General features: G+C 43.5%; 1 protein-coding gene across 1 annotated transcript; it reads left to right on the top strand.

Annotated features, from left to right (window-relative positions):
- Window positions 1-6,930: 6,930 nt before the first annotated feature.
- Window positions 6,931-120,540, top strand: LOC123350517 (tripartite motif-containing protein 15-like). Its single transcript, XM_044989133.1, has 23 exons — window positions 6,931-7,015; window positions 19,854-19,889; window positions 22,091-22,126; window positions 39,268-39,366; window positions 61,642-61,749; window positions 70,368-70,466; window positions 74,095-74,118; window positions 74,210-74,308; window positions 76,665-76,774; window positions 77,074-77,152; window positions 82,774-82,794; window positions 83,334-83,354; window positions 85,187-85,207; window positions 87,292-87,315; window positions 87,926-87,952; window positions 96,701-96,724; window positions 100,272-100,292; window positions 101,142-101,162; window positions 104,842-104,862; window positions 107,497-107,517; window positions 114,728-114,748; window positions 118,106-118,132; window positions 119,498-120,540. Exons 2-23 carry the CDS (start codon window positions 19,877-19,879, stop codon window positions 120,031-120,033), a joined length of 1,473 nt encoding a protein of 490 aa, XP_044845068.1. The 5' UTR covers window positions 6,931-7,015; window positions 19,854-19,876; the 3' UTR covers window positions 120,034-120,540.
- The last annotated feature ends 23,639 nt before the right edge of the window (window positions 120,541-144,179 follow it).

Raw genomic sequence — 144,179 nt, forward strand, 5'->3', positions numbered from 1 at the left:
CGCTTCTTCACCTGTTTGCCTGTAAGCCCAGCCTAGTCTAACACTCCCATGTCCTCTACAGTTTACAAAATGAAGGGAAATCCCTCAAAATTTGGGGTATTCGAGAGGCATAAAAAGGATTGGCTGAGAAGGGAGAGAGACCAAGGAGGGAAAAGGGGAACCAGCTGAATGAACAAGCATCCTAAAAAAGCCGTAGACTGATTCCGTATAGATAGCGAACTCTGGAGTCCTCACTTAAAGAGAGCTAATTTTGATGCAAATTGGTCTATTGTTCATGTGCACCCAATGCTGCTGCACAATGCTTTGGCAATCCTCCAGCTTCTATCCCACAGCGTGTGTGAGCTGGGAGAGTGTGTGAGCTGGAGGAGTGTGTGAGAGTCCGCGCGCTGCCCCTTTCAGAGAGTGGCACTCAGCAGTCTGAAGGAAAGCTCCATCAGACACAGCAGCAGTCACCAGCAGCTCTGTCCATCTCTTGGTGAGCCCTGTCCTCACACACACAACCCCCCCACTCTGTGGAGATGGGGTACATGGATGGCGGGGGGGGAGGGGACAGCCTGACATCCGAGCCTCTCCTCCCTCCTTACAGCAAACAGGAAGCTCCCAGGAGCAGCTGGGCAAGGGCATCTCCAAGGCAGGGGGCAGGAGCCGCAGGGCTGCTGATGTCAGCAGCGGGAGGGATACCTGCTCTGGAGGTGCCCCATTTGCCCATGCCTAAGGCCGGCCCTGATTGTAATGGACGGAGGAGATGCCACCCGCAAATACAGGGATACTTGGGTATGGAGGCAGCGAAGAGCGATCCCCCAGGTGGTGGGGGGATGGACAGGGAAAGATACTCCCAGAAGGAAAAAGAGAACAACTGCAAAGTGCTGCCTAAAGTGGAATAGGTGAGAGAGACCACGAGGTGGGAATCAGGAATGGAGAACCCACCGGGAAGAGGAGAGTAACTATGGGAGAGACCAAATGGGAAGGAGAGATTCCCAAGCAGTTGATCAGTGATCAGAGGGAGAGAGATACCCCTGGAGGATGAGAGGGATGGGATCCAATTGGATGAGAGCAGCTTGTGGTGAGACCTTAAAAGAAGAAAGATAATGTGAGGATCCACAGCAGAGAAATAGTGTAGAATTAGGACCCCATGTACACACTCCAGGAGGACAGAAATGGGGGTAGGGAGAGATCAAGGAGCAAAAGTGAGACCTTACAGAAGCAGGAGGTTCTGAGGGCCAGGCGGGGTGCGAGCTCCTGGGGGAGCCAGCAATGCCCAGCTAGGAAGTATCTTGAGCCCCTAACACTGGCCAGCTGGCAGTGTGTGCCTAGTACCCTGAAGTTTGCCAGGGCAACCATCTCAGCAAAGGGACGATACTGGGAAACCTGAACAGTGGCAGCCCCGTGCTCATCAAGAGGGAGATGGGAGAGGGGGGCACCCGGAGCGATGCTGCAAGTAGCAGGGAATTGGGTGAAGGGGTGAATCCCCACATACGCAATGAGGGGAAATAGGGAGTAAAAACTCAGAGACGTAAAGTGATCAGAGCCTGGTCCAGTGGCTGGTGGGGTGAGGGAGGGGCAGGATCTGAGACAGCTGCAATTTGGGGCAGTGTTGGGGAGGGGCTCAGATTAACTGCTGGAGCCACAAAGAGATGCGAATCCTGAGCTGGGGGAGCCCAGCCCGGAGAGATAAGACCCGGGGGGAGTCAGCCCTCTTGCTATTGAGTGGCTGTAGGGGCATCACATCCCTATCTGCCTGGCCCTAATCCTAGCAACAAGCAGGGACCCTTCTGATATCCCAGCTGGAAGGACAGGCTGTGGGGCTGTTCCCCTGACTTTCCTGCTGCTTGTCTCCTCTGCTTTGAGTGACTCACTGTAGGGCAGAGCAGAGATACAGCTGGCACCATCCAGCATGGCTCCTTTCATGTCTCAGCTACAGTGAGACTGGGATGGGGGAGAGACCCCCACCCAGTCAGTGGGGACAAGGAATAAAGGGGGAGCTGGAGATTTCTGATGGGAACATAAGTGAAGTCAGAGTCCTTTTGAAGGGGAAACTAGAGAGTCCTGAGGGGAAGGGGTAAAACTTAGAAATCCCACCCACTCACTTCTTGGGAATGGTTGAAGAGATTCCTAATAAGAGAAACAATGGACTCTAAGGCAGAGTGGGAAATTAGATTTCAGGTGAGGAATTACAGACACTCTTAGGGAAATAGAGGAAGAGGGTGACCGTAGTACTGAGACAGTGGAGAGTGTGACGGTGCCCCTCATAAGGCTTTATGGAATATGCTTATGAATGTATATATGTCATAACTAGAATATGTTTTCTGCTACATATGCCAGGTAACATATCTCTGCAAAGGTTATGATCTACTGTATCTATTAATCCTATTTGTATGCATGTATCATTTTTGTACTTGAAGTTAGGAAGATTGGCTTGGTTTCTATTGAGAAAGGAATGTGCAAATTAAATGCCCAATCAAGAACCACTTAAGCCAACAATGAACTCAAAGATGCCAATCCACATTGGGGCTTTCCCAGGAATGTGGCTTGGCTGGTAAGAAACTCCGTCATGCATGTACATGTGACTTGCCCATGTGACTCCAAAACTCCATCTTGGAGCTGGTCTTTGCATAGGAGAGAGGAGGGGGTCTCCCCCCACAAGGGAAAGTCTATTTAAGCCTGTGGGAGACCCCTCCATTTTGTCTTCAGCTGGCTAAAGAGAAAGCCTCTCCACCCCCAAGGATACCTGAAAGAAAATGGAACAAAGACAGTAACTACAGGGGGCGTGAGTGATTACTGGACCCAGACTAGAAGGAGACTAGCCTGCAAAAGGAAGCTTACTGGAACTGGTGAGGTTTTATTTGTGTTCAGTTTTCTTAGACATAGACTTGCGTGTTCTATTTTATTTTTCTTGGTAATTCACTTTGTTCTGTGTGTTACTACTTGGAACCACTTAAATCCTACTTTCTGTATTTAATAAAATCACTTTTTACTTATTAATTAACCTAGAGTATGCATTAGTACCTGTGGGGGTGGGGGGAAACAGCTGTACATATCTCTCTATCAGTGTTATAGAGGGCGAACAATTTATGAGTTTACCCTGTATAAGCTTTATTTGCGGTTTGGACCCCATTGGGAGTTGGGCATCTGAGTGTTAAAGACAGGAACACTTCTGTAATCTGCCTTCAGCTAAGCCTGCAGTTTTGGGGCACGTGGTTCAGACCCTGGGTGTGTGTTGGAGTCCGGCTCAACAAGACAGGGTGCTGGTGTCCCAGGAGGGCAGAGAAAGCAAGGGCAGAAGTAGTCTTGGCACATCAGTTGGCTGTTCCCAAGGGGGGTTCTGTGAACCAACCCATCACAGAGAGAAATTCACCACACCCCACAGTGGGGAAGAGGGACCCCTGAATCAGGGAAAAGGGGTAGAAAAACAGTCCCCAAGGTGAAGAGATAGCAACTGCAGAGACACAGGAGATAGATGGATACCACTTCACCCTCCTGTTTGGAGGAGATATCCAGAAGAAGGAGGGAAAGAGCTATTCTAAGAGGGAGTAAGGGTGGAGACCAAATGAGGAGTAGACAGCTTAGTGGGAGGCAGTAAAGTGGATGATTAAAGAGAAAAATCCCAGCAGGGGAAAGGAGGAAGAGAGAGGTGAGATTCAAATGGGTTATAAGAAGTGGTTCTGCAAGAAGACAGATCCCAGGGGAGTGGTCATGAGCCGAGAAAGGAAGAAAGACAAATTTTAAGAATATATAATGATAATGAATAGACAGAGAGACAGGCAGAGAGAAAAAGAAAGAGAAAACATGGAAGAAAAAAATAAAAGAAAATAAAAGGAAAATCAAGTGACACATGGTAAGTCATTATTACTTATTATGTCCAAAAAAGAACAGTAAGGTTGCAAAATCAAGCACTCAAAAGATAGGAAATTCTAATATTAAGACTGCCTGTGCAATTTGCACCCCTGCACCATAGTGCATGTGTAGGTAATTTTCACATTTGACTATTGATTTTGGATACTTCCAATTTTGAATGCCAAAGGCACTCAGCACTTTCAGAAAATCAGACCCCTGCAAGATGTCTCAAGCTGCCACTCAAAAATTGGAATATTTTTAATATTTATGCCAATATATTTTTTTAAATTCTCACTACTCTCCCAAGTAGATCTTGGACAAATTTAATATTCACTAGGGAAATAGGGTTGCCACATTTCTAATTACTGGTAACTGGACCCTGAAGCCCTGCTTCTGTCCCACCTCTTCTCCCCTAGGTCCCACCCCTGCGCCACGTCTTCCCCCCAGGGCCTTGCCCCTGTCATTTGGTCCTCTGCTTCCATCCCCCTGTTGCTTGCTGGATCATCTACACCTCCTTCCCCTCCAAGCTGAGCTCCCTTTGCTCCAGGGCTGGGATGGGAGCTGCTGCAGCCTCATGAGGAGCCTGAGCAGGGGTTGGACTGGGTTAATGTCCTGGGGACTCCCGCTGCCCCGCAATAACCAGGTTTTTGTTGTCCAGTCAGGACATCTGACCCGACACTTCCAGGTCCTCTTTTCAACCAGACTTTCTGGTCAAAAACCGGGTATCCGGCAACCCTAAATGGCACCCAGACACCGAAGCCAAAAAACGGACTGTCTGTGTAAAACCAGGACAGGTGGCAACCCGACAGAGAAAACGTCAGATATACAGACAATTGTGAGAATCTGCTATACAGAAACAACATCCTTTCATCATCATTCTAAATTAATCATATGGCCTCCATTGTATTGCATACTCACCAATCTCTGATGCATTTATTCTCACACCACCCCTTTAAAGTTGGGAAGTACTATTATCCCCATGTCCCAGGCTAGTGTACTAACTACTAGAACATCCTTCTTCTGTATGAATTTATTTCACCTTGGTTTCAATTTAAAAAGCAATTAAGCATTTCCTTGTCTTTCGACATGTGTGTAATCCTATCCCTACTCAGCAGAACAGCTAAATACATGCTTTACTTTAAGCATGTGAGTAGCTTCATTTTTCCTTCGATGGGAATACTCATGTGCTTAAAGTTAAGTGTTTTGCTGAATAAGGGCTTTCCTTCTCAACACTAATGTTTGGAACCTGGTGGAACATAAACTGTTTAAAGCAAATTCACTATTCCCAGGAAATAGCAGTAATGTATCTTTCAGAGTAGCAGCCGTGTTAGTATGTATCCCGCAAAAAGAACAGGAGTACTTGTAAAAAGAACAGGAGTACTTGTGGCACCTTAGAGACTAACACATTTATTTGAGCATAAGTTTTTGTGGGCTACAGCCCACTTCATCGGATGCATAGAATGGAACATACAGTAAGGAGATGTATATACACACACACACACACACACCACACACACACACACAGACATGCAGAGCTTCAAAAACAAACTCCACGGAGAAACTGCTGAACTTGAATTAATATGCAAACTAGATACCATCAGTTTAGGCTTGAATAGAGACTGGGAATGGCTGAGCTATTACACACATTGAATCTATTTATCCATGTTAAGTATCCTCACACCTTCTTGTCATTATCACTACAAAAGTTTTTTTTCTCCTGCTGATAATTGCTCATCTTAATTAATTAGCCTCTTAGAATTGGTAGAGCAACTCCCACCTTTTCATGTTCTCTGTATGTGTATATATATCTCCTTCCATTCTATGCATCCGAAGAAGTGGGCTGTAGCCCACGAAAGCTTATGCTCAAATAAATTTGTTAGTCTCTAAGGTGTGACAAGTTCTCCTCGTTCTTTTGGAGTAATGTATCTGTTATGTATTTGTACTTGGAAGTGTCTAATTTTAATTTCAGAAATAAATCATGACCTGCTATCACACAAAAATGATGAACTTTGTATATGTTTTAGCTAAAATGTGAATTTTTACTTGAAAAGCAGGATCCAATAACCTATTATTATCTATACCTGGATTATGGCTCTGATGACCTTTGCACCCTACATATATCTTTTGTTGTTGGTGAAATTTATACCTTCATTTCCTGTATTAAGGCATGCTGATCACAATTCCAGAGTTAAGTCTGAGTCAGACATTTTCAGTTTAGCAAGAGTTTTAAACCTCTGTTTTGTAAAAATCTTATCAAAATGGCAAAGAAACAACAACCCAAATTTAAACTTTGAGCAGAATTATTTGCACTTTTATGGTGGTTTGATGAACAATAAATTGATTCAGAGAGAATAATAAAGAGTTCAAAAATTACCCATTTGGCAATTTGTCATCGGTGTATCTCACTTTTCTTTAACTATCATGTTAGCACAAGTAAAAATAGCAGTGTAGCTGCACAGGTAGCAGCAGTGGAGGCATGGTTCAGCCATGCCCAGAACAAACTTGCCTGAAAGTGTCTCCATTCAGTCCGTGATTTTCAGTGTCTAGAAAATGTATGTGCACTAAATGTCCAGTACATGTGTGTGAAACAAGACAAGCACAACATTCTTGAATGAACTCACACAGGAAAATGATAAAAGACAAAAACACCCTGTATCTGACCTAGCAGACCTCATTCTCAAAGAAGACTTGCTCAACACTTTCAAAAGACAATTCTGGGAGCTTAAATTCATAACTTTACTAGGGCTTATTACAACAATGTATAATCCACTATCAAATACACATGCCCAAGCTGCCTTTCCCACCCCTCCCTTCCTGTCCCCACTATGACAGGAGAGGTGTTAATGGGTCATTTCACCTTGAATGGTCCCTTGAAATATGTGTTAACTACTTCTGATAAACAATCTGTTCCACCTTGTATTTAGCTGTGACATTCTGACTACATTTCCCAGACCTGAAGAAGTGCTCTGTGTAGCTGAAAGCTTGTCTCGCTCACCAACAGAAGTTGAGCCAATGACAGATATTACCTCACCCACCTTGTCTCTAATCTAACCCATAGTTAATTATTCACTAGATACTACAGGAAACCTGAAAACAATTTTCTAGGAAGGAGAGACAGGGTAGAGAAGGTTGTTTGATTTCAAAACAGAACAGGAGATCCTAAAACTTCCAAACTGCAAATGTAAGTCTGAACAAAAATTTTGTGTTTCATATTAAAGTTCTATGTATTTTCTACCTGAGAGCTGCGCTACAGCTTAAAAAGTATTTTCAGGCAGTTTCCTTTCATTTCTGCCCTTTGCTCTGACCATTTTCTGTCTGTGGTACGTTCAGCCTAGCATAGGCTCCCCTCTCCTTGATATTTCAGAATTATGTAGAAAGGTCATTTTTAAAGAGCCTTGATATGTGACTGTCCAGGTTTCTTACAGTACTTTTCATTATTATAAACTGTCATTAATTTAAACATGTTCTGTCTTCATCCTTGATAGTTGCTAACCTGAAACGCTTTACAGTGTAACCCTGCTAAGCAGATCGATTTAAGGAGGCATTTAAGAGTTAAGCAGTGACATCTGCCATTTTATTCATATATTTTATTTATTATTAATTTTTTCCTTCTGAACAAGCAACTGAGTCATTCAACCTCAAAGACTTTTTCTTTGACCATGATAACAGATTCAGTTTAGGGAACACCTAATACCTTAATTGATATAAAGATAAAGGCTTAAATTTCTAGAAGTTACTAGTGATTTTTAGTGACACTGATTTTCAGATGGGGAGTGTTAAACACTTTCTCAAAGTCATGCCCCTTTAAAATGTCTCAGATTGGGTGCCCAAAACCGGAAGCGCCAATAGTCACTACTCACTTACCTTAGTTTGTAACATGCAGGGAAGGCAAAACTCTAATATATCCAGCAACTAGAATTTGAAATACAGGTTCTGTGGCAATCACTATTTTGTTCCAATGAAATGTATTTTGCAAATACATTTTTAAATACTCCCTAGCTGTTTATTAAAATTTCTCCATCATTTTGTTCTTTGTGAAGAAAATTCGTAAAGGGGCCTGCTGGGGAGAAAAGGGAGAAAGAATATATATTCAAAACATTTACAGGGAGCAATAAAAACATATTACATTTTCTATAAGAGTATGAATGGGTGTTCAGGCTCTTAACTTGTTTCCTAGTCCAAAGGTCCTGGAGATTAAAGCAATAAAACCCAACGGGCCTTTTAATTAAACAAGAAAACAAGAGAAATTGAATATCTAATGATGATTAAACTCAGGATAGGGAGTTCTTGTGTGTTACATAAGGTAAGCCCTACAAAGTGAACAATAGTTCAACTTGAATCCTTGAAACTATTTAGACATATATTGCTGGTATACAGTGGTCCTGTTCAATATGTATGCAAAGCCAACAGATCTGCAAATGGCTGGATAGGAATAGCCCATTTATGCTTTAGTTTTAAGGGACCGTTGATGAAAGTTTAGTCTACACTTAAAACTTATGCTGGCATAGCTACGTAGGTCACAGGTGTGGGGAAAAAAAAATCCCACACTCCTGACCTACATAGCTAGGCCACAGTAACCCCAGTGGGGATGCAACTATGCCAACAGAACAATGTTACTGTCAGCTTAGCTAAGGTCATTCGGTAGGTGGTGGTGTCATACTGGCAGAAAAAACTGCTTCTTTTGGTGTATTCTGTGTCTGCACTACAGGGTTATGCTGGCACAGCAATGCCAACGTAGGTTCTATCCTGCAGACATAGGCAAAACTAGACCTAAAAGTCAGTTTTTGTTAACATGCTGGGGAAAATTTTCAAAGACACAAATGGCTATTAGTCACATAAATCCCATTGAATTTCAGTGAGAATTAGATGCCTAACTGCCATTTGTGCCTTTAGGCAAACACTTATGAACATGAAAATATGAACATGTTAACATGGGATTTGGTTTCTAATTTGATCAATTGTTCCCCAATAGTTTTACTACACTCCAGCACCTATCAACTGTATGATGTATCTATACTGGGATGAAGTGTGGAATAAAATATTCAATTGATAAAATAACCATAAATGCATTTTCACACATTGCCAGTAGATGTCAGGCCAGAGTTAGTTATTGCTTCTGTATCACATGTTTTCTAGAAAGGAGATTTCAGTTTAGATTTTATCACAGGCATGTTAAAGATAAAGTATTCACTTCTCTTCAGCTTTTCTATCTGGTACTTTGCATCCTTTACCACTCTAGCTTCTCTGAATGTTCTCTTCATATTTGTCAAAACAAAACAAATTCAAGCTTGCAGTTAATTTACTTTTCTAGCAAGAAAAAAGGTCTCTGAGACAGCCATTTTGAAGAATATTACCACTCTCTCTTTCCAGAGCATCTGCTGCCAAAGAGATGGACATTTCCTTATACACTTTTATGGCCTAACAAAAGACAGTAAGAGAGTTTCCACTGATTGGATCTGGCCTTTATGATGGCAGCACTAGACTCTGATCCTGCAAAGATTTATGTACATGCTTACGCTTGCACACTGTGATTGAAGTCAGTGGGTATAATTTTTTTGAAGAATGGGGGCCAATTGGACTATTCACATATTTGAAGATAGTTGTATGTTAATGAGCTTGCAAAACTGGGGCCTAAAACTGCAAAAGTTGTGTGGAACTTCCTGGGATCCTGCTTCCCTAAACACAGCTTCATTTTTAATAAATGCTTTTAAAGTTTTTGATATGTGAAACTTAACTCTTTCCATTAGATGCATTTACTTTGCACATTAAGGAAGACATTTATTTTACATTTAATCATTAACATTTTATTTCCCTCCTTCTTGATATAGTTTTTTCCACATTTATAATATTGCAATGCTGCATATTTATTTATTCTCAAAACCCTTCTGTTTTAATTAGTTTATGCAGAACAAGAATACTGCAGCTTTCCTAGTATCATCTTCATGTAACCCTTCTGCCCCTCTGAGTTGGCAGCAACAAGGGCTGGGTTCAGTATCCAGGGGTTCCATTTCAATAACACAATGCAAAACTGGCTCGAGCCCCGACCCAGTGACCTGGGACAATTACATACCACCATCACCACCACCCCTGGGCACCTTTAGGAAGCAATACTTCCCCTCTCACAAGCACAGAGTCTGAGTGTTGTAAAATCCTTTTAATAAAGGAGGGAAACAATGTGGCATTGTGGGGAAACACCACAAACAGGATTCATAACATAAACCATGAGCAAAAGACCCACCAAGTAAGTTTGGCAATGTGCTTTTCCCCTCAGGGTCTTAAGTCCAATCAACCCAAAGTCCAACAACCCAAAAGTCTCTGTCCTTGGTCAGTGCTGCCCCAGAGTTCAAAAGTTTATCTGCAGAGTTTTACCCTCCCAGCCTGCGTGGAAATGGTGGGGGCACACAGAGTGTTAAGGGGCACCTTACATGGGTCAGGACCGACTGCCCCACCTCTCCATGGAGTTCTGCTGCAGCCTTCACCATGACCAGCTCCACTCCACCAGCTGTGCCGCCAGCTTTTCTACGCTCCTCCAGCCAACCCGTGAGCCGCTCCAGCTGTCCCCACAAACTGCTCCACTTGCTCGCTCACTGTTCCGTGGGCTGCCGCAACCGTGATGCACATGGCTCTGCTCTGCTAGCTGCTTAGCAATAGATCTTCAGGCTCCCCCACTAGGTAACACAGCACTCAGCTCAGTAAGTTTAGCTCTTTTAGTGATTTCGGCTTGTAGTAGGGGAGCCCCAGTGCTAGTGCACCACTGGCCCAAAGTGAATTCAGCTTAGCAGCCTCTAGATGGATTCCTGATGGAATCAAAATTAGCTCTGCTCTTCAACAGTGGAGAGAGAAGAAGGTGTAATTGGTGTTCCAGGCCCCACCCCCACTCTCACTCTCTTAATTCACTGGGTTTTGGAACCGATGTCCCTTATCTAGCGAGTGCTACTTAGCTGATGGTGAGGTCCTCTGTCATAAAACACGTTCATAGTCCCTCATTCACATAATCAGGGTAACAACACTTTATTCCTCCTGCCCCAATAACAGAGAAATTGAGGATCCCACAGCTGTCAAAGTGACCATTTTAGGCTGCCATGGGCTATACTAGGCAGGGTGTATGTGCCTATGCAAACAAGATCAGCCCCTGAAATTCTTTTCCACACTCACCATAATTCACCACCAGATGTCAGGGTAGAGCTCATCCTGACTCTGCTTACATTCATACAAATCTGATTTCGTAAATTATCATTGATTCAATGAGGGAGATTTTCAAAAGTACAAAAAAAAAGACAGTTGTGTGTCCCACTCCCATTGATGCTGCTGATGCTGTCAGTGGGAGCTGGGTCATGCCTACAGCAAGAAAGTGTAGGTTGTACTGCCACCAATATGCTGGTTAAACATCTCCCTTTCTTCCAGTCTGGGTGGTGTGGGGATTCTCAGCTTGCCAGTGTTGAACTGAGGCTACATCTACACTGCACACCTTTGGCAGCAGCATGTAGGGTAAGTGTAGCTGCACATGATAGTGAAAGGCAGGCTGCAGCCGCACTGCGGCATGTAGCTACACATATCAGTGAAAGGCTTTGGTAGGTGGGAGGCAGCGGGGAAAGGGTTGGCAACAGGGAGGTGTAGGAGCCTCTGCCTGCTGCCTCCTCCCCACCAGAGTCTTTCCCTGCTGCAGGAACTCCCAGTTGCAGGAGTCTTTCCCTCCAGCAGGAGAAGGGTCTGGCAACTCCTTATTTCAGGAGCCTTTCCCTGTGGTGGGGAAAGGCTCCAGCTGTGGGGAGCTATTGGAGTCTTTTTCTGCTGCCTCCCCATTGCCAATGTCTTTTCCCACTGCTGCTGTAGCCTTTCCCTGCCATAGGAAAGACTCCAGCAGCAGGGAGGCAGCACGACCCTACACTGCTAAAAATAACACGGTAAACGTGGAGGCACTGCTTGGGCAAATAGAGAGGCCTGTAGGTTACATATCCATGTACGTAACCACAGGGTGCAGGAGTCTCTTTCCAAGCAGCATCTCACTGTCTACATGGATTATCAACTCTCCTGGAGTCCCCAGGAATTTAAAAAAATAATCTTTAACTAAAGATTATATCATGCGATGCAACCTCCAGGAATATATTCAGCCAAAATTGGCAAACCTAGTTTATACCTGTGGTAGGGGGACAAGCTGTGTGTGTTCGCTACACACTGCTGAAAGGAGTGTACGGTGTAGATATACCCTGAGACTGGGACCTGGATGAAGGCTGCAGTGTTCAGTGATCATGCTGTACCAAGGATTAGAGTCTAACCCTAACCCTAATCCTAACCCAGTGTTCAGTGATCACGCTGTACCAAGGAGTCTGATGGAGATCAGCTTCTTTCAGGGTCTGAGTTCCAACTGAACAGCATGTTTAACATCAGCCTCTGCATAACATTACAACCAGTTCCAAGTAGCTCATGCCAGAGGCTTTTAAAGATACAGTTCCCCACAAAGCTCGCTGAAGCTGATGCCATGCAAGGTGCCAGTCATGCAACTTGGCTGGGAAAAATACCTCAAAGAAATGACAGGAATGAGGTTGATCTGCTATAGAGAGGCTTGGCCCAGTTTTGTTAGTAAGGTGAATAATCTGGGCTCCTAATGGAACCTCTATGGCTTTTATTATGGTCAAGTAGATAAGAGTGAGCAAAGAATCCTGTGGCACCTTATAGACTAACAGACGTTTTGCAGCATGAGCTTTTGTGGGTGAATACCCACTTCTTCGGATGCAAGTGGGTATTCACCCACGAAAGCTCATGCTGCAAAACGTCTGTTAGTCTATAAGGTGCCACAGGATTCTTTGCTGCTTCTACAGAACCAGACTAACACGGCTACCCCTCTGATAAGAGTGATCATTTTCATCCAGGGCTTGTAAGAAACTTGTGACTTTTCCTATTGTATATGGAGCCTTACCACAGTCTTCCTACCTTTTGTCACCTACATGCTCAGTTGTGCAATACACTTTATGCAAGGTGTGACAAGATAGCCAATGTAGTATGGTGGGTCCTGCGCTTTTCTTAGCAGGTGGCTAAGATGCCACCCCTTGCCCCTGCTCTTGGGACACCAATGGCCATGATATTGGCCCAGGAAGGTGGTAGAGGAGGAAAGCAGGGTAGGAGTCAGGGTTTGCTCCTTACTCTGAGTCCCAACCCCTCTCAACCCCTGCGGGTCCTTACCCTCTTTCCCCTTGGGTGGGGTACCTTTGGTCCTTAAATGCTGAGGGAGTGAATCTCCGTTATTCCAGTTTTCTGAGCTTCCAAGTCTCACAGCACATCTCCAAGCTCCAGTCCTCTCTCCTTCCTCTCACACCCCTGACTATCTGAAGCAAGGGCGGGGGGGCTATTAGGTTGCTAACAGGGCCTTAATTGACTACAGGTGCTCCAAATAACCTGTAGCAACCCTCCCTAGTCTACAGGGAACCATGCCTTAATTAGCATAGGGCTTATATACTTTTCCTCTACCACACTCCCACTGCTCCCTGGCCCTCCTGTATCATAAGGGTTGTACCTGAATATCACCTAAATGCTTTGTCCATTGTAAACTACATCTGTGAAACTTACCTAGTTGTGTTTTCCACAGGCAGCATATTACATCAGTGGCACTGGAACACTTTTACAGTTGGGGTGCTGAAAGCCAGTGGTCCCCAAATTTTTTACCTCGACCCCCCCTTACCCCTGTCCGTGCCTCCTTTCCCCAGAGCTGAAGCCAGGACCGGACCATGGCTGGGCGGAGGGTCAGGGTGGGAGACACAGACAGGGGTAAGAGGGCTGAGGCTGGGAACACAGCTGTGGGCCGGAGCAGAGCCCCTGGTGCAGGACCAGCAGCTGGGACCACACACAAAGCCTGGGGATGCTGCAGCTCTCCTTGCACCTCTAGTTCCTGTGCCTATGTATTATATTTTTTGCTCTGCAGTCTGTACTGACTTCCAGTTTTTACTTGGGGCAACTCAAGTTACTAACAGTCCCCAAATTTAATTTTTAGGTGATTGGAAGAGCAGCGTTTACAATGCAAAACCACACATACAGAAAACAAATGTAAAAAACAAAATTACAAGATGGAAAATCTGTCTAAGTGGCTGGCCTAGCTTAAGGGCCCTAACTCCATGGAAGGATTCTTAGCTCAGGATCCCAAGCAGAGGCAGCCACCTGTCTCTGTCCCATCAGTTGGGGCCACAGGTCAGCTGTGTAGGAAATGCACTGTCTTCTGCATTTCACTAGACAGTAAGTATAACAGATGTGTGACCTTGGAAGCATGGAAACTATTATATTGAGTTGTGCCACATTCCATAAGCACTGGGGATTAGTCATAAGTAAGGTTAAGATTTTGTCAGAATTATTTTTAGTAAAAGTCATGGGCAATAAACAAAAATTTACTAAAAATAGCCAGGAGGGAAGGGCTGGGGGAGATGGGGAGAAATGACAGCTGGAGTCCCATGCAGGAGGTACTGACAGCTCGACCCCCCACTGCTATGGAGGCAGGGTACACAGCCCCAGCTGAAGCTGCAGAACAGGGATGCACACAGCCCCGGCTCCAGCCCAGGCCAAAGCCCGGGGGCAAGGATGCATAGCCCTGGCTCCAGTTGCAGCCGTGGAGATACATTGCCCCAGCTTGAGCTGCAGGCATGAGGGGGTGCACAGCTCCGGCTCTGGCTGCAGTCACGGACGGGTGCACTGTCCCAGCTTTGATCCTGGCCGCAGCCACTGACAGCTGAAGCTGAAGAAATCACGGAGTTCTGGTAAAGTCATGGAATCCATGACCTCCATGATCAAATCATATCCTTAGTCATAAGTCTTTGTATCTCTAAATGTTACATATTGCTTTTATGCACCATTGACGTTCTCAGAATCACTGTTCAACTGCCAGCGAATCCTGCGGGCACCTGAAGTTCACTAGGTACCTAGGTTTCTGCTGGAAGGCATGTACAAAGTTACCTAAGTTTTCATGCTCAGTTACAATTAAGGGGTTGCTTGAAGTCCTGGTGAGTTCGCAGACTCACTCTGTCTCAACTCTGAGGCTCAATCTGGTAGGCCTGCTCTGAACTGGTCTATTGGTTCTGGCTCTGCACAACAGACAACCGGGGCAAGCAGATCAGGAATTTTGGGTCTGGCTGGCACATGCACACTGAGAGCAATCAATAGCTAAGTGAATCCCCATTCTCTATGATTTGAACTCAAGTTTTTATCTTCCAGATTGAATGCACTAAGCAATGGCCTATAAAGTCCATTTATCTATCTGGCCTCATGAGTATGTACTTATTTTTACAAAATGGAATAGCCTTCTAAAGGAGAGAGTGAGAGCTAATCTCAGAATACCCTATAGCTATGGTTAAGGTTAAGATTCTATAAGGGACAGGTCATGGGGAATAAACAAAAAATCATGAAAGCCCACAATCTATCCTTGACTTTTACTAAAAATACAGAGGGAAGAGGGGAATGGAGTGCTGCCAGGGGTCTGGCAGCTGCTTCAGCCCTGCTGATCCTGCAGCAGGGACTAACTGCAGCTGCTCCCATCCCCAGAGTGGCTGACCCAACACCAGCCTTCTGGTGGCCCAAGGCCCGCTACTCCAGAAGTCCCAGGGGCTGGCCGCTGTTCTAGCAGCCTTGGGGGTGGGGTGAGGGGGTGGCCAGTAGTTAGCTCTTCTGACTGCCTGGGTGCTAATCTCTGGTCATCTGTTCTGGCAGCCTGGGGGGCACTGTTCCTGCTTCCATGGTCGGCTGCTCGAGCCCTGCTGCTGCTCCAAGGGTGCTGACTCATCCCCAGCAGCTGCTTCAGCCCTGGGGCTGCTTCTGTGCTGGCCCTGGGCTGACAGCCATTCCAGCCCTGCCCCAGAAGAAATCACAGAGGTCTTGGAAAGTCATAGAATCTGTGACCACGATAAAGAATCTGACAGTATCTTATCCTTAGCTGTGGTTTAGGTATGCTCCTGGAACTGGGTTCATGCCCCTGCTCCACATCAAGCAGAGGAGAGATTTGAACATGGGTCTCCCACCCTCTGGCCAGTACTCTATTGGATAAGAGGGCACCTGCTCTCCTGTTTTTGGTGAGAAAGAATTAACCTGGCTTAGTTGCCTTACACCAGGAGAGTGTTCATGGCTTTGAATCTTCTTAGAACCTATAATATTTTTTGTAGAACCATAGTTTCCTGGAGGGCTCATGGGGTTTGTAGTGGAATATTACCATAAGAAGCTCTGCTAGAAATTGAATTAACCCATTTGAAAAGATCACTATTGAAAATGGAAATTAGATTTCTCAGTCACCTAGGCACTTATGAAAATCTTACCCTGATATTACTATTTTATTACTGTAGTGCCAAGGAGCTTTAGTTGTGGACCAGGATGCCATTGCATTAGGTGCTGTACATTATTTATTAAGTGTATTATGGTAGGGCCTAGTAGTCCCCATCATAGTACAGGACCAACTGTACTAGATGCTATACGTTATTTATTAGGTATATTACAATATGGACTAGAAACCCCAGTCATGGACCAGGACCTTTCAGTGCTAGGCTCTGTAAAATACACAACAAAAAGATGGTCCCTTTCCCAGAGAGCTATCACCTGCAGAAGTCTGAATTCAAAGAAAGTTACATTTTCATAAGGGCTGCCAAATCATTCCCTAAGTATTACCAAAAATAATTATTTCAGGGAAACAAAACTAAATAAACAAACAAAAACTGATTTTGGTTTCATTATTTTGTTTAAAAAAATACTTGGAAATTAAAAAAAATCCACAATTCCACTCTCCACTCCAAAAAAAAAAAAAAAGAAAAGAAAATCCAAGTAAAATAATTGGCATGTTTGTTTTGAACCAGCTCTAGCTATAATTATAAGATTCTGAAGGGACCTTGTACATACCCCCCCTTTTTTTGGCATATATACAGTTTTCAATGTTGAGTTCTGCTTTTATTTTTGCCAGTTCAGTGGAATTAATTCCAGTTCTACACAACCAGGTGCGGCTCCAGGCCCCAGCGCGTGCTTGGGGTGGCAAGCCGCGGGGGGCGCTCTGCCGGTTGCCGTGAGGGCGGCAGGCAGGCTGCCTTTGGCGGCTTGCCTGCAGAGGGTCCCTGGTCCCACAGCTTCAACGGACCTCCTGCAGGCGTGCCTGCAGAGGGTCCGCCGGTCCCGCGGCTTCGGCGGACCTCCTGCAGGCACGCCTGCGGGAGATCCACCAAAGCCGCGGGACCGGCGGACCCTCCACAGGCAAGCCGTCGAAGGCAGCCTGCCTGCCGTGCTTGGGGCAGCAAAATGCCTAGAGCCACCTGTGATGAACTAGGAATGTTCTTACTGTTTTCTCTGAATACTTTGGGGGGCCTCAGTGTCCCCTATGCACTTCTTAAGTATCTAGGTGGTGGGAGAAGGGTGTGTGATTGCTGCAGAGGAAGGGGCCAGTGCACTTAAATGCCTGGCACTCTGTCTCCTAGCAACTGATGGCCTGGGCCCCTTCTCTGTAAAGGTGCCAATTAAAGGTGTTGGAGACAAAGAGATAAGGTGACCTCCTGGCCCGGGAAAGGGGCTGAGCAGAGGAGGAGGGGCTGGAGGGGGTGGAGAGTCTGGAGCTGGCTGGGGGTGAGGGGTGAAGTGCAGATGGAGGGGTCTGACTCACTGCCCCCAGAATGGACCCGGCCGAGGGGTCCGGTTCTCTGTACCTACAAGCTCTGTTTTAGACCATGTTCCTGTCATTGAATAAACCTCTGTTTTACTGGCTGTCTGAGAGTCACGTCTGACTGCAAAGTGGGGGTGCAGGATGCTGTGGCTTCCCAGGACCCCGCTGGGGTGGGCTCGCTGTGGGAAGCACACGGAGGAGCAGAGGATGCTGAATGCTCCAAGGAAAGACCCAGGAGGTGAAGCCATGTGAGCTTCTTGCCCTGAACAAGTCTGCTCCAAGGGAGAGGAGGCTCCCCAGATCCTGACTGGCTTTGTGGGGAGCAGTTCCAGAGCATCGCCCAGGGACTCCGTGACACCGCCCCTGTACACAAATTTTCAAAAATGAAAGTCATTGGTTTGTTAAGTTTATTAGATAATTGCCTTAACATCATAAGAGAACATATACCCTGTACAAGCCATTCAAATTGTCTGTTTTTTCCCTTAGCTGCTTTTTTCATCAGAAGTTGTTTTTTCAAGGTCTTCATTACTTCCTAACTGGCCAAACTCGACGTCTTTGGCCCAGATCATCCTGTTATATGGAGAAAATGATATAAGGGGAGCAGAGAGGCAGGGATACAGATCTGGATCTCTGATATATTTATAAAAACTCTTTGGCCCAAATCCACAAAGGGATTTAGACATTGTAATGCTCCGCATTGAAACAGCTAACTTTTAGATGCCTTGAAAATCACTGGAATCCACAAACCCTGAGGTAGGTGCTTAGGGTCCCTCTAGAATGAATGGGGAGAGATGGGTGCCTCAAAAGAGGATCCACAAAAGCCAGCTCACTAGGCAGCTCCCAGCCTACACTAGCCAATGGGCAATGCTAACAAGAGGAGTGTGTCCTAAGCTTCCCTCTCACAGAATTAGGCATATAAATCTGCTATCACCACTTGGTATCCACAGCCAGGAATCCCTCTCCTGGAGTCAGTGGCCTAAACTGTTTCTTGAAATAACAGCAGTGGTGCATACCTAACTCCACTGAAAATTGCTGAGAGAAGAAGGCAACCTTTCAGATAAGTTTCCATAACCATTGTACTATGGAATATCCTGATATGGGTCTGCCTCAATCTCTCCTGTTGAAGCTGTTCCACTTTGGATAAATAATTAAACAGGCATGAGTCCAAAGGGAAAGACTGTATGCTCCAGAGAAAAGGACACTCCTCTGAGAAATAGGAAATCCCTGTTCAAATCCCTTCTCCTTTTCAGGCAGAGGGGAATTGAGCTTGGGTCTTTTGGTGAGTACCCTCATAACTGGGGAAGAAGTTCTGATGGATGTGCCTTCCCTCCCCACCTCTGACTATTTTATGTGGAGTCAGGTGTCCTCTGGGTATACCTGCCAGGTTGATCCCCAAACACACGATAAACAGGACAATACCTGTCTTCACTTGGTTTGATTATGCTGGATTGCACTGGAGCATAGGCTTGAGATAGGTGTCTGGATGCTTGCCTGGGGCAGCAACGTGCATGCCCACAGACATATACTTAGGCAGTGAGGGGACTTTCAGAGCAGAATTTCTGGCACTAGTGAGTTTATGCGCAGAGTTAGGTAGCAGTTTGTGGGGGGGGGTTGTTGGTCACCTTGGTGCATAAATCTGAGACTTAGGCACCCAAGCACCTTTGTGGATCTGAGCTGTTATTCCTTTAGGGTGGAATTTTAAAAATGCCTATGGGATTTAGGAGTGCAAGACCCACTAATAGTTGAAGGGAATAGTGTGTCTAATTCCCCACTCAGCTTCAAAAACCTCAATCGCAATTCTTGTTCCTGTACTAAAAGTTTGGTTCAGGAGTCTCCTTGGTTACGCAGAGGCAAGATAGCAGCTCCTCTCTCACCCCCAGATTAAATCACACTCATTCCCATCTCCTTTTTTCAGGGGACTAACAATCTTGCCCCCTCCCCCCGACCTTTTGGGCCATGCAAGAGACCAGGAAAAAAATTCAAATCCTGATCATGCAACTGACTCAGTATGGATAGAGCTCTGAGCTCTATTCACAGCAATGGGGCCCCCACTGACACAGTAGTCCATCCTTACAGGGTCACTTGCATGTCTGAGTCCTTAGTTCCCACTGCAACCTGGGTTATAGCTAGGCTCTTTATACCTTTAATTTATTTAAAAGTGGACCTTTTTCTATCACTTTACAATCACATATGCAGCATTACATATTGTTTTGTCTATGCTGAGTGAACTGACCATGAAATAACTCAACACATAGAGCAAAAGCACCACTTTAAAATGCTGTAGGAACCTCTGTAACTTTTGGCTTTGGTCCCAATCTGTTCCTAGCCTTAATACTGGAGTAATATATCTTCATGCAACTGTGAACATGAAGAGTTATACATTTTGACCATAGTTTTACCCCATGTTTTTCAGCTCAGACGGCATAATATAGAATCATGGGTTCACAAGGTAAGTTCTCTCAAAGAATTCAGTCTGTGTTACATATGAGTTTGTTTGCATTTGATTGTCATGAACAGCTGCATTAGGTCTGGAAAAGTTCAAAACTGCCAGTATTTTTGCCCATCAAATCATAAGTGCACTACTAGAGTACAGCAGGGTATCAGTGCTCTAGTTAAGACTTGTTTTCTTATTCATAATATTCCAATTAGCATAGCCTCTGAAATCATAACATACATAAAATGAAACACTAATCTATCCAAGCCTCTTGTTAATCTAGCTTTGTCAAATTTCTGTTGTGAATCTAGTTCTTATTTTTAAAAAGTAAGTTTCTTTCTGAAAATAACTGTCAATCTTAAAAGTATCAGAGCAAAAAACATGCTATTTTTTAAAAAGAAAAAATGTTACTTTAAAAAAAAATAGGAAAGTATTATTTTCTCTCAATTTTAATTATTCCTTCTCTCCCATCCACCCCCCACGCCCATACATTTCTGGGATGTTGGTCGGGGGAGGGATATAATAAATTGAGAGATTGTGGTCATGTCCCTACAATTTAAAAATGGACATTTCCAAAATACTAAAATGTTGATTTTCCCACTTAAAATAATAATAATTAAAAAAATGAAACTTAATTGGAAGTTATTTTTTAATCAAGAAAGGTTTTTTTTCCATAAAACTTTGTTAATGTCAATCTTTTTGTTGAAAAAATTCAATCAGATTTGTTTCATATAAAATTATTTATTTATTATTTCTGCATTGATTTATACGTGTGAAATTCCATTGGTTTCAATGGATTAAACAGCATATTAGTCTACATAGGATCTGGCCCTGAATATATACATCTATGCTTGAAGTGTGAAATGCACCCTTGTGCAGAGGGTCAGTTGAAGGCCTATGCAATACTTAAGCACTATTGCCAACTTTCAGTTTTATCTCAAATGTAGCAATATTTTTAAAGTGTTATCATGAATTTCTGTCTTGAACCTTTTTCTATAAAATCCACTCTTTTAATTGCATATTTTTTTATGATCTGCATACCAAAAAAATAAAATGAAATAAAATAAAAAATTCAGACTCTATATACACAGGCTGGTCACCTCCTCCCTATATACTTTGCTGCCCAGTGTAGTAGTCTGGAAGCTGACCTTGTTTGTGAAGACAGAGGCAAAAAAATCATTGAGTACATTAGCTTTTTCCACATACTCTGTCACTAGGTTACCTTTCTCATTCAGTAAGGGGCCCACATTTTCCCTGACCTTCTTCTTGTTGCTAACATACCTGTAGAAACCCTTCTTGTTACTCTTAACATCCCTAGCTTCAACTCCAATTGTGATTTGGCCTTCCTGATTTCACTTCTGCATGCCTGAGCAATATTTTTATACTCCTCCCTGATCATTTGTCCAGTCTTCCATTTCTTGTAAGCTTCTTTTTTGTGTTTAAGATCACTTGGCTCTACTTGGCAAGGGTGAGGCCTGAGGGTAAGGTGTCCAATTCTGGGCTCCACTCTTTAGGAAAGATGTGGAAAAATTGGAGAGAGTCCAGAGCAGAGCAACAAAATGGAGAACAGGTTTAGAAAACCTGGCCTATGAGGAAAGGTTAAAAGAATGGGCATGTTTAGTCTTAAGAAAAAATGATTGAGAGGAAACCTGATGACAATCTTCAAATATGTTAAGGGAAGTTATAACAGGACTATGATCAGTTATTCTCCATGTCCTCTGAAGCTAGGAGATCATGCAACAAGCTTAATCAGCAGCAAGGGAAATTTGGGTTAGATGGTAGGAAAAACTTTCTAACTATAAGGGTAGTTAAGCTCTGGAATAGTCTGCCAAGGAAGGTTGTGGAATCTCCATCATTGGAGATTTTAAAGAAGATGTTGGACAAACTGATGTCAGGGGTGGTCTATGTTTACTTGGCCCTGTCTCAGTGCAGGTGGCTGGACTTGATTACTTCTCAAGTTCCCTTCAAGCCTGACATTTCTAGGATTCTATGGTTTCACTACTATTTCTGTAATTCCCAGCTTTTACAGTGTTCAAAGTTCAGATTTGTATTTTACAGGTCAGGTCCATCTTTATTTTTAAACAGGTATCGCAATTCAATCCTCCAAATATATGCATGTAAGGATATCTGGGAAGTCAAAATTGAATGTATGATATATATGATTTTGAAAACTAAAAATCTGTTTTTCTCATCTTTTTATCCCTTTTCTGTTTCAGTCTCTGTTTTATTAAAGGATTCGATGAAATCCCTATGTAAGTTTAACCATCCATTTTATTCTGTACATTGGTGTTAGGATGGCTGACATGTAGTTCTATATAGTTAAAAATTGAACCTCAAAATTATGATTCGTAGGAGAAAAAGAGTTTTTACTATGACAAAACTAAAGTCCAGCCTTTCCCTCAAATTTTATGTGTCAAAAATACTCTTCAAAGTTGTGATACTGTGAATCAAAATATAACAGGGAAATTTTAATTATCTGTCTGAAGAAAGAGAAACTTTGTGTACATGGTTGAGTGAATATGTCATCAGTTTTTTCCTGTAATTTCAGTTCCAACATTTTGCTAGTTATGCTTTCTTTTTTAAGTTATTTTTGAGTCAGGACTTTTATAGGATGGTTAGTATAATATTTCTGGACTTACTCATGACCTCAAATATCTCAAAATATTCTGAGTTGCTTGTTAAAACCTGGCCCAGTATCTCTCGGTACAGTCACCGCTCTGTTGTGAGTGAACCCAGTTGCAGGGTCTCATGTGCACCCAAGCCTCCTGTGTCTGGACAGAGACACTGCTTCTTCTTCTGAGCCTTGTGGGCACACCCCCAGGCTCTGATTGCTTCCTAGGGCTTTGGGACTCTGCGGTCCAGAAGTCCTAGACCCTAAAATTAGTGCCTCAGACCAGTCAAGCTCCCCAGTTACTTACACTCGCTCCTCCAGATCCACTGATACTATGGGCATACTGGATTTCTTATTTAACCCTTTCAGGGACAGTGTGGCAGGAACTCAAGAAACACAGGCCTAGGAAGAAAATTCCTTAACCACAGTTGCTTTACTATGAAAAGCAAACAAGAGTTACAGACACTGAAAAAAATAGCAAAAGTGCTGAGGCACACCCTCCTGTAGTGTGATATCATCATTTCTGTGGGTCTGACCTCTGTCAGTGTTTTCAGGTTGTGAAGATGCTCTCCTGCCCTTTCTTTCTCCAGCAAATCCACCTTTCATGTGATGATGCTTAACTCCGCTGCTTGGAGCTGCACTCCTTCTTAGATACAGTCTCAGTATCCTTTAGCCATGTCCTTAGCTGGAAACTCTTGCCAACACCATGGATGCAGCCTTGCATACACTCAAGGACTCCCGTGCCACGCTGAAAACCCTGGGAATTCATGTATCTGATAATAAAAAGAACACGGTACATTTTACACCCAGCACTTCTGTACTGCTCTGTATACCCTGCCGCAGAGACATTGTTACCAACATCACAAACAATTTCAGCCAAGATGATGACAGACACCGGGGCAATCCACCACATCCCAACCATCTACTTCTAGATAGGCATTTTGAAGTGTTGATCGAAGGCATGAGAGCCCATCAAATTCCATTGCCACAACCATCTCCTGATTTCAGTCCATTTAGAGACCACCTAACACCCTTCTATCCAGTCTGGTTTCAATGAATGGCAGGGCTGCTAGGGTCTTTGGGTAGCACTTCTTTTACCTGTGAGAAAAGAAACCTAACACATATCATCAATGCCTGGCAGTGTTTTGAAGGTTTTACAGCTGCTTGGGCAGGGCTGCTAGGGTCTTTTTCAATGTTCCCAAACCACATAGGCTCCAGGGTCGCAGAGGCAGACTGTTGGATCTCACTGGACAGCTAAGCTTTGCAAATGTAATCTCAGTCCTGTAACTTGTATTGCCTTTGGTTTGCCTCTGTCTATATTTTTTCACAGCCAGCTGGGGCTGAAAGCAGTTTGTTCTTTGTGCTTGGCATGGTCTGTGTTGATTCTTGACCTTGAATGCAGAGCAGTTTTCTCTTTATCTCTGGGCCAAGCTGAATTTTCAAATTAACCCATTCCTTTCCTCAATAAACAAATTGCTCCCTGTAGCGGGGTGACTACCCGCTCCTGCCCTGAGGGGTTTAAAAGTGGCCTGGCAGGGCTTGAGCATGGCGGCTCTCAAAGCTGGGCTGATTGGGGAAGTAGCCGCAGCTGGGCCACACCCCAATCAGGCCACAGCTGGCCCCTATAAAAGGCTATGAGCCAGGAGCCCAGTCAGTCTCTCTCTGCCTTCAGAGAGAGATGGGCCTGGCTGCTTAGGAGCTGAGACAAGGTACCTAGGGTGAAGCAGGGCTGGGGAAAGGCTGAGGAGCTGGGGAAGCTCCAGCCTAGAAAACCCCAGGCTGTGGCCTAGCATAGGGCAGAAGGTACTGGGGGTTGCAGGGGGCAACCTAGGGGTAGGCCAAGGCAGCAGGTCCAAAACCCCCTTTGCCGATGATAAGTACTGGATACTACAGTCTGCCCCAGCAAACGGGGTCTAGATAGAGACTGGGTCAGTAGCCACTACTGAGGCGAAGTGGGGATAGAAGGTGGGGGTTCCCTGGGGAGGGGAAACCCAGAGAGAAAGGGGTTACTGCTAGGGGGCAGCACTCCATGTAAGAGGGCACCAGGGTCCTGGAAGGGACATGGGGGCCAGTACTAAACAGGTGGATCACCGGCCTGCAGAGGGCGTCCCAGGGCTGTAAAGAGCTAATTCCCCAGAGTCAAAAGCAGGAGGTGCCGCAGGGGTGAGTCAACCCGTTACACTCCCACTGTGTGTCAGAGGCTTTTTAATGATTAAAAAGTTCCTCTGAGACGTATGATCTTATCTAGATTGAAGGTACCTTCTACTGGGAATTGTTTAGATGGATTATCACCTGGATCACCTGGATCAATCGGTCTTCAGCTGTCGTTAAGACTGCGCCGATCACAACACATCTGCTATTCTTCTCGCATTCTTGCCTTTCTTCTCCACGTTCGTCCGAAACGTTTAACAATGTCATCTTCCCATCTTCCCAGGAGGTCTTTTCTGTTTTCGTGGGTACCACTCAGTAATAATTTTGGTCTGTGAACGGTGCTATGTGGCCCACCTACCGTATCTTATTATACCTGCTTTCCATGACAATATCTTTCACACCACTGTGTTCTCTAATCCTTTCATTTTGGATATGATCCAAAAAGGGAATTCCCAACATAGCTCATTCCACTGCCCAACTTGTTTTCCAATCTCTCTAGCTGTTGCTTGCCTGCTTGTCTGGGCCCGATCCTTTTCCCCCCTTGATGCATCATTCCTTTCCATGAGCACAGGCTTTGTTCCACTACCAATTTAGCAAGGAGAGTGGGCTTCTCAACTAGCCCCCACCCTTCCTGGTCTCTTCCCTTAAACATTCTTACTCACGAGGCTACCTGAGTTTTCCCTCATGAGGTTTGCCACCTGGCAAGGCGCATGGCCAATTGGCGTCTTAACTATTCAATTTATCTATGCTTTCAATTGCTCATTTTTTTCCTAGGTGTCGGGTACACATCTCTTCCCTTTTCACCCCAACTTCTCTATTGCCCAGTCCTGCTATCTCCAGGGGTAGACCCACCTGAAACCTTTTTTTTATACTCACAAACACGCCACCTGGACTGGCCAGGCCCAGGGGTAGGAGAGACAGAGAGAGAGAGAGAGGGAGGGGTGGACGGGAAGTTATCCTGTGCATAGGTTGTCCAGAGGTATGCTGCAAAAAATCTCTAACTTGCTTCCACTCTTGGGTTTTTTCCTCTACCCTGGGGTCTCTTGGGGCATCCCTTTCAGAGACCTTTGCTCAGTATTCCAGTCCAGGCCGTCTGCCTGTGGCTTTTAACTCCTGCTTTTAAAACACACAGTGATCGGAAAGTAAACACCACTTATTGTAGCCCCTTAGCGCCTAATAGGATTTTAATTAAGTAGCACTGTATGTCTACATTTCTTTAGCTAATTTGACTAAATTGTTCATAGCCAAATGATTGCAGTCAAATAATCTCTTTGTCTGGATTTATTTACAAACATTTTAAAGACACCAAGAGCAGAAGCAAGTTGGATATATTTTGCAGTGACCGCTACTACAGACCGTCCCCCTTTGAACCCCAGGTGCCAACAATAGAGGTAAGAGACCTTTTGAAATCTCTGTTGGGGTATCAGAGGAGGACTGACTGTGGGGATGTCTGTCCCTTTGGGCTCACGCCATGTGAACTTTTGCTTATGCAACAAGATCAGATGCAGAATGGTGTTGGGGAATTGGTTGCCCCACATAAGGTCGGTGATATGCATACGTGGGGCTGGGAAATATGCTGTTGCCCCAGGGTGAGCCAATATGTGGCTTAGGTCAGACCTATTGAGTTGAGGGTTGTGGTAACGACCTCAGAGAAGAACACAGGCGTGTTCAGTCTGGACAGAGGGGTTGTGGTGATGCCCTCAGGTTAAAAAACAATCCAAGTCATGGCACCAAATATTGTGGAAGAAACAAACTCCACTCGCAGGTTGGAAGCAACAAAATCAGAAACAGCTTTATTCAGGACATGCAATTGCAAGGGAAGAACACAGCTGACAGAGAGCATCTCTGCCTCATTTTCTTCAAGTTGCTTCTACAGGTCTCGCAATATTAGGCTAAGTCTTAGCATGACAGTTGTTCTTTTCCACCTGGACTGTACCATGGCATTGGCAAGTACACCCCAACAATGCTTCCTGACATTAATGAACCTCATACAACCATACAAAACAGCCCGCAGACATCCGCTAGGTTATGCCTCCAACTTCTAGGACACACGTCAACAACAACATTTGTCATAAAACAAGCACAACTTGATATGACACACCTTCAGGCATGGCTCCATAAAGTATACATTCCTCATAGACATTCCATTCACAAGTGACTGACCATGGCCACCACGATAAAGAACTTGTTATTCTGGTGGACAAACCATTCCAACATCTGCACGGGTGTCCCATTCCAATGACATACCCATCAGTAACGATAACCACGGATGCCTCTCTCCTGGGCTGGAGGTCACACCTGTCTGAACATACCATCCAGAGCAGATGGTCCTCCATGGAGTCCATGCGCCACATAAATCTGTTGGAGTTCTGGGCGATCTGCAATGCATGCCACCATTTTCTGTCCCTTATTCACAACGAGGCAGTACAGATCCTTACAGACAATTTGGCTACCACGTTTTATATCATTTGCCAAGGTGGGGCTCAATCTTACCCACTCTGCACAGAGGCGGTTCATCTTTGGGAGTGGTGCATCTCCCACAACATAGACCTCAGACCAGCTTACCTACCAGGAAGCAAAAACAGCACAGTGGATGAGCTAAGCAGAATCTTCTCCCAGACACACGAATGGGAAATGGACCCGGAAATCCTCACCGCTGTCTTCCAACACTGGAGTTTCCCCACAATAGACCTTTTTGCAATGCTCCACAATACCAAGTGCTCTCAATACTGCTCCCGTGCAGGACTCGGGGAAAACTCCCTCGGGGACGCCTTCCTCATGAAATGAGAAGTGCCTCTAATGTATGCTTCCCCCCTCCCCCGATTACTCTGATATCTCGTGTCCTTTACAAGATAAAACGGGACAGATCCCAAGTAATCCTGATCGCACCAACGTGGCCCAGACACACCTGGTTTCCCTACCTCAACCAGATGATCACAACACCACTATGACCCCTCCCACTCATACCTCACTGACTCACACAGAACTAAGTCTCCGTCATCCCCACATCTCAATCCTCCATCTCAAGGTACGGCTAAACTGTGGCTGACACCTCTGGAGGCAGGCTGTTCCAGAGGTCTGGGATATATTGATGAACAGCATGTGATTAACCACATGAAAAACATATACTCAAAAGTGGCATTGTTTCTCCACATAGTGCAGAGACAAACAACTCTCCCCTCGAACAGCTCCATTATCCGCAATACTTCAATATATGCTGACCCTAAAAAGAATTGTGTCTTTCTATCAGTTCACTCTGAGTACACTTATCTGCAATCACAGCTTTCCATTCCAAAGTAGATGGCCTGACTATATTTGCACATCCTCTCTGTGACGGGTTGGATCACAGAAACCCTCTTGGGGCTGCCATCTGATGTGCCAAGACTACTTGTGCCCCTGCTTTCCCTCTGCCATCCTGGGAATCCAGCACCGTGTCTTGCTGAGCCAGACACGCCTGTCTGCTCCAACACAGACTCAGGGTCTGAATCAAGTGCCCAAAAGTTGCAGACTTAACTGAAAACAGCTTATGGAATTGTACTTGTCTTTAACACTCAGATGCCCAACTCCCAAAGGGGTCTAAACCCAAATAAATCCGTTTTACCCTGTATAAAGCTTACACAGGGTACATTCATAAATTGTTCGCCCTCTATAACACTGATAGAGAGATATGAACAGCTATTTGCCCCCTCTCCCGGTATTAACACATACTTTGAGTTAATTAATAAGTAAAAACTGATTTTATTAAATACAAAAAGTAGGATTTAAGTGGTTCCAAGTGGTAACAGACAGAACAAAGTGAATTACCAAGCAAAATGAAATAAAACACACAAGTCTCTGTCTAATAAAATTGAATACAGATAAAGTCCTCACCAGTTCCAATAAGCTCCCTTTTACAGACTAATCTTTTCTAGTCTGGGTCCAGCAATCACTCACACCTCCTGTCCTTTGTTTCAGTTTCTTTCTTGGGGGTGGAGAGGCTCTCTCTTTAACCAGCTGAAGACAAAATGGAGGGGTCTCCCAATGGTTTAAATAGACTTTATCTTGTGGGTGGAGACCCCCTCCTCTCTCCTATGCAAAGTCCAGCTACAAAATGGAGTTTGGGAGTCACCTGGGCAAGTCACATGTCCATGCATGACTGAGTTTCCTTACCTTCCTGGGAAAGCCCAGGTGTAGATTGGTGTCTCTGAGTTCATTGTTGGTGTAAGTGTTTCTTGATTGAGTACTTACTGAGAATAGTCTTTTCTCAGGAAGCTGACCAACTGCTTCACTACAGCCTACATAGAATCAAACAAGTATGCAGCCATTATTCATAACTTTGAATACAAAAATGATACATACATACAAACAGGATTAATAGATTCAGTAGATCATAACCTCTACAGAGATATATTACATAGCATATGCATCATAAAACACATTCCAGTTATGTCATATATACACATTCATAAGCATATTTCCATAAAGCCTTATGGGAGGCACTGCCACACTCTCACTAAACACTTCCTCAAGGGTATACAGAATACTTACCCTACAGTCGGAGACCTTACCCCTATGTGGGACCCTTAGTCCTCCGTACCCTCATGGGCAAACCTTTTTAGCCTTTGGCTACCTGCTCACTATTAAACTTGTCCATGGAAGACACCTTCCTAGTTGCAATTACATCAGCCCAATGGGTTGGAGAGCTTGGTGCCCTGATGGTAACTTCACCTTGCACCATATTCTTCAAGGACAAGGTAATCCTTCACCCACATCTGAAATTCATACCCAAAGTGGCCTCATCCTTCCATCTCAACCAGCCTATCTACTTACCTGTATTCTTCCCGAAGCCGCACGCTGACAGCAGGGAAGCATCTCTTCTCATGTTGGACGTTCGTAGAGCATGTGTGTTCTATATAGATAGAACAAAGACATTCAGGAAATCCACCAAACTGTTCATTTCCACAACAGAATGAGCTCAAGAACTTACCATTTCCAAACAATGACTTTCAAAATAAATACTAGAGTGCATCCGATTATGTTACCGCAAACACAACCTAGAACTCCCATCTAGTCTTTGCACACACTCCACCAGGGCTATATCCATATCAATAGCCTTGCTTAAACATATACCCATCATTGATATATGTAAAGCAGCTACCTGGGCATCAGTCCACACCTTCACCAGACATTACACCTTAGAGAAGCAATCAGCTGCTGATGCTCATTTCAGAGAATCGGTGTTATCCACTGCTCAGTAAACGTTTCCGAAGCCCCTCTTTCCACTGAAGGGTACTGCTTCATAGTTACCTAAAAGTGGAGCACCCAAAGGGACATTTCTCAAAGAAGAGAAGGTTACTCACCTGTGCAATAACTGATGTTCTTCAAGATAGTTGTCCGTGTGGATGCTCCACTACCCCCGCTCCTCCCCTCTGCTTCAGGTTTCTCTTCAGTCCTCTGCGGCAGAGAAGGAACTGGGGGATGGTTGGCTGTGCATGCTCAATACCCACTCAGAGCAGCACGAGCTGGCTGCAGTGCATGCGTGGCTAACCAGGGGACTGCTACCTTAAATCTCCAACTAGAAGCGCAGGAGTGCTCAACCACCTAAAAGTGGAGCATCCACAGGGACAACCATCTCGAAGAACATCAGTAACTGCACAGGTGAATAACCTTTTCTGAATCACCATTGAACTGAAGGTGTGAGGTGACACATTTGGCGGGGATTTTCAGTTGGATTTTCTGGCCTCCGTTTTGCAGGAGGTCAGACGAGATGATCAGAGCTGAAATTTCCACCCATTCCAAAATAGAATTTCCACCCTGAGGAAAATTTAGAGGTTTCAAAAAATAATTGTCCTGAATTCAAGGCAAAAAGTTAAAAACCTAATACAATTTTGTGGAACAGAAATTCTGAAAAATTCTTTTTTCAGAATAACCATGTTTAAAAGTAGGTGGCTGCCAGTGAGAAGGCTCATACCAATTTCACTTTCTCAAGAGCCTTGTCCATTTTACAACTTGGTCTGCAATTTTCATTGCATCCTTTAGTTGGGGCAGGGAAAAGGGAGAGGAGAGTTGGAAAGCTGGTGGTCTTAGAGCACTGACAGACTTTCCAGAAAAAAAAAGCCAAATAGAGGAGAGTCAGGTAGAAGTTAACAAGGCAAAGCTGAATAAAGGAGCTCCTTGCCATTCTAGTTGCGCTTCCTACTTCAATGTTTGAGAGCACTATTTGGTGGTGGCTGGACACCCAAATGTGATTGCCAGCCTCCACTGTGAAGGGAGTTCCCTACATATGGAAAGGGAATATGGGAACAGTGCCTTCTGGTCCCACCTGAGAACGCAGCACCCAGAGGTTCTGGGGATGCCCCTGGGCCACTATCGCAGCTAGTGGCTCCATTCTGCCTCTTGCTGCACACTGCAATAACAGGCTAGTTTTCCATCACCTGTGTCCATGCAACCGCAGGTGCACCCCACAATATCTTGTTCAGTTTCCATGAGTCCCATCATTGCTCAGAGGGACTAGCATAGCTGCACCTGAAAGATACAAAGGAGAATGCTCCTGAGGGGTTCTCTGCTGTGGGGTGGCACAGTAAGGAGCTGGAGACTTGCGCTTGGGTGCTGCATAGCCCCCTGTGTAGCCATCCCTACCCCCTTGAGAATATAAAAGGGGGTGGTGTCACCAACTGACCCTCAGTTCCTCTCACTACTCTTGGCTGCGAGGCTGAGCCAGCTGGCAGTGACCATCTTATCCACTCATATATTAGTGTATCTGTAAATAGTTTAGTTAGTGGTATTTAGCATATATTATAATCATAGAATATTAGGGTTGGAATATACCTCAGGAGGTCATCTAGTTCATTCCCCTGCTCTAAGCAGGACCAATACCAACTAGATCATCTATAATGTATCTGATACATTTTCAGTTTAATAGTGGGTGTTTTTTGTTTGCTTGTTTTTATTATGGTATTTTTTTTCCAATATAGGGAAATTTCCACATGTTCCAAACTCCCCAGGTTTTAAATGTTGTTTGTTGTGTGGAGCTGCTATGCCCCTTAATGACACTCACTACATCTATCTTTATTGCCTGGATGAGGGACATGTTAGGGAAAGAGGTAAGGATTGTAAGTCCCTTACGAAAATGGCTGCTAGATCCAGGGGCAAACAGCTAAAACTTTTTCTGTTAGAGAAATCAGTGAGGCCTGATTCAGACCTGGAAAGAAGGCAAGATTCTCTCCTCCCGCTATGAAAATTGTGAGCCAAAAGCACCCCTTCCGAGTCTTTAGGCTCAGCGTTCCGTGTTACCTCAGCCTCTGCTGAGACAGACAGCAGTAAACACAGTTCCCAAAAGGAGCATAGTGATTGGTCCCCTACTAAAACAGCTCCAGAGAGGAAGATTGACATGTCACCTCTTTCTGCTCTTCAAAGAGATCTTCTCCTCAGATGACCATGGAATTCTCCAGGTATCACAAAGAGAGATTCACTAAGACCTTGGGACTGCTGTTGTCCAATTCTCAGACAGCAAGAAGAGGGATTCACTCAGTGGCATCATTCTCCTCAGCTCCATTTTCTTCAGCTTTGATGCAGTCAGAGATGTTAGTTCCAGAGTCAAATCTTTAAGGCAATAACTTTGCAGACCCTGGTGTCCCTGGTGCCAACAGTTTTGGAGCTGGTGTTTCAGAAGCTGTTAGCCTTGGCTCTCCTGCCTAGTGGTTAGCACCCAGGGCAGCAACTCCATCTAGTGGCTACAGTTCAGGGGGAAGGAAACTCCACCTAGTGGGTACAGTTCAGGGGGGTGGCAACTCCACCGAGTGGACGCAGTTCATGGGGTGATGCAGAGGAACCTGGGCCCACTCACTCCACCAGGTTCTGACCTGTTGTGTATTTGGTTGTCATGGTTTTTGTTCCTATGGCAACTGAGTTAGATTATTAGGGGATAGACAAGCTACATATTGTTCCTATGGCAATCTGAGTTAGATTATTAGGGGATAGCCAGCCTGTTTCGGCCGGCTGGGTGAGCTCTGTGTCTGAAAATAAAATGGTAGTTTTGTTAGCTGTCTGCTCTCTGGCCTCAAGTGATTTCTTCCTAAACCGGCTGCCCCCAAGGATATAACAAGTGGTGACGATGGATGGGATTCCGGTGCTGCTCCAGTAACAGAAGGAAGTAGAAGTCAAGGTAAAGAACAAACAAACAAAAAACCTGCTTGTTTGCACTGACTGTGAAAGTGAAACTAAAAATCATGGCTACTCTGACCAGGCCACTGGAACTTTTTGATGAGAATATAGAGGAATGGCATGTATATACTGAGCGTTTTGAGCTTTTTGTTATTGCAAATGACATTACAGAAGCGAAGAAGGTGCCAATATTCTTAAGTGTTGTAGGGGCTAAAACCTACTCCCTGCTACGCAGCTTACTACACCCTGTTAAGCCTGAGACTAAATCTTACAGTGACATTGTGGAAATCCTGGGGTCCCATTTTTCCCCAAAACCACTGGTAATTGCTGAAAGATATAGGTTCCACAAAAGAGACCAAAAGGAAGATGAAACAGTTGTACAATGTGTAGCAATTTAAAAAAAGCTAGCAGAACACTGTGAATTTAAAGAGATGCTAACTGATGCTCTGCGTGGTTAGTGTGTGGCCTGGACAGTGAAGCTATATGGAAGCACCTACTGACAGAGGCTCAGCTTATATTACAGAAGGCTGTTGATACTGCTGTCTCCATGGAACTGGCTACAAGGGAGGCGCAATTAATCGGTGCATCCCCTAGGGTGCAAAAAGTGTCACAAGAACCGACCCACAAAACTGTGCAGAGTCAAGAATGTTACCGCTGTGGTAAACTGGGTCACCAGGCATCAGAATGCTGGTGTAAAGACCTGGTGTGTCGACACTGTGGCAAAAAGGGACATATTGAGTGTGCCTGTAAACAAAAGAAAAAGAGGCCTGTGGTCTGGCCGACAAAAAGAGGAACCCTGCATACCCTAGAGCAGACCCAGCATGATCAAGGTGACACCTCATCGCAAAAGGAAGTGCCACTGCATGTTCTGTCTTTGGCAGTGGGCTCACATGATACTGGGTAACCCCGTTGTTGGATGGCAAACCTATACGCATTGAACTGGACACCGGTGCAGCCATCTCGCTGGTCTCCAATACGGTGTATAAAGAAAAGCTACAGCATCTTCCACTTAAGGCAACAAAAACCGTTCTGAAGATGTATACGGGAGAAGCTGTGCCCATGTTGGGCACTATTGATGTTAAGGTGGAGCTCAATGGACAGGCTGCTAAATTGCCACTGTTTGTGGTGAGAGGTAACTACCCAGCCTTAATGGCTTGGGAAGATCCAACTGAACTGGGCAGAAGTGCACCGGATGAATAAAGAAGAAACCAGTCTAACTCCTATTCTAAGGAAACATGCTGCTGTTTTTGGAGATGATTTGGGAAGTATGAAGGGAATCACTGTGACATTGAACATTAAACCTGACAGTCCACCAAAATATCTTACAGCCTGAACTGTGCCATATGCCATCAGGCCAAAAGTTGAAGCAGACCTGGAGCACCTGGTCACCAATGGAGTCCTAATACCAGTTACCCATAGCTCATGGGCCACTCCTATCGTTCCAATAGTGAAGAAAGATGGCTCTCTCTGGATTTGCGGTGATTTTAAAGTCACTGTCAACCCAGTGTTGTGTGCAGAGCAATACCCGCTTCCCCGCATCAATGACCTCTTCGCAGGCCTGGCTGGGGGACAAAAGTTCAGTAAGATTGATCTGAGTCAAGCATATTTACAGATGCACGTCAATGAAAAGTCCCAAGAGATGTTGACTATTGTGACTCATAAGGGGCTTTATTGATACTGTCGCCTACCCTTCGGAATAACGTCTGCTCCCGACCTGTTCCAGAGGGCTATGGACCAGATCTTGTGTGGCTTGTCAGGAATTCAGTGCTATCTGGATGATATCCTGGTCACTGGAAGAAACGAAGAGGATCACTTAAAGAATTTAGAGGCTACCCTACAAAGACTGGAAGAGTATGGCCTATGAGTTCGCAAAGACAAGTGTGAATTCTTCAAGCCCTCTGTTGAATATTTGGGACACATCATTGATTCTGCAGGTCTTCATAAGGCCCCTGCAAAAGTTAAAGCTATTGTGGAGGCTCCCCCACCTCGAAATGTAAGCGAGCTGCACTCGTTTCTAGGACTACTGAACTATTATGGAAAGTTCATCTCACAGTTAGCCACACTGCTAAAACCACTTCATGAGCTCCTTGGGCAGAACAAGGCCTGGAAGTGGACTGAAGCCTGTGATGTTGCATTTAACAAAGCTAAGGATGCATTGCTAAATTCTGAAGTTCTAATGCACTTTGATCCATCCTTACCCCTGCAATTGGCCTGCGATGCCTCCCCTTATGGAGTGGGAGCAGTCGTGTCACACATTATGCCTTCGGGAGAAGAGAGACCTATTGCTTTTGCTTCACGCATTCTAAGCAAAGCAGAAATTAACAACGCCCAAATCGAACGTGAGGAATTAGGAATTGTTTTTGGAATTTGGAAGTTTCATCAGTACCTGTTTGGGCGAAAGTTTACTCTTCTCACAGACCATCGACCTCTGATGTCAATTTTTGGACCCTACACAGGCATTCCCCCATTAGCTGCTAGACGTATGCAACATTGGGCATTGTTACTTTCAGCACACACATATGAAATCAAATATCGGAAATCCACTCTGCATGGCAATGCAGATGGCCTCTCCAGGTTGCCTTTGCTGGTCAAACATCAAGGTAGTGCCCAAAAGGAAATCTTCTACTTTGAACAGGTAGAGAATAGACCCATCACTGCTATTCAGCTAAAGAAAGCAACTCGCGTTGACCCAGTATTGTCCCAAGTTATGGACCTGGTGATGCATGGAAAATCTCGACAAACCTCTCCGGTCTCACCCGACCTTGTTACCTACATGTCCAGCCTGTTTTGGCCGGTTGGGTGAGCTCTGTGTCTGAAAATAAAATGGTAGTTTTGTTAGCTGTCTGCTGTCTGGCCCGAGAGGCTGATTTTGTTTTGCTTAACCTGTCGTTCCTTGCATCAGCCATAAGTCAGCTTCCCTGGGTCACTTTATACCTCCCTCTGCATACCATTCTTGTGAGGCACTGTCATCTCGTCTCCCATCTCTGGTCCCAGTCCCCCATAGCTGTGGCTCATCTGTTCCCCAGTTTTGTGTGGGTTCAGGTCCCGCCCTGCTCTGGAGCTCCCAGAACACATCCTCCTCCTTGCCCTGCCAGCCCCTGACTGAGCTGCCTGGCTGCCTTTTAAACCCTACTTCCAACCAGAGCAGGCTCAGCATGGGCGGAGAGTTGGGGCCTCCTTAGCCCAGAGTTGCTCTTTAACCCCCTCCTGCCCAGTGAGGGGTTTATATGGCCCAACACAGACTTACAGGTTTTTAGGCCAGAAGGAACCATTGTGATCGTGTAGTCTGACCTCCTGCACATGGAACCTCACCCACGCACTACGGTAATGGACCCATACCCTCTGGCTCAGTAAGAACATAATGGCCATACTGGGTCCAACTAATGGTCCATCTAGCCCAGTATCCTGTCTGCCTACAGTGGCCAATGCTAGATGCTTGAGATGAAATAAAGAGAAGAGTACCAGTCTTTTAAATCTCTCCTCATATGGAAGCTGTTCCATACACTTAGTAATTTGTGTTGCCCTTTTCAGTTCTTTTTCCAGTTCTAATACATCCTTTTGTGAGATAAGATGACCAGAACTGCACACAATATTCAAGGTGTGGGGGTACCATGTATTTATATAGGTGGCATTATGATATTTTCTCTTCTATTTATTTGCCTACATAAGACCATAGAATAATAGAATCATAGAACCATAGGGTTACGAAGGATTACAAGGGTCATCTAGTCTAACCCTCTGCCAAGATGCAGGATTTGTTGTGGCTAAACAATCCAAGGCAGATGGCTGTCCCAGGCTCTTTTTGGAAATCTCCATTGAAGAAGCTTTCACAACTTCCCTGGACAGTTTGTTCATTTGTCCTATTGTTCTTACAGTTAGAAAGATTTTCCTGAGATGTAATCTAAATCTGCTATGCAGTAGTTTGAACCCATTGCTTCTTCTCCTGCCCTCTGTGGCAAAAGAGAACAATTTTTCTCCATCTTTTTTATATCAGCCTTTCAAATATTTGAAGACTGCTATCATGTCCCCCTTAATCTCCTCTTTTCCAGACAATACATACCCAGTTCTTTTGTCCTTTGCTCATAGCGCTTGCATACATCTCTTCGATCATCTTTGTCACTCACCTCTGGATCATTTCCAGTTTCACTAAATCTTTTTTATACATTGGTGACCAAAACTGGACACAGTACTCTAGCTGAGGCCTAACCAGCACCGAGTAGAGTGGTATTATCACCTCCCATGACTTTTGTGGCCTCTGTTAATGCAACCCAAAATTATATTTACTTTTTTTGCAACAGCATCACAATGTTGACCTTGAGGTTGTGATCGACCACAACTCCCATATCTTTTGCAGCAGTGCTGCTGCCAAGTCAGTTATCTCCCATTCTATATTTGTGCATTTGTTTTTTCTTCCCTAAGTGTAGCATCTTACATTTGTCTTCAGTAACATAAGTTACTGAACACCTCAAATCATGATTTAAAGAGTTCAAGTTACAGAGAATCCACCACTTACTCTCATTTAAACATGCAAGTGATCCCCACCCCATGCTGCAGAGGAAGATGAGTAATCCCGAGGGTCTCTGCCACTTCACCTGGGTGAAAATTCCTTCCCAACTACAAATAAGTTGGACACTGAGAATATCAGCAAGACCCAATATCCAGACACCTGAGAAAGAATTCATTGTCGTAACCGAGAAACTTCTCCATCTTGTGTCCCATCTCCAGTTGTTGGGGATATTTACTACTAACAGTCACATATGGGCCATGTGACATTGTAGACAATCTCATCGTACAATCCCCTCCATACATTTATCAAGCTTAGTCTTCAAGCCAGTTAGTTTTTTTTCCCTGATCCCCTTGGAAAGCTGTTCCAGAACTTCACTCTTGTGATGGTTTGAAACCTTTTTCTAATTTCAAGCCTAAACTTGTTGGTGGCCAGTTTCTGTCTATTTATTCTTCTGTCAAAATTGGTGCTTAACTTAAATAACTCTTCTCCCTCCCTAGTGTTTATCCCATCTACTTCCTGAGACAGGTCACCTATACCTCAGGACCACGTGCTATTATATCAGCAGATCTTAGCACTGCATCCTCCCCTGAGCCACACCTCTTACTGAGGATGTTGCCCTGCATCAGGGTGTTGATATTATCCTGACACAAACATCACCTTCATAATTAGACAAAGCTGCTGTATTGCCTCAGACTTAGCCTCCTGATGATCATAAATTGTACCAGGTATTAGTTTGGTGAATGGCGGAGATTCACAAATCCCAATTCAAGCTATCCGAGATGCTTTCTCTGTCACATTGTAGGACACCATAGTCAACAATACTGTATCAATGTTTCATGTGAACAAGCAGGTACACTTTCTTATACAGGGAAGCATTCTTTCTATGGAATCGGTGTTGGCACTGCATAACAATATCTGTTGTTCATCTGCCAGGTCTTCACAGTTTGCTAGCAGACTATCTAAGTAGACATTTCTCAAAATGAACACAAATGGAGTATGAAGAACTTGGTCATCAAATCTGTATTTGACCAATGAGGTGTACCACATGGTATATTACCAAGCACAACAAAAATATATGGCTTTCTGCTCAAAAGGGGAATAGTGTCTGGATTATCAAGGAGATACATTTGATTCCATTTACTCAGAGTCTGTTTTATTCTTACTCTCTGATTCCCTTAATTTTATGAGTGTTGACGAAAAATCAAACAAGACAGAGTCTTGTTTTTTTCTTCTATGTCCAATTTAGCCCAGACAGAACAGGTTCCAGGAGCTCAGTACAGTGTTGGTGCTTACTCTGATGCCTCTTCCTCTGTATGCAGACTTGTTCATCCAGAACAATGGAACCACTCTTCATCCATCCCAATACCCCATCATTTCATGGCTGGAAACTATCTGGCTGACAGATATGGAGAAAACTGGAGTTCTTTGAGATATGTTATCTATATGTATTCAATGACCCACTGTCACTTCACTGCTACTGCTGAGTCTAATACTTGGAGCTGGACATTTGCAAAGGAATTGAAGGTCAATGGGTCACTCTGCCTCCTTTTATACTGGTGAGGGAGAATGGTTTGAGGCTATGTAAAAAGCAGGTGCGATGAACAGATAATACTAAGTAAGGCATTGCAATCTCCAAAGCATAGAACCCATGCACACCAGTGAAACTCATATAGGCAACACACGTTGAAGAACTTCAGTTACTGAACAGGTAAGAAAATTCTCTCTCTTTTCAGAACGAGAGTAGATGTTGAGTACTGAATATTTTTACATTCTGGCCAGTGCACTAATGGAACCTATAAAAGAGTTCTATATCTACATCTATTTGAATATTCTCTCCCAATTTCTGTCCCTTAATAACTAGGAAGCATATACAATTTTATTTTTAAAGCAGAAGCAGCAGCTAGACTTATTTTCTTTGTTTAAAATGAAAATAATTTTCTAAATGAAAATTAAATATAATTGAAAACTTCAAATTTTTTTAGGCTCTAGCTTGGTAAAACCGCACCCCCGGATAAATACAATCACCCTCATCGGAACTGGCACCATTGTCTACTTTCTGTGTCGTATTTGGAAAGCAAAAGGTAAGAATTTCAAAGTTCATCAGTCTATCATTAGTGATCCATTGACTGATTTAATGTGCATTTTGAATAAATAATGAATTGGGAGCCTTCTCTCTGTCCCACCATAGGGCAGAGAATTGAGCAAAGGCATAGAAATAGGACAAAAGGACATCAGTGAACAAAACTGGGGGTGGGAATGTATAATGCAGCATCTACCCACTACAGAAAAAACCCAACAAATCCTCTGTTCTCTGCAATCTGGGGCCCATGGCCATCTAATGCAGGGGACACAGTCAGGCATCTTTACAAAAACAATGGCTGAGACTTATTAAGTAACTTGCTATGTAGACAGTTATCACTTTACTGTTCCCTCCAAGGTTTCCAAAGACCAGCAGAAGGGGTGAGCATGTACAGTAGTTGAGAGCATGTGATATCAGTTGTTCATAACAGCCAGCCATGCTACTAGTGATGGCCATGGCAAAACAGGCTGGGAGGGTGACTGTGGGATGTCAGTATTGTGGAGCTGATTCTCCACTGCCTGGCACCTTGTGTTATCATATACACTTTTGCATACTGCATATGCATACCTGTTAGGGGGCTTTCCCTTCACCCCACCCTGGTTCTTGTCACGCAGACAGAAAGCAGAAGGCCAGAAGTCTGAAGTGCAGGCAATGCAATGGTTTTTGGGGTTAATTATAAGCAAGCATATCCATAGCTCTGATGTTGCGAGCCTTTTCCCAGTGTTCCCCTTCCCCCATCCTTAGCAGGCATAAATATACCTGTGGTGCACACCCTTGGTCCACCCCTTACAATTTATGGTCATGTTCCGTTTGGGGGGGGGGGGTTATGAGTCTGGGGGCTTCGTACTATCTCTTCTATATCCCATGGGAGGGGTAAATAGTGAGGTTGTGCTTCGGTCAGTTAAATGCATTTCTTTGATCTTTCAATGTTTCTTATACCTTCCCCCCGCATTCCCCTTTTCCCCTTCTCACTAGTTGCTTGACCGACCTTGCCTTCAGATAGGAGTCCAGTTACTCTTCAAGTTTACACTCGTATATTATACTCCCACCATACCCAGAAACACTTTAGCTCTGTTTCTTATCTTTTTCTCATTATACTAACAAACCCATCTGGCTCAGCAGAAGCAACACACAGTGTCTTTGTTCAACAAGGATATAAGAGTATCAAAAATCAAACAGGCAAACAAGATGCAACATTCTATCTCATGCGAATATACAGACCTAAATCCTACATTACCATCATTAACACTCCTAACAATAGCTACCAAAGCAGAGTCGAATCAGAGATTTGAAAGGAACCTTTCACACACAGATTGCACAGCATCCATATCACATGCAGGGCTGAAACACATCTTATTATCACTGCATAGAATCTCTTCCTCACACTGATAGTATAATTCTTCTCCAGGTATGGTGCTACATTAAGGGGCCAGCAAGTAGGGCCATCTGGGGAGGAGGGGAAGAAGTGGCATTTTGCATCTGGCTCCCCATTTGAGAGAACCTCTCAAATCAAGTGACATTGCAACCTGGCATCTGGAGTCACAATGCCACTCACGTTTGGCCCAGCTGCCCCTCCATCAGCTAGGTCTAATCTGAATGAGTGGCATTGTGACCTGGTACACAGGGTCACAGTCCTACTCAGGTTTGGCCCAGCTGTCCCTCCTTCATGACTGAACCTGAGCAGCACTGTGATCCTGTGTGGAAAGCTGGGTCCAGCACTACAGGGCTGCCAATCCTGAGTGAGTGCTGGGCAGGCTCGCTCTCCAACCCACCCCCGCATCTCTCGAGACTTCCCTCAGTGTTTTAGTGGAAGGATGGAGGATATCAATTTCAGATTTTGCTCCAGTCTCCCAAAACCTCCGCATGGCCCTGCCAGCAAAATATTATTCTTGGGAGGAAGGATAACAATGACATATGCCTACAGTAACTAACACATATCCCTTTCCCACAAACTTCTATAGAGCAGTTTCATCAGTGAACCAATAAAGATGAGATGCAAAGAAACAGTACTTGCTGTGCACCCATTATTGCTTCTTTCTCCTGTATGAAGATGACTTCACAATTTTTTACTGAATGGCCCTTTGACAGGTGTTACTTGTTTTAAACCTTATATCATGGTGTGATAGGGTTTGGACTCACCACCTTGGCACCTCCCTCTGGTCGCTCTGGGAATTAGCTCAGTCCATGGGGAGCACCCTCTGCTGGTGGTGTCTTGTCCATTGTCTGTTCTCTGCTGGTGTCTGGACCCGCGTTGCTCCCCGCTCGGTGATGTTTGTTTCAGGCCATTGACCTCCGACAGTGCCCCCTAGTCATTCCTCCCCCCTTTCTGGGTGTGTGTGTGTGTGTAGCAACAGTTCTTGCACCTGCCTCAATGGCCAACCACAACCCCCAAAGTCTAGCCCCTTGTCTCAAGGGCCAGTTGCAGTTTGTCTCGGTCACCCTACTGTGGGGTCAGGTGCAGTACAAGGAAGAAGGGGGGGGACCCAGGCCCACCCACTATCCTGGGTCCCAACCCAGGGACCCTCTAGTAGCAGCCTCCCTGCCCTCCTCCTCTCCCCTTGTCCAACTGTCCCTGGGACACTTCCTCTCTGGCCCCTCACACCCTTTAGGCCCTTTCTATCAGGGCCCGCAGTCTGGCAGGTATTGGGCCAGAGCCCTCTGTAGCCTGATTTAGGGTGTACTGATAATATTAATTTGGATAATATGGAAATTTAATTTATTAATTTAATTTTATTTGATTTTAATAATAATATTAGTATGGGTTTTAGGCTTGCCAGTCTGTTTGATTAGAAGATAAAAGTTATTGTCTTGAATCAGGCTTCACAAAATTTACAGAGGACCCTCAGGGATATGACAGGAAGCTCACACTGAGATGGATCTAGCCTTAAAGAATTTTTATTAAACTCAATAATAGTACATAAATGGTAAAATAACCAAAGTTACAAAGTTACAATTGTATTACTGTTATTAAAAAGATACATATGATAATATAGTATTATATGCAATGAAGCTTTGGTTAATATACTTACACGCTTCCTTGATAACGTGGTGGTAAGAGACACAGGAACAGCCTTGCAGTTCAGGTTTCTCAATTCTTGAGTGAGGGATGCAATGCTTAGAAAATGCTAAGAGCTATCAAAGCTAACTACAGTTTACTTGACTAACTTAAATAAAAACTTAATAAAGAAACTAAGAATAAAACTTAGGGAAACCAAGCTTAGCCCAGTTCCTTTGAAACTTAAAGTTTAAGAAGAACAAGTGTAGCCTACTAAGTAGTAGTAGCCATCGTACATAGATAGAGAATAAGTAAGAATAGAAATGGAGTAAGAATGGAGTAAAGAGAAATGGAGATGGAGCAAAGTGAGAATGGAGTACTCTATTGAGGTGGGTCATCTCTTTTTATAGGGAAAATGCCAGAAATCCTTCCTCGTATGCGCAAATTTTATTCCTCACCTACAGAAATGTTAGGGTACACTTATCCATAGGTTAATATGTATGAGCGTATTGATGGCAGGTATATATGCACATCAGTCTCTTGTGGTGTACTTGTTCAGTCTGTGGCTACAACACTGAAAATCCTCCTATGCCATTCTCCATTGTCTATTGGTCTAAATAAAAGGTCATGGATATAGGCGTAGGTACTCCTCTATTTAGGTAACAAGATATAGGTCAACTCTGGTTTCTGAGTAAATGGTCTTAATATATATATGCTAACTTTGCCTTAGCTTAACATACAGGATATGGCCTGTAGGTCTCTTGCATTACAGCCACACTTACTTTAATATAAATGTATAAACCTATTACAATAAACCAAATACTTAAACTATGAGAATATATATATATATATATATATATATATATATATATATATATGCAAGCAAGCAGGTTAGTCCTATAGGCTACATCTCCTATGCTCCCCTCCAAGCCTGCCCAGCACTGCTCTGTCTGAGGTGCTGGTCTCCTGCTCTGGAGACAGACCTTCCCTCATGAAGGTCTGGGACAGACTGCCTGCTGCTCTCCTGGGCAGCCTTTATATGGGGCCTATCCTAGCCCTGATTGGCTGGCTCTAATTTCAGCCCTGACTGGCTCTTAATAGGCCCTTCCACGATTGGCTGCTGGCCTGCACAGCCGCTCTGGCTTACTCTAGCCCCCTCTCTCATGGGGGTGGGGCAGCCATCCCACCACACATGGTTAAAAACAATGCAGATATCTACCCCATGGCAGATTTCAGAAGGGTTTCTTCCACCTTTCCTTTCCATCCCTTTACCATTTTTCATTTGTAAGTATTCTTCTGTTATGTCCACAACATACACACACATAGGCGCCGACTTATATGGGGCTCTGGGGCTTTAGCCCCAGGAATAAATCCCAAGCAGGGGCTCTGCCCCACCAATGGTTTTTTCTCCCCTGCTTGGAGCGCCCCCCCGCCGCCGCCGCCGCCGCCGCCAGGGCTGGAGAGCTTCCCCCCTCCCCTCCCGGCCCCAGAGAGCTTAACTGCCTGAACGCAGGCAGCTGCGTCTGCGTGTCTCAGTCTCTTCCTTGACGCTCAGCTGCCTAGCATAACAGCAACAGCAGTCAGCAGTGAGTGCAAGCTGCTGCTGACTGTACCATCTCCGAGTGGAGGGGGAGGGGGGCCCGCCGTGCTGGTGGCAGCCCTCTCCTCTGCCCCACCCCAGAGGCTGGAGGCTTAAACGCAGGCATGTCTCTCTCCCTTGCCTTGCCTGTTGCCTCTGCTGCTGCCGGCTGCTGTTGCTTGCTGGAGCACCGGCCGGGGGAGGGGAGGGGGCTGTGCCATGTTTGGCATCCCTCCCCTCCCCCTACCTGGAGGAGATGCAAAGGGCACTTCCGGCCAGGACTCGGAGACTGACCTCACCCACCTGAGCAGGTCCTCGGCTTCCGTGAGTGTTTGACCCTATGATTCCCCCCCAGCCCCCACTCCTGCCCAACGCTGGGGAAGGGGCAGCCCCATGCCATCCCCTCCCACCGTCCCCCCCCACTGAAGCTACGGTGAGGGGCTGCAGGCTGCAGCAGGGGTCAGGGAGGCAGGAAGCCATATGTGAAGGCAGTGCCCCTCCCCTCCAGCATCCACCCACCACAGGGCAGATGGGGGAGGGGGATTCATAGACCTACCTGAGCAGCTGGGGCTTGGGTGAATTTTATGACACCCTGCTCCCCTGCCCCATAGCCATCATCATGCAGACCCCACTTCTGCCCCATGCTGAGCAAGGGGCAGCCCCATCCACAGTGAAGTTATGGTGAGGGGCAGCAACATGGAAGGCCACCTGTGATGGCAACCCCCACCCCCTAGTACCCATCACAGGGGAGGTGAGTGGGCTTTCTGGACCTGAGGGGCCCTAGGAAGGAACATATGCAGTGACTGTGGTGCAGAGTGAGTGTGCTGTGGGGGGCAGGGGGGAGAGGAGGGGTCCCTCCCCTGGAGCTTGCTGCTGCCAGTGGTGGTGATGGGGAGTCCTCTCTGGCTGTAGCCCTGGGGCAGCCTGTCTGCACCCCAAGTTCCTCATCCTCAGCCCTGCCTCACCCCAAAGCCTGCACCCCCAGCACCGAGCACGCTCCTGCACTGTGAACCCCTCATCCCCAGCCCCACCCCAGAACCCTCACCTGAGGGGAAAAACATGCAACTTAAATTTGGTGGTCAGTTTGGAGTATCATTGTATTTAGCACAATATTTGATTATTTTACACCCTTCAAAGTATGTAACTGGTCGTATACAGGTGTTTTCTCTGAATACTGTCTGTGTGCCTCAGTTTCCCCAATGCATTTCTTAAGGCTCTAGATGGTGGGATAAGGGGGTGTGATTGTTGTAAAGCCCTAGAGGGCCAGTGTGATGCTGTCTGCACAGAGAATGGCTGACACCCTGTCTCCAGGCAACTGATGGCCTGGGCCACTCTCCTGCAAGGTGGCAACTGAAGGTGTTGGAGAACAAAGAGATCAGGTGGCCTCCTAATGCTTGGAAAAGAGACAAAGGCCAGAGGAGGGAGTGTCAGTGCCTGTGCAGACTTCTGGGAAGCGCATGGTGTGGAAGGGGATGCTGGGATGCTTTGGAACAACTCCATACAAAGCCAGTCAGGACTCTGGGGGAGCCTCCTCTCTGAGCATACTGTCTCCAGGGCAAGAAGCTTACACCTTCCTGGGTCTGACCTCGGAGCATTCAGCATGCCCTTCCACACTGTGCACTTTCCGCAGCGAGTCTGCCCAGGCAGGTCATGGGGCAACCAGAGGTCCCTGCACCCCAACTCCGCAGTCAGATGTGACTTTCAGCCAGACAGTAAAACAGAAGGTTTATTAGATGACAGGGATACAGTCTAAAACAGAGCTTGTATGTACAGAAAACAGGACCCCTCAGTCAGGTCCATCTTGGGGGGTGGGGAGCTCAGACCCAAGTTCTGGGCCTCTCCCGATTTCCCCAGCCAGCTCCAAACTGACACTCCCTCATCTGGGCTTTGTGTCTCTTCCGGACAAGGAGGCCACCTGATCTCTTTGTCCCCAACACCGTCAGTTGGCACTTTGCAGGGGAAACTGAGGCACCCACACAGTATTCAGAGAAAACATTAAGAACATTCCCACTTTGTCACAACAGGTGCAACAAAATTTAATACTGTATATTAGGTATTAATAGACAAGTGCTGCTTCTGACTTTCCACTTTTAATTGACCCTTGTAATCTTGTGGTGCTGACGCATTGTAGCTTCATTTTATATCAGTTTACAGGGTGAGAGCGCGGGGGGGGGGGCACCATTTTGGGCCCCACCAAAAATTATACGAACCTGCCGCCTATGTACACACAGAGTGTAGTGGCTTGGAGCGGTTCCTCCCTATCAGTGTCAGAGGGAGACCACTATGCCTCGCTGAGCCACCTTGAGGCTGAGAGCCTATCAACAGGGATTAACACTGTAAATCAATAAAGAGTTTATGGTCCTGGCCCCTTGGGACTAATCTATTGTCAGTCTTTAGCCCAGCCACCTGGCTGGGGCAGGCAATCACCACAGGCAGTCTGAAGCCTGCTCACTTTCGGAGAGGAGAGCTTCAAGTCCCACTTTTGAGGTGTCTGTCTGGACAAGGAATCTGTGGGTGAAGTCTGTGTTGTACACCACTGGCTCCTGACACAAGTGGGCCTTGAAGGTCTGGAAGGCCTCCTTGCATTCAGGCATCCAGCATATGCAGCGCAAGTTTTCTTTGGTTTTGAGTTTGATCAGTTGGCTGCAATGGAGGCAAACTGGGGGATGAAATAATAGTAGTAGCCGGCTAGCCCCAGGAACTGGCACACTTGTTGCTTTACGGTGGACAGGCCTGCAAGGCCTGTACTTTTCCAATGAGGTGCTGTACCTGTCCTTGGCCCAAGATGTATCCAATATATGTAATTTCCTGTCACTTGATCCAACACTTCTTTGGGTTGACAGTTAGGCCTGTGGTCTGCAGGATCCATAAAACAGCCACCACCTGGTTGAGATGTCCTCACAGTGTCGGCTGTATATCACCATATCATCAAGGTAAGCTGCAGCATAGGAACTGTGGCGATGCAGGAGACAATCCATCGCCTCTGGAATCTTGTGGTGTCCCTGTGGAGACTGAAGGGCATCCAGGTATACTGGTAGAGCCCAGTTGGCTAGGCAAAAACTGTTTTCTCTCTCAAGCTTGGGCTAAGGGGGATTGGCAAGTAGCCCTTTGTGAGGTCGAGGGAGGTGATTGTTGATCGATGTTTGGCTACATGCGTGTATGTTCTCTCTGTGAACTGCCCCAGCTCTGCGCAGACAGCTGAGATAGCAGACTTCAGTTGAACTGCCCAATAAATTCACAGACTCAGTTTTTAGCGACAGCATCCAGCCAGATTTATTGTCAACAAGGCATATTCCTAGTGTCCTGCATACTCTACAGGACCACTAACACATGTATGCCTATTACAGTGGACCAGCTCAGTCAGTGGTGTGACTTTTTATTGCCCTCTAGACTAGCCAAAGACACTCTCTCTGAGATTCCATTTTAAGCATCTGTACAAACAAGTTACATATAGCTCCTCTGATGTAGTTCATCGACACCCTCTGAAATAGCCGTTTACCACCCATCACCTTGTACATCTCTATCCATCACACTGTCATCCTGACCTTATCTTTAGGAGGGGTCAGTGTGTTCTCCTTACCTTTTTGGGGAGGTGTTTGTACCATACTTGGTATCGAGGTGTTCTGGTACCACCCTTCTGAAATGTGTTTGCGTGAGTGCTCTGTGCCCAGCACCTTTTAAGCATGTGTATTTTTGCAACAGGGCGTTCGTCTTGCTCACAACCTGACTTTGCTATATATCAGCAAAGCTTTGACCACAACTTTATCCTAGGCTTCAGGCATCAAATCAGGCCTCTGATACAAGGGCTTATGTTTCATGCCCTCTTCCTACTACAGTGATGAAGTGGGGCTTCCCCAGGTGGTCAAGCAATTCATAGATCTGGGGCATTGGGTGTGCATTGAATTTAGATTGCATTCATCCTTTGGAAATCAATGCATATGTGCAGGGTCCCGTTGGGTTTTGGCAACAGCACAACGGGACTGCACCACTTGCTTTGGGACTTCTGGATGGCACCCGGCTCCAGCATCACCAGCTGGGTCCAGGTTTCTTGAGTGTGGGGTTCCTGGTCAATGTGATTGAGGGGATTGTTGGTTAGCTTGAACCGGGGCCATGGGTTCATTTGTTGGAGGTTGGTTAGCTCTCCATTAACTGTGGCCAGCTGCTCATAGAACAGCTAAGTGTGGGGTCTTCCTTCTGAGCCTGGGTATAGTCAATGCCCCAGCTGAGGCCCTCTTTGTCAGTTGGTGGAGAGGTCATGGCCTCTCTGTCCAGATCGTCGAGGTCATGGTCCTCCTCTGACTCATGTTCTACCTCGAGGGTATCTCCTTCCAAGGCCATCGACACAAGTTTGCAGTGTACAGGACTTTGGGGATGTCTGGCCAGGCCCTTCCCAGAATAATGGGGTAGGTAAGCCTAGGTACCAGCCCTACCATCACTGGTCAGGTGAATCCATTCATAGTCAGCGGACCCAGGCACTGGGCTTATGGGTTCACATCACTGTGGATGAACTATAGGTGGATCACTCCAAGGCGGGGGTCCACTGGAAGAGCAGTTGCAGGCAAATGATCATCTGCCTGCAGTCCTAGTTGATCTGGGTCAGCCAGCATCCTGCCAAAACATGCTAACCATAGTTTCAGCAACAGAGCCTGTCACGGAGTGTGGGGGAGTCAGGGCCCTGCACCCCTCTTCCTGAGATTCACTGTGACTCTCAGCCAGCCAGTAAAACAGAAGGTTTATTAGATGACAGGAAGGCCATCCCAAGCAGAGCGTGTAGGTACAACCAGAACCCCTCAATCAAGTACTTTTGGGGGGTTTAGGGAGCTTAGACCCCAGCTTGGGGTTCCCTGCATTGCACCACCCAGCCCAAAACTGAAAACAAAACCTCCTCCAGCAGCTCTCTTCCAGCCTCCCCCCAGCTCCTCCTCTCCTTTGTTCAGTCTCCTGGGCAGAAGGTGTCACTTCTCCCAACCCCTCTCCTGGCTCAGGTTACAGTTCAGGTAGCTTCCTTCAAGGAAAGCTCCCCTTCCCCAATGTAACTCCCCTGCAACATTCCCAGGTCAAATCCACCCCACTCCCTGCTCCGTCACAGAGCCAGACTAATGTTTGGTTTCCCTGGGCTGCTTCCTACCCTTACCTGTTCATAGGGCTTCATTGCTCTGGGCCATCAGGCTCCTCAGGGTAGTCGGCAACCAGCACTTCCAGCAGCTTCTTGGGGTACTCGTCTGGAGGTGGCACCTCACTCTATTTGCCTTCTGACAGTTCCTCGGGGTATTCCTCCAGAGGCAGGGATTGATACAACTCAGTCCCTGGTTCATGGGCCAGCGTCCAACTCGTTCCCTGGCTCTCCCTCAACTGAGCTCAAGGCTCCACCCCTTCTACTTCCTGTTCCACTCCTCTGCTTCTGGCACAAGCAGCAGGCCCAGCCTGACTCCATCCACCAGGGGGCAGGGAGTGGTTCCTCCCCATTAGCATCATCGGGAGGCCACTCTGCATCTCTATACAGAGATATTAGATAAAATCATAAAATATTCTTGCCTGAATGTTGAAATACAACTTCACTGCTTTGGAAGCATAACACAGAAGACCCCAAAAGAGAAAGACAAACCAGGCTGCTCACTAAGGCAGAGGGGGTCCAACTCTCCCCAGCTTGCTTTTAGGTTACTGTCTGCACATTTACTCTGCTAGGCCCAAGCTGAACACTCCCCCACAGAGCCTTTTAGCCTGCAAGCAGGACCAGGGTAAGAGCTGATATTTTTTACAGTTGTCAATACACCACACTCCTCTCCTGTAACTCCATTAATTAACAAACACAATAAAAGCCCTCACAAGTTTAACCTTATGTAGTATCTGCAGTTTCATTGTGGCCACTGGTGCCTGCCAGGGAAAGACAATGACACCTGATCTTTGTGGTTTTCCTTGGGGATATCTTTTGGATCAACCCAAACAGGAGCTTGGCCACCATTTCTCTCTCTCTTGGCCACCATTTCCTGGCACCATTTCTTTCCCCTCCTCTGGCCAATGAACCCGATAATCGTCTTTACTTGCTCTGGGGTCACATCCTACAACCAGGCTGAGCTTTTGTCTGGTAACAACTATTCAATGGACTTCTTCATTACCTGTGCCCCTCCCCCCCTGTGCTTCTTCATTACCTGTGCTGTTTTACCTCTAGCAGATATGCAACTGCTCCCATTATCTGCTTTCCCACACCTTTTACCCACTCTGTCCCTCCCCTGCAATTTCTTACCCTCACTGGCTGCACTAGGAAGAAATACCTGGGAGATTTATGTTGAGTGTTTTTCATTGTTTCCTGTCTTTCCTCCAATGCTTGTGGTAAGTCTGGTCTAAATATATCAAATCTAGTATGTAACTGACATCTTAAAAACCACTCTGCTGGAATTTTCTGTGATGTAGACCCAGCTTGGTATTTTTTCTTTCAATACCCCACTGTCCCTCTGTCATGCTGTACCACACTCCAATCCAACTTACGTTTTTTAGCCTACTCACGCCCATCAGTGGGGTACCATTTCCTTCTCTTTTAATTAATTCTAATGGTAAACAGATACATTTATAAATTACAGTGATAGGGAGACTGCGTCTTATTCCTATCTGCCATGTTCTGGGCAGTTCCAGACATGTTGTTGGGCCGTTCCTGACATGTTGTTGGGCCTGGTGTGCCAGTGAGGCCTCTGGCCTAATAACTGCTCCCCTTTTCTTCTCTGTCACAGCCCCCTATCTGGGGTGGGTCTCAAGCAGAGAGTTGGTGGGATATTTAAATTCCTAGCTTCTCCTCTATTCGCTCTTTCTCTCTCGGAGCTGCTCAAGTTGCCTTTCTCAAGCCCCAAAAATGGCAATGACAAAAACAAATATAACAAGATTAAAGTAATAATAAAATACTCCAACTAGAAGTTTTATCTCAAAAATGGATGAGAAACAAAAACACCATAAACTCCATCAGGGCCTTCACTATTAATTGTTCATTAATGTTATTCAGATACTATATTGATAGGTGACAGTGTAAAACCGAAATTAGACAAATGAATAAATAACAGATCTATATGTCAGATCCTAACTGGTCTCTTTGCAACCAATCTCACATATTAACCTCAGATTAAATATTTGTTCTATCCTATTTTAGAATATTAAATCATAAAATGGAACAAATTTCATGCTATTTCATATAACACATTTATAGAGCCAAGTGACAAGTTAATTTTTCAACTTGGGAGCTGAACTTAAAATATCTATATCTATCTAATTATATATTCAGTTTTTCATTTCATTTTGGAGCATCTTTTAATTAAAAGCAAAGGGAATGAAGAGCTGGGCTCACAAAGCAGCCAGAGGAGGAGGAGAGGCTTACAACTTTTAAGAACAGTGATCAGAGCATTCAGTTGGGAGGTTAGAGACATGAGTTCAATGGTCCCTATGTCTGATGAGGGGAAAGGATTTGAAGTTGGATCTCCTGCATTGTGAAGGAGCACCTGAGCCAGAAGACTACAGGATATCCTGGCATGGATTGATTTCAGTATCTCCATGTGTGGCTAGATCTCAGTATCTCCTGTTGAAGCTTCTCCATGTTGCATAAATAAGTTGCTAACCTTCTGAATACGGATTTCTCACATTGCAGGAGAGTGCTCTGGCTCCTGGGCTATAGGATATTCAGGGAGGACCCTTTCTCATTATCTCTTCTTGAATAAAGCGGTTCAACTTTGTATAAACTACTTCAGTAGTCATTGGGCCAGAGAGAGAGGGTGAGAGAAATAAAGCAGCTGATAGTGGCTTCAACACATGAATCTCCTCTACTCAGTACTGAGGGTACCCCATCCAGATCAATACCAAGTCAGCTGAACACTCCATGCAGATCAGCACCCCTGCCCCCAGTCTCCAGTGATGAGGAAGAAGATGATGCTGGGATATATCCTCCTCACCATTCATCACCCAAGCCTGAACCTTCTCACCACCAACCACCTGCAGAGATGCAGGGCTGGTATGGGCACCCATGGGCACTGCCCCCCAAAACCATTTCCACCTAACTGGCCATATTGGGGCTCATGAGCAATGTATAGGTCTGAACACCGCAGGTCCTGTAGCCCATCAGAGCAGCATGATCCCTTTCACCAGCTGTCCCAGCGCCTTCAGAAAGCAAGAGGAAGGGACTGAGGAACCTGAGGACACATCTGAACAAGAACATGACACTTTGCTGCCTAATCATCTCTCATCTTTGTCGCTGGACAAAACCATAATGCCACTACCCCCCATGATGGGGCATGATTTCAAGTCCTTCCAGGATTTTTTCAAAAGGATAGTGGAATCATTGGACATTTCATTAGACCAGAAGCCCAACATAAACTACTGGAAATACTGCAGTTATCCCCATCAGCAAAGATAGCTCTGCCGATTAATTATGCTATTATGGAACCTGTGAAAATCCTCTGGCAGACTCCAGCTACAGCACCTCCCTTGTGTAAGAGGTCAGACAAAAATATTACGTGCCATCCAAAAGGGGATGAGTTTTTATTTACACGCCCCACTCCAAACTCAGTAGTAGTGTTGGTGGTCAACCAAATGGAAAAACACCACCAGTCTAGAACAACCCCATATGACAAGGATTGGAAAAGACTAGATCTCTTCATCCTTAAAGTCTATTCATCTGCTACACTTCAGATCCACATAGCCAATTACATGGCTATTTTGGCAAAATACACACACGTTTTCTTGAAAATGTCAGAATGTATTGAAACTCTGCCTGACGACAAAAAAGAACAATTCAACGTGAACATTTCTGAAATTCATTTTATCTCCAGGACAGCCCTGAAGGCCTCCCTTGACTCCACAGACACAGCAGCACACTCCATCACGGCATCCATGGTAATGCACCACGCATCATGGCTCCATCTCTGTGGGTTCCCCAAGGAGGCCCAGGCAATGGTAGAAGATTTACCCTTTAAAGGTTGAAATCTATTCGTAGATAAAACTGATCAGTCACTACACACTGTAAAAAACTCAAAGGCATCTTAAAAACCCCTGGGCATTTATGTACCTCCAAACAAAAAGAAAAAAGGCAGGTTTTACAAACAGAGATTTTGATAAACAACATACTCACAACCCCACAGGCAGTACGACCAACAGTGTAAACAAAGACAAAACAGACATCGACAGAACCAAGAGCAACATTTGATGTCTCAGCAATCCACCTCCAGACAACTATTTTGAAGGTGTGGTCGAGGGCATGAGACCACCACACTCTCTGACTCCAGAAACAGAAACAGTCTCCTGTCCATTCGGAGACCTCCTGTCAGCATTTTACTCAGTCTGGAACACCATCATGACAGACAAAGGAGTTTTAGAGATTATCCAAAAGAGTTACTCCATCCCCTTTACTTCTATCCCACCTACCCACCCCCCCCCCCTTCCCATCCCTCTTCAGGGACGTCTCTCACAAGCACCTGCTGCAACAGGAAATAAATCACCTTGTACAACTTGGGTCCAGATCTAATGCTTCCAAGGGTGCTGAGGGAGTCGACTGATGTGATTGCACAGACATTGGCCATTATCTTTGAAAAGTTATGGTGATCGGGGGAGGTCCTGGCTGATTGGAAAAAGGCAAATATAGGGCCCATATTTAAAAAAGGGAAAAAAAGAGAATCCGGGGAACTACACCCTCACTTCAGTCCCCAGCAAAATCATGGAGCCGGGTCCTCAAGGAATCCATTTTGAAGCATTTGGAGGAGAGGAAGATGATCAGGAACAGTAAACATGGATTCACCAAAGGCAAGTCATGCCTGACCAACCTAATTGCCTTCTACGATGAGATAACTGTCTCTGTGGATATGGGGAAAGCGGTAGATGTGATATATCTTGACTTTAGCAAAGCTTTTGATTTGGTCTCCCACAGTATTCTTGCCAGCAAATTAAAAAAGAATGGATTGGATTAATGGACTATATAAGGTGGATAGAAAGCTGGCTGGATTGTAAGGCTCAACAGGCAGCAATCAACAGCTCGATGTCTAGTTGGCAGCCAGTATCAAGCAGAGTGCCCCAGGGGTCAGTCCTGGGGCCAGTTTTGTTCAACATCTTTATTAATTATCTGGATGATGGGATGGATTTCACCCTCAGCAAGTTTGCAGATGACACTAAGCTCGGAGGAGAGGTAGATATGCTGGAGGGCAGGGATAGGGTCCAGAGAGACAAATTGAAGGATTGAGCCAAAAGAAATCTGATGAGGTTCAACAAGGACAAGTGCAGAGTCTTGCACTTAGGATGGAAGAATCCCATGCACTGATACAGGCTGGGGACCAACTGGATAAGCAGCAGTTCTGCAGAAAAGGACCTGGGGATTACAGTGGACGAGAAGATGGCTATGAGTCAGCAGTATGCCCTTGTTGCCAAGAAGGCCAATGGCATATTGGGCTGTATTAGTAGAAGCATTGCCAGTAGATCGAGGGAAGTAATTATTCCCCTCTATTTCACACTGGTGAGGCCACATCTGGAGTATTGCATCCAGTTTTGGTCCCCCCAACTACAGAAGGGATGTGGACAAATTGAAGAGAGTCCAGCGGAGAGCAATGAAAATGATTAGTGGGCTGGGGCACATGACTTACAAGGAGAGGCTGAGGGAACTGCAAACTTAACTGCTGAAGAGAAGAGTGAGGGGAGATTTAATAGCAGCCTTCAATAATCTGAAGAGGGGTCCCAAAGAAGATGGAGTTAGGCTGTTCTCAGTGGTGGCAGATGATAGAACAAGAAGCAATGGTCCCAAGTTGCAGTGGGAGAGGTCTAGGTTGGATATTAGTAAATGTGATTTTGCTAGGAGGATGGTGAAGCACTGGAATGGGTTACCTAGGGAGGTGGCAGAGTCCCCATCCTTAGCAGTTTTTAAGGCCTGGCTTGACAAAGCCCTGGCTGGGATAATTTACTTGGTGTTGGTCCTGCTTTGAGCAGGGATTGGACTAGATGACTGTCATAAACAGACAGTTAAGGGTTAATTCCTCTTTTACCTGTAAAGGATTAAGAAGTTCACATAGCCTAGCTGACACCTGACCAGAAGAACCAATGGGGGGACAAGATGTTTCAGAGGAAGAAGGGAATTCAGTCCTTTGTCTGTTTTGTTCTGTGAGTTTGTGCTGGAGTGAAAAGATCCAGGAATCAAACAGGGTAGTGAGTATTAGATAAGGAATGTATTGTTATGTTTATTTTCTTTTTTGACTTTCTTTTGCATAGAGGGATAATCAAATTGGGTTTCTTTGTGTACCTAAGTTTTTGCCCAGAGGGACATCCCTTGTGTTTTGAATCTGTTGTCTGTAAGAGTAGCTTGCATGCTAATCTCACAGAGGTATTCCTTTCACCCTTTTCTTTAATTAAAAGTCTTCTTTTAAGAACCTGATTGATTTTTCCTTGTTTTAAGATCCAAGGGTTTGTTTGGATCTGGACTCACCAGGAATTGGTGGGAGGTGAATCAGTCCTAATCCTGCCAGGGAAAGGGGGATAAAGGCTGGGCAAATATTTGAGGGAAAGTCAGAGTTTCCAAATGACACTCCTATAAATGTTTGTTTAAACTATGTGGTGGTGGCAGCAACTAGATCTAAGCTGGTAATTAAGCTTAGGGGTCCTCTCATGCAGGTCCCCACATCTGTACCCTAAAGTTCAGAGTGGGGGTGCAACCTATGACAATGACCTCCTGAGGTCTCTTCCAACCATAATATTCTATGATTCTATGAACTATGTGCCATGGATCCTGTATCAACACAACACAGAGGGAGAGGGTTCTATTCACATTATTTTCTAGCACAGAAAAAGAATGGTGGGTATAAGTCCATCTTGGATCTACGCAAACTCAACAAATTTGTAAGAAAACAATGGTTCAAAATGGTGACTCTAACTACAATAATTTCAGCATTAGAAAAGGGAGGTTCGCTCTCAGCCCTCGACCTGCAGGACACATATTTCCAATTTACCATACACCTATCACACAGAAGATTCCTGAGGTTCACCCTAGGGAAACACTTTCAATACGAAGTACTACCTTTCGGCCTATCCCTACTCCAAGGGTTTAGGCTTGAAATTAGAGGAAGCATTCTAACCATCAAAGGGGTGAAGTTCTGGAACTGCCATGTAAGGTACATATTGGGGGCAAAAAATTTAACTGGCTTCAAGACTGAGCTTGATACATTTATGTAAGGTATGGTATGATGACTGCCTACAGTATCATGTAGCCTATCTGTGACTGCTAGCAGCAATTACCTCCAACAGCCACAGAGGGGGACACTAGATAGGGAGGGCTCTGAGTTACTACAGAGAATTATTTCCTAGGTGTCTGGCTGGTGGTCTTGCCCACATGCTCAGAGGCCAACTGTTTGCCATATTTGGGATCTGGAAGGAATTCTGTCCCTACCCCTGAGTCAGATTGGCAGAGACCCTGGGGGTGTTTGCCTTCCTCTGCAGCATGGGGAATGCATCACTTGTAGATTTACACTAGTATAAGTGCAACTTGAAGCCTTTAAATCATTATTTGAGGACTTCAATAACTCAGCCAGAGGTTAGGGGTCTATTACAGGAGTGGGTGGGTGAAGTTATGTAGCTTAAACTGCTCAGAAGGTCAGACTAGATGATCTCAAAGGTCCCTTCTGACCTTAGAGTCTATGAGTGATTGACATAGCCAGACTCAAAAGCATACAGAGGGATGAGGAGTACGAAGAGAAGTTGTAGGAGCTGGAAAATGCTTGGACATCAGAGCAGTACAAGGCAGAATCCAGGTGGTGGTGAGCAAGAAGAGGCGCAGAAGCCAGATTAGGTTTCTGAATCAGAGCAGGAGCTGGTAGGGTGGGGCAATTATGGTCAGAGGTAGAAAGAGGGCACAGTGTCAGGCCCGGAGTAAATATGGCATATACTGCAATTTTTGAGGGCCCAAGGGACCTTGACAAATGCTATGCATGAAAACCACTTGTCTGCATGATTCAGAGCATTTTTGGTTTTCATAAAATATAGTAGGATGTTAGCCCATGCTGTATTTCCTTAGACATTGATCTACTTACATCTTGTTAACTGCTCAGAAAACCTGCTCACACCACACAGATAATGATTCCCTGTCTTTGAAATACAAAGCCAATATGAATAATCTGAGAATGCTGGCATTCTCTTTCAGGTAATGCTGAGAAGGCAAAAATCAAGGTGTTTCCCACCCCCACTCCTACTCCCACCCCCACCCAATTTGTTACAACCCAAATGTCTCAGACAGTTGTGCATAAATTGTCATTAAATCCATGTATATGATATGGAGGAAAGGAAGCACAGTTAGCTTTCCCCAAAACCTGTTGGCTAAGCCAGGGTGGTATGTTTCCAGACTTCCTGTCTTTTCTACTCACTGGGATAGTTTGCTTTTTTTGCCCTTAATAACATCTCTTAAAAAAACTGCCAACTCCCCTGAACTCTTTTCCCCCTTAGCCTCACTTACCATGGGATCTTACCTATGATTTCTCTTGCTGAAGTCTGCCTTCTTGAGAGCCATTGCCTTTATTCTGCTGTTTTCCCTCCTGCCATTTCTTAGAATAATTAACTCTATCATTTCATGATCACTTCACATAAGCTGTCTTGTATCTTCAAATTCTCAGCCAGTTCCTTCCTCTTTCTCAGAATCAAATGTAGAACAGCCTCTCCCCTAGTCACTTCCTCTACCTTCAGTCATAAAAAATTGTCTCCAATACATTCCAAGAATTTGTTGGATAATCTGTGCCCTGCTGTATTATTTCCCAACAGATATCTGGATGGTTGAAGTCTTTCATCACCACCAAGTCCTGTGCTCCAGATGATTATGATAATTGTTTTTGTTTTTTTAAAACTCATCCAACTCTTCTTCCTGGCTAGGTGGTCTATTGTAGACCTCTACCATTATATCACACTTTTTTTTTAACTCCTTTTATCCCTGCCCACAGTCATTCAACACTTTTGCCTTCCACTTCTATCTTGACCTCAATGCAACTATATACATTTTTGATAAACAAGGCAACACCTCGCCCTTTCCCCCCACTTGTCCTTCCTGAACAAGCTGTACTCTTCTGAATCAATGTTCCAGTCATATGAATTATTTTACCAAATCTCTGTGTTGCCAATTATGTTGTAATTGTGATTATTCATTAGTATTTCCAGTTGTTTGTGTGTATTAACCATATTTCTAGCATTAGTATACAGACATCTAAGATGTTCATTAGATTTCTGCTCTATATTCCCTCTTGCCTCACATTTGTCCCGGCTATGATTGTCCATGTTTCCACAAATTTCAACCTTTCACCCAGGTCTCCATATTCTAGGCATACCTGTGTGCTTTTGACTATTGACCCCATCAAGCCTAGCCTGCCTTACTAGGTTAGCCAGCCTGTATCCAAAGATATTTCACTTCAGATAGGGTGATCAATCAAAGGACAGGAGCTTAGAGCCTTGCTAGTGTGTACTGAGCTAACAGCTAGTAGACCTCTGGCCCCGACTCCCACACAATCCGCAAGCACACAATCCCCAACAGACTACACTGTAAACTATAAGCAAGACAAACAAACAAACAAAAAAGAAAAAGCCTGCTTTAAAACCCCATAAAATTGGACAAAACATCCCCTAAAATCAGTGGGTGTGGCCACTGTGGGATTCCCTGGCCCCGAGGAATCACAGGGTGGTGTAGAACTACCATAGAATCACCTATGACGTCCTTCCACACAACACCCAGTGCAGGGGCAAACAGGCATGGTTCGTCATCTCTATGACCAGGCAATTCCAACTTCTGGAGTGTGGATTGGAATCTAGTATAGTTTAGAGCAACTTTTAGGATCACCGCTAAGCAAGCTAGGGTGTGAGAGTGAGGTGCACCTATATTTCTTTTGGCACAGCTGATAATGTGGTCCTTTCCCTTAATTAAGATCATTTCAGTTCAAATATAAGACAGCAGAGTCTGACTCTACTTCCTTTAAACTTAGTGGCAACCTTCCCTTCACTCCAAACATTATTATCAAAGGCAAAGGAGAAGGCTGATGGTAAATGTGTCTTTTCTATTCCATCTCAGATCAGTGACTTCTCCTGTGTCATACTTCAAATATTTCCCCTAATGCTGAATTCCATAGTACTTCAGAGCAAGTTACATTTCTTTGGGCTCTGATCTCATCAGACCTCATTTTTAACTGCTCTGTAACCATATTCACAGAAAAGTGTTTAGTCATCTTTGCTAGAATTTTGAAACATGGCTGCTTTGGTACTGTTTTTTGGTCTTTATTTCTGTGTATTTGATATAAGTACAAAAAATTAGGGCCACTTTCTCTACTGTGGCTTGGATATAATCAGCATAACAGAGTGGGTTGGAAACAGAAAAACACCAGATACTCATGGAGAAACTGGTCTGACTTCACCAGCTGTAGAGTGCAGTAGGGACCATCTGTTAGCTGAGATAACTGGAGTGCAGCGTGTTCAGGCTGCAACTCCTCACCACATCTCTCTTTGGTTGTGAGATTGTGAGGATGGTAAAAAAAATCCCAAGAGGTGAAGATATGGGTGGCGACTGCTCCCATTATACCATCTGTGGGTATATCTACACAGCAATTGTTTGGTGTGTTTCCCGGTTTGGGTAGAAATACATGTGCTAGTTCTGCTATAGTTAGCATGCTACAATAGGAGCATGGACATGGTGACAGAGGTGGCAGCCTCAGCTAGCCACCAAAGTACAATGCCACCCAAACCCCTGGGTATATAATTGGCCAGATAGCCCAAACCACCTCCTTGGCCACTGCAGACACACTGCTATTCTTAGGCAAAAGCTCAAGCAAAGCTATTGTGTGTACATTTACCCTAGCTGGAAGTCACAGCTTCTATGTAGACCAGAACTTAATGCTGAATTTCAGTATTATAGAGCAACTACACTGGGGTTTTGATCTTCTCACACCTCATTTTCAACTGCTCAGTAACCATCTTCACACTCCAGAGAAAACTGGTGTTAGAACACTTTCAGCTGAATTTTGTAAGATGGGTACTTCGAGTCTAACATTTGGATCTCTAAGCACAAAATGAGAAAATTAGAACTCTCTTCTCCAAACTAAACGAAGTTCCTTCAGCCTTTGCTCTTATGACTTTCATTCCATCCCTTTGATCATCTTTGTTGCTTGACTCTGGATCCTTTCAATTTTCTCTACAACCTTTCTATACATTGGTGATCAAAATTGGACAGAGTACTCCAGCTGAGCCCTAACCAGTGCTGAGTAGAGCAATATTATCATTTCCTGTGACTTGCCTGTGTTAATACAATCTAAAATTGCATATTTTTTTAAACAGCTCCATATTGCTGTTGAGTTTGTGATCCACCACAACTCCCAGATGCTTCCCAGCGGTGCTACAAAGCCAGTTATCTCCTATTCTGTATTTGTGCATTTGGTTTTTCTTCCCTAAGTGTAGCACTTTATATTTGTCTTTGTTGAATTTCATTTTGTTGTCTATAGCCCAGTTCTCCAATTTCTCAAGATGCCTCTAAATTTTAGCACTATCCCCCAAAGTTTTAGCAGTCCCCTTTAGCTTTCCTACATACAAGTCATTAATAAAGATCTTAAACAACACCGGACCAGAACAGATCCCTGTAGAACCCCACTTGAGACCTCCCTCCAATCTGACATCATTCCATTAATAGTTACTCTTTGTTCACGGTTGTTTAACCAATTTTGTATCCATTTAATGGCAATTACGCCAAGCCTGAATTTCTCCTGCTTACCTAACAGAAGGTCATGTGGGGGAACAAGAAGCAATGGTCTCAAGTTGCAGTGTGGGAGGTCTAGGTTGGATATTAAGAAACACTATTTCACTAAGAGGGTGGTGAAGCACTGGAATGGGTTATATAGGGAGGTGGTAAAATCTCCATCCTTAAAGGTTTTTAAGGCCTGTCTTGGCAAAGCCTTGGCTGGGATGATTTAGTTGGTCCTTCTTTGAGCAAGGGGTTGGACTGGATGACCTCCTGAGGTCTCTTCCAACCCTAATATTCTGTGATTCTATGTGGGACTGTGTCAAAAGCCTTGCTGAACTCCAGATATATTATATCCACCACATTTTCCCTATCCACCAGACCAGTTACAGTCAAAGAAGGAAATCAACCTGGTTTGGCATAATTTTTTCTTAATAACTGCTAATGATTACCCCTTCATTGTACAGGTATTTACAAATTTAATGTTATATACATTGCTGTAGTAGCTTGATAGTATATAAGCCTGTTGTTAGCTTGAGAGAGAGTTTAGAGTTTGATTTTTGATACTGTTATATCCTTACTAATATGTGTGAACAAAGAACAAAGACACCGTGTGTTGCTTCTGCCCAGCCAGATGGGTTTGTTAGTATGATAAAAGATAAGAGAGAGAGCTAAAGTGTTGCTGGGTAGAATAGGAGTTTAATATGCAAGTGTACACTTGAAGGACATTCTGCCTCAAACAGGCCAATAACTTCCCTTTTCCTTTGAGAATCAGATTAGATGTTGGGTACTGAATATATTTTCATTCTGGCTAGCTCACTAGATGAACCTATAACAGAGTTATAGATCTATATCGATTCTAACGTTCTCTCCCCATTTCTATCCCTCGATACCTAGAAAGCATGAACAATCTTATTTTTAAAGTAGACCAATGTTATTTGTTTAAAATGAAAATAATTTTCTAAAGGAAGATTAAAATATAACTGAAAATTCCAAACATTTTTAGGTTCCCACATCCTTAGCTTGGTAGAATCGCACCCCCGGAAAAGCACAATCACCATCATTGGAACTGGCACCATTGTCTACTTTCTGTATCGTATTTGGGAAGCAAAAGGTAAGAATTTCAAAGTTCAACAGTATTTCATTAGTGATCCATTCACTGATTTAATGTGGATTTTGAACCAATAATGAATAGGGGGCCATGTGCTCTGTCCCATGGTAGGGCAGAGAATAGAGCAAAGACATACAAATAGGACAAAAGAACATTAGTGAACAAAAGTTGTGGTGAGAATGTATAATGGAGCATCTCTTCACAACAATAAAAAAATAAACCCTCAGATCTCTGCAATCTGGGGACAATGGCCATCTAGTGTAGGGGACACAGTCAGGCTTCTTTACAAGAATAATGTCTGAGACTTAAGTAGCTTGCTGTGTAGACAGTTATCACCTTATTGTTCCTTCCAAGGCTTTCAATGACCAACAAAGGGGATGAGCATGCACAGCAGGTGAGAGCAGGTGATATCAGTTGGTCATATTGGCCAGCCATGCTGCTAATGAGGGAAGTGGCAAAAGAGGCAAGGAGGGTGATTGTGGGATGTCAGCATTGTGGAGCTGATTCCAGTGCCTGGCACCTTGTGTTATAATATACTCTTGTATAAAGCATGTGTGCATAGCTACCAAATCAGACTGGAATCAAAGATTTGACTAATCTACAAGGAACCTTTCAGACATAGATTAAACAGTGTCCATATCACATGGAGGCCTGAAACACAACTGAGTGTCCGAGTGTTGAATCTCTTCCTCACACTGACCGTATAATGCTTCCCTAGCTATGGTGCTACATTAGGAGCCCAGAAAGCAGGACCACCTGGAGGGAGGGGTAAAATAGGCTCCCTACTTGAGAGATTCCCCTCCAAATTGAGTGGTATTGCAAACTGGCACGTGGATTAACAGCACCACTCAGGTTTGGCCCAGCTACCCCACCATCAGTCAAGACAAATCTCAATGAATGGCATTGTGACCAGGGACACCAGGTAACAGTCCTATTCAGATCTGGCTCAGCCATCCCTCCATCAGAACCAAACCTGAGTGACACTGTGACCCTGTGTGCCAAATGACAACATCCAGAGGGGAAGGCTGGGCCCAGCCCCACAGGGCAGGAGCTGCCACTGTGGGGTGAGTGCAGGTCAGGCTCGCTCTACAGCCTGCTCCGAACCCCTGGAGCCTCCCATCAGTATTTTCATGGAAGGGTACAGGGTGTCAGTTTCAGATTTTGATCCAGGCCCCCAAAAACCTCTGTGTGACCCTACCAGCAAGATATGGTTCCTGGAAGGAAGGTTAACAATGGCATCTGCACTCAATAACTAAAACATACCGCTTCCCCCAAACTTCTGTAAAGCAGCCTCAGCAATGAACTATTAATGATGAGATGCAAAGAAACAGTGCTTTCCATGCACCCATTACTGTTTCTTTCCCTTGTATGAAGATGGCTTAATATTTCTTTTCTTGAATGGCCCTTTGAGAAATGTTACTTTTTTTATATTACATCATGGTTAACTACTATGGGAATATCTATCTCAAGGCAGATTTCAGAGAGGCTTTATTCTTCTTTCCTTTCTGCCTTTTGCCCTGCAAGGAGGATCAGGATAATAGCACTCCTCCCCTGTAATTCCTTAATTAACAAACAATCAAAAAACCTCACCACTTGAGCCTTATGAAGGGTCTTCAATTCCACTCTGGCAGTGGTGCGTGCAAGGGTGAGAAAGTGACACCTGTTGTGTTACTTGGGTATACCGCTGGGATCAGCCCCAGCAGCAGCACTCTTGTACTGTCTCTGTGGGACATCATTTCCTGGCACCATCTCTCCTCTTCTGGCCAATGAACCCTACAGTCATCTTTAGTAGCTTCAGAGGATGCGTCCTATAACCAGGATGAACTTTTATTTGGTAACTTCCAATTAATGGGCATTTTCATTACCTTCTGCCATTGTACCTCTACCAGATATGTAACTTATCCCAGTATCTGCTTTCCAACACCTTTTCCCCACTCCATTCCTCCTCCAAAATTTCTTACCAGCACTATCTGCCCTAGACAGAAATACCTGGGAGGTTTATGTTGTATATTTTTCACTGTTTGTTGTCTTTCCTTGTGTGTTTCTGGAAAGTCTGGTCTAAATAAATCAAATCTAGTATTCAACTGACATCTTAAAAACCACTTTGCTGGAATTTTCTGAGTGGTAAACCTAGTTCTTTGTTTGTCTCTGTGATGCTGTACTACAGTCCAATCCAATTTAAGCTTGTTTAGCCTGTTTCTACTGATTAGTGGGGTGCCATTTCCTGCCCTTTTAATTAACTCTAATGGTGAACAGATACATGTAAAAATTACAGTGACAGGGAGAATGCAACCTATTCCTATCTGCCATGTTCACTTCATGTCTGGGCAGTTCCAGCCATGTGCAAGCTGGTGGGCCCTGGCAAGCCAGTTAGACTTCTGGTCAAGAAACCCCTCTCCTTTTCTTCTCTGTCCTAGTCCTCAATGTGGGGTGGGTCTCAAGTTCAGACTTATTAGGCAACTGAAATTCCTACCCTTTCCTCTGCTCGCTGTCTCTGGGAGCTGCATTTCTCACACCCCCAAAGTGGAAATGACTAAAACAAATCGAACAAATATAAATTATTAACAAAATACTCCATCCAGAGGTTTTACCTTAAAAATAGAGAAGAGGCAGAAACACCATAAAGTCCACCAGGGACTTCACTATTAATTTTGCATGAATGATGATAGGTGAAAAGATAAGATAGCTATACATCCAAACCTGACTGCTCTCTCTCCTACTAATCTCACATATTAGCCTCAGAATATCTTATTTTAGAATCTTAAATAATAAAATGGACCAAATTTCCTTTCTGATGTGGCTCCTGCATTGTAAAAGAGCATCTAAGGCAATAGGATATCCTGATGTGAACTGGTCTCCCTATCGCCTGTTGAAGCTTCTCCATGTAATATAAACAATTGACTAGCCTTTGGAACAGGGATCTCTAACATTGCAGGCGAGTGGCTGATCTACTGGGCTGAGGAACTGTTATGGAGGAATCTTTTTCAGTGTCTCCTTTTGAATGAAGCTACTCTACTTTGTATACACGACTTCAGTAGCCATAGGACCAAACAAAAAGGGAGTGAGAGAGCGAGCGCACAGGCAAAAGAGTGACCCTGGATCGTGATGTCTACAGCACTTGATTAGGATGTGGGTTATCTATGTTCAGGTCCTTTCTCCAAGCAATGTTTAAATTTTTATACAATATGGAGGAGCTTCATCAGGAAAAAAATTAAATACACCCAGCATAATACCTCTAGCCCAGTGTTTTGGGCACTTGCCTCTAATGTGAGAGACCCAATTTCATATTCTTTCTCTACACCAAGAAGAGAAAGAAACTATACTTGATATGAATTTACAAATATTTTGGGGTTTTCCAAAATTGCATTTTTCAGGTAATAAAACTTATTCATCTGAACAATTTCACCCACCTCTACTCATTTAATCTAAATTCAATTCTGGTAAAAGATAGCTGTGGGGTCTTTTTCAGCTCAGCCTAAGATCAGTGCTTACCACAAAGAGAACAAGACTGGGCTAATAGTGTATATATCATGTCTCCCACATCAGATTGGATGAGTTGTGCATTTTATTCTGGCATGTCTCTTAATATAGAAGATAGACATGTCAATGCTAATCTGAATTATTGTGTTGGTGGAAAATGTTGTCAGAATAGTAAAGCATTTACTGGAAAAGGCTGAAGAGTAAGGCTATATCTATACTGCGTAACTTACAGCGGCACAGCTGTGCTGCTACAATCATGCTGCTGTAAGATAAACAGGGTAGCCACTCTTTGACAGCAGGAAAGAGTTCTGCTGCAGACAAAAATAAAACTATGCTCAACAAGGGGCAGTAGCTGACTAAGCCCTGTCTACACTGGCACTTTTTTTCAGTAAAACTTTTGTCAGTCAGAGTGTGTTTTTTCACACCCCTGACAGACAAAAGTTTTACCAATGAAAGTGCAGTGTAGATATAGTCTAAGGTTTTGATTTGTATTTAGCACTGTTAAATTACACAATAGCATCAGTGAATCCTTGGTTGATTCACAACAGAAAACTGAAAACAACCTTGCCTGCGCTATTAGAAACTCTTCTCAGTGTCACTAGGGACTTGCACATGTTTAAAGAGACAGGAAAGGCAAAACAAAACAAAACAAAATATGATTTGATGTCCCTGGTAGTTGCCACATGAAAATGATGCTTTGCATATCTATGATGAGAAGCAATGGTAGCAAACAGCAGAGGTGTCATAGGAGATACTTCTGTGTTTTGTGATACAGCATGGCCAGAGGGCAGAAGGAGACTGTTAGCAGGGAGCCTTATTCCCTGCAAGGGGTGGAAGATTTGCTATAGATTAACTAGAGCACCTGAAGCCAATTAGAGTACCAGCAGTGAGTCACATGATATAAACCCCCTGCTTCAGGTCAGACAGTGTGGGTTGTTAGAGCAGGAAGGTTTGGTTGGAGCAGAGAGTGGTTTGAAGGAGTTGAAGCAGAGAACAGTTTTGAAGAGAGACAAAAGAAAAGTTTGGAAGAGTGCTGCAGTGGGCTGAGAAGTCCAAAAACCCTAGGTAAGGGGCACCTGGCTTGTGTAGAAGAAAGGCAAGAAGCCCCTCCACAAGCTGAAGTGCAGGAGAGGGAAGTAACCCAGGGGAAGTTCACCACTAACCTCAGGGTCCCTGGGCTGGGACCTGGAGAAGAGGGCGGGCCCAGGTCCCTCCCTCTCCACTCCACTCCTCAAGGACACTAGTGGGGTAATTAAAAATACCAGTTCAGAGGCAAGCAATGGCGCCCTGAACCTTCCCCAAAGAAGAGAAAGCGTGAGACCCAGCATAACAGTACCGGCAATTTGCCACAGTTTGTACAAGGTTGTCACTCCAGAAGGACAAATATTCCAGAGAATTAGGTGACAGACTCCAAATCTCAGAAGGGATGGAGCTAAGGAGTTGTCAAGGTTCCATCCCCACTCTGAACTTTAGGGTACAGACATGGGGACCCTCATGAAGACCCCCTAAGCTTATTTGTACCATCTTAGGTTAAAAACTCCCCAAGGCAACTCTCTCTTATACCTTGGATTAAGTATCAGAGGGGTAGCCGTGTTAGTCTGGTTCTGTAGAAGCAGCAAAGAATCCTGTGGCACCTTATAGACTAACAGACGTTTTGCAGCATGAGCTTTCGTGGGTGAATACCCACTTCTTCGGATGCAAGTAGTGGAAATTTCCAGGGGAAGGTATATATAAGCAAGCAAGAAGCAAGCTAGAGATAATGAGGTTAGATCAATCAGGGAGGATGAGGCCCTGTTCTAGCAGTTGAGGTGTGAAAACCAAGGGAGGAGAAACTGGTTCTGTAATTGGCAAGCCATTCACAGTCTTTGTTTAATCCTGAGCTGATGGTGTCAAATTTGCAGATGAACTGGAGCTCAGCAGTTTCTCTTTGAAGTCTGGTTCTAAAGTTTTTTTGCTGCAGGATGGCCACCTTAAGATCTGCTATTGTGTGGCCAGGGAGGTTGAAGTGTTCTCCTACAGGTTTTTGTAGATTGCCATTCCTAATGTCTGATTTGTGTCCATTTATCCTTTTCCTTAGAGACTGTCCAGTTTGGCCGATGTACATAGCAGAGGGGCATTGCTGGCATATGATGGCATATATTACATTGGTGGATGTGCAGGTGAATGAACCGGTGATGGTGTGGCTGATCTGGTTAGGTCCTGTGATGGTGTTGCTGGTGTAGATATGTGGGCAGAGATGGCATCGAGGTTTCTTGCATGGATTGGTTCCTGAGCTAGAGTTACTATAGTGCGGTGTGCAGTTGCTGGTGAGAATATGCTTCAGGTTGGCAGGTTGTCTGTGGGCGAGGACTGGCCTGCCACCCCAGGCCTGTGAAAGTGAAGGATCATTGTCCAGGATGGGTTGTAGATCCCTGATGATGCGTTGTAGGGGTTTTAGCTGGGGACTGTATGTGATGGCCAGTGGAGTCCTGTTGGTTTCTTTCTTGGGTTTGTCTTGCAGTAGGAGGCTTCTGGGTACACGTTTGGCTCTGCTGATCTGTTTCCTTATTTCCTCGTCTGGGTACTGTAGTCTTGAGAATGCTTGGCGGAGATACCTCTGCTCTAACCCCGCAGACAGAGACCAACACCTAGAAAATCTCCACCAAGCATTCTCAAGACTACAGTGGTGATTATAAATTGTGCAAGCAGTTTCTTTGGTGTATGGCAGAGATTCAGAAACCCTTATTCAGACTGTCCAAGGTCCTTTGTCTTTCAGATTGAAGGACAACATATTCCTTATGACCAGCAATACAGTGTCAGTTTTTCATCTGAACAAGTAAATCCACTCTTATATATAGGGAAGTGCTCTTTTTGGGGAACTGAACTATTTGGCATTGAATAACAATGTCTGTTGTTCAACTGCAAGACCTTCACAATTTGTTGGCGGACTGTTTAAGCAGGCATTCCTCAAGATTTATCCCAAATGGACTATAAAGGACACAATCAACTCTCTATTTGATCAATGGGATGTACCCACATGATACATCACCAAACATAGCAAGAACAAAACGGGGACAGAGCCTGCATTGTCAAGGGAATAACTTTGATTCCAAAGACTCAGGGTTTGTTCTATGCTCTCCCTTTGATTCCTTAATTCCAACCAGTTTTGAGGAAAATCAAACAAGACTGAGCCTTTTTTTCCCCCTGATATCTCCAGTTTCTCCCAGACATTACTCACTCCAGGATTTCAGTACACTGTTGGTTCTTACTCCAATACCTCTTCACTGCATGTAGATTTGTTCAGTCAGAACAATGGGACCAATTTTCACTCATCCCTTGCATCTCATCTTCTCATGGCATGGAAACTATATGGCTGACACTACTGGAGATTGTTTTTTTTCTGTTGATGTTTGGTGGGTATTGATTGAACATAGAAAGTCTCTTACTAGGAGTATTTACAAGGAAAATTAAAAAGTTTTTCTGTTTGGTCAACACGATGCAAACTTTCTCTAATAGACATGATGATTCCTGATAGTATTGATTACCTTTTATCCTTGAAAACCTCTAGTCTTTTGATTAGTTCTCTGTGTTTACATTCAGTTTTGTTCCTCTTCCTTGTTGCATTTATCCATAAGGCAGTATTCCTCATGGGCTTTACATTGGTGTGTAGGGTGAATGAATTACAAGCACTTATGGCAGAGTTGCTGTATTTGGTTTTCCACAGACAAGGTTTCTCTTGGATCACATCCTGAATGTATTCCTAACATGCTGTCTGATTTTCACATAATTAAATCCATACCTTTACTGCTGTGCTTCATGAAACCACGTTCAATCAGGGTGATGCAGCACTGCACACATTAGGTGTCCTAGAGCCTTTGTCCTTTTATTTATATAGGACAAATCATTTACATCATTCCTTAGGCTGTTTGTTTCTATTGCTGAAAGACCTAAGGGTATGTCTACATTGCAGCAGGAAGCATCCTTCCCAGCACATAGAGAAAGATGTGTGATCGCTTTGCTTGAGCTAGCATAATAAAAATAGCAGTGTGGCCATGGCAGCATGTGTGGCAGCTCAGGCTAGCCACATAGGTATGTATCTAGGGGGCAAGACAGGTTTATTTTCAAGCAGTTAGCCTGTGCTGCAGCAGACACACAACTATTTTTATCATACTAGGTTGCATAGAACTAATGCATGCCTCTCTATCTGTTCTGGGCATCATGCCCCCAGCTACAGTGTAGACATACCTTATGGATCAGGTTGGTGCCAGGTTGTATAACATTTATAGCTCCCTGGCAACATTAGGCAACATTCATCCTGGGGGCAGGCAGCCTCTACAGTCTCATTTCTCAGTGTTTCTATAGTTAATATTTGTAGGTTTGCTAGCTGCATTAATGTACATAACTTCATGAAACATGTCTCTATCGTGGGGGCATCATGTACAGACACTTAATTTGCAAGGGCTGTTTTAAAATCTCTATTTAATTAAATTTGCAGTACCTTCTTCCTTTATGATGTACTACTTGGGAATCACTAGACATTGAACACATACAGACAAACACTCAAAGAAGAAAGGCAAGATACTTACTTGTTTGGTAATTAGAATTCTTTGAGATGTGTTATCTATGTGTTCCATGACCCACTCTCCTTTCGCTGCTACTGCTGAGTCTAATATTTTGAACAGAATGTTGGCAAAGGAACTGAAGTTCAATTGGTCATTCTGCCCCCCTTTTATATTGGTGGGGAGAGAAGAGTTTGTGGCTATGCTAGTTACACGTGTAACCAATGAACACTGCAAAGTGAAGTGCTCTAGTCGCTGGAGGAGGGAGCAGATGCAAACCAGGTGTGAAACTCGTTCATACGCCACATCTTGAAGAACTCCAGTTACTGAAGAGGTATTTAACTTCCCTTTTGCTTTGAGAAAAAGAGTAGTCTTTGGCTTCTCAATATTTTTTACATTCTAGCCAGCTCCCTATATGAACCTGAAATAGAGTTCTATATCTCCACCTATTCTAATGTTCTTTCCCCATTTCTGTCCCCCAATTCGAGAAAGGATAAACAATTGTATTTTAAGCAGAAGCAGCTAGACTTATTTTCTTTGCTGAAATGAAAATAATTTTCTAAGGGAAGTACAAAAGTAACTTAAAATTTAAAACATTTACAGGTGCTAGTATCTCTAGCTCGACACTGTTCCATCACTGGTTGGATATCATCATCATCATCAACACTGGCACTATTGTCTTCATTCTTTGGAATTCAAAAGGTAAGAATTTCAAAGTTAAACAATATTTCATTAGTGATCCATTCACTAATTTAATGTGAAAATTGAATAAATAATGAACCAAGGTCTTATGCTCTGTCCCACTGCATGTCAGAGAATGGTGCAAAAGTATAGAAATAGGAGAAAAGGACATTAGTGAACAAAATTGGTGTGAGAATGTATATTTTTAGTATCTCCCCACTACAGAAAAAATAAACCCTCAACTCTCTGAAACTGGGGGCCATGACCTGCAGGGGAAAGAGTCAGGTATCTTCACAAAAACAATGGCTGTTACTTATTAAGTAGCTTGCTTTGTAATTATATGTAGATATTTATTACATGACTGTACCATGCAGATATTTGTTACATTATTGTACCTTCCAAGACTTCTAAGGACCAACAGAGGTTGAAGACAGACACAATAGGTTAGAACAGGAGATATCAGTTGGACCTAGTATTCTTGCCAACAAGTTAAAAAAGTATGGATTGGATGAATGGACTATAAGGTGGATAGAAATCGGGCTAGATCATCAGGCTCAATGGGTAGTGATCAATAGCTTGATGTCTAGTTGGCAGCCGGTATCAAGTGGAGTGCCCCAGGGGTCAGTCCTGGGGCTAGTTTTGTTCAACATCTTTATTAATGATCTGGATGATGGGATGGATTCCACTCTCAGCAAGTTTGCACATTACCCTAAACTGAGTGGAGAGGTAGATACACTGGAGGGTAGGGATAGGGTCCAGAGTGACCTAGACAAATTAGAGGATTGGGCCAAAAGAAATCTGATGAAGTTCAAAAAGGACAAGTGCAGAGTCCTACACTTAGGATGGAAAAATCCCATGCATTGCTACAGGGTGGGGACCGACTGGCTAAGCAGCAGTTCTGCAGAGAAGGACCTGGGGATTACAGTAGATGAGAAGCTAGTTATAAGTAAACAGTGTGCCCTTGTTATCAAGAAAGCTAATGGCATATTGGGCTGCATTAGTAGGAGCGTTGCCAGCAGATCAAGGGATGTGATTATTCTCCTATATTCTGCACTGGTGAGGCCACATCTGGAGTATTGCATCCCCCACTACAGAAAGGATGTGGACAAATTGGAGAGAGTCCAGCAGAGGGCAATGAAAATGATGAGGGGTCTGAGGCACATGACTTATAAAGAGAGGCTGAGGAAACTGGGTTTATTTAGTCTGCAGAAGAGAAGAGTGAGGGGGGATTCCTGGCTGGGATGATTTAGTTGGGTTTGGTCCTGCTTTGAGCAGGGGGTTGGACTAGATGACCTCCTGAGGTCTCTTCCAACCCTGAGATTCTATGATTCTATGATTTGATAGCAGCCTTTAACTAACTGAAGGGGGGTCCCAAAGAGGATCGAGCTCAGCTGTTCTCAGTGGTGGCAGATGACAGAACAGGGAGCAACCATCTCAAGTTGCAGTGGGGGAGGTGATGAGGGGTGTGGAGCGGGGTTGCAGAAATTGGATAATGAAGGGACAGTAGAGGGGTAAAAGGAAGGACCTCGGTGGTGGTGATCAAGCAGAGAGGGAAGGGAGTAAAAGCTAGGTTGCAGGGTCTGGATTGAAGCAGAGGGGAACTAGGCAGGCGGTGGGGGTGTGGCAGTGATTCAGGAGCACAAGTCGTCTTGTAAGTCTCCGCTTCTCACTCACTTGGATGTTTTTGAAAATCCTACTCCTCAACTATGGGCTATTAACAGCCCAGGACTTCAGCAGTACTATGGGCCAGACTTGTTCGTATGTTAGTGCAAATCTGGTCAAATGGAGCCAAGAAGAAAGAAGGGAGGTTGATCATATCTTTTGGATTTCAGAGGGAGTTATGTGCCTAGGCGTTTTAAAATATCCAGGTAGATGCCTATGTGTACTTTGAGATGATAAATGCCTTCAAAAATCTGCTTCTGCTTCCTATGAAGCTCCATCAGGGCATTCCTCCCTCTAGGCTCCAGCAGTTTTTCTCAACAGGGAGGGATTTCATCCCATCACAATCAGCCACCATCGGAAAAAAACGTAAAGCACTCTTGCAACATTAATGAAATGAGCCTCCTACCACCTTGTGAGGCTATATTATTGTCTCAATTTTACTCATGGGGAAAGTAAGTTACAGGGAGCTCTTATCACTGTCCCAATGAGATATGGGAATTTTTGGCTGAAGTGGGAACCCAAATGTCCTGACTCATTGTTCAGGCCAATAGAGATTTTTCAAAATATCCCATTGTTTTGAAATTCTCTTTATGTAGAAGAGGGAATACAAACAGAACCAGAGGTGCCTCTCAAGCCAGGGGACAGTGTAACATTAAGGTGGATGCTGTCTTCTATATGTACTTTTCCTTCTTTCATCTCTCAGAAATCACATTTCTAATATTCATGTCTAGACTCAGAAAATAGGGTGGATGATAAAATTTATTAGCTAGCATGGTCAATGCTAATGGATTTTTAAAGGTGTTAAATCCTGTCTATGTTAGATACACATGTGTTTTAAAACACGTGTTTTAAATTTATGGTTGTGATAATGAGGACAGAGAACAAGTCGCTTCGCCCCCAACCTTCTTATTCAGTGATGGTGGGATTTTGACACAGTTTGGGTGATTTTAGCAGCACAAGTCCTGTTGAAAGTCTGTGGTTTTCAATCATTTCGGTGTTTTAGAAAATCTTACTTTTTGGCTCTGAGGTACTAATTGTAACATTGAGGTTGATCCTGCCTTGTGTATGAACTTTCCTTTCCTCCTCCTCTCAGGAATCATATTTCAAATGCTCATGTCTAGACTTAGAAATTAGATAGTGATAAAATTTAGTAGCTGGTCATGGTCAATGCTAATGTATTTTTAAAGGTGATAAATTTTGTCTATGCTAGATACACATCTGTGTTTTAATACATGCTAGCTAGCTAACCTATTTTAATTAATACATTTTAGTACACTATATGTGAAATTCTGGTCCTTTTGTGAGTATTTCCATGGATTTCAGTGGAATCAGGGATTCACCTCACCTGTTTCCTGAACTAAGCAGGATGTTTCTGAGCAATTTATGGGTCAGAATCTGGAATCACTCAGTACCCCCAGTAAAGTCCTTGTAATTTTTGAATGTTCAAGGATCACAAAGCCATACCTCATAAATCAAGCAGGATTTTATAATTGGGTACTTGTACTATTAATAAGATGCTAATTTATTTCTATTTTGTTTAGTCTAGTCTCTCTCTGTTTCTCTCTTTCTCTCCCCCTCCCATTTAGTCTGTGCTCACCACTAGGGTTTCTGGGTACTTTACAATTTCTAAAAGACACCATAATTAAGTCTCTTTTTCTCTTTCTTTCCCCCCAACCCCAAAGTTGGAACTTTTATGCTGTTAGTGTTTGATTTGGTTTCACTGTTCTGTTAAAGTAGGAGGGCTAATTCAGAGAAACAGGTTTGTATTTTGAGCTGAAGAACAAGATTTGTGGGGATTCTTTTAGTCAGTAGAGTATGCACCATGACCCTTCTTTCACTGAAGCTAAGAAGAACTTGACATACATATCAGTGGGAACTTGATTTGGCTGTGTGTGTGTGTGTGTGCATGCCATTTTTAGCACTGACAAAAGAATAAATGTATAGTTAATGATTGAAAAAATGTTATCTCTTTTCTTTCCTTATTTAGAAAAAGCAAAAGCCGTAAAAGCAAGTAAGATTTTCTATTTACCTTCTCAAACATCATTGAGGGTTCATTTTCTAAATGAAGTGTGAAAATAACTTAAAATTTCAATCATTTATAGGTGCTAGTATCTCTAACTCGATAATACTGCATCACTGGATGGATACAATTATGATGATCAACAGTGGCACTATTCTCTTCATTCTTTGTAATTCAAAAGGTAAGAATTTCAGAGTTCAACAGTATTTCATTAGTGATCCTTTCACTGATTTAATGTGAAATTCAAATAAGTAACAAACTGGGTCCTTGTGCTCTGTCTCACTGTGTGTCAGAGAATGGAGCAAAGTCTCAGAAATAAGTCAAAAGCCAATAGGGAACAAGAGCAGGGATAGGAGGGTATATTGTAGCATTTACCCACTACTTAAAGATATACCTCCACTCTGTAATCTGGGGCCATGGCCATCTGATGCAGGAAACAGTCAGGCAACTTCAGAAGAACAAGGTCTGAGACTCATTCAGTAAGTTGCTCTGTAATTCAGTGCAGACATTTTTACATTTGTGTTCCTCCAAAGCTTTCAAAGACTAGCAGAGCGGGTGGGTAGGCACAGTAGGTGAGAGCAGGTAATATCAGTTGGACATACACCAAATTCTTTCCCTTTAACTCCCTTAATTTAAAAACACAATAAAAAACCCTCACAAGTTTATCCTTATAAAGCGTCTGCAGTTTCACTGTGGCAGGTGGTGCCTGTGGTGTTCCTTGGGGATACTGATGGGATCACCCCCAACAGGAGCACTCTTGCTCTCCCTCTCTTGGCCACCATTCCCTGCCATCATCTCCTTCCCCTCCTCTGGCAACTGAACCCTACTTTCATTTTTAGTAACTTCAAGGGCAGCTTACTATAACCAGGCTGAACTTTTATCTGGTAACAGCTAATTAATGGGCCTTTTCATTTCTCCCTGCCCAGATTGTATCTCTTCTAGATATGTAACTGGTCCCAATATCTGCTTTCCTACACCTTTTTTCCATTTGATCCCTCCCCAGAAATCATGTGCAGATGCTCAGTTTGGCAGGGCTGTATTAAAATCTCTAATTAGACTTGCAGTACCCTCTGCCTTTATGGTACAGGGCTGGGGAGTCACCAGACATTTGAACGCACAAGTACTCAAAGAAGAAAGGCAAGGTACTTACCTGTTCAATAACTGGAGATTTTTGAGATGTGTTATCTATATGTCTTTCATGACCCATTTTCCGTTCTCTGTTACAACTGAGCCCACTACTTTGAACTGGGTGTTTGTGGAGAAACAGAGGGTTAATTGGTCACTCTCCCTGCTTTTATACTGGTGAGGGGAGAAGGGTTTGAGGCTATGCTATGAGCAGGTGTGACCAGCTGTCATAACTATAAAGGGAAGGGAACAGCCCTCCTGTATACAATACTATAAAATCCCTCATGGCCAGAGACACCAAAATCCTTTTACCAGTAAAGGGTTAAGAAGCTCAGGAAACCTGGCTGACACCTGACCCAAAGGACCAATAAGGGGACAAGATACTTTCAAATCTTCATGGGGGGAATGCTTTTGTTTGTGCTCTTTGTTTTGGGGGTTGTTCGCTCTTGGGACTAAGAGAGACAGGACATCAATCCATGCTCTTCAAATCTTTCTGAACCAGTCTCTCGTATTTCAAACTTGTAAATAACAGCCGGGCAAGGCATGTTAGTTTTATTTTTGTTTTCTCAACTTGTAAATGTTCCTTTTAGCTGAGAGGAACTTTGAACCTAAGGCTAGAGGGGGTTCCTCTGGGCTATATGAATCTGATTACCCTGTAAAGTTACTTTCCATTCTGATTTTACAGAGATGTTTACCTTTCTTTCTTTAAATAAAAGCGTTCTTTTTAAGAACCTGATTGATTTTTCCTTGTTTTAAGATCCAAGGGGATTGGATCTGGACTCACCAGGAATTTGTGGGGGAAAGGAGGAGGGATGGTTAAATTTTCCTTGTGTTAAGATCCAAGGGGTTGGATCAGTGTTCACCAGGGACTTGGTGAAGAAATCTCTCAAGACTATCCAGAAAAGGGAGCTAGTATTTGAGAGTGGTGACAGGGAGACCAGATCTAAGCTGGTAGTTAAGCTTAGAGGTGTTCATGCAGGTCCCCACATCTGTATCTTAAAGTTCAGAGTGGAGAAGGAACCTTGACACTAGCAAACACTGCTATGTTAAGTGATCCATTCTCCTGAGCATGAAGTGCATGTGCACCAGATGTGAAACTTATTGAGACACCACATCTCAAAGAACTCCAGTTACTGAACAGGGAAGTAACTTCCCTTGCTCTTTGAGAACAAGAGTAGAGTAGTTGTTGAGTACTCAATATTTTTTACATTCTGGCCAGTTCCCTATATGAACCTAAAATAGAGCTCTTTATCTCCACCTATTCTAATGTTCTCTCCCCATTTTGTTTCTTAATATCTAGAAAGCATAAATAATTGTATTTTTATGCAGAAGCAGCTAGACATTTTCTTTGTTTAAAATAGAAATAATTTTAAAGGAAGTGTAAAGTAACTTAAAATTTCAAACATTTACAGGTGCTAGTATCTCTAGCTCAACAATGTTCCATCGCTGGATCGATATCATCATCATCAACACTGGCACTACTCTCTTCATTCTTTGGAATGCAAAAGGTAAGAATTTCCAAGTGAAACAATATTTCATTAGTGATCCATTCACTAATTTAATGTAAAATTTGAATAAAGAATGAACTGCGGCCTTATGCTCTGTTCCACTGCAAGTCAGAGAATGGAAGAGAGACATAGAAACAGGCCAAAAATGACAGTAATGAACAACAACTGGGGTGAGAGTGTATATTTTAGCATCTCTCCGCTATGGAAAAAAACAAACTCTGAGCTCTATGCAGTCTGAGGCCTAGTGCAGGGGACAGAATAAGGAACCTTCACAAGAAAAATGGCTGTGATCTTGTTATGTAATTTGGTGCAGACATTCATTACATTAATGTTTCCTCCAAGACTTCCAAAGACCTGCAGAGGGAGTGGGCAGGCGCAGTATGTGAGAGCAGGTAATATTACTTGGACATATCAGCCAGGCATGCTGCTAGTGATGGGTGTTGCAGAAAGGCTGGGAGAGTCCCTGAGGGATTTCATCATTGTGGAGCTGATTATTCCCTGCCTGACAACTTCTGTTGTCATATAGACAAGTACAAAATGTGTGTGCATAGTTACCAAATCAGACTGGAATCAAAGATTGGACTCATCTAAAAGGAATCTCTTACAAAGAGATTACTTAGTGTCCATACCGCACACAGTCAAGAAACACAACTGGATGCTTGTTTTCTTTTGTGCATAATAACACTATTTTTATTATTCAAATGCATATAGCAGGATGAGTGGTATGGAGAGGGGTTGCAGGAGCTGGACAATAGGGGAACAGTAGACCGAGGTGGTGTTGAGCAAGAAGAGAGGGATGGGAGCAGAAACTAGGTTGGGTGTCTGGATTGAAACAGAGGGTACTAGACAGGAGATGGAGATGGGGCAGTTAGGAGCAGTGGTTGGCAGAGGCCACAGACTCAGGCCAGTAGAAAATATGGCATATCCTGCAATTTTTGAGAGCACAATGGACCTTGACTGGTGCTATGCCTGAAAAACACTTTCTAGAGTGCCTTTGCTTTTTATAACGTATATCAGGGTGTTAGCCCATGCTGTATTTCTTGAGGGACTGATCTACTTATATCTTATTAACTGCTTAGATACCCTACTCAGACTAGTGATAATGATTCCTTGTCTTTGAAATATGAAGCCAATGTGCATAATCTTAGTCTGCTTGAAGACTCTGATTCTGGCCATTAACTTCATTCTAATTATGGACATAATCATAGGGTAAAACAACCCATAGCCACCTTATACGAGAAAACAGCTTCAAAACCTAAAATATAAGGAGAGGGCACGAGCAGTGGGCCTCAAACATTCTTATTCAATAACAGTGGGATCTTGCGACAGCCTGAGTTACTTCAGAAAAATAGTCCTCTTCAAAATCTCAGCTTCTTTTTTTAAGGTGTTCTTGAAAATGCTTTTTGGGTGTAACAGTCTAGATCCATCCTCTTTGGAACCCTCTTTCAGGTAGTTGAAAGCAGCTATCAAATCCCCCCTCATTCTTCTCTTCTGCAGACTAAACAATCCCAGTTCCCTCAGCTTCTCCTCATAAGACCAAGGCCCCTTCCCTGTTTCCTAAAGTTAGGATTTTAGAATAACCAGTACAACCATAATCTCTATGGAACACCTATCAGGAATCAGGACCTCTTTCTGGGGGGCAGGTTTAACTAAGCACAGCATAGCCAGGGTATACTAGGGTTTAACACCCCCAATGGAAATGTTGTCGGATCTGATGTATGATCAGCCGCAGTATGTTGTTCCCTGTAAACTGTGATCACTCGTGGGGGTGGACGGATGGAGACGAGAGCAGGATTGCAGTGGTCACTGTGGTGTCTGGGACAAGGAGCAAGTAGGAACAGCTCTCCCCACCAACTCTCAATAGCACCCCATGCAAAGGACCCACTCCATTCCCTGTCCTAGTCTAGCCTTACTCCCTGTCATGGGGGGCCTGGCATGTCAAGTGGGGCCACCATCGTTGGCCCAATGCAGTGTTAGTATGCTGTGACGTTCCCCACTGGTGTTGTCTGGACCAGTGATCTGCTAGGCCTCCCCAATCTGTGACTCTGGGAGTCAGCCTTACCCTGCTCTTCTATGAGAACCCCCACTCCTGGGCTGTTCACCCACAGCCTCTGGCATGTAAGCTGCTTTCAGCTACTTGCAAGTGAATGACACTAACCAATATCTCTGGTCCCAGACACAACCCTGGGAACCTCTGTCTTTCAGTGTCCAGTTATGCCCACTGGACACTGCAAGCTTATATAAGTTTGTCAATTTAACAAAGAAATTGGTATGTAACAGGCTTGTTCTCCAAAGGGGAGTCTCTGATACACTGCAAACCAAATGCACTGCTTCAGGTAGAATAAACAAACAGATTTGTTAACTGAAGTTTTTTACCCACGAAAGCTTATGCCCAAATAAACCTGTTAGTCTTTAAGGTGCCACTGGACTCCTTGTTGTTTTTATAAAGGTAGATGTAAGTGATTATAAGTCAAAGCATAACAAGTCAGATTTGTTCAAATGAAATAAAAGCAAAATGCATTCTAAGCTGATAGTCTTACATGCTTCTCACCACAGGCTGGCTCTTCAGCTAGGCTCTCTCTTGATCAGTAGTTCAGTCACTTGGTGGTGGCGGTGGTGTCTGTAGCTGGAAGAGAGAAAGCATGGCAAAATCCTTTCTTTCCTCTTGGCTTTGCTCCCCCCACTCCCTTCAGAGTCAGGTGAGCATTACCATAACACAATTTCAAACTGACCAAAGGAAGGGGGTGACTCCCTCCAGGGTCTAACATATTCTTTTGTTGCTGCCTGAGCCAGTGTCCATTGTTCCTGTGAGGCTGGGCTGGCTTTGTCCCATCCATGCCCTGACGAGGTGTGAACTGCTTCTCTTTTCTTGAAGAGTTTTTGCATGGGCTTGCTTTAAGCCATGAGGATACATTTTCAGCCTCATAACTATATACAGGAAATTATAACCTATAATCTTACTGTAATATTACTATAACAATTACTATAACATCACTATAACAACAATGCTCAGACATCATAAGCCTTTGGAAGACACCCAACATGACAAACTTTGCATTGGATACCACACAATTATTTTATGAAGATGAACATGGGGGTGCTGGGTGTCTCTCCGAGGTACAGAGTGTCACATACACCCCCTCACATGAACGTTGGGATTGCCTGTTGCATCAGGCCACTGCAATAAGGGGACTCAGGACCTCTGGCAGGGGCCCAGTAAACACTCAGTCTAAGTCCCCTGAGCCTCCTGGCTGGGGCATATAATAACACTTGGAGGCTCTGACCCACTGGGCAGGTTCCAACTCAGAGCCCCGTGAAGCTGGAAAATTCCCAGTTAATGGTTCAAGGATCAGATTCTTATACATTGCCAGGGTCACTTCCTACCTCACGCCTCATCTTGGACATTTTCTAGGCTGTCAGTAGCTCGGTACACTCCAAACTCCCCAAATACCTTTTCTTATATACTGTTCAGGACAAAAAGTTCCTTTCCCACAATAGGTCTCACTGTGAGTTCCATCCCAGGTAGCTCTGCTTATGTAGTCTATAAGTTAAAGACATCACCAACTGAGACATCTGTAACAACAAATGATTCTTATTGACCTCAACATCAAGCAGTGGTCTATTATGGCCTCAGTCACAAAACACATCTTAGAACAAACATATTACCAGTAGCTCCACTCTGCACATCTGGATACAATGTGTAAGGGTCAGCATGCTCCAAGAAACGGATTACTGGTTACATATATTCCAGCATTTGGTAACCAACTAAAGTTTTATGTAATTGCAAAGAACTTTTTTAGTTTGAAAAGTAGAAAGCACAACATTTGTAGCTACAGAACACTTTGGTTCATAGAGGAACAGGATTTTGGTTGATATATGTATAAAAGACCTGTGGGGTTTAATATACGCTCACAGTTTATATCTCAATAAAATCTGAAAGAATTTCATGAGAGAAAGAAAAGGTGCATCCCCTCCACCCCTCGTCCCCCACCCCACCCTCCTGCTTAATATTCAGGGTTCATGCAAACAATGGAGGTGTAGAGCTTCTCAAAAACATCACAGAGTATTTTATAATAGAATTAGGCAACCTAAATATAAGCTTCCATAGCAGCTCCCTCTACAATAATATTTTCTAGTATTTACTAGGGGCAAGGTGTAGAGGTACAGTTGCTGTGAGAACCACAGCTCTGAAATATTTGTAAATATTGTGTCACTAAAATGTCACCAATAATAATGGAATAGGAGCGATATTTATTTCTGCAGTAAGAGGCTTTCCCTGCTGCATTAACTCAAGGAAAACTCCAATTGACAACCTCATACATATGTATAATAATAAATATATAACTCAGAATCCAAAATCTTGGACCAGCTTCTGAGCTCATTTATGCAAGTTCAAATATAGAATTATTCCATTGACTGCAAAACTTTTTTTCTGGAAACACACAACTCCAACTCAGGGCAGATTCTGTAATTTTACTTCCAACTGTCAAAAAGATGGCTGAGTTGGACAAAAAAAAATGTGGACGTTAATAGACAATCTGTATTTAAACTTATATAACTGAGAGCAGGTTCTGACCTAAGGTTCTGGTTTTGGAGGGCTTTTTTTTCTGATTAGGTATGGAATACTTTAGTAAGGTGTTTAGTACATCAACCTCTGGATTTCCCAGTGAAAAATATTAAAATAAAAAATGAATATGTATAAAATATATTATTCTTTTGGAGGCCAAAACCTTAAATTCTGAGTATTTACTCTCATTCACAAAGGTTGAAAAGGAAAATTCACTCGTTTTCAAATGAAAACCTTTTGAAAACCATTTGCAGACAGGCTGCTGAGCCATGCCTCCCTCCCTCTCCTGCCCCAAAGTGCAATGCAGGGACAGCAAAGCCATGCATGACAAGATATAGGTATTGCTGAGCAAATGGAGGGGAAAGGGAAGACTGGACTGGACTGAAACAGAGAGATAGGGATGGGGCTATTATGAGCAGTGGCAGACAAATGCCACATATTCAGGCTTGTCGAAAATATGGCATAACCTGCAATTGTTGAGAGCACAGGGTAGTGGGTATTAGTGAAGGGAATAAATAGGTTTATGTTTATTTTCTTTGCAACTTGTCTTGGCATTAGGGGATAATCAAATTGGGTATTCTTTTGTGTACTAAGGTTTTGCCCAAGGGAACCTCCTCTGTGTTTTTGAATCTGTTGTCTGTGAGATCATCTTGTATGCTATCTCCCAGAGGGCTTTCTTTTGCCCTTCTTTTCTTTAATTAAAGCCTTTTTTAAGAACCTGATTGATTTTTTCCTGTTTTAAATGCAAGGGGACTGGATCTGGACTCACCAGGGATTGGTGGAGGAAATGGTGGCGGGGAGAATGAGTAATTCTTCCTTGTTTTAAGATCCAAGGGGTTTGGATCAGTGTTCACTAGGGAATTGGTGGAGGAGTCTCTCAAGGCTACCCAGGGTTTGGTTGGGAAGACAGTTTCCCAAATGACTCAAACTATTTGAGTGGTGGCAGAAGTACCAGGTTTTTAACCTAAGCTGGTAATTAAGCTTAGGGGTTCACATGCAGGTCCCCACATCTGTACCTTAAAGTTAAGAGTGGGGGTGAAACCTATGACAGCATGGCTTTGTCTTTTAATAAAGTGTAGCAGGATGTTTGCCCATACTGAATTTCTTTTGGCACCGATCTACTTATATCTTGTTAACTGCTTAAAAACCTGCTCACACCACACCTATACTGATTCCCCGTCTTTGAAATCTGAAGCAAATGTGCATAATCTTAGACTGCTGTTATTCTCTTGTAGGTAGTGAGGAGGAGGCAAAAAGGGAGTAATTTTTAATAGCAAAATTGTCACAAAGAAAAAGGAGAACGTTCTGAAAAGGCATCTGCCAGTGAGGATAGAATAGGGAGGGCATGGCCAAAGATTTTTGTTTGGGGCTTCCGAAGGAGTTGCTTCTTCACTCCAAGGTGGTAAATGTTAACACAGTAATTGAAATGTTTTTCTTCTCTTGCAGAGCAACTGCTGAAATCAACTGGTAAGTGCTCCCTTTTTTTCACCTGAATGTTGTTCCTTACCAGAATAATGCTCTGAATAAATTTCTGGCTCTCCCCCTCTCCATCTCTTTCCTAACCGAACCAATGGCCATGAGGATTGAGTTTAATTCATTCCCCAAGCAGACAGGCTGATGACAATTTCAGTGTATCTTAGGAAAGCAAAAAGATCAATTCTCTGATTGATTTGAGCTGATTTTCTATGTCTGTTGGCCTATGCAAAATCCAGTTTAAACGAGCATATGGGAGCCTCCCATGAATGTGGGGCCTCTCTCGGGATGTGAATTTGCTCAAGAACCCCCCCCCCACACACCACCACCACACACACACAAACACACACATTGTCCTTAAGTTCCTGTGCCCAGTTGTGGTTACCCTCTCTCATGGAATTACATAAAACCCCTGGCCAAACAGGATTCATAAATTTTATACATTAAAGTCTCCTAACTATAAGGAGAAAATTGCCATATCTGTCACAATGTTAGCACAGTTAATAAATGAAATTTTTGTTCTTTTCTTGCAGGACAACTCCAGAAAAACATTGGTATGCACTCTAATTTTTTTCTCCTGAATTTTGTATTTTGCCAGAATGAGATTCTGAGAATGAAATGAATACTTGGAGCATCCCTTCACCCCACCTCCACCTCTTTCCTAACTGCACCAATGGCCATGAGGATTGAGTTTAATTAATTCCCCAAGCAGATCAGCTGATGACAATTTCAGTGTATCCTAGGAATGCACAAAGATCAATTACCTGATTGATTTGAGCTGTAATGCCGCATACCAGAAAGCTTGGAGACTCTGATTCTGGCTATTATTCACATTCTAATTGTAAAAATAGTCATAGGGTAAAACAAGCCGTAGTCACCTTATATGGAAAATTACTTTGAAACATAGAATACAGGTATGTCTGTCTCAGATATTCGTGCATACATTGTCATTACATTCATGTGGGTCATAATGAGGAGAGAGGGCACAAGGAGCTCTGCCATAAACCATCTTATTCAATAGTGGTGGGATTTTTAGACAGAGTGATGAAGGAGCACAAGTCCTCCTGGAAAGTCCCCATTTCTCACTCACTGGGTGTTTTTGAAAATCCTCCTCTTTGGCTATGGGATACTATCGGCCCCAGCCTATGGCAGTGCTATGTGCCAAACTTGTTTATACATTAGTTCTAGATTGTCCAAATCGGGCCGAGATGGGAGAAGTGATGTCAGTCATTTCTTCTGGATTTCAGTCAGTGTGAGGTGCCTAGGCACTTTAAAACATCCAGCTAGGTGCTTATCTGCACTTTGAGGTGGCTAAATGTCTTCAATAATCTTCCTCTGCTTCCTGAGAAGCCCCATCAAGGCTGCCCTCCCCTTAGTCTCTGGCAGTTTCTCTGGGCAGGGGCTGATTCTCTTTCCTGTCCCCAAGGAGGGATTTCCTCCCAGCACAACCAGCCTCCACTGGAGGAGCTCAAAGCACGCTCTCAACATTAATGAATGAAACAACCTACCAAATTGTGAGGCCCTGCGTATTATTGTCTCCTTTTTACACATGGGGAAAGTGAAGAACATGAATCTTTGGTTGCTGTCCTAAGGAGATATGGGAATTTTTGGCAGACATGGGAACCCAGGACTTCTCAATCATTGTCTTGCCCATTAGCTATAGCAGTCACACTAACATCGCTTCTTCCATTTGGAAAGTTCCAGTTCTTTTGAAATCCCTTTTATGTACAAGAGGGAATACGGATCGAACCAGGGGTGTCTCTCAGTCCAGTGGAAATTGTAACGATAAGGAAGATACTGGGCTGTGTATGAACTTCCCTTTCCTTCTTGGCTCAGGAATCAGATTTCTAATATGCATGTCAGTTGGGTAATCAAATTTAGTAGCTTGTCCTGGCCAATGCTAATGGATTTTTCAAAGTGTAAATCCTGTCTGTGCTAGATAACCCATTTTAATGAACATGTTTTAAAACGCTATAACTCCAACTCTGGTTGGTGTCGGCGCTTCCAACCCTCTCCTTGACAGAAAGTTCTGTCCATTTGCTGGCTCAGAGAGAAGGCCCTTCGTCAGTTCGTCAGGTCTGTTGGCCTCTGTAGAATCCATTTTAAACTAGGGTATTGGAGCCTCCCCTGGATGTGAGGCCCCTCTCGGGGTGTGAATTTGCTCTATAACCTCCCCCCGCTACACACACACAGAAGCACAAACACACTGGCCTTAGTTCCAGCCAGGTTGTGGTTACCCTCTCTCGTGGAATTACATAAAATCCCTGGCCCAACAGGATTTATAAATTTTATACAATAAAATCTCCTAACTCTAAGGGAGAAAATTACCATATCTGTCACAATGCTAGCACAGTTAGTAACTGAAATTTTTGTTCTTTTCTTGCAGAGCAACTCCAGAAAGAAATTGGTATGCACTCTAATTTTTTTCTCCTGAATTTTGTACTTTACCGAAATGAGACTCTGAGAATTAAATGAATACTTGGAGCATCCCTTCACCCCACCTCCTCCTCTTTCCTAAATGCACCAATGGCCATGAGGATTGTGTACAATTAATTCCCCCCCCCAGTTAAAAAAGAGAGGCTAAAAATTTCAATTTATCTTAGGAATGCAATCAGAGCAATTACCTGATTTATTTTAGCTGTAAAGCTGCATACCTAAAGCATGGAGACTTTTGTTCTGGTATTATTTTTATTCTAACTGTGAAAATAAACATGGGGTAAAACAAGCTATGGCTGCCTTATATGGAAAATTACCTTGAAACATAAAATACAAGTTCTTCTTTCTCAGATATTTGTGCATAAATTGCCATTAAATTTATATTCATGGTAATGAGAAGAGAGAACAAGTCTGAGGGCTGGTCTACAGTGTGGGGGGGAATCGATCTAAGATACGCAACTTAAGCTACGTGAATAACGTAGCTGAAGTTGAAGTATCTTAGATCGATTTACCTCCTGTCCTCACGGCATGGGATCAATGCCCGCGGCTCCCCCTGTCAACTCCGCTACCGCCATTCGTGCTGGTGGAGTTCCGGAGTCGACGGGAGCACTTTCAGGGATCGATATATCACGTCTAGATGAGACGTGATATATCAATCCTTGAGAAATCGATCACTACCCGCCGATATGGCGGGTAGTCTAGACCTACCCTGAGTGAGTAAGCAGCACAAGTCCTCCTGAAAGTTTGTGCTTTTCAATGATTTGAGTGTTTTAGAAAATCCTACTTTTTGGCTCTGATCTACTAATTGTAACTTTAAGGTTGATACTGCCTTGTGTATAAACTTTCCTTTCCTCCTTCTCTCAGGAATCACATTTCAAATGTTTCTGTCTAGACTTAGAAAATAGTTAGAGTGATAAAATTTAGGAGCTGGTCATGGTCAATTCTAATGTATTTTTAAAGGTGATAAATTTTGTCTATGCTAGATACACAGCTCTGTTTTAAAACATGTTAGCTAACCTATTTTAATTAATACATTTTAGTACACTATATGTGAAATTCTGGTACCGTTGTCAGTGTTTCCACTGATTTCAATGGAACCAGGGCTTCACCTCACCTATTTCCTCAGCTAAGCAGGATGTTACTGAGAAGTTTATGCGTCAGAGTCTGGAATCACTGCATGCTCATGCTCCTCTTAAAGTCCTTGTGACTGGTGAACATTCAAGGATCACAGAGACATTTCTCATAAATCAAGCAGGATGTTATATTTGCATACTTTTACTATTAATAAAATGCTAATTTCTATGTTTGCTTAATCTTGTTTCTCTCTCTCTATCTCAATGTTTAGTTTGTTTTGACCATTAGGGTTTCTGGGTGCTTTACTATTTCTAAAATTCACCACAATATTTTCTCTCTCTCTTTCCTCCAACCCCAAAGTTAGAATATGCTTACTGTTAGGGCTTGTCTACACTAATATTTTATAGCACTCTAACTTGCTGGCTCGGGGGTGTGAAAAATCATCTCCCTGAGCGCAGCAAGTCTGAGCGCTTTAAAGCTCTAGTGTAGACAGGCTCTGAGCGCTGGGAGATGTGCTCCCAGCACTTGGAGCTAATCCCCTCATGGAGGTGGATTACCTCGAGTGCTGGGTGAGCTCTCTCCCAGCGCTTGCATGCAACCACACTTGCACTTCAAAGTGCTGCCGCGGGAGCGTTCCCGCAGCAGCGCTTTCAAGTTTCCCTCCAGTGTAGACATACCCTAAGTGTTTGATTTGGGTCATTTTTCTGTTGGAGCAGAAAGACTAAATCAGAGAAACAAGTTTATATTTTCAGCTGAGGAATGAGATTTGTGGGGATTCTTTCAATCAGTAGAGTATGGACCAGATCCTGCTATCACTGAAGTCAAGAAGAGCTTGGCATGGAAATCAATGGGACAGTGATTTGGCTCTGTGTGTGTGCATGTGCGTGTGTTTTCACAAGGCTGCCCTTGTGCAGCACTGGCAAAAGAAGAAAAAGCAAGTTAATGATTGAGAAATATTTTCTGTTTACTTTCCTTTTTTAGAAAAAGCAAAACCTTCAGAACCAGGTAATATTTCCTACATGCCATCTCCCACATCATACGTGGTCACACTCGCTCAGCAATATTGATAGAAAAGAGATGAATGAGTACTTGGCTATTTCAGGCCCCAATTACAGAAAGTTGTTACTGAAAAATAGGAAATTTAAATATGTGTGGGATTTTTTTAATCAAGGTCAACCTCAAATGAATTAAAAATGTTAAACCGAGTTGCTAGTTTTCAAAGAATCTTGCGTTATTTTGTTGGTAATTGTAGATGGGGCTTAGTATTCAAACACACAAACAAACACACACACTCAAAACAGATTTGTCAGTATCTCTAAAACATGGGATTAATATGGCCTAATATACAACAACATCCCCATTTCAATAATATTTAGAGAGCTGGGGAAATTCCAGTTTATGTTGGGAATCTCCAGAGTGGAAGGGGGTTCTCTATGTGTCCTATGATACTGAAGAGTCTTTGGAAAGATTGAGGTGATTGGGTAATGGCTTCTATTGACTTCACTGGGAATTGGATGGAACCCTTAGAAAGGCCTGGGCAAGAAGGTCTTTGAGGAACCAGAAACGTCGCACATGAATTAATCTTTTCTGATCATTTTTTATGTCTCTCTTTCAGAACATGGTGAACTGAGAACTCAAATCGGTAAGAAGAATGTCTTCTCAGTTAATGAAGTAGACCACTACATAGTAATCCTATTTCAGATCACAGCCAGCACAGGAGTGACCAATACACAGAATGGTGGAAAATGGGACCTATTTTCAAATGCTGATAACTTTGTGAAATAGCCACCTTTTGGGTGGAAAATGCCAGGTCTTTTTCTATGACCAAAGCAGATTTATTTTCTACTTTTTTTCTTTTCTCACTCTTTCTTTTGACTGAGAAGTCTGTGACAATTCACCTCTGTATGTAATTTTTTTTTCTGAATGTTCTTAGTAGGTCTGTGGTTAACTTTTGTTAGTTTTCAAATTTTGTGCAGCAACTCTCCTGGTTGATGAGTTTTGCTCAGTTTTGCTGTGGAAGAGGTTGGTTTGGACTATTGCTAGTTATGAGCTTCTGAAAATCATGTACCAAGTTGGTGGAGTAAGTTATTCAGCTAAACATTTCAGTTCAGTATTGGAATGATGCACATGCAACTATCATGGCTTTGCATTATCTTCCCAGTCACTGAAACTGTTCCAGACAGGACTGTCATGCTTCCATATCTACAGGTCTTCCTTCTTAGAGAGGTACACATCAGTACATCATAAGGTTGTTTAATGCTCTGTCAGGTATGAGGGTGATTAGCTTAAATAAAGTATTCTAAACACAGTGCCATCTAGTCTCTGAAAAGTATGATATAGTTACTTTTCATTACATCTCCCCTTTTACAGTCTATATTCCTAACATTTATAGAATTTACACTGTCTCTCTATCTTTGAATTTCCCTATGCGTCAGTTTCTTAAGTTTCTCTGAATCATACTAGTTGCAATGAGTGGCTCTGGGGGAAATCTAGAGTCCTTGAGTCTTCTTTTTGTTCTTTCTTTACAATCTGTAGCGTTTCCTGTGTTGATTATTCTTGCTGGACTATAACCTCTGGCTGCTATTGGAGTTGATCTGTAGCTCAGAAGACCAAAGAATGGTTCTTCCTTTTGTAGGATTTTCTTGACTGTCTCTGTACAACTCTCTCAGGTTCTCCATTCACTTGTGGGTAATGTGGGCTGCTAGTAATATGATCAAAATCATATTTCATTCACAATGACTTCAATTCTGCTGCTGTGAATTGTTGTCCATTTTTCAACACTGGTTGTTCTGGAATACCATAGTAAGCAAAAGTGCACTTCATTTTCTCGATAATGCTACCACATGCTGTATCTTTAAAGAACATTATCTGTAGATACTTGGATAAATAGTCCACAATGACCAGGTAATGATGTCCTCTGAATCTCCATAAATCTACAGCTAGTTTTTTCCAAGTTCTTTCTAGTAGGGGTGTTTGTACACTGCACGGTTTAGTATTGTGTCTTAAATGGATTGCTACTGGATCTCCTTTCAAATATCCAGAATCACTGAATCCTCTGTCGAGTTCTTCCACCTTTCTTACTAGGCCCATCATGGCTGCCACACTATGGCTGAGAAGGTTGTTGGTCTAGTATTTTATAATAGAATTAGGCAACCTAAATATAAGTTTCCATAGCAGCTCCCTCTACAATAATATTTTCTAGTATTTACTAGGGGCAAGGTGTAGAGGTACAGTTGCTGTGAGAACCACAGCTCTGAAATATTTGTAAATATTGTGTCATTAAAATGTCACCAATAATAATGGAATAGGAGCAATATTTATTTCTTCAGTAAGAGGGTGTCCCTGCTGCATTAACTCAAGGAAAACTCCAATTGACAACCTCATACATATGTATAATAATAAATATATAACTCAGAATCCAAAATCTTGGACCAGCTTCTGAGTTCATTTATGCAAGTTCAAATATAGAATTATTCCATTAACTGCAAAACTTTTTTTCTGGAAACACACAACTCCAACTCAGGGCAGATTCTGTAACTTTGCTTCCAACTGTCAAAAAGATGGCTGAGTTGGACCAAAAAAAAAAAAGCCCAAATTTTCAGTGTTTATTTCAGAAAAAAAATATCTATTTTAGATATAACTCTGTGGAAGTCAATAGACCTAATCTGTATTTAAACTTATATAAGTGAGAGCAGGTGCTGACCTTAGGTTCTGATTTTGGAGGGCTTTTTTTTTTCTGATTAGGTATGGAATACTTTAGTAGGATATTTAATACATACACCTCTGTTATTGGATTTCCCAGTGAAAAATATTAAAATAAAAAATGAATATGTATAAAATATATTCTTTTGGAGGCCAAAACCTTAAATTCTGAGTATTTACACTCACCCAGCACAAAGGTTGAAGTAGACCACTACATAGTAATGCTATTTCAGATCACAGCCAGCACAGGAGTGACCAATACACAGAGTGGTGAAAAATGGGACCTATTTTCAAATGCTGATAACTTAGTGAAACAGCCACCTTTTGGGTGGAAAATGCCAAGACTTTTTCTATGAACAAAGCAGATTTTTAATTTTTTTTCTGTTATTACTCTTTCTTTTGACTGAGAAGACTGTGACAATTCACCTGTGTATCTATGTTGTTTTCTAAATGTTCTTATTAGCCCTGAGGTCAGCTTTTCATAGAATCATAGAATACTAGAGTTGTATAATGCTTATACTCCTTAGTCCTCCAGCAGCACACTCTCTCACTCTCAGCTCCTTGCACCTCTTGCTCCCAGCTCCTCACATGCACTTCCTCTCCTCTGGCTCCCTCTTGCCTGACTGGAGTGAGCTCCTTTTTAAACCCATGCCTTGATTAGCCTGCCTTGATTGGCTGCAGGCGTTCTAATCAGCCTGTCTGCCTTAATTGGTTCTAGTAGGTTCCTGATTACTCTAGTGCAGCCCCTGCTCTGGTCACTCAGGGAACATATACTGGTCACTGGATGAGTAGTTTTATTTGCCCTCTACCCCACCAGTTTGGGTCTGTCACACAAGGTACACACCAGATGTGGTCATCATAAGATCTTTTAATGTTCTGCCGGGTATTGGGGAAGTTAGCTTAAATAAGTTAATTTACTTACAGTACCACCTAGTTGCTGAAAGGTACATCTCCCCCTTGAAGTTCAACATTCCTGCCATTTACAGAATTACTCTTTCTCGCTATTTTTAAAATTCACTATGTATCAGTCTGTTAAGTGTCTCTGAATCATACCGGTTTTCTAATTATACACGCAGAATGCATAGCAGCTTGGTCATCTGTCTGTCCATTAGTGTCTGTGGGATCTTCTTCATGTTCTGTCTTCACCATCTGTAGAGTTTCCTGTGTTGATTTTTCTTTTTTGAGGAACAAACTGTAGATGTCAATATCTTCTTTTGAACTCTCCACTGTTGGTCTCAATCACATATCATATGGTTGCTGAATTCTTTTTCTTCCATTCCTTTATTAAGCTTGTTTATAATTCAAAATGATGTAAATATTTGTTCCAGTCTGTCCATTGTGAAGGTTTGTCAAAAAGCTTCAGTTCTCTCTGTCATTGTAGTGTGGCATGTTGATGAGATCGTGCAACCTTTCTTCTTGTTCCTTCTTTTTGCAACTGTCTGTTTTCCCTTGGTTGTGTTTCCTCTGCCACTAGTTTATTTCTGACACATGTCATGTCCAGTGCCAGATTTGGACTGGCCACATGTCTTCCTTCTGACCCATGTGCACACCACTTGTGTTCATCATAAGATCCTTTCACATTCTGCCAGGTATGGCTCAGGTTAGTTTAAATAAGGTATTTTGCACACCATGCCAATTACTGGCTGAATAGTGTTATACAGTTGAACATTCCATTACAAGGCATGGAAATTCAGGTTCTAGTAAAAATCATCTTCTTCCTTTGACTGTTTCACCCATTAAAATGCCTACAGCTCATAGGAAAGTGTGCAGGTGTGGGAATCAAGAGATCCAACTTGTCCAGAAGTCAGATGACGAAATAGTGTCAACTTGAAATCTATACAGGCCTGTAAATCCTGACTGGCACTCTATTCACAGTTGTGTTCCTGATATCTGTCACAGAGAACAGCTGATTAGAAGTCACTAGTTACATCAATATAAAACAGGAGTATGTGAGAGAAGAATTAGACCTAACTACTGTTATTTAGATAACTAAATTTTAATCTTAATGTTAATATCAATAATAGTAATAATATTGATTAATTTCAACTCTAGATGAGTAAATTATGACTAAACTATTTAATTGGAAGGGCTTAATTCTCCTTATTTTGGGGTAGTGGATGACATTACAGGAGTAAAAAAAAATGCCTAAAACTTATTCTAATGCATTCAGTATGATCTTATACTTCTATAATCTTATACCCCAGTCTTACAAGTGGGTCTGTGAAGGTGGACACTTTTGTCTACACAAATCCCCACTGACATCACTGAGGATCCAGTCAGTCAAACACCTGCACATGTGCATTTATTTACAGGATTGGGGACTTATCAAGAACCCCCCAAAAAGGAGCTCAGTCTATTTGGCTTAACAAAGCAAAGGTTAAGGGGTGGCTTGATTTTCTGTAAGTAGCTACATGGAAAATAAATATTTAATAATGGGCTCTTCAATCTAGCAGAGTAAGGTGTAACATGATCCAATGGCTGGAAGTTGAAGGTAGGGAAATTCAGGCTGGAAATAAGGCATACATTTTTACAGTGAGGGTAATGAACCATTGCAACAATTTACCAATGGTCATGAGAGATTCTCAATAACTGACAATTTTTAAATGAAGATTGGATGTTTTTCTAAATGATCTGCTCTAGGAATTATTTCTGGGAACTTATATGGCCTTTGTTGTTATACAGGTCTCTTCTGGCTTTAGATTCATAGAATCATAGAATCTCAGGGTTGGAAGGGACCTCAGGAGGTCATCTAGTCCAACCCCCTGCTCAAAGCAGGACCAAACCCAACTAAATCATCCCAGCCAGGGCTTTGTCAAGCCTGACCTTAAAAACCTCTAAGGAAGGAGATTCCACCACCTCCCTAGGTAACCCATTCCAGTTCTTCACCACCCTACTAGTGAAAAAGTTTTTCCTAATGTCCAACCTAAACCTCCCCCTCTGCAACTTGAGACCATTACTCCTTGTTCTGTCATCGTCTACCACTGTGAACAGTCTAGATCCATCCTCTTTGGAACCCCCTTTCAGGTAGTTGAAAGCAGCTGTCAAATCCCCCCTCATTCTTCTCTTCTGCAGGCTAAACAATCCCAGTTCCCTCAGCCTCTCCTCATAAGTCATGTGCTCCAGCCCCCTAATCATTTTTGTTGCCCTCCGCTGGACTCTCTGCAATTTATCCACATCCTTCTTGTAGTGTGGGGCCCAAAACTGGACACAGTACTCCAAATGAGGCCTCACCAGTTCTGAATAGAGGGGAATGATCACATCCCTCGATCTGCTGGAAATGCCCCTACTTATACAACCCAAAATGCCATTAGCTTTCTTGACAACAAGGGCACACTGACTCATATTCAGCTTTTCGTCCACCATAACCCCTAGGTCCTTTTCTGCAGAACTGCTGCCCAGCTATTCGGTCCCTAGTCTGTAGCAGTGCATGGGATTCTTCCATCCTAAGTGCAGGACTCTGCACTTGTCCTTGTTGAACCTCATCATATTTCTTTTGGACCAATCCTCTAATTTGTCTAGGTCCCTCTGTATCCTATCCCTACCCTCCAGCGTATCAACCACTCCTCCCAGTTTAGTGTCATCTGCAAACTTGCTAAGGGTGCAGTCCACACCATCCTCCAGATCGTTAATGAAGATATTGAACAAAAGCGGCCCCAGCACCAACCCTTGGGGCACTCCACTTGATACCAGCTGCCAACTAGACATGGAACCATTGATCACTACCTGTTGAGCTCGACCATCTAGCCAGTTTCTATGAATCTATTAATTTAAAAAAAGTGGATTCTTCTTTGAGTGATTGCACATGTTTATTCTACTGTACGTGTATGCGCACCTCGTGCAGAGATGCTGGAGATTGTTTCCCCTCAGTGGTACCTGTCAGGGTGGCTTGAGCACCCTCTGTTACTATGTGCTACTGTGTGCGCATATAAAAGGCCAGAGCCACCTTGGACCCTGTAGCAGGGTGGACCCTGCTCCTGCCCGAAGGGGTTTAAAAAGTGGCCTGGCAGGGCTTGAGAAGACAGCCTTCAGGCTAGGCTGATTGGGGAAGTGGCTGCAGCTGGGGGCCATGCCCCAAACAGAGCAACAGGGCCTTATAAGAAGGCAGGGAAGCCAGAGAGTCTCTCTCTGGCTATAGAGAGAGAGATGGGCCTGGCTGCTTAGGGCTTGAGACTAGATACCTGAGTGCAGCAGGGCTGGGGAAGGCTGAGGAGCCGGGGAGCTCCAGCCTAGAAAGCCCCAGGCTGCGGCCTAGCAGTGGACCAATAGGTACTGGGGGTTGCAGAGGGCAACCCAGGGGTAGGACAAAGCAGCAGGCCAAACCCAACTTTGCCTGTGATGAGTAGGCTGAGACTGCAGTCTGCCCCAGAGCGTGGGGCTAGACAATGACTGGCAGTAGCCAAATACTGAGGCAAGGTAGGGATAGAGGGTGGGGGTTCCCTGAGACAGAAAGGGAGACCCAGAGAGAAAGGGGTTACTGCTAGGGGGGGCAGCACCCCATGTAAAAGGGCACCGGGTCCAGGGAGGGACACGGGGGCCTACGAACAGGTGGATCACTGGCTTGCAGAGGGTGCTCCAGGGCTGGACTGAGCTAAATACAGAGCGCAACCAGCAGGAGGCGCCGCAGGGGTGAGTCGACCCGTTTACAGACCCCCTCAGTTCCTTCTTACTGCCAGTGATGTTTCATGAAGTGATTTCACACATGTTTATTCAAGTGCCTTCATCACTCATTGTAAATAATTGTGGTTAATTATTGTTTGTTGTTAGGTAGTTTCTTATATAACATAGTGTTAGGTTTCTGTTTTTCTTTGTCTTTTCTTTTTCTTTCCCTCCCCCACCCCACGCTTTGGAACAATTTATTTTGTTTCATTATTGAGTTTGAATTCAATGGGAAGGGTAGAGAATGCTCTGTCAACAGAATCAGCAGAGTTGAGTACCAGTATTGAAGGAACCACACCAGTGCTATAAGGATGAAACAATCATGGTCCTTTTTTATTTTGGATATGACTCTGGGGAGCAAAGGAATTGAAGGGAAGGCACAAAGAAGGGATTGCTTGCAATCTTTCAATAATTTGTCCTAGAACTTAGCAATGTTCCCCAGCTTGTGTAGCCATATTGACTCAGGAGTGCCTACTGGATTGCAATCCTGAGTTGCAGGCCCTCTAAGGAATAACATTTATGATCGAACAGGTCTACTTTTTTTGAGTTTTTCTTCTTAGATGTGAAGGCTTGTTGTAAGAACAGTAGGACAATGGAACAGGCTGCCTAAGGACATTGTGGAAGCTCCTTCATTGGAGGTTTTTCAAAAAGACGCTGGGTAGCTGGGATGATTTAGTTATGTCTTGGATGGTTTAGACACAACGAATTTTGCATCTTGGCAGGGGGTTAGACTAGATGACCCTTGCAGTATATGATATCTTACCAAATTCTTTCTTTGAAAAAAGAGGAGTCATTCTTTGGACCTGACCCTGTGAGAGACTGAGTGTCCTCCACTCCCACTTAATTCAGTGATAGTTGATGGGAGAGCTGACAATTTACTGACACCTATGAAATGAGAGTAATAGTCCTTTCATTTTCCCACCCTGTGTCTGCCTTGTTTATGGAGACTGGGAGCTCTAAGGGCAAAGACTTCCCGTTACTATCTGTATAGGGAGTGTCTTGCACAGTAGGGCATTGATTGCATTGTTCTAGATGTTAGTGTTATACAAATAAACAATAATAATACTCAGTGACTGTCTTGACCTCTTTAGTTTAAAATGCTTAAAGTCTACAATTGTTAGGTCGGCAGAGTTTGTAATCTTCTTCCACCAAAAGTATCTGGTTGATGAAGCTTAGAAAACATGTCAAGTATTTCTGTCTTCTAAGTATCTCAAATTTCCAGTTGAAAGGCAATTTTTTAAAAGAATGTATATGCTGTAGTTTCTTTGGGCTTGGAATCAGGATCTTTGTCCATGTTATTATCACGATGAGCCCATTTTCAATATATGGATCTATCTCAGGGTTCAGATTTCAAACACCACCTGTTTTGGTTCAGTCACAACTCTAATACTAATTCTAATTTATAATGGAATCCCCACTCTCCTATCACATCTATTTCTCTCAAAGATTTGAATAATCAGTAATATAATTACATAATTCAAAAGTTTTCTATAAAGTTTTACTATGATGTTTAAGAGTAAATAATTAAATGAAAATGTAAGTCCAGCGGAGGGCAATCAAAATGATCAGGAGGTTGGGGCTTATTACTTATGAGGAGAGGCTGAGGAAACTGGGACTGTTTAGTCTGCAGAAGAGAAGAGTGAGGAGGGATTTGATGGCAGCCTTCAACTACCTGAAGGGGAGGTCCAAAGAGGATGGAGCTGGGCTGTTCTTAGTGGTGGCAGATGACAGAACAAGGAGCAATGGTCTCAAGTTGCAGTGGGGGAGGTCTAGGTTGGATATTAGGAAACACTATTTCACTAGGAGGGTGGTGAAGTACTGGAATGGGTTACCTAGAAAGGTGGTGGAATCTCCATCCTTAGAGGTTTTTAAGGCCTGGCTTGACAAAGCCCTGGCTGGGATGATTTAGTTGGGGTTGGTCCTGCTTTGAGCAGGGCGTTGGACTAGATGACATCCTGAGGTCCTTTTCCAACCCTGATATTCTATGATTCTATACTTTAAAAATGTATATAATATTGTTTTTTTGTCTTAGCAGAGACAACTGATCCAGCCAAGGGTATGTTTCTATTGATTACTACATATACCACAAGAATGGGTTTGTTTTATTTCTTGCTTAGGAAAACTAAATCCTTTAGAAGTTAGGGAAGCTAAAACCAGTAGGGTTTCTCAAAGACCATAAGGGGTCAAACAGTGGTCAAGGGAAGGAAAGTCTTGGGTTTTTATTTTTTTTTTAGAAGAATACTGTCTCTTGTTTTCTACATATATAAGAAAATTCCAGAATTGTCGCTCTGCCTGTGTATCATTCTGAAGCCTAGAATATCTGTTGAATCAGTGTGATGTGATGGAAACAGCTACATGTATGGTTGAGAGAGCTCTTTTTGTTTACAATATCACCAGGTTCAATCATCACTGGGATCATGATCTGTTTCCATCCAGTTTTTAAGTTTTCAGCCATTGAATTACATTTGTGTGACAGTGACAGCATGGGTTTCCAGCTAGTTCATATATATATATGCTCTTTGCAAAAATAACATTTTTGACATTTTTTGTGGGATTTTATTTGTTTAAAGCACTGTACAGACATTAACTACTTAACCTTCTCAGTCCTCCTGTGACATAGGCAGTCAAGTATTATCATCCCAATTAATCAAAGAAAGACACAAACAAAGCCAATTAAAGCTTTTGCAATGCCCCACCATTGTAGGAACAGCCATATGCTTTCATTTCTTTAAATGTACACTTGCATAACAGATACTAAAAACAAAGTGTTACTCAGAGATTTATTTTCTTTACTCATGTGACTAAGCTGTTGTACTAGTACTAGGACTACTCACATAATAGAGACTGTACCCTGACGTTGTATATTGCTGCCACTAAGTAACCTCTGGATTGGAAAATTGAAAATTCCCTATGCACAAACTCAAAATATGGTGAATGAGACCTCTCTGCTGCCACCTGGCCTGTGCAGGAACAATAGGCCCATAACGTTAAACTGCTGCTTCTCCTGCATGAGGAGACAGGCAGTAGAGATGCTGTACAGAAGACTCCATAACCCTGCCTGCTGTAGAGCACTTTTGTGTTGCAGTTCTCTCCACAAGAATGAGGAATGGGCAGTTTGGATATGGAGCTGGTCAGTCTGTCTACAAAGTGCATAGATACTCTGGCTAAACTGAACTCATGTGAGGTATGCAACGTGTCACTATCACAGTCCAGAACTCACTGCCAAAAAATACAATTGAGGGGAAAAGCTTAGTTGGTTTCTAGGAAAGGATTATATTCTTACATGAATAAAAATATTTCTCAAACAGTGATTCCTGGAGCAGTTGCTGTTGGACTGACCACATAGTATTGAGTCTCCTCTTTGTTTCCACATGCTAAATTCCATTGAAGACAGCTAAAAATATACTAAATTACATCATTATGATTGGTTTTCCATGTAAGCAATTACTGTTATTGTCGCATGGATGTTATTTGACTGCTGTTGGATGGAGAGGTGTCCATGGGAGAATATCTGCACTATGAAAAAGTTTTAGACTCACTGATCAATAAGTATATCCACTGTTACATTAGATAAGACAGGGCAAAAGCCAACCGCTAACTGATAAAGTTGGGAAGAAAATTTTGTTATGGACATGTTTATTCCATAGCTGCTTCCTACAGGGTTTCTTTCTTAAACTTTAAACATCTGCTGTGGGTCACGAGATGGAACCCATCTCTGATCCAGTCTGTCAATTCCTGTGTTCCTATCAAATGCTGATGATAGAATTTAAAAAATGCAACCAGGATACTTAATCCATGGCTAGATGAAGGACATAAAACATACATAAAAGCACTGTCTGAAGTTATACAAGTTGAATGAACCTGTGATATCAAGATATTATTGAAATACCTCACACAACACTTCTTCTCAACCATCTCTTAAAGTACTAGGTTACGGACTCTGTGACAAATGGAAAGCTCATTTACTTTCAAGAAATGGTTTCTGAAGCAATGGCCTTACAACCATATCTAACTCACAGGTGTTTGGCCACAGCTTCCTTCAGTGTATCTCAGTTTATGACACTGGACAGAAAGGCACCAGAGACAACTGTAAGGTTTGAAACATGAAGCTGGATCTGAATTTCTTTGCTGTCCTCTTTCTCTATAATTGCCCACACTAAAACCTCAGATCTAGATCTCCTCCTTCCTACCCCTAACTGAATTTCTGGGGCTTTGAGATTGGGATCTGTATTATGTGACTGGGACCCACTGCTATATGAAATATATCTACAAAGAAAAACATCAGTGGCAAACCTAGAGCAAACAGTTAGCTGTTATTGCCATCGTTTCCAAACTTAATTCAGGCTGGCTTTCATTAGAGCCAGGGTTGTATATGGAAGACACAAGACACATCCCTAATTAATATATCCCCATCTAAGGAGGGGATTACATAAAATGATTGATCTCCATTTTGTGTTGACTTCTACAAACAAACTAAGTTTCCTTCTGAGAGCTAAAAAGAACAGTGAGAGAAAGGATAGATAGAAGGGAAACAGATATTAATTGCTAAGGTTTATTTTTATCATTATTAATTGCTAAGGTTTATTGTTAATTGCAATGTGCCCTTGTTGCTCAGAAGGCTAACGGCATATTGGGCTGCATTATTAGGAGCATTGCCAGCGGATCAAAAGAAGTGATTATTCCCCTCTATTCGGCACTTGTGAGGCCACATCTGGAGTATTGCATCCAGTTTTGGTCCCCCCACTACAGAAAGGATGTAGACAAATTGGAGAGAGTCCAGCAGAGGGCAACGAAAATGATCAGAGGCCTGGGGCACATGACTTATGAGGAGAGGCTGAGGAAACTGGACTTGTTTAGTCTGCAGAAGAGAAGAGTGAGGGGGGATTTGATAGCAGCCTTCAACTACTGGAAGGGGGGATTCAAAGAGGATGGAGCTCGTCTGTTCTCTGTGGTGGGAGATGACAGAACAAAAAGCAATAGTCTCAAGTTGCAGTGAGGGAGGTGTAGGTTGGATATTAGGAAACGCTATTTACTAGGAGGGTGGTGAAGCACTGGAATGGGTTACCTAGGGAGGTGATGGAATCTCCATCCTTAGAGGTTTTTAAGGTCAGGCTTGACAAAGCCCTGGCTGGGATGATTTAGTTGGGGATTGGTCCTGATTTAAGTAGGGGGTTGGACTAGATGACCTCCTGAGGTCCCTTCCAAACCTAATCGTCTATGATTCTAAGGTAATTTCTGTCACACAGGGTGTTCAGGGAGTTCTCAAATTCTTGCCCTTCCCAGCTGCACTGACTGGTGTGGAGAAGTCTTTGGTCCACCATACTGTATTCACTTTTGAACAATTACAGGGGTGCTAAACAGGAGCAGGAACTATGCTTTCCATTGAGAATATGAATAGTCCTGATTGGAGATGCCTTCTGTGTCTACGTGGGAGGGCATTTAGCTGAGAACAGCAGTTACATACTTTCTCCATTTTTGAAGAAAAGAACAATTCTTTTTCAACTAATTCTCTGTGCATATCCACTGACTTTCATCAGAGCTATTTGTGCTTATTCAAGAGAGAGTTTGACCTCTTTTCTGAATTCTCAACTATTGATTTACAGAAACACCCCAGGGAAAAGACTGTAAGTATTTATGGGGCTGTCTCATAGTTTCACATAAATGAAAGAAATAAAATATGGGAAAATTTATGCAAAAAATATATTTATTTCTTGAACTTTACCTTCTTCCTTCCTTCACCCTCAGCTCACATATGTCTCCTACCGCCTAAGGATCACATTTTTTTTTAACTTTCCATTAGTACTTGCCAGCTTCAGTCTGTGTGGCATCATTTTCAGAGCTTCTGAGCATTCATGACTCCAGATTAATACAACAGGAGATACAGGTTCTCTGAACACAAAAGGTCCCATATTACACACTGACAATCAGTAGCCACTACTGAAAATTTAATTCGTAGATGGGCAACAGCAAAATGAAGCTCATCTTAGACTCTGAATAAACTTTTACATTTTACTTAATTATAATATTTCTGTTAATGTTTACTACCATTTTTAATTTTTGTTCTCACATTCCAAATATTTTCTTCATCATTCCCTTTTAATCTTTCTATGTGCTATATTCTCTTTCTCCCAGTCTCTTTTAGTCCTCTCATTTCTCATCTTATGGCACAATATAACAATGAATGGAATATAAAAATCTAGATATAGATACAGATATGTATATCCCTTGCACTGTAGGTCAAATAATTGGTGTACTTTGTCTTGGGTCATGTCTTAAACACTTGCCTTAACTCTGGATTTCATAGTGCTGCAGAGCAAATTACATCAAGCTAAATTTGGGCTTTAAGCTTCTCACACTTAATTTTTAACTGCTCAGTAACTATATTCACACTCCACAGAAAAGGGGGGTTAGTCATTTTCGATGAATTTGTAAACATTGCTGCTTTGATTCTAACCTTTGTTCTTGTCCCATAGGTGATCTCCAGGACACATTGAGTAAGTTGCCATTGATTTGTGAACAATTTCACTCACACAGAAGCAGACTTTGTGATGAAATTAAGAACCATTACATTATTCATCTCACTGTCCTTAAAAAAAAATCCCTGATTCAGATGGCTCTTTCTTTAAATGTGTCGAAGAAAAACCCACACAACCCAGAAAGTGAATTCATGTAATTAGCTAATTATCTTTCTTGATAAAGCTCACTAAAAATTGAAGTGTGGGCATGATGGAGAAGGCAGTGGCTCAGGTTAGACACTCAATTAAAATGGTGCCCAACCCCATTGTATGTTCTTGGTCAGAGGGCTCATTCACTTCCCTGGGTCACTGTAGGCACACCGCTGTTTTTAGGCACAACCTCGAGCAGCCCTGTCATGTGTACGTACACTGAAGCTGGAAATCATACCTCCCAGCTACTATGCAGATTTCAACAAATTCGGAAAAATAGTAGTCAAGGTCCCAGGCAGGGACCAATTAGAAGGAAAAGGAGTCACAGGAGGACTGGCAGTTGCTAAATGATGTAATACCAGAGGCTCAGTATCAAGCTATTGCGATTCAGAGAAGAGCCAAAGGAGACCAATGTGGCTGCACAGGGAGCTTTTTAGCTGTCTAAAAACAAAAAGGGATACACACAGGAAATGGAAGGAGGGGCGTGTCACCCAAGAAGTATACATGGGAATAGCACAAGTGAGTAGGGACAAGATCAGAAAAGCCAAGGCAAGGAATGAGTTACAGCTGGCAAGAAATGTTAGCAACAACAAGAAGGGGGGTTTCAAATATGTCAGACAAAAAAGGGAAATTCAGGGATGGTATGAGTCCATTGCTCAATGAAGAAGTGAGCTGGTAACAGAAAATTATAAGAAGGTGGCACTATTCTTCAATCTTCACACACAAAAAATAACATGTGACCTGGTGACTAGAGAAGTTACCATAGACAATAAAGGGGAAGGAATGCAGATCAGGATAAGTAAAGAATACATCAGAGATACTCTGACTAACTTGAATGAACTCAAGTCAGCAGGGTCTGATGCTACTCACCCCAGGATGCTGAAGGAATTAGCTGAAGAAATCTCAAAGCCACTGGCAATAATATTTGTAAATTCATGGATGACAGGAGAGGTCCCAGAAAACTGGAGAAGGGACAAGGTAGCACCCATCTTTAAAAAGGGAGGAAAGGAAGAGCTGGGTAACTATAGAACAGTCAGCCTGACATTGATACCTGGGAAGATACTAGAGCAATGTTTAAAATATTTAATTTGCTAATACCTGGAGGATGAAGGAGTAATCACTAGCACCAAGAATAAATCATGCCAAACCAGTTTGATTTCTTCTTTGAAAGGGTAACTGGTTTTGTGGATAGGGGAAACATGGTGGACATAACCTACCTGGACTTTAGCAAGGCTTTTGACACACTCCCACATGATATTCTGACAAGTAAACTGGAGAAATGTGGGTTCAGTGAAACTACCATTAAGTGGAAAAATAATTGGTTAAACAATCGCAAAGTGTAACTATTAATGGAATGAATGGAAGGAGGTCCCAAGTCGGGTTCCATAGGGACCTGTTCTGGGTCCAGTGTTATTTACCATCTTTATTAAAGACGTGGATGTACGAATAGAGAGCATACTGATCAACTTTGTAGATGACACAAAGCTAGGAGGGTTTCAAACACTTTGGAGGACAGAGCTAAAATTCAGAGGGATCTGGATAAATTGGAAAACTGGGCTATAGACGACAAAATGAAATTCAACAAAGACAAATGAAAAGTGCTACACTTCAGAAAGAAAAAACAAATGCACGAATACAGAAATGGGGGATAACTAGCTTGGCAGCAGCACTCCTGAGAAGGATTTGGTAGTTGTGGTGGATCACAACCTCATCATGAGTCAGCAACGTAATGCTTTTGCAAAAAAAGCAAATGCAATTTTAGTTGCATTAACAGAGGCATAGCATGCTGGACATGGGAGATAACAGTAGCACTCTACTCAACACTGGTTAGGCCTCAGTTGGAATTCTGTGTCTAATTTTGGTCACCCATATATAGAAAGGGTGATAGAGAAACTGGAAAGGATCCAGAGGCGAGAGACAAAGATGATCAAAAGGATGGAATGCGAACCATAGGAGCAAAGGGTGAAGGAACTGGGTATGTATAGTTTGGAAAAGAGGAGCTGAAGGGGGGAAAAGGATAGCAGTCTTCAAATCATAGAATCATAGAATATCAGGGTTGGAAGGGACCTCAGGAGGTCATCTAATCTAACCCCCTGCTCAAAGCAGGACCAATCCCCAAATAAATCGTCCCAGCCAGGGCTTTGTCAAGCCTGACCTTAAAAACCTCTAAGGAAGGAAATTCCACCACCTCCATAGGTAACCCATTCCAGTGATTCACCACTCTCCTAGTGAAAAAGTTTTTCCTAATATCCAACCTAAACCTCCCCCACTGCAACTTGAGACCATTACTACTTGTTCTGTTATCTGCTGCCACTGAGAACAGTCTAGATCTATCCTATTGGGAACCCCCTTTCAGATAGTTGAAAGCAGCTATCAAATCCCCCCTCATTCTTCTTTTCTGCGAACTAAACAATCCCAGTTCCCTCAGCCTCTCTTCCTAAGTCATATGCTCCAGCCCCCTAATCATTTTTGTTACCCTCCGCTGGACTCTTTCCAATTTTTCCACATCCTTCTTGTAGTGTGGGGCCCAAAACTGGACACAGTACTCCAGATGAGGCCTCACCAATGCTGAATAGAGGCCTCGATCACCTGGCAATGCTACCACTTATACAGCCCAAAATGCCGTTAGTCTTCTTGGCAACGAGGGCACACTGTTGACTCACATCCATTTTCTCGTCCACTGTAACCCCTAGGTCCTAGCCACTTAAGTCTACCATATAAAAGATGGAAAACAATTGTAAGAACAGTAGGACAATGGGATAAAATGCCCAAAAAAGTCATGGAAGCTCCTTCACTGGAAGTTTTCAAAAGGAGACTGGATAGCCATCTCTCTTGGATGCTTTAGACATAACCAATCCTGCATTGTGGCTGAGGTTAGACTAGATGATCCTTGCAGTCCATTCTAACCCTAAGGTTCTATGATTCTATGTAGAAGTACCCTGAGTGTCACAAAGGAAGTACAGGAGTGTATAGTATCTATGCATTACTTTAGTTGGGGATCTACAGTATATTTTGCATATTGAAAGACTTGCATTATTTTGAAAGAAAATAATATGTTTATGTATTTCTGACAAGCTTAAGAAACAGAACATTAGGTTTATTTTGCATTTTGAGTTTAGTGTTAATCAGACTGAGCACAAATTACAGGTAGATTGTGGGTATCACTACAATACCATAAACAAACTCAATGTTTAAGCCTTTGTCTATAAGCATTCTGTGATAATGGGTGGTTGGGAGAAGAACATGCGTAAAGAGGAGTCAGTGGGGTGTGGGCTCGTTCTCCAGTTTTGTGAGATCACAGGGCCTTTGCTTTGTGTAGTTCTGAAATGCAAGACTCTGAGTAGTTAGTAGATCTGGGTAATGATTCAAGTGTTACGTGTAGCAAAGGAGATGAAAGAGAAAAATGGCAGCTGATGATTGGGGAAGTCTGCAGGGACAGCTCCCTTAATGAAGTAAAGTAACACCTGTTCCCCAAATTTGTAATTGAAATCACACTTTTCTTTTGTAGACCAACACCAGACCGAACTTTGTAAGTTCTCTTTGATTTCTCACCTGCCATTATCCTTCAGAATAATGTTATAAATCAAAACAGATAATTCTTCTGTTGATTTTATCTTTGACTGTATGTAGGAAGCTATCAGAAATTTCCTATGGTGTTAATATTTTCATAGTGTATTTTTTTCATGATATGGTGTGTGTTAGTAATTGGGGAAATCATTTGGAGTTGATAAAATTATATCTATTTTAAGTGTTGCACTCTATTATGTCAGATTCTGAGCCACATTGAATCTTCTTCATGCTGCACTAACTTCACAAATGTCCCCCAAAATCAATGGATCTGAGCTCTAGGAGTTTCATTATTCCTCCTCCCCACACACAAAGTTTCACTGAGTGTTCTTTAGCCATAGCTCTGGACCACCATTACAACTTTGAGCCCAGTGATTAGGGCACTCAGGTGAGAAGTGGGAAACCCAGGTTCAAATCTCTGATCCACTACAGATATAGGGTAAGAACTGGGTTGCCTACATCCTGGGTGAGTGCTGTAATCAGGGTCCCTGGTTAAAGGTGGCTTTTCTGTGTGTGGAGGATCTTGAGCTGAGAAGAGCATTTACATCCTTTGTCCATTTTTTTAAGAAAAGAACATTTCTGTTCCAAGTAACCTATGACCATCTCTGCTAATTTCCATAGGAGCTATTTGTGCTTATCTGAGGCTGAGTGTAGCCTATTTGTGAATGCTGAAACATTGATTTGTTTGTCTGAGGGAAAATTATGATAGGTATGGATTGCCCATTGATTTCACCCAAATAAAATAAAATGAAATAAACAAAAGTATAAACAAACAAAGAAAAAAAATGAGAAAACCTCTACAACTGAAAAAAATGTAATTTATTTCTTGGAATATGTATTATCCCTCCCTCCCCTCTTAGCTCAGAAATGTCTTTTACTGCCTAGGGATAACATTTTTTTTGTTATACTTACCGTTTGTTGGGCATCTCCCACGTCAGAGAGCTTTCCCCTGATTTTCAGAAGAGTGAGCTCCCACAACTCCAAATTAAGTCAACCAAAGACACAGGTTGTCTGGACATAGGAAGTCTCAAATTACACACTAACAATCTGTGTACACTATGGAAAATATACTTTGAGATATGCAACAGCAAAAGGGAGCTCATCTTAGACTCTGAACAGGTCTTTCCATTTTACTTAGTTTAAATAATTGTTAATTTTTTCTACATTTTTTTTCACTTTTTCTCACCATTCCAAAGTTTCTTTCATCATTCACCTTAATCTTGCTATTGATGTGTCATGTTCTCTTTCCCAGTCTCTGTTTTAGTCATCTTATTTCTCAGCCTATGAGATCATATAACAATGAATGCCATATAAAAATGTAGATAGAATCTGTTCTCAAGGCTATCTTTTCATTTTTAAGATATTATATACATAGATATAGCTCCATCCCATTTCAGGTCACATCATTGGTGTACTTTGTGCTGTGTAATCCCTCAAACAGTTAGAATAATAGAATATCGGGGTTGGAAGGGACCTCAGGAGATCATCTAGCCCAACCCCCTGCTCAAAGTAGGAATAATCCCCAACTAAATCCCCAAATCCTTAAATGGCCCCCTCAAGGATTGAACTCTCATTGGATTTCATAGTGCTGGAGAGCAAGTTACATCAAGTTAAATTTGCGTTTTCAGCTTCTTACCCCTCATTTTTAACTGCTTAGTGACCATATTCACACTCTAAAGAAAAGTGGTGGTAATCACTATCAGCTGAAATTTGTAACATGCCCGATTTGATTCTAATGTTTTATATCTCCAGAAGATAATGGGAAAATGAGGATTGGTTTGTGAACAGTTTCACTCACACAAAAAGCAGGCTGTGTGAAATTAAGAACCATCAATGTATTCATCTCACTGACCTCAAAAAAATTGTCCTTGATTTGAATGGCTGTCTATTTCTTTAAATTTGAAAAAGAAAAACCCCACACAGCTGAAGACGGGGATTCAGTATCTTGTCAATTTTCTTGCTCAAGCTAGTGAGCTAAAAAGAGCATTGTGGACATAGTGGCAGAGGCAGAAGTTCAGGCTAACCACCCACGTACAATGCCTCCCATCCCACTGGGTACATACCTGAGCAGATAGCCCAAGACATTGCCACTGTCTGATGTTGCGTCACTGTTATTCTTATGAAGAAACTGAAGCAGAGTTGTTGCATCCACCCAAGCTGGAAATCACATCTCCCAGCTGCTATGAAGACCTACAGTGAATGTCACATAGGAAGTACAGGAGCGCAGGGAATCTGTCCATTCCTTTACATTTGGATGCTCCAGCACAAATAGCATATCAAGAGACTTGTATTATTTTGAAATACATTTCATTTGTATGTTATTTCAGAGACGTTTGAGAAAGAAAACTGTGGGTTTATTTTCATTTTTGAATTAGATATCAGACTGAGCACAAATTATTAATATTTGTTGGTACCACAATAGTTCCTTCAAGATACTGGGGGTTCAAGCTATAGTTGATAAGGTGAGTGGTAATGGGTGGCTGGGAGATGAGAATTAGTTAAGAGGAGTAATTGCGGTGTGGGGTAAGTCTCCAGTTATGTGCAAGAAAAGGGCTGTTCACCAATTGCTAATGGAAATCACACTATTCTTTTACAGACCAACTCCGGACCAAACTTCGTAAGTTCTCTTTGATTTCTCACCTGCTACTATCCTTCAGAATAATATTAATAAATCAAAGCAGATAATTTTTTTCATATCATTGCCTTTGCTCAATCCAAGCAGGTTTTTTTAATCCCATAACAGAACTGTGATGACTTTCTCTCATAAAAAATTGATTAATCATGCTAGAATATTCTTATTTATTTTAGGTAATAATTGGAGATATACCAATCTCCTAGAACTGGAAGTGACCTTGAAAGGTCATTGAGTCCATCCCCTTGCCTTCACTAGCAGAACGAATTTTTGCTGTAGATCCCTAAGTGGCCCCCTCAAGGATTGAACTCATAAGCCTAGGTTTAGCAGGCTAATGTACAAACCACTGAGCTATCCCTCCCCACCTAATTGTCTCTCTGGTCTAAAATTGAAAGAGTAATTTTCAAAATAACTGTACTATACAGACATACAATAATGCCATGCCTCCACTTCTGTTGATTTTGTCTTAACGTGTATGTAGGAAGCTAGCAGAAATTTTCTATGAGGTTAATATTTTTATAGTGTAATTTTTTTCCTGTTATGGTCTGTGTTAGTAATTGGGGAAATCACATGGAATTCATAAAATTATATCTATTTTAAGAGTAGCTCTCTATTGTGGAATAGTAGCTCTTTGAATAAAAAACATGCTTTCTCTCAGATTCTGAGCCACATTGCAACTTCTTCATGCTGCTCTAACTAAATGAATGTCCCCCCAAAATCAATGGATCTGAACTCTAGGGGATTCCCCTAGCACTAGGGAATCTTTGTTTGGTGTACAGGCACTATACACACTCCTATATCACCTCCTCCTGGCCCAGTGCAAGGTGTTTGTCCAGAAAAAGGGGGGCTTGGCTCCACATTCATACAATCTGTCTTCTGCACTACTCCAGGGATCTGTTGGTAACCAAAACAGTTTAGAAGGTCCTTCAAGCTGTTGTATTGGTTACAGTTGGAACATCCCACTGCAGAGAAAGCTGAGAATTGGAGGATAGGAGGGAAACAGAACCTTTCATTACTCCTCCTCCCCACCCACAAAGTTTTACTGAGTGTTCTTTAGCCACAGCCCTGGACCACCAGTATGACCTCGAGCACAGTGATTAGGGCACTCAGGTGAGAGGTAGGAAACCTAAATTCAAATTTATGATTCACCACAGGCATACAGTGAGAAGTGGGTTGCCCATATCCTGAGTGAGTGCTGTAACCAGTGTTCCTGGTTAGAGTTGTTTTTTCTGTGTATATAAGAGGATTTAGAGCTGAGAAGAGCAATTACATCATTTGTCCATTTTTGAAGAACAGAACAATTTTGTTCCAAGTAACCCTAAAAGCAGCCCCACTAATTTCATAGATTCATAGACTTAAGGTCAGAAGGGACCATTATAGTCATCTAGTCTGACCTCCTGCACAATGCAGGTCACAGAATCTCACCCACCCACTTCTGTAACAAACCCCTAACCTGTGTCTGAGTTATTGAAGTCCTCAAATTGTGGTTTAAAGACCTCAAGGTGCAGAGAATCCTCCAGCAAGTGACCCGTGCCTCATGCTGCAGAGGAAGGCAAAAAACCTCCAGGGCCTCTGCCAATCTGCCCTGGAGGAAAATTCCTTCCCGACCCCAAATATGGCGATCAGTTAAACCCTGAGCATGTGGGCAAGACTCACCAGCCAGCACCCAGGAAAGAATTCTCTGTAGTAACTCAGATCCCAACCCATCTAACATCCCATCATAGACCATTGGGCCTATTTACCTGCTAATAATCAAAGATCAATTAATTGCCAAAATTAGGCTATCCCATCATACCATCCCCTCCATAAACTTACCAAGCTTAGTCTTGAAGCCAGATATGTCTTTTGCACTCACTACTCCCCTTGAAAGGCTGTTCCAGAACTTCACTCCTCTAATGGTTAGAAACCTTCGTCTAATTTCAAGTCTAAACTTCCTAGTGTCTAGTTTATATCCTTTTGTTCTTGTGTCCACATTGGTACTAAGCTTAAATAATTCCTCTCCTTCCCTAATATTTATCCCTCTGATATATTTATAAGGAGCAATCATATCTCCCCTCAGCCTTCTTTTGGTTAGGCTAAACAAGCCAAGCTCTTTGAGTCTCCTTTCATAAGACAGGTTTTTCTTTCCTCGGATCGTCCTAGTAGCCCTTCTCTGTACCTGTTCCAGTTTGAATTCATCCTTCTTAAGCATGGGAGACCAAAACTGCACACAGTATTCCAGATGAGGACTCACCACTGCTATGGTACTAACACCTCCTTATCTTTACTGGAAATACCTCGCCTGATGCATCCTAAAACCGCATTAGCTTTTTTCATGGCCATATCACATTGGTGGCTCATAGTCATCCTGTGATCAACCAATACTCCATGGTCCTTCTCCTCTTCTGTTACTTCCAATTGATGCGTCCCCAGCTTATAACAATAATTCTTGTTATTAATCCCTAAATGCATGACCTTGCACTTTTCACTATTAAATTTCATCCTATTACTATTACTCCAGTTTACAAGGTCATCCAGATCTTCCTGTATGATATCCCGCTCCTTCTCTGTGTTAGCAATAACTCCCAGCTTTGTGTCATCCACAAACTTTATTAGCACATTCCCACTTTTTGTGCCAAGGTGAGTAATAAAAAGATTATATAAGATTGGTCCCAAAACCAATCCCTGAGGAACTCCACTAGTAACCTCCTTCCAGCCTGACAGTTCACCTTTCAGTATGACCCGTTGTAGTCTCCCCTTTAATCAGTTCCTTATCCATCTTTCAATTTTCTTATTGATCCCCACCTTTTCCAATTTAACTAATAATTCCTCATGTGGAACCGTATCAAATGCCTTACTGAAATCGAGGTATATTAGATCTTCTGCATTTCCTTTGTCTAAAAAAAATCTATTACCTTCTCAAAGAAGGAGATCAGGTTGGTTTGGCATGATCTACCTTTTGTAAAACCATGTTGTATTTTGTCCCAATTACCATTGACCTCAATGTCCTTAACTACTTTCGCCTTCAGAATGTTTTCCAAGACCTTGCATACTACAGATGTTAAACTAACAGGCCTATAGTTACTTGGATCACCTTTTTTCACTTTCTTAAAATAGGAACTATGTTAGCAATTCTCCAGCCGTACGGTATAACCCCTGAGTTTACTGATTCATTAAAAATTCTTGTTAATGGGCTTGCAATTTCATGTGCCAGTTCCTTTAATATTCTTGGATGAAGATTATCTGGGCCCTCTGTTTTCATCCCATTAAGCTGTTTGAGTTTGGCTTCTACCTTGGATGTGGTAATATCTACCTCCATATCCTCATTCCTATTTGTCATCCTACCATTATCCCTAAGCTCCTCATTAGCCTCATTAAAGACTAAGGCAAAGTATTTGTTTAGATATTGGGCCATGCCTAGATTATCCTTAACCTCCATTCCATCCTCAGTGTTTAGCGGTCCCACTTCTTCTTTCTTTTTTTTCTTCTTATTTATATGGCTATAGAACCTTTTACTATTGGTTTTAATTCCCTTTGCAAGGTCCAACTCTACATGGCTTTTGGCCTTTCTCACTTTATCCCTACATGTTCTGACCTCAATAAGGTAGCTTTCCTTGCTAATCCCTCCCATCTTCCACTCCTTGAAGGCTTTCTGTTTTTTCTTAATCACCTCTGAGATGTTTGCTCATCCAGCTTCGTCTACAACTCCTGCCTATGATTTTTTCCCCCTTTCTTGGGATGCAGGCTTCTGATAGTTTCTGCAACTTTGACTTAAAGTAAATCCAGGCCTCCTCTGCCTTTAGATCCACAAGTTCTTCAGTCCAATCCACTTCCCTATTTTCCTTAATTCTTTAAAGTTAGCCCTTTTGAAATAAAAAACCCTAGTCCCAGATCTATTTTTGTTTATCCTTCCATTTAGTTTGAACTGAATTAGCTCATGATCGCTCGAACTAAAGTTGTCCCCCTACAACAATGTCTTCTATGAGGTCCTCACTACTCACCAAACCAAATCTAAAATGGCATCCCCTCTTGTTGGTTCTTCAACTACTTGATGAAGAAATCCATCAGTTATCACATCCAGAAAAATCTGAGCCCTATTATTACTACTAGCATTTGTCCTCCAGTCTATATCTGGGAAGTTTAAGTCTCCTATGATCACACAATTCCCATTAGTGTTTACTTCATTAAAAACATTAAAGAGGTCTCTATCCATATCCAAATCAGATCCCGGCGGTCTGTAGCACACCCCAAGCACTATTTCAGGGGAAGCTCTAGTAGTTTTCTTTCCCAATGTGATTTTTGCCCAGACAGACTCTGTCTTATCCATTCCATCACTTCTTATTTCTTTACAGTTTACCTCATCATTGATATACAATGCTACTCCACCACCTTTGCCTTTATTTCTGTCTTTCCTAAACAGCACATAGCCTTCAATACCTGTACTCCAGTAATGATTACTATTCCACCATGTTTCTGTTATCCCTATAATATCCGGTTTCACTTCCTGTACAAGTAGCTCTAGTTCTTCCATTTTGTTACCTGGGCTCCTCGCATTAGTGTACAAACATCTTAATTTTTGCTGTTTGGCTTCACTGACATTCTTTACCCGATTACCTACACTACCCTTCCTCCTTATGTCCATTCTCCTACCCATGACTGTATCCTTTCTTATTTTGTTTTCTTCCCTCTCAATGTTAAATTCCCGCATGGAGATTACTTGGACATCTTCCCTGAATTCCTAGTTTAAAGCTCTCTTAATCAGTTGTTGCAGCCTCCATCCTAGAAGTCTATTTCCCTCCTTACTCAGGTGAAGTCCATCCCGAGAGTACAGTCCTCTGTCCATGAATGCTTCCCAGTGGTCATACTTCCCAAAGCCCTCCTTATAGCACCACCGTCTGAGCCATCTGTTGATAACCATAATCTTGTCACCCCTTTGTTGCCCTTCTCTAGGAACAGGCAGAATCCCACTGAAGATCACCTGAGCCTCGATTTCCTTAAGCGTCTTCCCCAGTCTGGCATAGTCTCCCTTGATACATTCCAGCAAGAATCTAGCCGTATCATTTGTTCCCACATGAAGGACAAACAGCAAATTCTTTCCTGCTCCCATTAGGATCCTTTTCAGCCTCAGGTCCACATCCTGTATTTTAGCACCCGGCAGACAACACACCCTTCTGTTCTCTGGATCAGTTCTAGTTACAGGCCTGTCTATTCTTCTCAGTAAGGAGTCCTCAATCAAGTAGACCTGCCTTTTCCCGGTGACAGTGTGAATCTCCAGTCTATCCCCTGTTCCCCCCTGGCTTCAAGTCCTTTCAATTTCTATGGTCCCTTGCAATTGTCCGCAACCATCCCATAACCTCCTGGGGCTCATATTTGGTATTGTCTCCATTGACTCTTCTCCTATTCCTATAGGACTAGCTGCTCTTCTCTTCTTCCTTGCCCTCTCACCTTCAGCAACCACCTGCTGTGCCCCTTCTTCATTTTCCAACTCTGTAAACCTGTTCCTGAGTTCTATTTCTCCTTCACTGGCCCGTCTTTTCCTCTGCCTGGTTCTCTTAGTCATATGCTTCCACCATCCACTTTCCTCACCCAGCAGTCTCCCCTCAGAATTCTTTGGTCCTGCTTCCATCTGCAAGTCTGAACTTTTCCCTTCATGTCTTTGCTCCATCATCCATTCGAATCCTCTTCTAAACTCAGAGTTTCCACCTGCATCTCCAGTCCTCGGATCTTTTCTTCCATCAGTTCTATCAGGCGGCACTTCATGCAGACAAAACTCTTTTCAGGTACCCCCTCCCAGGATCATGAACATGCCGCAGCTTCCACATCCAGTCATCCTCATTGTGTCTTTCACTGCTGCCTCTGTATCGGTCATAGCCTTCCCACCTAAAACCTGTTAGTCCAGGAAACACAAACTAAAGTAAACCACCACCACCTACAGTAAAACAAACCCCCAACAGGCACCAGAACACAGGCAGAAAACCACCCCCTCCCTTCACTAGCCTGTCCATAGGAGCTATTTTTGTGCTTAACTGAGGCTGAGTGTAGCCTATTTGTGAATGCTGAAACATTGATTTGTTTGTCTGAGGGAAAAATATGGTAGGTATAGGATTGCCCATTGATTTCACCCAAATAAAATAAAATGAAACAAACAAAAGCAGAAAGAAACAGAAAGAAAAAAAATATGAGAAAACATCTACAACTGAAAATAATGTAATTTATTTCTTGGAATTTGTATTATCCCTCCCTCCTCTCTTAGCTCAGAAATGTCTTTTACTGCCTAGGGATAACATTTTTGGTTATAGTTACCATTTGTTGGGCATCTCCCACTTCAGAGAGCTTTCCCCTGATTTTCAGAAGAGTGAGCTCCCACAACTCCAAATTAGTTAACAGGAGATACAGGTTCTCAAAATTACACACTAACAATCTGTGTACACTATGGAAAATATACTTTGAGATGTGCAACAGCAAAAGGGAGCTCATCTTAGACTCTGAAAATGTCTTTCCATTTTACTTAGTTTAAATAATTATTATTTTTTTCTACTTTTTTCCCCCCTCACATTCCAAAGTTTCTTTCATCATTTCCCTTTAGTCTTGCTATCTATATGCCAGGTTCTCTTTCCCAGTCTCTGTTTTAGTCATCTCATTTCTCAGCCTATAAGATCATATAACAATGAGATTAAATGAAATGTAAATATAAAAATGTAGCTAGAATCTGTCTGAATGTCCCATAGGACGTACAGGAGTGGAGGGAATCTGTCCATTACTTTACATTTGGATGCTACAGCACAAATAGCATATCGAGAGACTTGTATTATTTTGAAATACATTTTATTTTTGTTATTTCAGAGAAGTTTGAGAAAGAAAACTGTAGGTTTATTTTCATTCTTTAGTTTAATAGAAATCAGACTTAACACCATTTACTTGTATTTGTTGGTACCACAGTAGTCTCTTCAAGACACTGAGGTTTTAAGCTGTAGCCGATAAGGTGTGTGGTAATGGGTGGCTGGGAGATGGGAATTGGTAAAAAGGAGTCATTGGTTGAGTCTGCAGTTATTTGTGAGCACAAAGCCTTTTTTTTGGTTAGTTATGGAATGCAAGATTCTGAATTATTACTAGATCTGGGTGATGGATCAGCTGTGGTTTGTAGGAAAGAGAAAACTGGCAGCTGATGACTGGTTGTTCACCAATTTCTAATGGAAATTGTACTGCTCTTTTGCAGACCAACTCCAGGATGAACTTGGTAAGTTCTTTGATTTCGCAACTGCTACTATCCTTCAGAAGAATGTTCTTAAATGAAAACAGAATTTTTTTCATTTCATTGCCTTTGCTCAATTCAAGGAGAATTAATTACTCCGCAGGTTTCTTTTAAACCCCATAAGGGAATTGTGACGAGTTTCTCTGACACCACATTGATTTATTGCCCTAGAATAATTGTATTTATTTCCTCGGTGGTTTAAAATTGAAGGACAGATTTTCCAGAATCACTGGAAATTATGGACATTCCATAATGCTATGCCTCCTGTTCTGTTAATTTTATCATTGAGTGTTTCTAGGAGGCTAGCAGAAATTTTCTATGAGATAATTTTTCTCATGACAGGATATGGTGTGTGTTAGTCATTGGGGAAATCATTTTGAGTTGATAAAATTATATCTGTTTTAAATGTTGCATGTGACTGTGGAATAGTAGCTCTTTGAATTAAAAAAAAAAGTCAGATTCTGATCCACATTATAGCTTCTTCATGCTGCTCTAACTGCACAAATGTCCACAAAGATCAATGGAACTGAGCTCTAGCGATTTCCTCTTGCACTAGGGAATCTTTGTACGGTTACAAGCACTATACTTGCTCCTATATCTGGCCTAGTGCAAGGTGTTTGACCAGGAAAAAGGGGGCATGGCTTGGCATCAATACTGCATGCCTTCTGTATTTGCCATGGGATTTGCTGGTAATGGTAACAGTTTAGAGAATCCTTTAAGATGGTGTATTCTGCACAGTGGGAATATCCCACTGAGGAGCCAGCTCATAATTGAAGGGTAGGATGGAAACAACACTTCATTACTCCCATCCCCACCCAAAGTGTCACTGAGTGTTCTTTATTTGGTTGCTGTAGTAATAGAATCTTATTCTTGCTATGGCAACTGAGTTAGATTATTAGGGGATAGCCCAGCCAGTTTTGGCTGGTTCTTGTTTAGTTCAGTGTGTGGCAATAAATGGCTGGTTGTAAGGTGTACAGCTCTCTGTGTCTCCAGTGATTTCTTCCTAAAACCGTTACCCCCAGGATACAACACTCTGGACCTCCCTTATAACCTTCAACCCAGTGATTAGGATTTGGAGGTGGGAAAGTCAAGTTCTAATCCCTACTGTACTTCAGGCAGAGGGTGAGAACTAGGTCTCCCCCATTCTGGGTGAGTGCTGTAAGCACTGGGTTAAAGGTTAAAAGGGAGGTTGTCCTCCTCCCCAGCCATTTTATGTGCACATAGGCACACACTGCTGCTTTTCTTGTGAGATACATCTTAGGCACCTCCCTCTAGCCCAGACTCTTCACCTGATAGGCCACATGGATATTTCTTCTTTTAACTTGTTAATATTTATGCCACTTGATCACCATAGTAACGTGGATACCTTAAGGATGTCTCTAACATTACACCCTAGATACTAGCAGTTAGTTTGTGGTTTCCTCAGACATTATTATCCAAACTCATCAGTTATTTTAATAAAAATCAGCATAGAAACATACACAAATTCAACAGATTTCTTATTAACTTACTTCTGCTCATATTTTTATAATATGACTTATCCTAAGTCCTAAGGCCTAAGTTGGCTAAACTAAATATATTATAGGCCTAAGCCTGTAGGTTTCTTGCATTTCAGCTTTAAACCTTGCAATATTGATTAACCCATCACTATCATATAATAGATTAATTTATTAACTACAAGCTACACCATACAGTGAATAGGGAGGCTGGCACCTAACTGAGGCCTTGTAAATTCCATTGCATGGCTAGGAGCCTAAAAGTGATATGTTGCTGTAAGGGGACAGTTGGTCCCTCACTAAAACTTGGTAGATTTGTTTGGCTAGCCTCTCCCCATGGCAGGAGAGAGTAAAGGGGCCAAGGAGGAGTCAGGACCCTGGTATTGAGAGGACCTCTGGCCAATCAGAGAGCTCTGGAACAGGGCCACTCTGAAGTATCCCACAGCCCAAGTCAGTCTGATTGACCAGGCAGCCAGGCCAATCAGGGAGCCCAGCTCAGGTTCAAGTCTCTGTGTATGCTGGGGAAGGAGACAGTGAGAGCAGCTGCAGGGGAGAGGAGCTGGGAGGAAGGTGAGGGAGAAAAGAGACACATGAAAGAGTGGGGAGTGGCCAAGTGAGCTGGCGAGGGTCAGCGCTGAGAGAAGAAAACTTCCATGACACAATGACAGACCCAGCCCTGTGTAGGTCAGTGAACCCAGCACCAGAGACAGGACTGCAGGCATGGGTCAAGGGGTGGTGATGGAGTCCGGAAGATGGGTGGTGAGGGGGGCAGGGCCAATGAAGATGGTGGGTCGAGGGGCAGTGTGGCCAGGGTGAGTGGCAGTGAGGGGTCAAAGAGGGAGGGGGTAAAGCGTAGTGGGGAGGATGGGGCAAGGAGCCTGGCTAAGGGGTGGTGAAGGGATGAAGCCAAGGTTGCTGAGGGAGTGGGGCTGGTGAGCAGGGTGAGGGGCAGTGAGCAAGGCAGCATGAAAGGTGATGAGTGGGCAGAGCCAGGGGTGGTGAGTGGGTGGGGCTGGTGAATGGGGTTGGGTTAAGTCAGGAGGGGTCAGGGACTGTGAAGGGGCAGGACCTCACCATGACACAGGGACAAACCTAGCCAGGCTGAGCCCCATGGAGGGGAGAGAAACCACCACCAGAGACAAGGGTTGCAAGGAGGGGCTGGGGGTTCAGGGCTCGCCGTGAAGGAGCAGAGACAGGCACAGAGACTCAGCAAGGGGAAGTGTGGGGTAGATTGGAGGGCCCAAGCTGTGGGCTCCCAGAAATCCCCTCTACTGCCTTGAAACCCACCATAACTGGCCCAGCTTGCGGGGTTCCCAGAAGCCCCTGAGCCAGGAAGAGGTGCAAGTCCTGTGGGGTGACTGCAATCAAGTCTGCAGAGGATTGTCAGATCTGGTTCCAAGGCAAGGCCCTACGTGAGCCATGCAGGGACCGAACAAAGGTGCTCCACCTCGCGGCAGACTGGCGAGTCTGCAGAGCATTTTTCTCCTTTTCAGTTGACCCTTGGCTACAGGGGAGTATGGAGAGACATTGCTGTGGTAATTGTTGTAACACCATAACCGAGTGGGGCATTAACCCCATCACACACCCCTTCTGGGGCTATCAGACCAAGAAGCCAAGTTTCATCACCACACAGAAGATTCTTGCTTCCATATTTAGACCTTCCTTTGGAAGTTTTCACTACATGCATCCGATGAAGTGGGTATTCACCCATGTAAGCTCATGCTCCAATACATCTGTTAGTCTATAAGGTGCCACAGGACTCTGCCGCTTTTATAGATCCAGACTAACACGGCTACCCCTCTGATACTTTTAATTCAATGTCTGTTATTTCTTATTCTGATTTCAGAATGGAGAAAGGCTCGTAATGAGACAGGTAACAGTATACACATTTCTTCCAGTATTAAGAAATCATTGTGTTAATATATTAACCAAACTAGAAACATAATAAAATATTATTATGCTGAGAACAAATCCTGAGATCCATAATCAGTTTATACACAGTCTTTACTTAGGCAAAACTCCCATTTATATCAGGACCTGATTCTGACCTTGTACTAGTTACACACCAGTGTAACTTCATAGATCTATGTGAAGTCACTCCTAATTTGCACAGATGTGAGATCAGAATTAACCCTCACTGAGAAATGTGGGTAAGGACTGAGGAAATCCTAAATCAGGGCCTCAGGATTTGGAGCAGGGTAAAAACACAGATGAGGTGGTGATGGTGACTCCATTAATCATACTAAGATGAGTAATGCTGACAGGGGTTATGAAAGTGGGTCGTTGTGACCAGGAGTGAAATATTTGGGATTGTGATGGCATTGATACTGAAGAAGACGGTGGTGAAAAGTTAGTAGCAGTGTTGACTTATGATTGATGGTGATGTTGGAAAAGAAGAATATGATACTGAGTGATGTTCATTAAGGGGATGATGAAAGAGAGGTGCAATCATGGTGATTTATGGCAGATATGGATATGAGAATGTGACAGTAATTTGCATTTTGTTGCAATTTTCTTCTGATCATCTCAAAGTTCTGCTGAACTGGGACCTTGGGAGAAAAGAAACATTAATCTTTGAACAGACAATCAGGCGCAATAATTTTCTTCTCTATAGTCTGATTGTTCAAAGATTAATGTTTCTTTTCTCCCAAGGTCCCAGTTCAGCAGAGTATTTAAGCAAGTACTAAACTTTAAGCACATATAAGGGTTTCATCTCATCTGAGCACATCTACTGGATCAGGCCCAAAAGGCAGACTAGGCAGGGCTGCACCTAGTTTATGAAATCTGCTAGGGCTTGGGCATGTGCTAAGTGCCAAGGCAATGTCAGGAATCAGGTGGCTGAGTGCAGGCCCGGCTGCCAAAGTGTAGGCACCTTGGGCACTTTAATGGTGGACACTTAGGTGCTAAAGGAATTTATGTGCCTGTAAGATTAGGCAGAAGCTGAATAAGGGTTTTGTGAATTCTAGTGTTACTAAATGTTGATGTTGGATGAATTTGGCTATATCCCCCTTGAGAATGCCACCAAATAGTTCAGAATCACTTTCAGTTTGTCAAATTCAGACAACTCTCATATCTGATGAATTTCAATACAACAAAAACATTGTCAAGCAGGCTTCAATCAGGCAAAACTCCCACCTGAGAAGGATGTACAGGATGGGGCCCACCCTGTAAACTTCACTTATCCCATCTTTGATTGACATTAGACCAGTGCTTTTGACAACCCAATCTCTCTTTTCAGATGACATTACACTTGATGCCCGCACAGCCCACCCCAACCTCTCCATTGCTGGGGATAAGAAGAGTTTGAAACATGAAGCCCAACCTCAAAATGTTCCACCACATCCAGAGAGGTTTGATTCGACTGTCTGTGTGTTGGGTTTTGAAGGATTCTCTTCTGGAAAGCACTACTGGGAGGTGAATGTTCAGAAGATCAGTGACTGGGACCTGGGAGTGGCCGGAAAATCCACAAAAAGAAAAGGAAAACTTTCCATATCACCTAAAGAGGGATTCTGGGCTCTGGGTCTGAGTGGCAGAGATTATTGGGCAAAAACAGATCCATGGACCCAGGTCACGGTGCAGAAAAAGCCCCAGAAAATTGGAGTTTACCTTAGTTACCAAGATGGGCAGGTGACTTTTTTCAATGTAACTGACATGTCTGTGTTGTTCACATTTAATGATTGTTCATTCTCAGGAGAGGTTTATCCCTTCTTTAAAAATCCCCACAAAGAAACAACAATGAGAGTTTGTTCAATTAAAGAAGAGGAATCAATTTAAAATGCCGTGATGTCCCGTTTTGTTGACCAAACTCAGCCAAAGCCCTGTGCTGCTTCATGGCACTGTTGACCAAACTGAATCAGAGTAACAGAATGCTTTTCAGTTAGAAGAAAGGTGATCTGGAATAACATTCCCTGTGAAATTATATTTACAAATATTGCTAATGCTGCAGGGGTGGCTCCGCAAATAAGGAATAGAACTGTACTGGAATCTCACAAACAGAGCTATTAATGATGAAAATAACTTTTTTCATAGCTAACTTCCAGTTTATCTGGATTAGGTGTATTAGCAGCTAAGAGTAAGCAAATAATGTCCTATACTAATGTTTCTCTGCTAAAATGAATAACCAATCTTTGAGTCAGGTATAAATACAGATGGGGGATGCACCTGATCTTGAGAAAGTTTGACCAATCGCACTGCTGTCTTTAGGATGATTGGTAATTAATTGACTTTTCCTTTCTGTATTATGTTGTACTAATTTTGATTAATAAAAGTTGATTGAGCCTAGTTATTTGACATCTCATTATTAGTTTATGTCAAACCCATAACAATTTGCACTGATGTTTCTTTGGAAAATAAAAGATTAGCTGTGTATTCAGGGTTGCTGGAACAATTTTTATAGTGGGGATGCTGAAAGCCATTGAACCAAACTGTAAATCCTGGATATGATGGAAACTACTTCAGGCCAGGGGATGTGGCAGAACTCCCTGCATCCCCGCACCCCTAGTTCGAGCACCTATGCTGTGTATTGTTTGTGTTGCCATCGTATCTGTATGTTTTCCATAAAATTAGCGTTCAGCCTCTTGGCAGTTACCGATATCTGTAATCGGTGTAACCTTTTAAGAACATGATGTTTCTGACACAGAATGAGAGGATTTTACTGAGGAAAACAGAGCCCTGTTTCATACCATTGGTTTTGGAAACACAATAACACCAAGTTTATTACTAAATTTCAGATTAATGTCTAATAACTATAATCTGGGTCTATAGTCAGCTGAATAAATCTATTTGCATACATCCGTCCCCCTATCAGAAGAGATCATAGGAGTTCAGCTCCTGCTAGCACTGGCCAGTAGCCTTTAAAGACATTTTCACACTTCACAGGTAAATACAGTTCAGAGGAGGTGGGTAGCCATCCTGTTATTCTGATACAGGGGATGTTCCACCTATGGATGCAACCATACCACATCCTTCTTTCCATAGCATCTGTTGATATATGTTTAGCTGTGTGCGAGTTTGTTTGCTCTGTATGTGGCCCGGGTCTGTGCAGATAGCAGAGACAGCAGACTTTGATTAAACTCCCTAGTAAATCCACAGACTTGATCTTCAGCTAAGGAACTTAGCACTGTTCTTCATCGGCAATAAACATGACCAATGCCCGGCTTTTCTCCTCCCTTGGTGTTCACACCTCAACTGCTAGAAGAGGGCCTCATCCTCCCTGATTGAACTAACCTCATTATCTCCAGACTGATTCTTGCCTGCATATTTATACCTGCCTCTGAAAATTTCCATTACATGTATCTGATGAAGTGGGTATTCACCTATGAAAGCTTATGCTCCAATACATCTGGTAGTCTTTAAGGTGCCACAGGACTCTTAGTTGCTTTTTACAGATGCAGACTAAAACAGCTACCCCTCTGATACTTTCTGCAGTAGTCCTTCTTAGGAAGTCATTTTCAATTGTATATGTGTGCAATGATTGTTTCTTCCTAAACGGAGTACTTCGTATTTTCCCTTATTCAATTTTATCCTATTTACTTCAGACCATTTCTTCAGATCATTTTGAATTTTCATCCTGTCCTCCAAGCACTTGCAATGCCTCCCAGCTTGGTATTGTCCACAAACTTTATAAATGTTCTCTCTATGCCATTATCTAAATCATTGCTGAAGATATTGAACAGAACTGGACCCAAAACTGATCCCTGTGGGACCCCACTCAATATGCCATTCCAGCTTGAGTGTGAACGACTGATAACTACTGTCTGGGAAGGTTTTCAGACCAGCTATGCACCCATCATAAAGTGGCTTCATCTAGTTTGTATTTTCCTAATTTGTTTATGAGACAGTATCAAAATCCTTACTAAAGTAATTATATACCACATCTACCACTCCCCCCACTCCCATCTGCAAGACTTACTACCCTGTCACAGAAAGCTATTAGGCTGGTTTGACATGATTTGTTCTTGACATATGTCATGGGGCAGGACTCACCGTCCTGCTGGTCATCCAGGGAATTAGCTTTTCAAGCCTCCAGAGCACCCTCTGCAGACTGGTGTCCAGCTTGCCTCTGGGCCCAAGTCCCTCCTGGACCCTGGTGCCCCTTCCAGGCCAGGGTGCTGCCTCCTGGCAGAATCCCCAGAGATCTGGGTTGTTGCATCTCAGTGCTTCTCGAGCGGGCATGGACAGAGCCCAACAATCAATGTGATTGGTAGCAAAGTCATTTATTTCTCTCCAGCATGCTCTTATATACAATTATGGCAGGCAATCAAGCAATTGCTAATTGGTTAATAAGGTACACACAGGCACAGCTATAACTTCATTGAATAACTGTCATCCTGTACAACTTTCTAATTTATTATCCTGTTTACTGCCTACTAGCAGATGAGAAACAGCCAAGGCCAGCTTCTCACTACACAACTCACAGCCTAATTAGCCCGTCCTTGAAGCCTAGACACCTCAGCTTCCCACACTCCCATCTGCCAAGTTAGCAATACATTCCCACATCTCCCCGCTCTATACAAAATCAAAAGAAGGAAAAGGAGAGAAGGCATTAGCAAAACATTCCCAACTCATAACATCATAACACTACAATCTATCACAAACCAAAATTAAAACTCTATAAGGCCTACCTATAACCATGCAATCCTTAACATATAACACCAACAACACCAAACAAAACAAAACATAAAACACCAAAAATAAAACAAAATAAAACAAATAAATGGTGTAAATTCTGCAGGGTTCCCCCCTTCTCTATTGCACACCAACCTGTGACAAATTTCTGTTACCAATTCATCCCTCATATGTCAGGTGATCAAACTGACACTGAGGGGGGGGGTCCTAGAGAAAACACACCATAAACCACATAAAAATCTTCCCTAAAACAACACAACAACAATTCTGGCCAGAAAACAAACACCACAAACAAAACATAAAACACCAAACACAAATTTAACTCTAATAATAAATGCATGGTACATTAAATGCTATGCAGCTAGCATCAATTTTCTTTAATATCTAAAAAACAAAAACAAATCTACCCCTACTGGGCAATCAGTCATTACATAAAATAGACAAATACCCTTATTGATTTCAGGCAAAACAGGGGAATTACTTCATCAGTTAAATCATTTACATTAATACAGTTGCTTCCTGGCTTGCTTCTGGATTCAAAGCTATTCACAGCTTAAAGTTTCTTACTTTTAACTTCTGCTTTTAAACACTGAAGGAAAACATCACCACTTATATGCCCTTAAGCCTAATACAATTTCAATTACATAGCACTATATACATTCTTCAGCTAATGCAACAAAATTGTTTATAACCAAACAATTGCAAACTAATTTCTTTGCCTACATTTATTTACAAACATTTAAAAAACACCAAAAACTTTACTCTTTAGCATCTTTACAAAATTCAACTGCTGTTCCCTCCAGTAACTACAAATTAACTCATTACTCTGCCTTAAATTACTCGCTTGTACTCCAACAACCACCTTTCTCAACTTAAATCACCATTCCAAATATCCTCCTGAATATTCGAAATTCCCAAGCTTGTGCTTAATTACCTTTTCTTTCCACTACACCCTCAAAAATTTCCAACCTGCTTTCCAAGCTTTTGTCTGTTGCCTGCCCGCCTGGGCCCGATCCTTTTTTCCTTTCCAAGTTCTCTGTCTATTGCCTGCCCGCCTGGGCCCGATCCTTTTTTCCACTGAACCGTTCCTTTCATGGACACAAACTTATTCCACTATCAATTTAACTAGGAGGGTGTGCTTTTTAACTAGCCCCCACCCTTCTGGTCTCTTCTGTGAACAGTTATCTATACTTTCCCACCGTGGGGGCTACATTCTCAAGGATATAACTTTAATTACAGCATCTACTTTCAATCTATCTATTTCAATATAGGCTACATCTAGTATCAAGCAGTCTTACAACTGCCAATAATCAGCACATAACACAAAATTTACAAAAATCTAATAAGGCTAACAAAAGCACTTTACATAAAGGTACTTAGGGTCACATAAATTCAAAGCCATTCTTCCAAATTACCTAAATTTATGCCTAGTAACACCAACTCCTCCCCCCTTTGAGAATACTCAACAAACTTTTGGCTGAGTTTTCTCAAACTTTAAAAACAAAAACAATCAAGCTCAAAAAAGCTGGGGTTAAAAATAAGGGGGTAATTAATTCCACATTCATCCTCCCCATGGGATTCGGTATGTGAGAGCCCTCACCCCCCAACCCAACCAGTCCACAAGCTGGGGAGAAGCACTGCAAATATTTACACTTCCACCCAGACAGTGTCCAGGTATGTCTCTACAACCCCAAATCAGATGGTACTCCTAATGTATCTGTAAGGGCAGTGGGCCATCCTGGTGCTTAAAATCACTCCGAATAGCCATCAGCTGGTTAATCAGGATATTAAACATACTAGTTTCCACTGCAATGCTTTCCCAGCCTCAGTGATAGCCCATACCATCTCTGCCAGTAGCCTTTGGATCCTGAAACTAATGGCAGAAAGGACATGTAACTCACCAACTCCAGTCTGTACTTGGGTAAGCGGAGCTCCAACAATAAAAAACTAAATAAGGGCAATATCATTTACAATCCAATTAGGGAGGGCAATACATACTGAAGGATTTATCCAAAACACAGGGTGCAGCCTGTAGAATAAATCCCAAATCCAATTAATATCACATTTCTCAGCAGGAGTCCCAAATTTCTTCCTGCCAGTGTACAATTCTTTGTTTCTTCACCAGGGTCAGTTCTCAATGTCCTTTTAGTCAGGAATTTCTGGACTTTGGCAATGTCAATGATGTGAGTGTTTCTTCTTCTTTCCCGAAGCAGTCGTGGTTCAGCTCCTACGGGGGAAAGGTCACCAGCACATCACCCTGTAGTGGTTTTGCTTCTTTCAAAAAAAAAATTCAATGACACAATGACACAATGCCAAGGGACAAGGGAGAGGTTAACCAGCACGTCACCTTGTCCTTTTTTCCTGCTGCCCAAAAACACAATAAAGCTAAAAAGGGAAATAGGCTAACCATCAGTAGGAAAATTTTCCTGATATAAAGGGGTCTTTTTGCAGTAAGAATCATGGGTCCAAGCAGTCAGTCTCCTGGTTCCAAGACTCCTGGTTCCAGGGCTGCTAGGATCTTTGGGCAGCTCTTCCATACCTGTGAGAAGAGACAGCTAACACATTCCGTTAGTGCCTGGCAGGGTTTTGCAGCTCTCATTAGCTTTTTTGGGCCCAGTCAAGCCCCCCTATGTCTGGGCTGTCCGCCAAGTCTTAGCTGTGTCCTTGACTGGGGCGAGAAAAGAATGAGCTTTCTTCGGTTAACTTATTCTGTTCTTTTTCCTTCCCTGCTTGGCTTCTTTTAATCTGTGGATCCTGTGTCAGAACACCCAGCTGTTGCTGCTCATACCAGAGAAGCATAACGGTTTTCCCGGCACTGTCCCAGGCTCAGACCAGCCAGCGTAGGACGCCTTCTCCAGGCTCCTGCCAAAACAACTTACTTGCTTGTAGGTCCGAACGACCTCCGGGGCCATGGCACGAGCCTCTGCCTGCGCCGTGCACTCCAATGTCTTCCCGTCCAGGCTCGCTTCCAGCGGAGCACCTCCTCGTCCTGTGCCCGAAGGGCGGTTAGGAGGAGCCTCCCTAGCTCCCCCTCTTTCCTTAATAAGTGAGTCAGTGCAGCAGGGGAAATCTTTTCCCCCTGTCGGTTCATAATGTGCAATAAAAGCTTCTGTGTTATTTTTTCTTCCGCTGATGCAGCGGTACCCATATTAGCCGCTCTCCTCTGGGCTCATTTGCGCCTCTCCTTTCGGACGCCTGGGGGCTTCTCCAGCACTCCCCGCTGCGACTTGTAGCCGCTCTCCTCTGGGCTCAGGTGCGCCTCTCTTTTCGGACGCCCTGCGGCTTGTAGCCGCTCACCTCTGAGCTCAGGTGCGCCTCTCCTTTCGGACACCTGGGGGCTTCTCCAGCACTCCCCGCCGCGACTTGTAGCCGCTCTCCTCTGGGCTCAGGTGCGCCTCTCTTTTCGGACGCCCTGCGTCTTGTAGCCGCTCACCTCTGAGCTCAGGTGCGCCTCTCCTTTCGGACGCCTGGGGGCTTCTCCAGCACTCCCCGCCGCGACTTATAGCCGCTCTCCTCTGCCTGGGTCAGGCCACCGACACTATCATCATTCGATTCGAATCACGTCGGGGTCACCATTTGTTGCATCTCAGTGCTTCTCGAGCGGGCATGGACAGAGCCCAACAATCAATGTGATTGGTAGCAAAGTCATTTATTTCTCTCCAGCATGCTCTTATATACAATTATGGCAGGCAATCAAGCAATTGCTAATTGGTTAATAAGGTACACACAGGCACAGCTATAACTTCATTGAATAACTGTCATCCTGTACAACTTTCTAATTTATTATCCTGTTTACTGCCTACTAGCAGATGAGAAACAGCCAAGGCCAGCTTCTCACTACACAGCTCACAGCCTAATTAGCCCGTCCTTGAAGCCTAGACACCTCAGCTTCCCACACTCCCATCTGCCAAGTTAGCAATACATTCCCACACTGGGTCTCCCCTCCCCAGGGAACCCCCACTCTCTATCCCCACCTCGCCTCAGTCTATGCCCACTGCCAGTCATCACCTAGCTCCTACTCAGTGGGGTGGACAGCAGTGCAATTACCACTCATCATCGGCAAGAAGGGTTTGTACCTGCTGCCTCTTCTACCTTTGGGCTGCCCCACTGCAACCCAGTACCATTTTGGCCCTTAACAAAGCCTGCAGTCTGGGGGTTTTCTAGGCACCAGAGCTCCCCAGGCCTTTCTCCAGTCCTGTTCCACTCAGGGGCGGCTCTAGGATTTGCTGCACCCCAAGCAGGGCGGCTCGCCACAGGGGGCGCTCTGGCGGTCCCCGGTCCCGCAGCTCCGGTGGACCTCCCGCAGGCATGCCTGCGGATGCTCCACTGGAGCCGTGGGACCAGCTGACCCTCCGCAGGCACGTCTGCGGGAGGTCCACCGGAGCCGCAGGACCAGCGGACCCTCCGCAGGCACGCCTGTGGGAGGTCCACCGGAGCTGCCTGCTGCCCTCCTGCGGGACACTGCCCCAAGCGTGCGCTTGGCATGCTGGGGTCTGGAGCCGGCCCTGGTTCCACTTTAGGTACTTGGTTCAGCTTCCCAGCAGCCAGGCCCTTCTTCCTCTAGAGACAGAGAGAGATTCTTAGTTTCTCCCCCCAGCCCTCTTATAAGGGCCAGCTGAGCTCTCATTAAGCCAGCCACAGATGTGGCTGTTTTCCAATCAGTCTAGCCTTTCTCCTGCCACAGCCCACTCCCAGGGCTGTTTTAAGCCCTTCAGGGCCAGAGAGGGGTAACCACTCCACTACAACATGTCTGTGCTGACGTACTTTTCACTTTATTAACTTCTAGGTACTCAGTGTAATCCATTTAGCTCATGAGCATTTGGTATTTGCCCTAAATGAGAACTAAACTTTTGCTCATAATAGTGTGATTTTGGCTTTCCCCCAAAGAGCTAGTGATTTCCATATACTTTCAAGCAATTGCAACTGTCCTACAATGATCATAGCCCTGTCAATGGACAAAAATATGATAGAATCCATGAACTTTAGGAAAAATATTTTTTTCAGGTTGCTGTATCCTGTTGGTCAAATTACCCCAAATTTGGATCTCTAACCAAGCCAGGTCCCCCATATGGCACATCAGAATTCAGTGCACTGCAAGGAGCTGGGTAGGTTCTAGGAAAGTCAAGCTATAAACAGAAAGCTAGTCTACACTTTAACTAAAGCAGACCTTGCAATCTGCTATAATAAGTATTACCATTTTGTGTTTTCTGTACTCTAGGGAAAGTAATTGTTCCTTAAAGAAACCTAGGAAACAAGACTATCTATTTAATAATATTATTCTGATGTTTTAATACTGAAGAAATAAATGTTTTATATAAATGTTGTTACACAGATTTCCTCTTGACTTTGTTGCACAATGACATTGTATATTTTGTTTGTTTCCCTAGGGTCAAAAAGAGGGGGAAAAGGTAAGATTGCATTGACTTTTCAACAATTGCAAGCAACCTATTGTTATAATACAACAAAAATCCCCCCCAAATGTTTTTGATCCTGTTTGTACATAAGATTTTCCCTCTCATTTGTTAATGGGGATATAGTATTGGTTAGTAGATAGATTTTCTGATAATTTCTGCAAAGTTCCATTAAGCAATCCACCAAATCTAGAAAAATATGCACACATTTTATTGTTCAGATTCACACAAAATGGAAATGAATAAGTGTTCATTCCTGTTTGAGTAGTTACACAGAGAGGAACAAATTCTACCCTCCGACTCACCTGTGCTTTAATGTAATTGAAGACAGAGGATCAACAGCAATGAATTAGGTGGATTCTCATCTCACCTGTGCTACCTCCCAACATAGTCTGTTACTCAGAAGTGTTTTCAGTGAAACACACGGTGCAGTGATTAACGAGTGAATTGTTTGACAAGTTGAAGTTAATTTGAAGGGTTTATTAACATTATAGTTGAGAGATTGCACACTGATTTTTTTCAAAGTTTAGTAAATGAAAATTTTGCTGGTAAGAAAGAAAGAAATACCCCTAAATTTGCTGAATATGATTCTGTTCCTGCCATCAGCTAGTGTTATCAGAATTTGGTTAAAACCTGATCAGGTTTTGCCCCCTCCCCATTGGTTAAGTAACACTGCATGCCTGGTAGTGGTGGAAGCCTGCAGCATGTCTGAAGCTGGTTGCAATTTTCTGTATTAGACAGTGGGATTTTGGGGTCCCTGTGGCAGGGAGACGGAGGGGTGGGGATGAGTCTCAGTGTTTCTGTAGGTCTGAGGGGCATTTTACACTTATATTTCATGGTGGGAGATTCTGCAGCATTTCCAGTGAGAGGAGCTGGATCAGACCATTAATTAAGGGGGTGGGGTAGAATGAGAGGGTTCAGCAGTGGGTGCTGAGGGATGCATATGCAGCACATTTTCACCCTGGGAATTGCATCTGTTGAAAACAAAGTCTATGAGAAAACTGTAAAGATGACCTGGTGATCTTTCTTTCAAACTGTGTCTAAGAAGTAGAGGGTAAGTTTCCAGTTGCTTTCTGAACATTGACAGCCAAACAGGATAACACTCTGGGAGTGATCCTATATAATTACTTTCAGATGTCACTACTCAACATGCAGCCATTTGTTTTCTGCTGCATTTTCTTTCCATCCAGATCAGTTCACAAGTGGTTAATTAGGAAGGAGTATGGCCTCCGGGGCAAGGGGCACATTCTGCCAGGCCCTGGTGCAGGTGCACAGTATTAATAGGAAGGGAGTAAAGACCCCTCTCTCTCAGCTGAGCCAGCAAAACACTTAAAGGATCAGAGTTACACAAATTGGGCAGACACAGCCTGATTCTCCCTGGCCTCCAATGTTACAATGAACTTTATGTGGCTCAGAATGATGCATGTGTATTTCAGACTGATTGGCTATAGAGAATTGTGACTTTGTATGATGGATCAGGTCTCCTCCTATCTCCTGACATTCCCTGTGTCCTGTTTGCTCCCTTTGCACTGCCTGGGCCATGGAAAGGGAAAGAAACAGTGCCGAGAATCTGCCCCAAACTCCCTTTAGGAATAACCAATAAAGTTCCCATATTGATTTTTCTTTCAAATGGAGTCCAAGTGACACAGGGTAAGTTCTCAGAATAATATTTTAAGAATTACATATTAACATATTGTCTTCAGGACTTCCATCCCAGTTCAAAAGCAAGACATTTTTTTTCTCCTACCTTTTTCACTAGAACTCCCATTATACTTGCTAGAACCTAGATTAGCTCACAGGAAGGTTAGTTAGCAGAGCCTATGTCTCCAAGTTTCAGAGCTCCCTTCCCCCTATGTACTGGTGTGTGGCAGAGGGGAAGAGTATTTCACCTTTCCAGTGTATTTTTTTATCTTATTGGGATCTGGGGAGGGGGAGTGTTAGAATTAATGGTCATTTTTTGTCACTTTTATTCTAAATGAAGATTTGTTTATCAGCACTTGCTGTTTGCTGAAGGATAATGGTCTTTAACAAAATACTCCACAAAGAACTGCCGTTACAAGATGGCTGCCATCTCCCCTTGTTTGCAGTATCAGTGAAGCCCCAATGCCCTCAGTTATGTAGCCTTTTTGTGTAGGGCATCTCTAACTCATTGCTCTCACAAGGACTGAAAGCCCAACAAAGATGGATGCGACCTCCATTTGCCTGTTCTTCCCAGGGCTCCTCTTTGCATCCTGTCACCAGAGATGCCACTGTGACATTTGTTATGGCACTTAGGACATACTTTGTAGCATTTGCAACAGCAGATTTGGTTGGGCCAATATGGTTTTGTATCTCTTGAATTGGCTTATCATTGATAATTCAGAAAAAGTGCTTTACTTAAAGTGAAGTAGGATCTGCACCCAAAAATATTTTGAGCCCATTCAAAACCTTCGGTATATGGTTTATCTCATAGCATGTGTTTGAAACTAAAAATATATTAAGCCATCACCTGTGTGCGTCGAGGGAATGGCAGAGCTCACCTCTGCTCTGGCAATTTGCAAGTGGCACATGGCCTTATAGGGCCTCTAACCAGCTGGTGTAAATTACAGCAGCAATGGCTCTGAGCTAATACTGCGTAGCGTTTGCCAATTCTGTTCAATAAACCATGTCTGTTTTTTGAGTCTTAGGTAGAGGTGGTTCCAAATGGCATTTTTTCCATAGATAAGTTCACCCCTATAGACTACATCTCTCATGATGACCTCTTGGTGAGGGGAGTCTGTTCATCATCTCACTGGCTCATATAAGAGAATAAAACTCCCTCCAATTTTCCACCAAAATATGTCAATTCTCACCTAAAACCAAATATTTCCTGTTTGGGATGTTTGGTTTTTTATGACAAATAAACATTTTCTGTGTTAAACAGAAAATTTTTACAAAAAATAAAAATAATTTTGTTGTAAACCCAATCATTCATTGAAAAACAGTTTCAAGAGAATTTTCAACCACCCCTAATTTCAGTCTCTGGTTTCTAACTGATGCTTCAGAAATGTGTTGGATTATAGGAAACAGGGGTGTGCATCCAACATCTATTTTGCCCCTTCTCAGAACCTCCCAAAGACAGTCATTTTATTCTGTAGCATAAATGTGAACATAAAAATGTGTAAAAATCTAAACATTTGGATGTTTTTTTTTCTTTTTCAGAAATGTCTGAGACTATTGACAGTAAGTTTGCTTTGATGTCACACCATTTTCACTCACAGATGATTTTATCATTGTCTTTGTTTTGCTGGAATAGTCTCCTTGGTCCCGCAGAGGAGAGACAGTCCCAGCCCTGAGGTGCTTTCGCCCTGAGAGAAATGAACTGGATATACTGTACAGAAGACAATGTATTGCACTTCCCTATCAGAGCTGTGCCCACCACAAGCTTGGCAACCTAGGGCTTGTCTAGATGAACAGTTAGTCCATGGAAAGCTGGGGTACGAATCAATAGTGTCCTTGTGGAGCCTGATGGCACACACTAACGATTCCCTAATGTGCTTTGTTCTACCCTGCTTTGAAGCAGGAGTAGTTGAATGTGCACTAGGGAACTGATAGTGTGCAGCAACAGGGTCTACACAGACACTTAATACATGGCCGGCTATTGCATTGTAGATTTACACCCAAGTTTGCTGTGCACTAACTATTCATCTAGACAGAACAACCAGTACATGACTGAGTGGGAGTCCCTCCTTCCTTCCCCTCATGCTTTGAATCTTCATATAAGGTCAAGTACATGAATTAGCCTTTTCTCTTCGCATGGTCCCTTTGTTCTCCAAGACCTGCAGGTGCCACGAATGGGAGGACAGTTAAGGGGGTGCATTATTTAGGGCAGGGGTCCTCAAACAGGGGTTGGGACCCCTCAGGAGGTCACAAGATTATTACATGGGAGGTCATGAGCTGTCAGCCTCCACCCCAAACCCGCATTGCATCCAGCATTTATAATGGTGTTAAATATATAAAAAGTGTTTTGAATTTATAAGGGGGGTCACACTCAGAGGCTTGCTATTTGAAAGGGGTCACCAGTATAAAAGTTTGAGAACCACTGATTTAGGGGTGTTTACATTCCCCATTCTTTCCTGTGACACTGAATGTTTGAGGGTGGGGGAGGGTGCCTTAATGGAAGTAGGGGACTGTTTGTGGGGGTGGGGATGGCTTGGTGGGGTGGTCAGAGGGGATTCTCAACTAATTAACTATTGGAGATTTACCAGCTGAAACAGCTGTGAATGCCACCTCCTTGTGGTGTAGAGGGCTATTTGAAATGTACATGTAGCTCCATATACACCAGCACTGAAACAATTCAGTCACAATAACTAGGGTCCTACCAAATTCATAGCCGTGAAAAACGTGTCACGGACCATGAAATCTGGTTTTCCCCTGTGAAATCTGGTCTTTTGTGCAGGGCCGCCCAGAGAGGGGGGCAAGTGGGGCAATTTGCCCCAGCCCCTGGGCTCCGCAGGAGCCCCCACAAGAACAGCCGAGGCTCCCTCCCCGGCCCCAGCCAGACCCCGTCTCCACCCCTCTCCCGGAGCCTCAGCCCATCCAGGAGCATCCCTGGAGAGCAGGGCAGCATGGCTCCTGCGGGGGCCCCTGAGCCCTGCCCCGCTCAGAGCCTCATGGCCAGGGGGCGGGGCTGCAAGCTCCAGACCGAGAGGAGCTGAGCTGAGCTCAGCCTGGAGCTCACAGCCCCGCCCCCTGACCACGCGACTCTGAGCAGGGCAGAGCTCAGGGGCCCCGCCAGAGACACGCTGCCTCTGTCGAGGGATGCTGCTGGATGCACTGAGGCTCTGGGTGAGGGGGAAGCCGGGGGTTAGGGGCTGGGTCCTGGGGGGTTGGCTAAAGGGCAGGGAGTCTCAGGGACAGTCAGGGCACAGGGAGGAGGCAGAGGTTGAGGCAGTCAGGGGACAGAGAACGGGGGGGTTGGATTGTGGGCATTCCAAGGGTCTGTCAGGACTCAGCGGGGGGTTGGATAGGGTTCGGGGCAGTCAGGGGACAGGGAGCAGGGGTGGGGTCCCGGGGTGGTGGTTGGGGTGGAGTCTCTGGGAGACAGTGAGGGGACAAGGAGCAGAATGGGTGGGGGATTCTGAGGGGGGCTGGCAGTTGGAGGGCAGGAAGTGGGTGGGGGTCGGATAGAGGGCAGGGCCAGGCTGTTTGGGAGGCACAGCCTTCCCTAACCTAAACCTCATTGAGCAGAATGCAGAAGAGCCAAGCTGTTACCTTTTCCATTAGGGCTACCATCCCTTTCACTTCTCAAATGCCAAATTATAGTCTATATTTAATTTCAGTGTCATAGGGAGATTCATGTCAAGGGAGGGTAGCTTCATTTAAAATTAGCCACTGAGGGAGGGATCACATGTGAAGAGCAATATCCTACACCACCTAGCTCCTTCCCAACCCTACCAAGGGAGACCTCCCCCCCTCCCCTGCATTCACTGAGGCTTCAGAGGGGTTAATTCAGTGGTTCTCAAACTTTTATACTGGTGACCCTTTCACATAGCAAACCTCTGAGTGCGACCCCCCCCCCTTATAAATTGAAAAAACTTTTTTATATATTTAACACTATTATAAATGCTGGAGGCAAAGCGGGGTTTGAGGTGGAGGCTGACAGCTCGCGACCCCCAGTAATAACCTTGTGACCCCCAGTTTGAAAACCCCTGGGGTAATTTAATTTTAGCACCCTGTGTCCATTCACATGCATGTGCTATTTTGAGCATTTCAGTTTTCACAACATAGGCTCATCCCAGATCCTGGAACAAGCTCAAATGCTGAGTTCGTGGAGTATGTACATAAGCTATACTAAAGACAAACCCACAGTAACCATCTCCAGTTTGTGAGGGACCCCAGGGAGCCAGTCTCTAGGAAACAGATAAATGCATGGAGGTTAAGTCCATTAATGGCTGTTAGCCAGGATGGGTAAGCCTCTGTTTGTCAGAGGGTGGAGATGGATGGCCAGAGAGAGATCATTTGATCATTACCTGTTAGGTTTATTCCCTCCGGGGTGCTTGGCATTGGCCATTGTCGGTAGACAGGATACTGGGCTGGATGGACCTTTGGTTTGACCCAGTATTGCTGCTCTTATGATCTAAGTTAAATGAACCCAAAGTTATGGAGATCGATATGAGTCAAGGAAGCCAGCAGAGTATCAGAAACTTAGAAAAATCTCTGACTGGATAGGCTCAGGCGTTTGGTCACAAGCTGAGGTCCAAAAGTTTTGGATTTTTTTTTAAGCAGAATTTTTTTATTGTTTCTTTAAACAATCAAACACAGCAAGCAGCAAATATTTGGCCACACACTTCTGAAACCCCAAACTATATGCAGGTTTTGGCAGACTAATTTCAGCTTTTCAATTAAAAAAACTACAACAAATTTTGAAGGAAAGCAGACACTGTCCGTGATTTTTTTCTTCTTTTTAAACCCCCCTAGTTTTCGATCCAGAAAAAGTTTTGACTGAAAATATTTGTCCAACCCTTTTCATGAGCTTTAGTGCCTTTTAGCACTAGCTCATGCTGAGAACCAGTGATACCATGTAAAGAATTGTGTGTGTTTACCCTATACTATACAGATTTCATGGGGGAGAGCAGCATTTTGCAAATTAGGGGTTCTGACCCAAAAGGGAGTTGCAGGGGGGTCACAAGATTATTTTAGGGGGTCACACTATTGCTACCTTTACTTCTGTGCTGACTTCAGAGCTGGGTAGCATACCATACTATGCTACCCTTATTTCTGCATTGCTGCTGGAAGGGTTCTGCCTTCAGAGCCGGGCTCCTGGCCAGCAGCCGTCACTCTCCAGCTGCTCAGCTCTGAAGGCAGCGCCGTCGCCAGCAGCAGCGCAGAAGTATGAGTAGCAGTACCACAACTCCCCTACAATAACCTTGCAACCCCCTCACAATTGCTTTTTGGGTCAGGACCCCTACAATTATAACACTGTGACATTTCAGATTTAAATAGCTGAAATAATGAAATTTACCATTTTAAAAATCCTATGACTGAGAAATTGACCAAAATGGACTGTGAATTTGGTAGGGCCCTAACAATAATTACTTAGCCCTGAAGATTGAAGGACAATTTGTGATGTTACCTAGTGCTCCCCACAGTGGATTGAAGCACATTTCTGTGTGGATGGAAGTTCATTTCAGTAGCTTTACAAGGAGGAAAATGACAGACATTCTGTAGTCAAACCAAGGCCTAAGGTTAATACTTCAGTTCACACAGTTGGGCAGGTCAAGAAGATTTTTGGAACTTGATATTAATTATTATGTACTTGGGAATGTCTGAAATCTCTACTAGATTCAGTACATTATGGTATTTGTTGTTCAGGTTTTATTAAAAGTGGTGTGTGAATGTACTTAAACATGAGGTTCTCTTTTCTTTTTCATAAGGAAGGGACAATAAGAAGAGTAAGTTTGAATTGGTATCGGAACAGTTACATTCAGAGGAGAACTATGTGCCTTCACTATAACAATAACATTTACTCATTTTAGCAGTGTGGGAGGTTTATAATCTTTAATGATGCCCAGCATATTAAATGGGAGCAGGAACATACTGGAGACCTCTTCAGAACCTCCACAGGAATATCTATGGAAAGGCTTAATGTGACTGATTGTGGCATAGGGAGTGTGTGAAACTTATGTGCTGGGTGTACTGGAGTCAGACAGGTTTCCTCTCAGATATAGCAAACAGAATATTGCTAAGGATGTGGAGTTTTCAATCTACTGCCAAGGAAAACAATTACTCTTTGGGCTTGTCTACATGGTGAAATTGACTGGCAAAATTATTCTGGAGCAGCTCCCCATGTGGACATGCTTATTCTGCAGAAATAAAGTCTTTTCCTATTTAGCTTAATCCATTTTAGAAGTGGATTCAGCTAAACTGGAAAATTCACTCTCTCTGGGAAAAGAGTGTCCACACAGAGAGTTACTCCAGAATAGCTATAGAGTTTTAGGGCTGGTCCACACTAAGAAGCGGGGTCGAACTAGGGTACGCAAATTCAGCTACGTGAATAGCGTAGCTGAATTCGAAGTACCCTAGTTCGAACTACTCACCCGTCCAGATGCCACGGAATCGAAGTCCGTGGCTCCAAGGTCGACTCCGCCATCGCCTTTTGCAGTGGTGGAGTACTGGAGTCGACCGCGGCACTTCCGGAGTTCGAGAAGTCGAACTCACCGCGTCGACCCGGCTGGTAAGTGTAGACTAGCCCTTAGATTCACATCCTACATTATTCTGAGGTAACTTCCTCATGTAGGCAAGCCCTTATTTGGAAAGATTTGGTCACATTGATGGTAGCAAGTCATGGCAGGCTGGACATGTGCAAGTTATTCTTTGCTTGAGTTTCTGCCAGTTTTATTCACTTCTTTAGTGGAGGAGCTTGTGGAGAATAAGGCTACTGTGTTTTGGTCAGACTTATGCTGCTCATGGTTGGTGAAATCTTATGAGGAGTCCACATCCATTGCTAATGGAGACTGTTAATATGTTTCTTAGGGAGGACAAGTGGCCTATGTCTCTTACACAGGCCTCTCTTTCTAGGCCTCTGCTTAACAACCCATCACTTTACACTGAGGTGTTGTGATAATGAGCTTCACAACACCTAACTTTTAGGCACCTAGAAAATCACTGGGATAATGATGTGTAGTAAGATAAGGCCCTGAAACATAAACCCTTGGTATCAGAGGCCCGGTATGAGGCTTGAACTGAAGTAATGGTCAAGACGTTGCTAGCATAAAGCGAAGTTAGGCTGTGAGACAGAGGCAGGCCCTGCTCACAGAAGTTGGGAAGAGGAAGGCTGCTAAAAGCACATATACACATGTAAGCAATAATAAGATGAACGTATGTCAGGACGGCACCAGAACAGCCTGGTATGAACATATGCCACACAGATAAAAAGGAACAGGCAGAGCCAGCCTAAAGACAGTATGAAAGGACAATATGATGGATAGACAGTATGATGGATAGACTCGATTATTCAAACCAATCTTTACCAGGAGAAATGCAACAACCTAATGCATAGAGGGGTTGTACCTCAGTGTGTTCAGTAATGTGTTATCTATTTGTACTTGTGTATAAGAATGCATCCCTGAGTGGACATCTTTGTCTGGTGTGGGGGGCAGTGGCCAATCCCGCCACTGACTGAGCCAGTCCATTGTCAGGGGGCACATATGTACTAGCAGAACTGTAGACATCTGATCCGGGGAGCTAGAGACTCTGTTTCATTTGACAATAAACCTGGCCAGGTACCTTTGTACCTTATTAAAGTCTGTGGTCATTGGGCAGTTCACTCAAGATCTGCCGTGCCAGCTATCTGCGCAGAGCTGGGACAGCACCCAGGGAGAACACACACGCATGCACGTAGCCAACCGTTATCATCATTGAACAGAGCAGAACACCACACTGGTAGCATCTGATGACAGATGGGATCTCCATAACCCTGAGTTAGGCACCTAAACTCCCTGCACAATGCTTGGGGAGAGATAGGCACCTTAAAATAGATCCAGAAAAGCTGATGTGATAGGCAGGGAATCACCTAAGTCAGAGAATGGGAGATGCCAACAAGAGGGTTGTGTGCCAAACCCCAATTCTTTCACAAAGAAAGGCATCTAAATCGAGGCTTCCAGGAGGTGTCAGTGTCTGCTTGCAATCTTCAGTCAGCTCTAACTTTAGTCTACACTACAGACTGACATCAGTATTACTATGTTGCTCAGCGGTGTGAATAATCCAGACCCTTGAGTGACATAGTTACATAGACCTGACCAGCCCCCTGTGCACAGCTCTATGTTGAGGGGAGGGCTTCTGCCGCTGACCTAGCTACTGCCTCTCAAGCTATGCCTAAACTGCCACTTATGTCGGCATAACTTATGTTGCTGAGGGGTGTGAATAAACCACCCCCCTGAGCAACATAAATTACATCAACATAAGCATCGGTGTGGACAGTGCTATACTGGTGGGAGAGATTCTCCCTCTGACATAGCTACTGCTGCTCATTGGGGTGGATTAATTATGTCAATGAGAGAGCTCTCTCCCATTGTCGTAGAGCAGCTACACTAGAGATCTTACAGCAATGCAACTGCATGGGTACAGCTGTGCCGCTGCAAGATCTCTAGTGTAGACATAGCCTTAGGGAGGTGGATTAACTATACCCTCAGGAGAGCTCTCTGCTATCAGCCTAGAGCATCTTTCATTAAAGCGCTACAGCGGCACTCTTTTAAGTGTAGACCTGCCCCTAGGCACTGAAGCTGTTTGTTGCAAGAAACACCACAGAAGAAAACAGTAGCAGCTCCCTTATTACTTTCAGCCCAGTAGTTAGCACACTCACCTGAGATGGGGGAGAGCCAGGTTCAATTCCTGCTCCTGCCTAATAAGGAACAGGATTTGAACTGTCAACTCCTACATGCTATGGGATATTCAGACATGATGCTTTCTCAATCTCTGCTCTTGCAGCTGTTCCACTCTGGATAAAATATTAAACAGTTATGGGGCCAGAGAGAGAAAAAATAGGACTTATTGTATACCCTGATGGTTAGGAAAATGGGAGTTCTAGGGGCCAGGCCCCTTGTGCCATATGAAAAGGCTACAAAAAGTAATGAACATCATGGCAAAAAAGGAACTTTGAATGGATTCCCCCTCAATATATTTTGCTTTTGTTGTTTCTTTTTTTACTATTTTCTGTCTGTCCAAACCATTCAAGCTAATAAACAGAAATCGGTTTTCACTTCAGGTCTGCAAGAAATTCCCTCTGAAATCTGTGTCTCAAAACAGGCTTCTGCCACTCCCCATATTTCCTTTCATGGAAAGCCACACATTAGAGAGAGAGAGATTAATATATATATATATATTCTAATAATCATTTTTTATTTATCACAATAAAACTCCAGAAACAGGTAACATGTAGGATCTTTAAAGCAGCGGTATTGCTCAGGATTTCCTCTGTTTCAGTAACAGAGGGAGTTTTACAGTTGGAAGCTGTGTCTAGTTAGGGATCACTTACAATGGAGTTCACGAGGGTGTCAAATTGGAATTTGCCATTAATCTCTTGAATGGGTTCAAGATGAGGCACGTTGGGAGAGTGTATATGTGTGGGCATGGAGCTAAGAAGCACTGCTGTTTAACCAATGAGAAATGTTTTCTCTTTCTTTCTCTTCATATAACTGGGAAAGAAAAGAACAAAGAAGCAGGTAAGGTTTCCCAGAATGCTACTTGCCCTTCAGCCAGTGTGAAATGTCACTCAGCCATATGGAGAGAAGAGAAAGGATCAGGCAAATGGCTATTTCAGATGCCAGTTGAAGACATCTACCACTGCAGGGGACAAGGTGCTTTATGGGCATGTTGAGCTTTTAACAGTCTCCCTCTGGAACTGGAGATTTGTCGGTGTGGCTAATTTTCAAACTATTTTGCTGGATTAGGTTGGCAATTGTAGAAAGATGCTTTCGTCACACACACATACATACACACACACACACAAACACACACACACACACTTTAAACCTCTTTGTCAGCATTAATGTGGACAAATTGGAGAGAGTCAAGAAGACTGAAGGGGGACCTGTCATCAAATATGTTATATACTTCTATAAAGAGGACAGTGATCTGTTGGCCTCCATGTCATAGAATCATAGAATATCAGGGTTGAAAGGGACCTCAGGAGGTCATCTAGTCCAACCCCCTTCTCAAAGCAGGACCAATCCCCAATGTCCACTGAAGGTAGGACAAGAAATAAAGGGCTTAACCTGCAGCCGGGGAGATTTAGGTTAGATAGTAGGAAAAACTTTCTAACTGTAAGGGTAATTAAGTTCTGGAATAGGCTTCCAAGGGAGGTTGTGAAATCCCCAGCATTAGATGTTTTAAGAACAAGTTTGAAAAATGCCTGTCAGGGATGGTCTAGGTTTAGTTGGTCCTGCCTCAGCACAGGAAGCTGGACTAGATGACCTCTTGAGGTCCATTCCAGCCCTACATTTCTATGATTCAATTATTCTGTGAAAAAAATAAGATATTAGCAGGGCCTGCTATGTGACAGAGTATTAAGGATCATAGAATCATAGAATATCAGGGTTAGAAGGGACCTGAGGAGATCATCTAAACCTAAACCTCCTCCACTGCAAATTGAGACCAGTCAGGTCTCAGCCAGTTGTTCTGGTTACACTGCTCTACAGCCAAAATGCTTCTGAAATAAATGTAGTCAAACTTTACTAATTCTGGGTCACTGAGAATGAAAATGATGCTTAAAATTGTTGATTGGCTCTAGTTTTCAAGATATGCTATTGGGTCAGTATATACGACCCTTGACTTGGGAATAGCAGAGGATAAGTGAGTTATAAAGGGAAGGGATCTCAATTTAAACCAGAAATGACTAAAATACATCTTTGACTGGATCTATGAATAAATCTATGACTGAGTTTGGACAGTACTTGCTTTTTAGGCAAAACAATGAATGATGCAATCTGAAGCTGGTATTGCGTCATACATAATATGAATTGCATTATGTTATTCCTAGAAGTCATGGATGATGCAATCATAACGAAGCTTACATCACTCTGCTGAACAAATTGCCCTATATCAGCTCTAGAAATCATACAGTGTCGTGCTCTCTTATTTGTCAGTGTTTGATTATGCAAAGGGACACATTTCTGTTTAGCCAAAGTGAGCAGAGATGCCTCGTACTTGTGTGAACAGTGCAGATAACTTCTGCTATGTTTGTGGTGAAGTGACTTTTGCATCACAAAAGCGCAGTATAACCATTATGGTTAAGAAAGCCTATCACCTTTATTTTGGCTGCAAAATTGGAGATCAGGACAAGAGGTGGGCCCCACACATATGCTGCAACACTTGTGCAACAAATCTTCGCCAGTGGTTGAACAGGAAAAGGAAATCTATGCCTTTTGCAGTGCCAATGATTTGGAGAGAGCCAACAGATCATACCAGCAATTGTTACTTCTGCATGGTGCCTCCACCATGGGAAAGGTGTGTCAAAGAAGAAAAAGTGGACTGTGCATTATCCAAACATTCCATCAGCTATACGCCCAGTACCCCACGGAGAAGGACTGCCGGTTCCTGATGCACCAGAATCATTCTCACTTGAGTCAGACGAGGAAGAGGAAGAGGATGAAACTTCTGGTCCTGAACCATCAATGTCACAGGACCCACATTTTCTCCCATTCTCCTCCTCTGAACCACACCTCATAACACAAGGTGAACTGAATGACCTTGTCAGGGATTTGGAACTACCCAAGAGTAAGGCAGAGCTGTTGGGCTCCAGACTACAGCAGTGGAATCTCCTGGCAGGTGATGTTAGGGTTTCCATGTTCCATGACCGTCAAAAGGATCTTGTCCCATTCTTCTTCATGGAAGGTGGATCTTGTAGCCTGCAACAACATCAATGGTGTGATGGCAGCCCTCAACATCGTTCACGATCCAGATGAGTGGAGACTGTTCATTGATTCATCGAAGACGAGTCTTAAAGCTGTTTTACTGCATAATGGCAATGTTTTGCCATCAATTCCAGTTGGTCATGCAGTCCATATGAAGGAAACCTATGACAACATGAAACAACTTTTGAGGTGCATAAACTATGACGAACATCAGTGGCAGCTTTGTGGCGATTTGAAGGTTGTTGCTCTCTTGCTTGGTCTGCAGACTGGATACACAAAGTATTGCTGTTTTCTCTGCAAATGGGATAGTCGTGAAAGAGAGTCCCACTACATCAAGAAAGATTGGCCACTCTGAGGCCTTGTCTACACTACAAGACTATTTCGAATCAACTTAGTTCGAATTTGTGGATTCGACCTTATGAAGTCGAATTTGTGTATCCATACTAAATACACTAATTCGAATTTCTGAGTCCACATTCACGGGGCCAGCGTCGACTTTGGAAGCGGTGCACTGTGGGAAGCTATCCCACAGTTCCCGCAGTCCCCGCTGCCCATTGGAATGCTGGGTAGAGCTCGCAATGCCTGCTGGGGGAAAAAATGTGTCGAGGGCGGTTTTGGGATACTGTCGTCATTGAACCGTCAATCACGCCCTCCCTCCCTGAAAGCGCCGGCGGGAAATCTGATCGCACCCTTCTCTGGTCAGTGACAGCGCGGACGCCACAGCACTGCGAGCATGGAGCCCGCTGCGATCATCGCTGCACTTATGGCCATTGTCAACTCCTCGCACCTTATCATCCACCTCTTCCACAGTCAGCTGCTGAGAAATCGGGCGAGGAGGCTCCGGCAGCGTGGTGAGGACATGAAGTGTCAGAGTGGCACAGACCTCTCAGAAAGCAGGGTACGCCGCGCCGTGGAGATCATGGTGGCAATGGGTCAAGTTCATGGTGTGGAACGGCGATTCTGGGCCCGGGAAACAAGCACAGACTGGTGGGACCGCATAGTGCTGCAGGTCTGGGATGAAACAGAGTGGCTGCGAAACTTCAGGATGCGTAAGGGCACTTTCCTTGAACTCTGTGACTTGCTGGCCCCTGCCCCGAAGCGCCAGGACACCCGGATGCGAGCAGCCCTGAGTGTGCAGAAGCGAGTGGCCATAGCCCTCTGGAAACTTGCCACGCCAGACAGCTACCGGTCAGTAGCGAACCACTTTGGCGTGGGCAAATCTACCGTGGGGGTTGCTGTGATTCAAGTAGCCCACACAATCGTTGAGCAACTGCTCTCAAAGGTAGTGACTCTCGGAAACGTCCAGGTCATCAGAGATGGCTTCGCCACGATGGGATTCCCAAACTGCGGTGGGGCTATAGATGGGACTCACATCCCTATCCTGGCACCAGCCCACCAGGCCAGCGAGTACATTAACCGAAAGGGCTACTTTTCAATGGTGCTGCAAGCACTGGTGGACCATAGGGGACGTTTTACCAACATCTTTGTCGGGTGGGCGGGCAAGGTTCATGACGCGCGTGTGTTCAGGAACTCTGGTCTCTTCAAACGCCTCCAGGCAGGTACTTTCTTCCCGGACCACAAAATAACGGTTGGGGATGTGCAGATGCCTACAGTGATCCTCGGGGACCCAGCCTACCCGCTAATGCCCTGGCTCATGAAGCCCTATACAGGCGCCTTGGACAGTGAGAAGGAACTCTTCAACTACCGGCTGAGCAAGTGCAGAATGGTGGTGGAGTGTGCTTTCGGACGTCTCAAGGGGAGATGGCGGAGCTTACTGACTCACTCGGACATCAGCGAAAAGAATATCCCCGTAGTTATTGCTGCTTGCTGTGTGCTCCACAATCTGTGTGAGAGCAAGGGCGAGACCTTTTTGGCCGGATGGGAGGTTGAGGCAAATCGCCTGGCTGCTGTTTACGATCAGCCAGACACCCGTGCCGAGAGAATATCCCAGCGGGAAGCGCTGTGCATCCGGGAGGCTTTGAAAGCTAGTTTCCTCGCAGAGCAGGGTAACCTGTGACTGTCCACTTGATTTTAAGAGAACCTGATCATGGGCCTGTGTCTGTATGTGTCGAGTTAGATCTGAGCTCACAAACCCGGTTCTCCAAGTTGCCCCCACTTCCAAAGCACGTTTTAAAACTAATGAAATGTAACAGTAATTAATAATAAATCTTTCGTTGACTTTGCATTTCTGTTCCTGGGTTGAAACATGGAAGCATACTGTGCTGGGTTCGGTGTGCACTGATGTACAGACCGCTTGTCCAATACAGGACGGACAGCCTCCTGCTCCTACATAGGTCTGTGGGGTGGGGGACGGTTTACAGTGATTGTGCATGTAGGGGTGGGTTTGCAGGAATGGGTGGGTTTGCAGGAAGGGGCGAGGGGTGCCGTCTTTGGATAGGGGTTTGCATGATGGCTGTGGGCTGAGGGTTTGGGCGTTGGAAGGGCTGTGGGGGACGGGTGAGTATCTGTCCCTGGATGAGGGCTCTTTTTGGGGCTCAGGGCAGCGGAGAGG

The sequence above is a fragment of the Mauremys mutica genome, chromosome 15, assembly GCF_020497125.1.
Source record: "Mauremys mutica isolate MM-2020 ecotype Southern chromosome 15, ASM2049712v1, whole genome shotgun sequence".
Taxonomy (NCBI): domain Eukaryota; kingdom Metazoa; phylum Chordata; order Testudines; family Geoemydidae; genus Mauremys; species Mauremys mutica.

Excerpts from the sequence above, each read along its gene's own strand:
- LOC123350517 (XM_044989133.1), top strand. Across the intron at positions 70,467-74,094 it reads CATTCTTTGGAATTCAAAAG|AAAAAGCAAAAGCCGTAAAA; the intron begins GTAAGAATTTCA and ends TTCCTTATTTAG. Across the intron at positions 82,795-83,333 it reads GCAACTGCTGAAATCAACTG|GACAACTCCAGAAAAACATT; the intron begins GTAAGTGCTCCC and ends CTTTTCTTGCAG.